Genomic DNA, 144,179 nt, shown 5'->3' with positions numbered 1-144,179 from the left:
ACATTTTTGAAAACTAGACACCCAGGGGAATCCAGGATGGGGTGACTTGACTGCCACCCACCATGGTCTGTTACCCAGAATCCCTTGCAAACGTAAAAAAATGACAAAAAAAACACATTTTCCCCACATTTCTGGGATGGAAAGTTCTGGAATCTGCGTGGATCCACAAATTTCCACACACCCCGCGTTCCCCAAAGTCCTACGAGAAAAATGGTACCTCACTTGTGCGGGTCGGCCTAGTGCCCGCGGCAGGAAACGGCGCAAAACGCAACGTGGTCACACCTCAATTTTGCAGTGAAAAATGACCCCTTTTTGGCAAAGTGACTAGCTGTAGTTTTTGAACCCTAGCCCTGCCGGCACCTAGGGAAACCTAGCAAACCTATACATTTTTGCAAACTAGACACCCAGGGGAATCCAGGATGGGGTGACTTGACTGCCTCTCACCATGGTCTGTTACCCAGAATCCCTTGCAAACGTAAACAAATGACAAAAAAAACCACATTGTCCCCACATTTCTGGGATGGAAAGTTCTGGAATCTGCGTGGATCCACAAATTTCCACCCACCCCGCGTTCCCCAAAGTCCTACGAGAAAAATGGTACCTCACTTGTGCGGGTCGGCCTAGTGCCCGCGACAGGAAACGGCGCAAAACGCAACGTGGTCACATCTCAATTTTGCAGTGAAAAAGGACCCTTTTTTGGCAAAGTGACTAGCTGTAGTTTTTGAACCCTAGCCCTGCCGGCACCTAGGGAAACCTAGCAAACCTATACATTTTTGAAAACTAGACACCCAGGGGAATCCAGGATGGGGTGACTTGACTGCCTCCCACCATGGTCTGTTACCCAGAATCCCTTGCAAACATAAAACAATGACAAAAAAAACCACATTTTCCCCACATTTCTGGGATGGAAAGTTTTGGAATCTGCATGGATCCACAAATTTCCACCCACCCCGCGTTCCCCAAAGTCCTACGAGAAAAATGGTACCTCACTTGTGTGGGTCGGCCTAGTGCCCGCGACAGGAAACGGCGCAAAACGCAACGTGGTCACACCTCAATTTTGCAGTGAAAAATGACCCCTTTTTGGCAAAGTGACTAGCTGTAGTTTTTTAACCCTAGTCCTGCCGGCACCTAGGGAAACCTAGCAAACCTATACATTTTTGAAAACTAGACACCCAGGGGAATCCAGGATGGGGTGACTTGACTGCCTCCCACCATGGTCTGTTACCCAGAATCCCTTACAAACGTAAACAAATGACAAAAAAAAACACATTGTCCCCACATTTCTGGGATGGAAAGTTCTGGAATCTGCGTGGATCCACAAATTTCCACCCACCCCGCGTTCCCCAAAGTCCTACGAGAAAAATAGTACCTCACTTGTGCGGGTCGGCCTAGTGCCCGCGACAGGAAATGGCGCAAAACACAACGTGGTTACACCTCAATTTTGCAGTGAAAAATGACCCCTTTTTGGCAAAGTGACTAGCTGTAGTTTTTGAACCCTAGCCCTGCCGGCACCTAGGGAAACCTAGCAAACCTATACATTTTTGAAAACTAGACACCCAGGGGAATCCAGGATGGGGTGACTTGACTGCCTCCCACCATGGTCTGTTACCCAGAATCCCTTGCAAACGTAAAACAATCACAAAAAAAACACATTTTCCCCACATTTCTGGGATGGAAAGTTCTGGAATCTGCGTGGATCCACAAATTTCCACCCACCCCGCGTTCCCCAAAGTCCTACGAGAAAAAAGGTACCTCACTTGTGCGGGTCGGCCTAGTGCCCGCAACAGGAAACGGCGCAAAACGCAACGTGGTCACACCTCAATTTTGCAGTGAAAAATGACCCCTTTTTGGCAAAGTGACTAGCTGTAGTTTTTGAACCCTAGCCCTGCCGGCACCTAGGGAAACCTAGCAAACCTATACATTTTTGAAAACTAGACACCCAGGGGAATCCAGGATGGGGTGACTTGACTGCCACCCACCATGGTCTGTTACCCAGAATCCCTTGCAAACGTAAAAAAATGACAAAAAAAACACATTTTCCCCACATTTCTGGGATGGAAAGTTCTGGAATCTGCGTGGATCCACAAATTTCCACACACCCCGCGTTCCCCAAAGTCCTACGAGAAAAATGGTACCTCACTTGTGCGGGTCGGCCTAGTGCCCGCGGCAGGAAACGGCGCAAAACGCAACGTGGTCACACCTCAATTTTGCAGTGAAAAATGACCCCTTTTTGGCAAAGTGACTAGCTGTAGTTTTTGAACCCTAGCCCTGCCGGCACCTAGGGAAACCTAGCAAACCTATATATTTTGAAAACTAGACACCCAGGGGAATCCAGGATGGGGTGACTTGACTGCCTCCCACCATGGTCTGTTACCCAGAATCCCTTGCAAACGTAAAAAAATGACAAAAAAAACACATTTTCCCCACATTTCTGGGATGGAAAGTTTTGGAATCTGCATGGATCCACAAATTTCCACACACCCCGCGTTCCCCAAAGTTCTACGAGAAAAATGGTACCTCACTTGTGTGGGTCGGCCTAGTGCCCGCGACAGGAAACGGCGCAAAACGCAACGTGGTCACACCTCAATTTTGCAGTGAAAAATGACCCCTTTTTGGCAAAGTGACTAGCTGTAGTTTTTTAACCCTAGCCCTGCCGGCACCTAGGGAAACCTAGCAAACCTATACATTTTTGCAAACTAGACACCCAGGGGAATCCAGGATGGGGTGACTTGACTGCCTCTCACCATGGTCTGTTACCCAGAATCCCTTGCAAACGTAAACAAATGACAAAAAAAACCACATTGTCCCCACATTTCTGGGATGGAAAGTTCTGGAATCTGCGTGGATCCACAAATTTCCACCCACCCCGCGTTCCCCAAAGTCCTACGAGAAAAATGGTACCTCACTTGTGCGGGTCGGCCTAGTGCCCGCGACAGGAAACGGCGCAAAACGCAACGTGGTCACATCTCAATTTTGCAGTGAAAAAGGACCCTTTTTTGGCAAAGTGACTAGCTGTAGTTTTTGAACCCTAGCCCTGCCGGCACCTAGGGAAACCTAGCAAACCTATACATTTTTGAAAACTAGACACCCAGGGGAATCCAGGATGGGGTGACTTGACTGCCTCCCACCATGGTCTGTTACCCAGAATCCCTTGCAAACATAAAACAATGACAAAAAAAACCACATTTTCCCCACATTTCTGGGATGGAAAGTTCTGGAATCTGCGTGGATCCACAAATTTCCACCCACCCCGCGTTCCCCAAAGTCCTACGAGAAAAATGGTACCTCACTTGTGCGGGTCGGCCTAGTGCCCGCGACAGGAAACGGCGCAAAACGCAACGTGGTCACACCTCAATTTTGCAGTGAAAAATGACCCTTTTTTGGCAAAGTGACTAGCTGTAGTTTTTGAACCCTAGCCCTGCCAGCACCTAGGGAAACCTAGCAAACCTATACATTTTTGAAAACTAGACACCCAGGGGAATCCAGGATGGGGTGACTTGACTGCCTCCCACCATGGTCGGTTACCCAGAATCCCTTGCAAACGTAAAACAATCACAAAAAAAACACATTTTCCCCACATTTCTGGGATGGAAAGTTCTGGAATCTGCGTGGATCCACAAATTTCCACCCACCCCGCGTTCCCCAAAGTCCTACGAGAAAAAAGGTACCTCACTTGTGCGGGTCAGCCTAGTGCCCGCGACAGGAAACGGCGCAAAACGCAACGTGGTCACACCTCAATTTTGCAGTGAAAAATGACCCTTTTTTGGCAAAGTGACTAGCTGTAGTTTTTGAACCCTAGCCCTGCCGGCACCTAGGGAAACCTAGCAAACCTATACATTTTTGAAAACTAGACACCCAGGGGAATCCAGGATGGGGTGACTTGACTGCCTCCCACCATGGTCTGTTACCCAGAATCCTTTCCAAACGTAAAAAAATGACAAAAAAAACACATTTTCCCCACATTTCTGGGATGGAAAGTTCTGGAATCTGCGTGGATCCACAAATTTCCACCCACCCCGCGTTCCCCAAAGTCCTACGAGAAAAATGGTACCTCACTTGTGCGGGTCGGCCTAGTGCCCGCGACAGGAAACGGCGCAAAACGCAACGTGGTCACACCTCAAATTTGCAGTGAAAAATGACCCTTTTTTGGCAAAGTGACTAGCTGTAGTTTTTGAACCCTAGCCCTGCCGGCACCTAGGGAAACCTAGCAAACCTATACATTTTTGAAAACTAGACACCCAGGGGAATCCAGGATGGGGTGACTTGACTGCCTCCCACCATGGTCTGTTACCCAGAATCCCTTGCAAACGTAAAAAAATGACAAAAAAAACACATTTTCCCCACATTTCTGGGATGGAAAGTTCTGGAATCTGCGTGGATCCACAAATTTCCACACACCCCGCGTTCCCCAAAGTCCTACGAGAAAAATGGTACCTCACTTGTGCGGGTCGGCCTAGTGCCCGCGACAGGAAACGGCGCAAAACGCAACGTGGTCACACCTCAATTTTGCAGTGAAAAATGACCCCTTTTTGGCAAAGTGACTAGCTGTAGTTTTTGAACCCTAGCCCTGCCGGCACCTAGGGAAACCTACCAAACCCACGCATTTCTGAAAACTAGACACCCGGCGGCTTCCAGGGAGGTATGGCTTGCGTGGATCCCCCAACGTTTCCTTACCCAGAATCCCCTGCAAACCTCAATTTTTGCCGAAAAAATCACTTTTTTCACACATTTTGGGGTGGGAAAGTAGTGGCATCACCGGGCTCACACAAATTTACCACCACCCAGCGTTCCCCCACGTCTCCCGGTAAAAATGGTGCCTCACTTGTGTGGGAGGCCCAAGTACCCGCGGCAGGCAAGGGCCCAAAACGTAGTGAGGCGACATCAAAACGGCCTATCGCAAAACCACCTGGTTTTGCAAGGGGGGTCACTTAGGTTTTTGGCCCGGTGCTCGGCGGCCATCTAGGGAAACCTACCAAACCCACGCATTTCTGAAAACTAGACACCCGGCGGCTTCCAGGGAGGTATGGCTTGCATGGATCCCCCAACGTTTCCTTACCCAGAATCCCCTGCAAACCTCAATTTTTGCTGAAAAAATCACTTTTTTCACACATTTTGGGGTGGGAAAGTAGTGGCATCAACGGGCTCACACAAATTTACCACCACCCAGCGTTCCCCCAGGTCTCCCGGTAAAAATGGTGCCTCACTTGTGTGGGAGGCCCAAGTACCCGCGGCAGGCAAGGGCCCAAAACGTAGTGAGGCGACATCAAAATGGCCTATCGCAAAACCACCTGGTTTTGCAAGGGGGGTCACTTAGGTTTTTGGCCCGGTGCTCGGCGGCCATCTAGGGAAACCTACCAAACCCACGCATTTCTGAAAACTAGACACCCGGCGGCTTCCAGGGAGGTATGGCTTGCGTGGATCCCCCAACGTTTCCTTACCCAGAATCCCCTGCAAACCTCAATTATTGCTGAAAAAATCACTTTTTTCACACATTTTGGGGTGGGAAAGTAGTGGCATCACCGGGCTCAAACAAATTTACCACCACCCAGCATTCCCCCAGGTCTCCCGGTAAAAATGGTGCCTCACTTGTGTGGGAGGCCCAAGTACCAGCGGCAGGCAAGGGCCCAAAACGTAGTGAGGCGACATCAAAATGGCCTATCGCAAAACCACCTGGTTTTGCAAGGGGGGTCACTTAGGTTTTTGGCCTGGTGCTCGGCGGCCATCTAGGGAAACCTACCAAACCCACGCATTTCTGAAAACTAGACACCCGGCGGCTTCCAGGGAGGTATGGCTTGCGTGGATCCCCCAATGTTTCCTTACCCAGAATCCCCGGCAAACCTCAATTTTTGCTGAAAAAATCACTTTTTTCACACATTTTGGGGTGGGAAAGTAGTGGCATCACCGGGCTCACACAAATTTACCACCACCCAGCATTCCCCCAGGTCTCCCGGTAAAAATGGTGCCTCACTTGTGTGGGAGGCCCAAGTACCCGCGGCAGGCAAGGGCCCAAAACGTAGTGAGGCGACATCAAAATGGCCTATCGCAAAACCACCTGGTTTTGCAAGGGGGGTCACTTAGGTTTTTGGCCCGGTGCTCGGCGGCCATCTAGGGAAACCTACCAAACCCACGCATTTCTGAAAACTAGACACCCGGCAGCTTCCAGGGAGGTATGGCTTGCGTGGATCCCCCAACGTTTCCTTACCCAGAATCCCCTGCAAACCTCAATTTTTGCTGAAAAAATCACTTTTTTCACACATTTTGGGGTGGGAAAGTAGTGGCGTCACCGGGCTCACCCAAATTTACCACCACCCAGCGTTCCCCCAGGTCTCCCGATAAAAATGGTGCCTCACTTGTGTGGGAGTCCCAGGTACCCGCGGCAGGCAAGGGCCCAAAACGTAGTGAGGCGACATCAAAATGGCCTATCGCAAAACCACCTGGTTTTGCAAGGGGGGTCACTTAGGTTTTTGGCCCGGTGCTCGGCGGCCATCCAGGGAAAACTGCCAAACCCATGCATTTCTGAAAACTAGACACCCGGCGGCTTCCAGGGAGGTATGGCTTGCGTGGATCCCCCAATGTTTCCTTACCCAGAATCCCCTGCAAACCTCAATTTTTGCTGAAAAAAACACTTTTTTCACACATTTTGGGGTGGGAAAGTAGTGGCATCACCGGGCTCACACAAATTTACCACCACCCAGCATTCCCCCAGGTCTCCCGGTAAAAATGGTGCCTCACTTGTGTGGGAGGCCCAAGTACCCGCGGCAGGCAAGGGCCCAAAACGTGTGAAAAAAGTGATTTTTTCAGCAAAAATTGAGGTTTGCAGGGGATTCTGGGTAAGGAAACGTTGGGGGATCCACGCAAGCCATACCTCCCTGGAAGCCGCCGGGTGTCTAGTGTTCAGAAATGCGTGGGTTTGGTAGGTTTCCCTAGATGGCCGCCGAGCACCGGGCCAAAAACCTAAGTGACCCCCCTTGCAAAACCAGGTGGTTTTGCGATAGGCCATTTTGATGTCGCCTCACTACGTTTTGGGCCCTTGCCTGCCGCGGGTACTTGGGCTTCCCACACAAGTGAGGCACCATTTTTACCGGGAGACCTGGGGGAACGCTGGGTGGTGGTAAATTTGTGTGAGCCCGGTGATGCCACTACTTTCCCACCCCAAAATGTGTGAAAAAAGTGATTTTTTCAGCAAAAATTGAGGTTTGCAGGGGATTCTGGGTAAGGAAACGTTGGGGGATCCACGCAAGCCATACCTCCCTGGAAGCCGCCGGGTGTCTAGTTTTCAGAAATGCATGGGTTTGGTAGGTTTCCCTGGATGGCCGCCGAGCACCGGGCCAAAAACCTAAGTGACCCCCCTTGCAAAACCAGGTGGTTTTGCGATAGGCCATTTTGATGTCGCCTCACTACGTTTTGGGCCCTAGCCTGCCGCGGGTACTTGGGCCTCCCACACAAGTGAGGCACCATTTTTACCGGGAGACCTGGGGGAACGCTGGGTGGTGGTAAATTTGTGTGAGCCCGGTGATGCCACTACTTTCCCACCCCAAAATGTGTGAAAAAAGTGATTTGTTAAGCAAAAATTGAGGTTTGCAGGGGATTCTGGGTAAGGAAACGTTGGGAGATCCACGCAAGCCATACCTCCCTGGAAGCCGCCGGGTGTCTAGTTTTCAGAAATGCGTGGGTTTGGTAGGTTTCCCTAGATGGCCGCCGAGCACCGGGCCAAAAACCTAAGTGACCCCCCTTGCAAAACCAGGTGGTTTTGCGATAGGCCATTTTGATGTCGCCTCACTACGTTTTGGGCCCTTGCCTGCCGCGGGTACTTGGGCCTCCCACACAAGTGAGGCACCATTTTTACCGGGAGACCTGGGGGAACGCTGGGTGGTGGTAAATTTGTGTGAGCCCGGTGATGCCACTACTTTCCCACCCCAAAATGTGTGAAAAAAGTGATTTTTTCAGCAAAAATTGAGGTTTGCAGGGGATTCTGGGTAAGGAAACGTTGGGGGATCCACGCAAGCCATACCTCCCTGGAAGCCGCCGGGTGTCTAGTTTTCAGAAATGCGTGGGTTTGGTAGGTTTCCCTAGATGGCCGCCGAGCACGGGCCAAAAAGACAGTTGACCCCCTTGCAAAACCAGAACGTTTTGACATTGTTTCTACAACGTGAGAATTTCGGCACAATATTGCATGGACAATGTGACAGATATTTTGAGGTTTGCAGGACATTGAGGATAAAAAACCTTTTTGGAATTCACAAGAGAGACATCACCATGAACTCCCATGGGTTTACGACAATATCTACAGTTGGTGGGTTATTTTTACATGGAACATACACCTTGGCAGAGAAACTAAAAAGACAAAGAATCCTGCACAGCCACCTATTCCTCAAACGCACACACATACTGGTTGGATTTGGCACAAGGGCGAGTGATGGTTCAGTATATTAAATTTTATTAACAAGAGATTTCACAAAAATGAAATGCACTGTCAATAATTCAATGGAGAAAAAACTGAACCAATGACTCGCAGCTCGTGAGCTGTAAAGCCACGGCAAGGCACCAACCGCTTTACAGGCCATTCACACACCTTTCATACGTGATACACACAAGACCATTCACACCACCAGGCACAAAAACAACACATTACAAAATTCACAAAAGGGACAAGGTACAACCTGCTCCAGAAAGGCAAATATTACTTCACAGCCATCTAATCCTCAAGCACAGACACATACTGGTTGGATTTGGCACGAGAGTGAGTGATGGTTCAGAATATACAATTGTATTAGCAAGTGATTTCACAAAAATTAAATGCACTGTTAATAATTGAAAGGGCGAGAAACTGAACCATTGACTCACAGCTCGTGAGCTGTAAAGCCACGACAAGGCACCAACCTCTTTACAGGCCATTCATACACCTTTCATACGCGTGAGACATACAAAACCATTCATACCGCCAGCCGCGGGCCCATCACATAACAAAACTCACACCAGCACACAGCGCCATTCAAGGGCCCATCACTTTCAAACGCCCACATTCCTGACACAGCAACTACACAAGCAGATGGATTGCGTGGAGTGGCACTCAGCTAGCAGCAGTGTGTGTAGTGACCAGCAGCAAGTCACTACTCACACACAGCCAGCCGAGCGCCAGTCCACGCACACCGCTAGCCGAGCACCAGTCCACGCACACCGCTAGCTAAACACCAGTCCACGCACACCGCTAGCCAAGCACCAGTGCAGGCACACCACCAGCCAATCGCCAGTCCACGCACACCGCCAGCCAAGCACCAGTCAACACACACCGCCAGCCAAGCACCAGTCCACGCACACCGCCAGCCAAGCACCAGTCCACGCACACCACCAGCCAAGCACCAGTCCACGCACACCACCAGCCAAGCACCAGTCCACGCACACCACCAGCCAAGCACCAGTCCATGCACACCGCCAGCCAAGCACCAGTCCACGCACACCGCCAGCCAAGCACCAGCACACCACCAGCCAAGCACCAGTCCATGCACACCGCCAGCCAAGCACCATTCCTCGTACACCGCCAAAGAAGTGCCAGTCCACACACACTGCCAACACATTTAGGATTTTTTTAGACAAACATAAAAACACAAACAAATCACAAATAGATACAAATCTACAAACACAAAATCAGAAACTAAACACATTGCACTAACGCCAACCTTGAAACAGAATCAAATTTTTCAAAGAATACAAACCAATCAGTTAACTTTACCACTCATGAATGCTCCCAAAAATTCTTTTGCGTATGGTACGCTCTAAAACAAGCAGGGACACACAGCCCAGGTTTAGATGGACAGTCGGGGCAGTACATACGAATCTCCTTCCGCGTACCTCTTCGCCAACAGACTCTGCATCTCCTAGTGGGAAAATCTTTTGCCGGTGTGGGAGGGATGAAATCAGGAAAGTGGCGATCTTTCAATCGAACCACATCCTCCACCACTCCAAATCTAGGAACACTTGCCTGTTCCACAACAACAAGGCTAGCTATCACAGAGTGCTGAAACCGAAGAAATGTCAACTTTGACGCAGGAGAACACTCCTTGAACACAATAAAAGCATTGAACATTGCTAATTCGAAGAAATGGATGGACAACTTCTTATACCAAACATAAGCCTTCCGAATAGCAGAGTAAGGTTCCAACCTCTGATCTACTCTGTCAACACCACCCATGTGCTTATTGTAGTCTAGAATGCACACAGGTTTGCGCACTTCAGCAACCTGACCCCAAACAGCCACAGGTGAAGTACTCTCATCATGGATGGTAGTCAGCATGTACACATCCCTCCTGTCCACAAATTTTACAGCTAGTAGTTCATCACTACGCAAGGAACTGCACTGCCCCCTCTGAAGTTTTTTGCAAACAAGCTCTTTCGGATAAGCTTTACGGTTAGAGCGGATTGTGCCACATGCAAAAGTGTCCACTTTATACAATTCCTTAAATAATTGCACAGCAGTATAGAAGTTATCAAGGTACAAATGGTGGCCTCTGTTAAACAGTCTCCTAGCAAGATCCCACACAATTTTCTGTGCAACTCCAAAAGTGGACGGACAACCTGGGGGGTCAATAGTAGAATCTTTACCAGTGTACACACGAAAATTAAAAACATATCCTGTCCTACTCTCAGACAACATATACAGCTTAATTCCATAGCGTGCCCTCTTGCTAGGGATGTACTGCCTAAAAACCAAACGGCCCTTGAACAAGACCAAAGACTCATCAATAGATATTTCTTTCCCTGGAGTATAGATCTCAGAAAATCGATCCACAAAGTGATCAAGAACGGGCCGAATCTTAAAAAGACGGTCACAGTCAGGGTGATCTCGTGGCAACGCCATAGAATTATCAACAAAATGCAGCATACGTAGCAAAAGTAAATACCGATTACGAGTCATAACTGCAGGAAATATGGCAGTTGCCAACAAGGGGCTAGTAGACCAATATGAAGCCAAGGTTGGCTTCCTTACCACACCCATCAATAAAGTCAAACCCAAAAACTTCTTAATCTCTTCCAGATATGTGGGAGTCCACCGGGTAGCTCTAGACTGGGGCCTAAGTTTGTCGCTGTTGTTCCTCAAAATCTGTTCAGCATACAAATTTGTCTGCTCAACAATCTCACCCAAAAATACATCATCCATAAACAACTGAAAAAACTGTATAGGCAAAAAGTTTTCACAATTCACTGTACACCCTGCATCACCGCTAAAGGCAGGCAACACCGGCTGCACCATGTTTGGATCAACCCAAAGTCCAGCACTTCCAGTAGGAAGCCTAGCAGCCTCAGACTGCAATCCAGATGCCTCTTGCACCATCGGCACAGCAGTTTCCTCCTCTAAGACAGGCACTTCATCCGCACTGAGAGTTGCTTCATCCACACCAAGAGTACCTTCATCTGCACTGAGAGTACCTTCATCATCCGATGATTCCATGTTGAGTGAAAACTCACTGCCAGAATCTTCCCCTCCCTCCTCTCCCTCAGACGCACTGTCAGTCTCATAATCATGCTCAGAGGAAGATTCAAGAAGCATACCGACCACCTGTTGAGCAGTCATTCTACGGCTAGCCATATTGCTTACTAATAAAGGTAACTTGTCAAACAAGTCAACAACAACAAACTCTTTGTGAAATAAGTAATAAACAAAAAGCACCTTTATCAAAAACTCAAATATACCCCAAAACAATACCACTCACTTGCCAGAGGCAGCTAAACTACTCACCACCACCAACTCTGTACAGACACAGTATGGATCAACAATATCCCATTAAAAAAGAAAGAGAAAAGCAATTACACATAAGACTATGCGAAACACATCGCAAAGAATTTCATGCTCAAACCACTAACTAAATATGCTGCCATTATGACATCACTTACAAAAAAATTCATTCAGACATTATATTATTACTTATTTGGTGTAAATACAACAACAAAAAATTTCTTACCAACACAATGCAACTACACAAAACTGCAGAACAGCCACCGTCGAAAAGCTTTAGACTAGAATAAAAAGAAGAAAAAAAACGTTATTGTAACATATGCATATAATGCTCTATACCATCACGTACTGCGCAAAATATATTGCTTGAACCTCCCACTTTCAAAAAAAAAAGATCGATGGCCCAATCCTTTACAAGCAAAGCGGCGAGAATCTGGAACTGAGCCTCAGCTCCGGACCACTCCCTCCCTCTTCCCAGTCCTTCAAAACTAACCTCAAAGTTCTCCTCCTGCAAAGACACTTCCAAACTTAATTCACACCCTCTATTGTGTGAAGGAAGTCTTTACATTATAGGAAATTCTGTTCTCCATGCCCGTAGAAGTGCCTACCCAGTGTGTTCCTGTGTTTTGCGTGTCTGCCATTTATTGCACTTTTATACCTCTACTTGTACTTTGTACTCTTTTGTAAGTTGACACCACTACAGTACACCTGCTTGTGCTAAGACATCAAGCCTTCTAAGGTCTAGTGGGGCCTTCTACGGTCTAGCATGGGAAAGTACAGTGGTGTGGTGGACTGGTCATGAATGCTGAACCCGGTTCCCCATTTCCAAATTCAACAGCTCCGGCCATAGTGCCACATCCCCACTGAACGCCATACTTGCCCACTGAGACAAACTCGCACTGCCTTCAGCTATAACCTAATTGTGCCCGCTATAACCACTTGGATGTGGCTCAATTCAAATTATGCACTTGATAAGAGTAATACGCTGCCTAAAAAAAAAAAAAAACACTCCTAGGGAATGCAAAGCATGTGAAATGTAAGCAGAAACAACATGGTTACCAAAACGATCTCTCACTAACTATTCAGAAATCAGCGAGTGGTTTCACCTGAAAAGTTATGGACATGACTAGAGGGCCCTGAAGGGAACCGTTTCACTGTCCATTGCTTACATCCTTACAAAACATAAGCAGTATGGTAGACCACATCCATAAACACAGAACCATGGTGCACATTGTGTTTTCCAATTCACCCATCAACCAGGTATTGCAGTACCTCCAGAAATGGTACACTCTCCCACCCTGGAAACAACAATGCTGTTCAAAGGAAGACGAGAAAACTAAAGTAGCACTACACTGGCAAACTCTGATGCTGGTGTACTTGGATGCAAATAAAATCAATCTGGCCACTTTGCAACCCCTCTGTCTTACTTTATTTAGCCCCCCCCTTGGTACAACAATGCTGTTCAAAGTTAGACGAGAAAACGAAAGTCGCACTGCACTGGCAAACTCTGATGCTGGTGTACTTGGAAGCAAATAAAATCAATCTGGCCACTTTGCAACCCCTCTGTCTTACTTTCTTTTGCCCCCCCCTTGGTACAACAATGCTGTTCAAAGGAAGACGAGAAAACAAAAGTCGCACTGCACTGGCAAACTCTGATGCTGGTGTACTTGGATGCAAATAAAATCAATCTGGCCACTTTGCAACCCCTCTGTCTTACTTTATTTCGCCCCCCCCTGGGAACAACAATGCTGTTCAAAGTTAGACGAGAAAACGAAAGTACCACTTCACTGGCAAACTCTGATGCTGGTGTACTTGGATGCTACTAAAATCAATCTGGCCACTTTGCAACCCCTCTGTCTTACTTTATATCGCCCCCCCTGGGAACAACAATGCTGCTCAAAGTTAGACGAGAAAACGAAAGTCGCACTGCACTGGCAAACTCTGATGCTGGTGTACTTGGATGCAAATAAAATCAATCTGGCCACTTTGCAACCCCTCTGTCTTACTTTATTTTGCCCCCGCTGGGAACAACAATACTGTTCAAAGGAAGACAAAAAAACGAAAGAAGCACATCACTGGCAAACTCTGATGCTGGTGTACTTGGATGCAAATAAAATCAATCTGGCCACTTTGCAACCTCTCTGTCTCACTTTCTTTCGCCCCCCCTTGGTACAACAATGCTGTTCAAAGTTAGACGAGAAAACGAAAGTCGCACTGCACTGGCAAACTCTGATGCTGGTGTACTTGGATGCAAATAAAATCAATCTGGCCACTTTGCAACCCCTCTGTCTTACTTTATTTCGCCCCCCCCTGGGAACAACAATGCTGTTCAAAGTTAGACGAGAAAACGAAAGTACCACTTCACTGGCAAACTCTGATGCTGGTGTACTTGGATGCTAATAAAATCAATCTGGCCACTTTGCAACCCCTCTGTCTTACTTTATTTCGCCCCCCCAGGGAACAACAATGCTGCTCAAAGTTAGACGAGAAAACGAAAGTCGCACTGCACTGGCAAACTCTGATGCTGGTGTACTTGGATGCAAATAAAATCAATCTGGCCACTTTGCAACCCCTCTGTTTTACTTTATTTCGCCCCCCCTGGGTACAACAATACTGTTCAAAGGAAGACAAAAAAACGAAAGAAGCACATCACTGGCAAACTCTGATGCTGGTGTACTTGGAAGCAAATAAAATCAATCTGGCCACTTTGCAACCCCTCTGTCTTACTTTCTTTCGCCCCCCCCTTGGTACAACAATGCTGTTCAAAGTTAGACGAGAAAACGAAAGTCGCACTGCACTGGCAAACTCTGATGCTGGTGTACTTGGATGCAAATAAAATCAATCTGGTCACTTTGCAACCCCTCTGTCTTACTTTATTTCGCCCCCCCCCTGGGAACAACAATACTGTTCAAAGGAAGACAAAAAAACGAAAGAAGCACATCACTGGCAAACTCTGATGCTGGTGTACTTGGAAGCAAATAAAATCAATCTGGCCACTTTGCAACCCCTCTGTCTTACTTTCTTTGGTAGACCACATCCATAAACACAGAACCATGGTGCACATTGTGTTTTCCAATTCACCCATCAACCAGGTATTGCAGTACCTCCAGAAATGGTACACTCTCCCACCCTGGAAACAACAATGCTGTTCAAAGGAAGACGAGAAAACTAAAGTAGCACTACACTGGCAAACTCTGATGCTGGTGTACTTGGATGCAAATAAAATCAATCTGGCCACTTTGCAACCCCTCTGTCTTACTTTCTTTCGCCCCCCCTTGGTACAACAATGCTGTTCAAAGTTAGACGAGACAACGAAAGTCGCACTGCACTGGCAAACTCTGATGCTGGTGTACTTGGAAGCAAATAAAATCAATCTGGCCACTTTGCAACCCCTCTGTCTCACTTTATTTGCCCCCCCCTGGGAACAACAATGCTCTTCAACGTTACACGAGTAAATTTGACTGGCAAACTCTGTGTATTTTTATAGTAAAACAAAAAAAATCAGGGCACTTTGCAACCCCTCGCACTTATTTAGATTCCCCCACCCCCCTACGCGACCAGCACCCACCGATCACAAAATAGCCCTCCTCCCCAGCCCCGAAACTGACCTTTACTCTCCGACGCGCAGGAAGCAAATGGCTTCCTGCGCCTCGGAGAGCAAAGGTGAAGCCTCCGATGACGTCAGCGCGCCTCGCGCGCTGACGTCATTGATGACGCGGGCGGGGGGAGGCAGGGGAAGGTCTTCCCCTGCCTCCCCAGCAAAAAAAAAAAAGATCGAGGAATCACGGGGGGAGCGCCAGCGCTTTCCCCAAGGGTGGGTCCCATGACGAGATGGTCTCGTCATGGGCACAGCGCGACTGTGCTCCATGACGAGACCATCTCGTCATGGGCACAGAAGGGGTTAACATATTCCACAACAAAATTAAAATCCATTACCGATAACAACCACCTAGATATTCCTGGTGTCACACCAACTTCGAGTTCTTTACCACACTTGAATATGTACAATATGGGCTGTAAAGAGTAAGCCTCACAAATAATATTTGAAATGATTTATCCCCCAACAGCGCGCCAAAGCTTCCTTTTCAATAATAGAGTAGGACCGTTCTGCTCATTGCAGCCTCCTGGAAGCAAATCCTATTATTCTTTCTTGACCATCCACCCTCTGGGACAACACAGCCCCAATCCATCATTGCTAACATCAGTGGTTACTATAGTTTTGTTATTTACATTGAAATAATGCAGTGCTGGTGACATACTGATAGATGTATGTAATTAAAAGCAAGTTCACACTCTTCTCCCCATTCTTACGTAGCCGCATTTTTCAATAATATCCTCAAAGGTTCGACTTTTTCAGTAAAATTGCTTATAACCTTAAAGCAATACTCTACAAGCCCCAAGGAAGACGTTAACTGCTCCTTATTTTGAGGCCTGGGTACTTCAGATATAGCCTTTAGAATACTTTTCTTAGGCATAATACCTGTAGCAGAAATGTCATGCCCTAAATAATCAACCAGATTTTTTTTTGCTGACATTTTTCTTTTTTTATGGTCAGACCATGCTTCCCTATTCTTGATAATACTTCATCCAACACATCATGTTTTACCTCAGACCCTCCAACCACTGATATATCATCATGAAAGCACAGAACTTTCTGCATACCACTAAAAATACTTTGCATGATCCTTTGTAAAACAGTTGAAGCAAGTCCAAATGGAATTCTCCGATAACGAAAAGCCCCCAGCGGAGTGATGAATGGAGTCAGTGGTCTTAATTGTTCATGTACCTTGATGGTACGCTGATGACATGTCGAGAACACTGAACCATTTTCCACCCCCCATCATAGTCAGCATCTTAGATATTTTGGGTAATGGTTGTCTGTCCAACCATATATTGCGATTCAGCTCCCTCAAGTCTATGCACAAACTGATTTTTCCACCATCCTTGGGAGCCACAACCACTTAAGATAGCCACTTCGAAGACTCAATTGGCTCTATAATTCCTTCTGCAAGTAGCTTATCCAATTATTTTTGTAATGGCTCTCTCATCAAGTGCGGTATGGACCTTACCTTGTGCACGACCAGTATTGCTTTTTCTTTCAAAATTATTTTGTGGGTACATCCTTTCAACAACCCCAATTTATCTGAAAAGACACGAGGAAATATTAGTATTATATTCTCTCCATCTTCAATCTCTTGCACGCTAGTTTCAATCACCATGACGGGTTCTTCAGCATTTGGATTCAGAATAATATTTAAATTCTTCTGATGTCGCCAACCAAGAAGATCTGAACCTTCCTTTGTAATATACACTCTTCCACTCACTATGTTGTTCCTGAACTCAATATTCATCCATCTCATGACTACAATCTCTATCCTCTTGCCGCCATATCCTACAGCTTTGATTTCAGACACCTGTAAATCTTCCATTCTTCCCTTGAAACATTCTAAGTAAGTACTTTTGCCCACAAGAGTAAATAAACTTCCTGAATCAACCAAAATCCGAACATTCACCCCATCAAGACTTACTTCACAATGAGGTTTCTCTAACTTACAGGTACTTTCCATTTTCACTTCAATGTCACTCCTCACGTGTACACAGGTATTCACCTCATTCACCGGTACAACAACCTGATCGATAGACAACTTCCCCTCCTTAATGTTCTCACACACATCCTCTATCATTTTGACTCCTGGCATCTGCGGTCTACTTTTTGTTCTACAAACTTTAGCCAGGTGACCCCTTCTACCACAACTTCTGCAAATCGCATTCCTAGCTGCACACCTAGTACTTGAACTAATGTGTCCAGGACTCCCACATCTATAACAAATTATACTCCTCATGTCTTTCGAATCGTTCACCAACATTTTACTTCCAACCACTCCTGTCCTACCACTGGTACCTGCCCCATTGTCAACCCCGCATTTGGTTCACCTACTTTAATTTCTCTTTTTCTTTCTACTCTCTTCACTTCAACAATGTTTTGTTCATTAACTTCCCTCACTTTTTCACTTCCTGATTCCATGCCTTTGAGACACAAAAGCTGCATTCTCCATGCTCCTAGCAATTTGAATAGTCTCCTCCAAATTAGAATCCTTCGCCAACAATTTTTTCTTGACCCGCTTGTTGTTCGTACAACGCACAATTTGATCTCTAATTAAACTTTCTGTCACATCATGAAATTGACATGTAACAGCTAGTCCCCTTAAAGCAGCCACATAAGTTAATATGTCTTCATCGTCTCTTTGCACACGCGTAAAGAATTTATGTATTTCGTATACAATGTTTATCTTTGGTACAAAACGTTTATCAAGCATCATTAAAGACATATGAAAAAGATTTGCAGCTGGACCATCCCCCACACCCAATGATGCTTCAGGCAAATCGTCAAATATTCTCCTGTCCTCAGTTCCTAGATGGTGTAAGAGAATTGCTTGTCTCCTACGTGCTCCATATTTGTCTCCTCCTGTCGCAACCATATAGGTGAAAAACATATTTTTCCACCTTTTCCACTGAATCATTGGCTCACCAGGCATAGGTAAAAATGTAGGAGGTGCCATCATATTTTGGTCAGCCATCCTGAAAACAAGATTTAATAAAATAAATTAAAATAATTGACTAATATAATTAATTAAAACAATAAACTAATATAACCAACTAAAATAATATTCTAAAATAATAATGCTCCCGATATCAGGTGCAAGCTTCTTCACAAGCACTGTGAAATAGTCCTCTTTTCATTTCTTCTAATTTTGTATCTTCCAGCTTGTCCTTCTTTGGTTTTGCAGACTTGAATTCCCTCTTAGCAACAGGCAAGACACGAGGCAGACATGTGAAGGTAGGTTCTTTATTTATTTATTTGTCTTTATTTGTTTAGTTGTTTATTTATATTGAAATCAAGGAAGGGGGGAGGTAGAAGGAGCTGTGATCCATTCAGCTTCCTAGTAATCAGTAAATATCAATGGGGAATGGATCCCTTGTACCTGTAACCAGGGTTCAGGAGTTCTAGCCGTCATTACTTAAAAAATCCTCATTCACTTGAAAAGGTCGTTAGGCGGTATATCTTGATTCTCCGCCTTTTTCAAATACGTGTCAGCATCATCATTGGGTTTCTTTTTATGCTTCCTGCACCTGGAGGGAAACCACTGGTTATTTCAGTAGTGATGAGTAATAAAAAAAGGAAGAAGTGAGGGTGGTCAAGTGAGGTGAACTTATAAAATCCTGTTACCTAAGCCTCAACTTTATTCAGTTCGGAGCATGGGGAGGATAAAAACAGTGTTGTGCGTAGTTGGACAGGCTATGAGTCCACTACACTTAATAGTCCAGATAGATGGTCGACATGATTCGGCCCCTATGGGTGCCCAGGAGGGTCGGGGGGCCTTCTTCAGGACCTAGAATAAGTGATGGTGGAACTGGATATCTTCCCAGTCCCAACTGTGTGAATCAGAATTCGTATATCTGAATTGTAGGTCAAAAGTACCTAGAGTTGTATAGAATAAAAAAACAAAGAGAGAAAAAATTTGATAATTCTAAATAAAAAAAACTTAAAATGGTTAAAAAGCTCTCATGATGATGTTGTATATTGTTCAACTTGAACATGTCATCAGAATGAGCAATTGAGAAAATGGCAATACTTTAAAAGCCAGTGCAGGGGATAGGTGAGGTTGAAGATCCTGTATGGTTACAAGTATAGGAGATTGTGATAGATTTAAACTTAAAGCGCAGTAGAGCCTCGGTGGTCTTGGGGCTTGTATATTAGAATCATTATGAGGGGTATAGTGCACGCCTTTGTGAGATGGCTAAAAAAGAAATGTGTGGTCTGGATATTGTGTTTAAGGTTAACTGCTTGAGGCTACAGCGCGTGGTGTGTGCTTATCAGGGTGGTTACATGCCTCAATGTGAAAAAGGCGTGTTCTGAAGATTATCTAAACACAGCGTGTATCGTGTTATGCTTATGTCAATGATTCGCCTCGCGTATTTTGGAATGTACACATAAGGCTCTGCTGGGGCGCTGATTCGTGCGCATTGGTCGGAATCAAAGAGGAACAAGGAGAAGGCAAACAGAGAAAGGACACAGGCGGGTGACTCAGAATGTCTGCGTCACCTTGCCATTACCACTGTATAGCATTACGAGATACCAAAGTTAAGCGCGTACCTTTAGAGTCCCAAATTTTGGCTTCCTCTGGACACGGGTGGCGCAGAACACTGCTGAAAAGGTCAAGGAACACATAGTGATACGTTACGTGATTCCAGGCGATAATCGAGTCTTCCAGTTCTTCGTACCTGACGCAGCAGGCTTGCACGACTTGTGCTGACTCTGCCTCCAGGATCCGGGGAGACGCGAGGGCTGCTTTTGCCATTAAATGTTTGTTGTGATAGTAGCTTGGGAAGGCAGACTACAAAAAAGTGCCTAATGATATCAGGTCCGATAATTATTGAAAAATATGATAAAAAATATCAAAATGGAAACAATGGAAAAAATGAAGAAAATGAAAAAAAGAAATGAAAAGAAATGAAACAAGCATGTGCAATGCAAAAGGTCTCGCATTTACGCAAGTTTAAGCTATTGGCATTGTAAATGAAAATGCCTTTTTTTTTAAACATAAATAAAAGGCATTGTCATCTACAATGCCAATAGCTTAAACTCGCGTAAATGCGAGACCTATTGCATTGCAAATGCTTGTTTTAAAAGGCCTCAATATTTGAAAATTACATCCTCCCACTTGCAAACAGGAACTTAGTTTCCATATATTTAGCCCCCCCTTCAAAGAACTTGTTTGCTCGCACAAGGGAAAATGCCAAATCGGTGGTGGAATGTAACAAACACGTAAAACATGTGTAACATAAATGCATCTTCTGTTCATGTGAGTTACGGCCTACATCATCTTCATTGGCTTTTGGCTAGATGTGCGCTATAGAAATACTACATACATACAAACATGCATACACACATACATACATACAGACAGACATACCTACATACATAGACAGACATACCTACATACATACATGACGAGGGATTAGACAATAGGTAACTTGCTCTTGGAGGTGTGAGGATAACATTGAAGTTGGTTAATAGGTTGTTGAAAATGCTCAAGGAGCAAGTGATGTCATAAAAACAGTAGCATAGAGGAGAAGTCGATGTAGGAGGTGTAGAGGTCCTTAAAGGTTTGGAAGGGCCTAATGTCTGTGTAGGATGAAACTGCGCAGTATTTTCAAGGGATTCAGAATCTTAATGTATGAGATATATAACGCTAGGTTAAAAAGCCATGAACCCCAGGGCATTGGGCCAGTTGGCAGCTTTGGCTCAGAGTCCCCCCGCTTTAAGGATGCACCTGTGTTCGGTGCACACCTCCCCTGCATAAATGGTGTGCATGCCTCGAGTGCATGAAGATGGAAACTCTACCATCTCATGATGTCTTTAAATCAATGCCTCAGTGTGTCTTGCAAACCAGGAGGGAGCCGCTACCTTTAGATGCAAAGGCCTATGACGAAGAATCCTCATCTGCGCTTTCAATGCTACTGTGGTGCGTTCTGCTGAACTCGCATTTCTTTACCGCTGAGCCTCGTCCAGTATGCTGCTATGTGGCTCTTGGGTCTCAATTCCGCCATCCGTCCTCAGTAATGAGGCCGCAGAGGACTCCTCGGTCAGTGCAGGTCTGATCTGCCTCGAGAAGGGCATCTCTGCGTCAGCCACTGACATTTCCTGAACATCAGATCTACTGAAGCCGCTGCTGATGCACGGCCCTTCGAAGGGGGCTATGACCTTCAGCTTGTGGGAGGGCTAAATGCTACCGCTACTGGCGGATGTCTGTGGAGGTCTTGGATAGCCTGACAGGAGTCAGCCCTACTGGCCTCTGCTGACCATTTAGAGCAGTGAGAGTCCGACGTATCGCTCGAGATGGGAGTGTACAGGGAGGGGTACAGAGCGAGAGAGCTACACAGCCCCCAGAGAGCTGGTCTGAGAAAGAGCGAGGATTAAAACTCGAACCAGTGCGAGAGGGAATACAGGGAGGAACGGGGAGTTGGAAATAAAGGAAGGACTAAAAAGAGCAACGGTTAAGATAGAAATGAAAGATGTGCGAAGGAAAACAAGAGAGGCCAACATAATAGTGTTAGTAGTCACAGTATGGATAGAACGTAATAGGAACACAAAAACAAGGTGATAGCGTTCCCAAACAATGGGAAACCAAAAACAAATATTAAACAAGCGTTGGCCGCGCGCGAGCGGCCGGAGACGCAAAATGTGGTGGGGGAGGGGGAGAAGCGGGAGTTGTGTGTGCACGTGCGTCATCGCGATCGCTCTGAAAGCGAAAGTGATCGTGATGACGCACACGAGTTTTCAAAGTGCTGCTGGCGGCCGGCTGCGCGCGAGCACGATCGCGTGAACACAAGCGTTAGGCCAGCCAGCAGCACTTTGAAAATCCCACATACAAAATGTCTCTTCGAGCCAGCGCAAACGCTGGGGCTCAGCGAGACATAAAAAGGGGGCGCATATGGTGATGCAATTAGAGAGTATTATGTCAATATGTTTGCTTTACTCCTTAAGAACAGTCAAAACTTCAGATTATAATGGGTCCCTGCCAGATGTTTCAGGTTGCTCATAAGGGGGATGTATCAAGATGGGCATGTGTTCTCTGATTAACATTTGGAAGTCGATTGTATACTCTTCTTAAAATGTAGGTCATCCAGTTTTGACGACACGCTAACTCCTGAGAGGTCATGTGATCAGAAAGGGAAGTCATGTAATACGGAGCCAGGGAATATTGTCATTCAGTCCTATGGAATTAGTCTTAAAACGATGTACCCATTTTTGTTCTTTTTCAAAGAGTATTCTCTTGGCATTTTGAGTTTTTCCAGTTAGTGTCTCAAGGATAACCCAGTGTAGGTCGTCAATGGTGTGTTGTAGTTCAATGTAATGGCTGCTCATTTTCGTCGTTCCTCTTTTGAACTTCACATTGCTTCTGTGCTCGCAGATCCTTTGTTTTATCTTGCGACAGGTCATTCCAATGTACCTAAGTATACAGGGACATGTGATCATGTAGCTCACCTGTCGAATTACAGTTAGTGTGTTGCCTCATGGTCCACTTAAGTTCAGGTGTTAATTGAATGGATTTCGTGGTGGTGGTCAATTTGCACACCGAGCAAGTCCCGCAGGGGTAGTGACCAGTTACGGGTTGCATGGTCCATAATGTACTAGTAGTTTCCCTCACTCTTGGCTCTTGTGGTCCTGTATGGACCAGGATATCTTTGAAATTTCTTGTTCTCCTGTTGGCAAACCTCGGTTTTGGCCAGTCTAGTGAGCCTGATGTTAATATTCGCCAGTTCTTGTTTACAATTTTTTTGATTGCGTTGCTAGCTATGCTGTATGTGGTAGCGCAAGTCAAAGTGTTCTGTGTGGGTGTTTTTGGTGTTATTTCGAGGAGACTCTCCCTGGGTTGGTTTCTGGCCCTCTTTTGGCATTTTGCCATTGTTTTTACTGGGTAGTCACGTCTGAATACTTTGGAGCAGAGATCCTTGGCTTGTGTCTTGTACTCTTCGCTCGAGCACACGCGTAGAAACAATTTAAATTATTTGAGCACACACGTTGAAACCTCATAAACTATCTCAATTAAAGTTAATTACTGAGCCAATTAGTGTCAATTTCTCCGCGCTGCCTGAAACGAACAACAAAGTAACTCTTCACAATCCATCATGCTCCAAGCATTCCAAATCGGTTCTTTAAAGTTTACAAAAGCCACTTGTCGTTTGTTTACTTATCCACTCAATACTGGTACACGCTGGAACACCTTCACAAGGCACCAATGCCACAATTCGCCAAATCCATACGCTAGTTCCCTGTTTGTGGCACACTTTATAAACCAGCAGAGTCCATGTAAAAATAGTTGCACTTACAGTTGCCAGACGTTTTCATGGACCTTCATGTCAGCTCTCCAGGGGGGGAGGTTACCGGTGCCTGCCCCCTGCGCAGTCACTCATCACCAAAATATGTAGTAATTTACACCACACAAGTGTAAATTCAGCTTTCTTTATTCACTCTCAGAGAACAGCAACCTCCAGCAGCTCACAGCTTCACTCACTGCCTTCTTAGAGCTCCCACATAAACATTCTAAATTACATCGACAATAAGAATGTTTCCTACACTCTGTCTAGCCATTCAGTGTATTGCATAGCTGCTTTGCCTGGATCAGTTTTAAGAAGATGAAAGGAGCTATCTAGCTGTGCAGTAAAATCGTCCGCCTGAATTTTATGCCATGGTCAAGAGATTGTTGAGGTTGTAGTGGCCGGTGGGCAATGCATTTTATGGAACTACTGAATCTCAAATAAGATTGCCATACGGTATGACCAAGCTAGTGGACTATGTTTAGATTTTTTATGGCTGTACTTTTGGGAAATATTCCATCCAGGGCGTGGCCTGCCGTATGAGTTGGGCCATTTACCTTCTGAAATGGATCAAATACAGATATCGTAGATAACAGGGCAATGGTATCTGATCGGTTGATGCCTCGAGATGAAAATTAAAGTCCCCGAGAATTAATAATTCATTATGCTTCGCTTCGGTTTGCAGAAGACTTTCTACCTCCTGGGTAAACTTAGCCAGAGGCCCAGGAGGCCGATAAATAAGAATCCCTTTTGGGTTTGTGTTTTGGTAATTTCAATGAAAAAGGCATTGCTTCACAAATAGGAGTTGTTATTGGCGAGCAGCAAACTATAATGTCTGAGCGGTAAATTATCGCTATGCCACCGCCCCTTTTCAGGGTGCGGTCTGCTCTTACGGACGAGTAGCCTTGAAGAGTTGCTATGAGGCATTCTGGGCTAGAAACCATGTTTGCCTAGGCAAAGATAAGATGGAGTTTGAAAGATTCAACAAATAGATTGAATTCAAGACAGTGTTTTATTAAAGATCGTGCGTTAATAAGTGCACACGGAAAGTCAGAGGTAGATCGTGGTATTTCGGGTGGTGGAAGATTGTGGCAGGGCGATAATCTTAGCAATGGCACCAAAGTTGTGTGATTGAAAACCACATGCATCGCATAGTATACAGTCCCTATCATAACATAAAAGGTCAGCCCATTCACACCTGGTGGTCTTACCTTTCTGCCCTATTTTCAGCAACGCTGATAGAGAATATTGACAGCTGGGCCCCTATTCTGGATTGAAACCTGCAGCATGGCTGGCGCTGTGAGCGGACCGGCATAGACAGGCTTGACTTTGGCGCAGATGCGCTATGTGATTCTGTATACAGGCCACCATTTCTCGTAGGGCGGGGCCGGGGCATGGCTTATTCGCACTGATCATGAACGATCCTGAAGTAAAACATGGTGGGCGAAAATAAAATCCAGCAACCCCTGAATTCCTGCCCAGGCTCCCCTGGGCGCAGGAAGACTACTGGTAAAGCAAAGCAAATTAACAAAATAGTGATAAACCTAAACCCATAAAATGATTACAAACGAGGATTTCTACCTCTTCCAATATGGCCCCCAAGCAGGGCCAGGAGCCATGCAGCTCCCAAAATGGGCATGGAGCACCTACAAGGAACCAAGTCAAAGAGTGGAGATTCAAAGCAGCTTTCAGACAGAAATCTGTGCATACACATATCAGTATTTGCTGGCCACAAAACTATACAATCTGCGACAAACAATGTTAAATTGTATTTTCCATTACGAACCATATAATTCAAATCATTACCAGTAATGTTTTCTTTCTATTTCTAATCTGAAAAGTATGTAAAATTCTTGCAAGTTATGTTTTTAAATCTTCAAGGGAAACAAAGCATACGCACACTGTTTGCTATACAGTCTTATTTCAAAAGATCACATCGAAATGTAGTTCCCCAAATACTTTCTTCATTAATCTTTTCATTCCAGTAAGTGTAACAGTGTTCTAAAAATGAATCAATGAACTGTATTGAATAGATAACTCTGTGTAGAGTCATTAAAATCTTTTTAGGCTTTTCAGGTTCTTTACAGTAATAAATGCAGAAGGCTCAGAGCTGTCATCACTGTGTAAAAAATCATATTTTTTTTGCGGGCTCATAGATTGATGACTGTAGTGATGGCCATAATGATGGAAACGGAACAGCTCCTGATGGTTTTCTGCACCAAGACACGGATCTTCATTCTCCAATGAAGCATGCAAATGAAGTCAGTCATCAGTTCTTTAACAGCATTTATATCCCAATGGACTAGCAAAGAGACCTGGGGATATATGTACGAGAACTGCCTCTAACCAGCGTTAGCGTTAGTTAGCGGTAGTTTTCTTAACGCGACCTATCGTCGAAAACTATTGCCCTGTTAGCGATGTATTTACAATACGTCGCTACATAGTGATAGTATCAGATAGCCGCAGTGAAAACTGCTGACACCACTAGCGTCAAGGAGATGAAAGTTTTGAAGTTAGCAAGAGAAAAGTGATGAAAGGCCAATTAACAGCAAAAAAAACTGACGTTAGTCTGCCGGACGTCACTTGCTTTTGCCTTTAGAGGCAACAATACCCTATAAGTCCACCTCCAAAGAAAAAAAGTAAAATAAAAACAATGGAAAGCTGAATGGAGTAGCAAGACCCAAGTGCAGCACAAATGTACAAACCCCCAAACTCCCCAACAGCCAGGATGAACAGCAAGAGTCCCAGGGGAAGAGGAAATGCAGATTCAGGGCCTCATTTATGAAAAGAGGCGCATCGCTGGGAAAAACCTGTGATGCATCACTTTTTATAGCGTCCTCCTTGCAATACCATGGCAGCCAAAACCTTGAAAGCGCGGACAGTCCCCGGGGCCGGAGGCCTCTCTGGCCCTGCGTCTGTGACCCAGAGTGGGAGGCAGAGGTGTGGTGGAGCTGCTGGGCAGTGGCGGTAGACATCGAGGTGTTGGCGATTGCCCTTACCTGGTGGTGAAGTCTGGCAGGTCACATGGAGACACTTTGCTGACCTGTGTGAGAAGACCGCCTGGCGTCCCTTGGAGCCGAGAACGGTAGAGGCGCTACTGCGCACCAACGTAGGGAGGTCTGCATCGCATACCACACGCCACCACTACACCGGGGTGCATGGAGGAGATTACCAATGGTGTGCCATGCCTCTCTGCATCACAGGCCGGGGGATGTTGCGCTGGCCGGATGCTACAGAACTTGTGTGGTGTGAGCGTTGCAATTTCACGCGTAAAAGGGCCCTGTTGCATCACCTGTATCTGGAGGTTCCCGAGTGGACTTGACGGCGACTGCTGTACCCAGGCTTGTGAAATCCCACCTGGCTGAGACTACTGCTGTCTGAGTCACAGATTAGAAGAGAGTGCAGTGCATTGAGCCACGGTGTCAATGTCCAGGTGAGGAGAAGGTGGGACACGTAGCGGAGGAAGCCTGGGGGTCGAGTCGGGCCCAGGCCGAGCACCTGTGGATGATGCACACCATGCCCTGAGCAATCCCTGTGCTGCGGCTGACCTACATCACTGAGGGCACCGCACAAGACTGGTGGGGGACTCCACTAACTGGCTCAAGTCACTGAGATCGGCCATTGGTGGCAGTGGGTACCAGGGGCACGGGGGCCGGTTCGGGCCTAGGCCCTTGGGTATGTAGCTTGATCTGCGGTTACTCACTGGGGAACTGGGGAACACTGAATCTGATTGCCACTGTTAGATCGGAAGAGGCAACGGGTGGTGCTGCCTTTCATTGCCCCCTGTTAGTTGGCTTTTGGGAGTACGGGAGACTATCCCTCAGTGGACTTCCTCTTCCCACAGAGCTGCGTCGTCTGGTTTCTGCTGCTGCTGTTCCCATCTGCTGCTGCTGGTTCCTCTGACCTGGAGGTCAGGTGTTTGAGTCCCTCCTCCACCCACAGGCTCCTGCCAGTGGTAGAGCGTCACTGCTCTGCAGCTTGACTGCCATCCTATCCCTCTTTTCTGCTGTTCCTGTCGATCTTTCTGCTCTACTCCGTTGTTTTTCTACCTTTGTTTTTTTAAAATCTTGTCTTTGTTTGGCTTTGTTTGTTTTTCCTGTGCTTTTTTCAGTTCCTTTTTCCCTATCCTCTCACTTATTGCTGCTGCAATCCCCTGCGTCCCTGCACCCTCCTGTGTACTTTCCTGCATTTCCCGCCTCCCAGCTGTCAAGCCCCCCGCAGCACTACTTAATGGCATCTCTCAAGAAAAGACCAGGCATACAACACTCACAAAGAAGGCCAACTGGTTCACTCCCGCTCTCCACTAGTGCAGACTCACCTGCAGACGTCTTGGGAAGAGATGGAGTCAAAACGAAACCCCTGAAACTAACACAACCTTCAAAACCAGAGTCAACACACACCACACAGAGGAAGAGGAAATTCCCTGGATTTATAGGTTTTGTGTAGGTAGGTGTCCCTTTCTGAACAACATCAATCAACTGTGCAACACCATGGTGCAAGGATGCCTGCGTTGGCGCATGGTAGCCATTATGCATTAATGTAGGGGAAAAATAAAGGGTGGCTGATTCATGAGCCCCTTCCGACAGTTTAAAGCCGCCGTTGCGTAATTTTTTTGACATATTTGCAGCATTAATTTTGCACCATGTTGCGCTGTATTTACAAAGTGACGCATCTAGGCATATACATGACCTTGTAAAGCCCTGCGCCACATTTTACCTGCGTCAGATATGATGTATGCAGGGTGGACGATCCCACGCAATAAAGCTTCGCAGGAGTGGCGCAGTGAAATCTATCAGATTTCATTGCGACAATTCTAGGATGCAACTGCGTCAAAACCTTAAGCCTGCCTCATGGCGGGCGTAAGGGTGACGCAGTGCCATAGGGATAGGCCTGCCTCATGCAATTCTGGATTTGCGTCATGCTTGCATCACAACTGCAGCAATGAGTGATATGTCAGGATTCCTGACGTATCTGTCATTGGTTGCGACATGGAGTGCCGTAAAGTAAATACGGTGCATCCATGGTGTCACAAAGAGAGCGCAGTGAAAAGTGTTGCAATTCTGTTTTGTCGCAGCGATGCAACACTTTTCATGAATTAGTCCCGGTAATGCACCCTATCTTATTGATAGGGCACATTTCTGACCTTTTGTTGTGGTGCAGGGCAGCACAGCAACATTCCTTGCAATGCTGAGCAGCACCCAAACATCTTAAATGTGGGCCCAAGTGTTTGCTACAATTTTAAGACCAGCTATTTTTTGGTCTTTTAAAACGGCCTCTAAGAGGACTTAGAGGCAGTTTTTTTGTTTTTGCACCATACAAGGAATTCCTTGTAAATATCGTGAAGTGTGGTTAGCGGCAGTTTTTTCACGAGAACGCCTACCTTGCATCTCATTTTCGTTAAGTACTGCTAACAGAAGTGCCGATCTTGAAAATTCACGTTTATGCTGGAAAAGTGCCGCTAACTGCAGTTAGCAGCAACTTGTAAATAAGGCGGTAAAAAAAGCTGCCGTAACGTAAAAAAATTGATGCTACGGCGGCGTTAAGTCCTTGTAAATATAAACCCTGGAGTGATGATGCCAAACATTGAGAGTCTTAAAACATAAGAAATCAGGGCCCAAGATTTGATAAGGAGTCCGGCAAAGGGTATGCAGTGATGCTTACAAGATGGTAATCCCTTTTAGCTCTGTGAAAAAAAATGTTGCTGCAATTTCTAAAACACAAGAGATGTTGTTGAACCTTCATCAAGATAGTTCCTATGCATCGTTAGAAGAATTATAATTAACATTGCAAGCCACAGAAGAAATTGTATTTCAGAAATGATCTAAATGTAGGACCATGATGGGTAAATGTGCCTGTCACGGTCCCCAGTAATAGCTAAGAATCCATCTGTAGCACCAGCTAATAACAGAAATGGTTGTTTCTTGTGGTTCTTGGAAAGACACAAGGATAATGTCTCCAGTTTCAGGATCTGGATCAGGTTCGTTTCCACACAATTTGTTTTATTGCAACAGTATAATTTCAATTGATGTAAATTCTTTCAGTGATGCAGATAAGATACTAGCTGCATTTGCAGAAGTGGCAATCATTGCTGTAGCTGCAGCAGGTTCACCTTTTTGAAGATGATGTTTGCACCATGTTTGCACCATATCCGGATCAATATCTGAAGGTGGGTGTAAAGCTGGAGAGACAGTAGGCACGTCAGTCCCTGAAATATGGCTACTGATTTCAACTCAACTGTACTCTTCTTGATTTAACAACTCCAGAATAGGGAGACGCCGTACTTGTCTAATCTGGAGGCACTTTGGTGTTGGAAAGGATCTGCAGAACAGAATCGCCACATAATGCTTGATGATGTGATTGATCAAAACCTTTCTGTTTTTCCTTGCACCAGGAAGTGGTAACAGGGTTATAATGCGTGTGCCTTCAACACCAAGAACAGCAATAGGTGGTAAGATGGTCCAAAGACTTGCTTGTCAGGAATCCGTACCCAAATTAGCTCCTCCACTTTAGGGAACTACCTATCAGCAGCTTTATCTTCAGTAGTAGTTAGGGGATTCGGTTTTGACACTGTCACCCTTCCAAGGAGCCTGAGATACATTTAGACCGCAAAAAGCACTGGGCATGAGGTTCAGCCCCCTAATGCTACTCTAGGCAAATTTTTAAGTGCTCTCTGAGTCCTCTACATGTTGTGAAACCATAGCAACCCTGAGTAAACAACATAACAGTCAAGGATTGCGTATGAGTACCATTGGCTCACTCAACCATGTCATTTGATATCAAATGGAAAGAATGCAAGTATAGCAGTTGTATTTCAAGAGCAACAACGATACTTGAAGAGGGTTACCTTATTTTGTTGGATCCTATTACTATCCAAAAAACAGAATGTTGCGTTGCCACTATCTCACTCGGTTGTAGGATTGTTCACCCAGGTAAATCAGTGACAATCACTGCGCCCTTATGGGATATATTTTAGGGTCCTCATCTACAGGTACCACCTATGGCTTACTTCATCATCGGACCCTCGTCCCGCTCGCCTAGTGTGGGGGGACGGGCTCAACACGTTTGTAAGTGGAGTTCTTTCGCTATGTGGTTTTAGGGATTGTGAGAAGAAATTAAAACTACTAAATACTACTTTTTTAATGGTTGGTCCATTGGCAAGGTTAAAAACAATGCAATGTCATAGTGGAGTGGTAACCCTAAACATCTGAGGTCCACATCTTTCAGCTGTTAGAATTGCCCATGTGGGTCAGTCAGCTTTCTTCAGGACCTTATTTTTGTGCTAATTCTTGTAAGTGTAACTGGCCTTTATCACCGTGTATATCAGTCTTTTTTTGTGGCTATTTAGTCAATAAGGCTTCATAGAGTTAATCTGGGGGGTACTCCTTATAGCTGTTGGAACAAATTGAGAAAATAGACTCAAGCATAGCATGAAATTAGGCGCACTGAAAAAGGATTTTTAAACAGAAGGTGCATCAGGGTCTCTCCTGCCTTTGTAGTACTCAGTTAGTCAAAGGACAGAGCCCGCGTCTTTACCTATTCAACTCCTCGCATGCTGTAACAAGCGGTGGAAGCCGGCTGTCTCTGGTTTTATCCTCTTTCTTGTCATGTGACCATCACATGATCGGGAGGTCTAGGAAAAGACTACAAATTTCTTGGAAATTGTACTTCTAGGTTTTTTTCTTTTTCCTCCTTGGGATGTGAATCAGTGTATTATTGATCTTTGTCATGTGGTTTAATAGCCAATATTTTAGGCTCAGATTCATAATAGTGATTACATCGTAAATTTCAAGTTTTTGTTTCTTGAACAGAAAATTACTTCCTTTTCCATGTCATGTGAGAGTCATGGGATCTGCTTATGAACTACAGTACTACTAAATTTGTGGGATTGGTAGTTCTTTCTCGGTTGTGGTGTGAAAGTGAATCCATCTTATTGAGTTCTGTGCCCGTGTTGGTACCTGGCTAATGTAGTTCTATGCTTAAAAACCACTTGTGGGGAGGAGGAGCCTAGCGCGCAACCAAGATGGCCGCGTAGGCACAGGGCTCCCGAGGGCCTCCGCAACCTCCCACGTCTATCCTCAATATATCCTGATTCTATCGACGGGCTTCTACAGGTGAACCTACGCGGAGGTGATACCCGTTGTCCAAACTCAAATCGGACTTCAGGAACCGGGATAGCATCGACTTTAAGTTGGCGGCCTACTCCTGACCTTGCCCCGGATTCGAGTTGGCATGGTGCCCGGGCAGAAAGTGAACAACAACGGCATGCAGGACCCGGGCCAGTGCGCACCCCATACTTTCACTTTCGGTTTCGGGTCTCCTCGTTGAAACTGGCTGAGGGGCCCTGGATTGTCAGCACACATTTATAGTGGGAAGATCGGGTATCCTGCCTGGATCTTGGACACTAGTCTGGACTACCTTTCGTGATCGCCGAGGCTCCCTAGATTGGCTGTCCGGGGATTGCTAATCGTGTTGGTGGACGACAACCTTGACGACCATCAGACAATGGCGGCTAGATTGGACGGAGATAAACAAAAATCCAAGACGACTAGGCGGGGAGTTTATACCCAAGCTAATAACATGGACCGCTATGCCCAGTCAAAAGGATCCCCTAGTGGACTGCATAAGTCACCGGAGAGATCCAAGGAAGGCCCGGGATCGTCTACGGAGTTAACATTGCAGGACGTCATGGGTGCCATCGATGAGATGAAAGCGGCGGTCGGACAGCAATTCGACACCTTGGCACATAAATTGGACACGGTTTTGATCGACGTTAAACTAGTCAGAGCGGACCTTTCACAAACGAATGAAAAGGTCAAATCCTTGGGTCTGACAATGTCAAGTCTGGTAATGGACGTGTCTGACCTGCAAACCGAGGTCCGTAATCTGCGGACATCTAATGATTTGTCTGTCCGTCAGCTGGAGGATTTTAAAAGTAGGGCTTGGCGGAATAATGTGCGCATAATAGGGGTGCCGGAGAAATCGGAGGTCCCTGCTGCTGACCTCTTCGTGGAAGACCTCGTGATCAACCATCTTGCACCCAAAGGATTGAGTAAATTCTTTGCGGTCGAGCGGGCCCATGGAGTTCCGGGTAGTAAGCCGAAAACGGGCGCTCCCCCACGGCCCATCATTGCCAGAATTTTTCATTTTAGGGACAGGGACGCTATCCTGCAGGCCTCGAGGGTGAGTGGGCCGACGAAGTTTGAGAACACTAATATAAGTTTCTACCCGGACTTCACACAATTGGTCCAAAAGCAGCGACAAGGGTTCATGGGTGTTAAACGGAGACTGAGAGACATGGAACTGAAATATGCGATGCTCTTTCCGGCCAGGTTGCGTGTTGAGTTTGAGGATCGGACACATTTCTTCAATCGGCCGGAGGAGGTTGGAGATTGGCTTGATACCCTGCCCCAGCGACGAAGTCGAGAGGGACAGACTGAGGAGAACGGAGTGGGCTTGGCTGGACAGGAATAGACTCTTGGTTCCCGGTGACTGAACATTGCGATGACACTTCCATACTTTGGTTCGATGTTTCTATTCAGTGCCTTATCCTTAAATGCCCGGGGGTTGTGGGGTGCTTAGTGAGGCTCTTTCCTCCTCTGGGGTTTCTTTTTGTAGATTAGTTAATGCTAGGGCAACAGGCACACTGCAAGTTGGGGGGGCTACATGGGCTCACGCAGGGGTGCAGGGAGGGGGGAGTTGTAACGGAAACGTTGGTGGGGAGGGGGGGAGTTGGGGAATATTTGAATGTTTTACAAGGCAACGTAACGCTATACGACTGGTGGCCGGGGTCGTGTTCTCTGGGGGGAGGGAGTTGTGCGCGGGGTTGGGATGGGGGGTAGGGGATTGAGAGTACTCTCATGGAATGTGAATGGATTGGGGGACAGGATTAAACGTGGGGTAGTGCTGCAGTTTTTGAAACGGCTGTCGCCAGATATTGTCTTTCTGCAGGAAACGCATCTAATTGGGAATTCTTGCCATGCTATGAATAGGCGGGGATATCGTCTCGCTGTTCATTCTGGTTTCACTTCTGGCTCGAGGGGGGTGGGCATCTTGATTAGAGCCTCTCTCCCGTTGGAGGTAGACGATATGATTCATGATGACAGAGGGCGGTATGCTGCACTTGTAGGCCGATGGGAGGGCAGAACCGTCTCGCTAGTTTCTGTTTATGTCCCACCAGGATTGCAGACCGTAACTTTTGCTGATTTGGGGCGAATGGTCTTGGGACTCCCGGGGGGGGGGGGTTCTGGTGATGGGCGGCGATTTTAATTCTGTCGTATCCGGTAGAGCGGATCGTCACCCTCCCAGGGATCTCCCTGGGGCACAGGCCTGGCTGAGTGGGTTTATAGATACCCTCGGACTGATAGACTGCTGGAGATTAATGCACCCGGGGCAGGCGCAATACACTTTCCACTCAGGGGCTCATGGAAGTTTATCGAGACTTGATTATGTCCTTATGCCGGCGGCCCAAGCTGTGATGGTTAGGGAAGTAAGACATCTGGCTCGGGGTATTTCTGATCACTCCCCACTACTGTTGCACATTGAGGTCACCCCCGGGGCTGAGGGGAGGGTAGCACCGATTAACCCTTGGTACCTGCGTAATCCTAAAATCCGGGCGGACCTGGTCAAGTCTCTTGAACACTATTTCAATGAAAATGTGGGGTCAGTATCATCTGCTGTCTCGTTATGGGAAGCCTTCAAAACAGTGATCCGTGGGCAAGCTCTTTCTCTAATTTCCCACTCCAAGAAAAGCAAGATTGAGGAGGTGGTTCGCCTTGAAAACGAAATAGCCAAGTTGGAGGGGGACCTGGAGCTGGGTGTTACGAATGATAAGTTGCACGTTCTCAGTCTCAAGCAGCTTGACTATAGAGCGTTGGTCACTGATGCCGCCAAAGTGATGAGTAGAGAGCAACAAGGGCGCTTATACGATGTGGGGGATAAGGCTGGAAAATTGATTGCATGGTTGGACAAGAAAGAGAGAGCGAGTCGATGGGTGCCGGTTATTGAGAGAACGGATGGCGTGCGTGTGACTGACCCTGTGGATATTGTTGAATGTTTCGCGACTTATTTCCGCGAAGTAGATTCTCCAGTCTCGGATTGCCTTGAGGATGACTCTCATCTGTTGCTGAGAGATATTGCGTTGCCGTCTTTGTCAGAGGCGGATAGGGTACTGATGGATGCGACGTTGTCGCCTGATGAGATTGCTTTGGCCATTCGCTCGGTTGCTTCTGGCAAGGCCATGGGTCCCAATGGCCTTCCCATCGAACTGTATAAATTGCGTCCGGACAAGATGGCGCCTCATCTCTGCGAAATGTTTCTTGAAGCACGTGACGTGGGCTCCCTCCCTTATGATCAGCGTCTCGCTACAATAGTCGTGATTCACAAGGAGGGGAAGCCGCGGGATAGGTGTATTCCTTACAGGCCCATCTCACTGTTAAATGCTGAGCCCAAAATTCTGGCTAAGGTTTTAGCTAATCGTCTGGTTAGGGTCGTTGGCGACTTGATCCATCCGGACCAGTCCGGTTTCATACCTCACCGTAATACGGCTCTGAACCTGAGGCGTCTTCATGGAGTGCTCGCCAGAGCGGCGTACATATGTGAGCCGGCCGTTTTGGCGTCCTTGTATGCCACAATGGCGTTTGATACTCTAGAATGGCCGTATCTTTGGGCGGCGCTCGCGAAATTTGGTTTTGGCCCCGGGTTTATCGGTTGGGTAAAGTTGTTGTATGAGGAACCGTTGGCTCAGGTGGTGGTGAATGGCAGAGTGTCGACACCCTTCGCGTTGGGAAGAGGCATGCGGCAGGGTTGTCCGTTGTCGCCCCTCCTCTTCGCACTTGCCTTGGAACCTCTGGCTGCCTGGTTACGATGGGAGCCCTCATTGCGAGGCATTAGGTGGACGCCTGAATTTGAGGACCGCATCTCTCTTTATGCGGATGACATTCTCCTGTACCTCACATCTCCCCGGCAGTCTTTAATTGTACTAGTTGATGTTCTGAACTCATTTGGTCGTAACTCCGGCTTGGTCATTAACTGGGCCAAGTCATGCGTCTATGTTCTCTCAGGTGATGCTCCTCTCCTTCCGCATGGCTGCCCTATCCAGATTTCGCAGTCAGGGTTTAAATACTTGGGCGTATTCATAACATTAGACCCTGTGGCCCGTTATGAGCGGAACTTACTCCCCCCACTCCAACGACTGAAGGCCGACATCTCGGGTTGGCGACGGCTTCCGCTTTCGCCGCTCGGACGTGCGGCGTTGTTTAAAATGATGTCGCTACCACGATTTCTGTATGCACTACAAAATACACTCGACGTCATACCGGCCCGCTATTTTCGTGAGGTCGAGAGTTTGCAGCGGCAGTTGTTTTGGGACGGGCGATCGCGAATCGCTCTCACAAAATTGACACTCCCTTGGTATGATGGGGGTATTGCACTCCCCGATATCAAGCGATACTATTGGGCGTCCCAATTGGCGGCAGTGAACCACGGGATGTACGGACTGGCCCTGAACCCGGCATTCGAGATGGATAAAATGCTGTTGCCTGGGGGGGGATTATAATAGAGCACTCTATTCGAAGTCTCCTGGTGTGCAGTTGACAGGCCCAACAAAGATAGCGGTACGTGTGTGGCATGCTGCGAATGCTGCGATGGGTTGGAAGGACCGCCTGACTCGAGCGACTCCACTGTATGCTTCAGAAAGGCTGGGCTGTTTGTGGAAAACTAAAGGATTTCAGAAATGGGATATGATTGGCATATGTAAGGTGAGTGATCTTTGGGTGAAAGGGAAGTTTAAAACGTTTGAAATGCTGAAAGCGGAATATAAGCTGAACGATAGGGAGTACTTCCGGTATGCTCAGGTCCGTCATGCGTTGTGCTCGGTTTTCCCTGATGCTACTGCTATCCCGTAAAATTCCCCACTGGAGGACAGGGTGCTCGATGGCTACGTGCCTGACAGCACAATCTCCTTGATCTATTAAAAGCTTATCAACGAACGGGCGGACCTGTTGACCCACTTGAGGGAGGTCTGGGTGGCTGACGGTTTGGAATTAGATGATGAGGACTGGGTCTCGGCAATAGCCTCCCCGAGGGAGGTGGCAATTCCGGCCCGCCTTCGGTTCGTACAACTAAAGATACTCCATAGAGTGTATGTCACTGGTCCCCGCCTGATGCGCATGGGTTTCTCCGTGGATGGGATGTGTAAGCGTGGCTGTGGTTTGCTGGGTACTTTCCTTCACGTCCTATGGGAATGCCCTGAGGTGGCTCGCTTTTGGAGTCGGGTGCATGCTGTAATGGAAGAGGTCACTCATGTTGCTCTGTTTCCAGAAGCTAGGAGATGTCTGCTGAACGTGTGGGAGCCAAATGATTATAATGTGGCACAGACGCAGTGGGCGACTTTGGGGAATATGGTGGCTAAACGCAACATCGCACAGTTGTGGGGTTCCCAGAGGTCGCCCACTGTCTCGGTGTGGAAGGAGAATATGGATTGGTGCATGTTTAGAGAAAAGACGGTGTATGTAGCGAGAGGCAAGCCTAGGAAATGGACTAGGGTATGGGGTCCGTGGAATTCTTATCGCGGAGACATCTGTGCCCCTCCTCTGGCAATAGTATTGGATGTTCCTTTGTCCCCCTAGCTGCTCATTCCTCATCTGTTAGGTTATGAGTAGGTTACAGTTTGACTTTTCCTCTGCTCCCAGGCCCCCCTCCCTCCTCTGCCACAGGTCATTGATTTCCTACCCCGGGGAATGCGTCCTGATATTCACAATGCCTATTGCCTTGTTTGTGTGTAATGTCTATAAGTTTTAAATTGAAAGATGAAACCGTATTTAAAATTGTTACTCGACTACTGCCGCTGCCTTCACTCGGAGTGCTGATGGACTGACGGGATCTTTTGATTGACAAATCTGTACAACGGTGAAATGACACGTCTCATACTAATTAGCGGCCGGCCCAAGGGGTTGTAGGCCCATGTCTGTAACTCTTTGAAGTCAAATAAAGGACTAGCCCAATTGTAGCCCAAGGGGTATTTAGGCTGTTTTCACGCTTTCCCAGCCACCATTTTAGGTTTGGTGACCTGGTGGCTGGGAGCGCTGGGCTAGTTAGGTTTTTTGTTAGGCCTAGTGAGGAGCAGTTTGTGGTTTTAGGGTTGTTATATTGTGAGGTGTTGTCATGGCTGGTGGCGATTACAGAGTCCTAGAGGCGATGCGGCTTCTCCGCGAGGTGGAGCGGATGGATCTTTTGATCCCCGAGGTTGCTGCGCCACTGTGCCCGGTGAGGTGCTCGTTGGCCGGGGGGGCGGCCGCCGTCGCGGCCTGCTCGCCCCCCCGGAAGGGCATCAAAACGAAGGTGAGCTGTGGGGGCCGCGCGGATGTTAGGAGAGCCGCCCCGGATGTTGGGGTGGTGTCGGGAGGGGTTGCGGGAGGCGCGGGGTGAGGCACGATCTGGCGGCGGGGCTGGGGCCAATGTGGATCGGCGGGGAGCGCGTCTCGCGTCTCCCCGCCAGGCCTGCATGTTGCTGGGGGCCGCTCATATGCCAGAGGAGCGGCCCCAGAGGGGGGTAAATGTGTGGCGCAGTCTTTCGAGGGCCGCTCGTACAGTGGAGCAGCCCCGATGAAACGTACGGCGGTGAGGCAGCGGGGCAGCGTGCAGAATGAGCGCGCTGCCCGGGGTGCGTTGGGGAGGCAGGGCGGGGGGGATAATGGCATGGCAATAGAAAATGTGGCCCAGATTCATGATCGGAGGGGGAGCGCGTCGCGTGGCTCCCCTCCGAGATCGCAAACTGAGAGGGACCGCTCATATGTTAGAAGAGCGGCCCCGGCCAGGGCAACAGGCCAGAGATTTGTCACGGAGGCCAGGGAGGGTGCAGGGAGCCAGGTGGTGGCAGAGACACAGTTGGCGGCAGGTGGGGGGACAGCAGGCTTCTTTAGCGGCTGGGAGAGAGGGTAGGGTGTCTGGGCTGGGGGCGCAGGCCCAAGTTGTAGGAGTTGTGGGGCCAGGGGGGTTCTGGGCAGGTTTGGACATTTTTTCATCTTGGGCGAGGGTGTTTCTGGGGCACCGGGGACGCTGGAGCAGGACAGGTTTCGCTTGGGGGTAGGGCCAGAGGTTTCGGGAGGGGGGGGTTGAAGACTTTTCGGCGCGGTTGGCAGGAGGCGACCTACAGGAGGAGGGGGCTGGCCGAGTTTGTGGGGGGGGTCTGGGGCAGGGGGTTTGGAGTGGAGTGATGGGGAGGGGGACGTGGTGGACGCAGAGGAGGTAGTAGACTTAAGCGCGGTAGGGCGGGCATGGGTAGCGAGCACTTTGGGGGCCGCAAGTAAGAGGGGTTGGGATGGGAGAGAGAAGAGAGATAGGCCCAGCACACCCGACCATCCTTTTTTGTTGCAGGCGTTGGAGCGACGACCAGAGCATCGCAAGGTGCCAGACTTGGTAGGGCTGGGAGCAGCCCATTGGCATCAAGGAGATGGGAGGGTGGAACCTCGGGTGGCGTACCCAGTACCGGCGGGGGACCCCGGCGTGGCTGGCATAAGTAGGCCCGGGATGGGCTCGCCGGCCCCAACACCCACGGGTTCGCAATGTCCAGGGGGGGCAACGCGGACGATGGAGCGACGTAGAGGACGAGTTTTGTTTTTCTCGTAGGATGCATTCTGCGCCACCAGCGGGGAGAGCTGGGGGCGTAGGCAGGAGGAGCTGGATTATGAGGAGGATAATATGGAAGAGGGAGAGGTGCGAGATGTTGACGTGGAGGGAGAGGGGGGGCCGAGTAATGTTTTGTCTAGTATTTTACAGGTGTCACGACTTCAGGCAGGACGGGAGGAAAGCTCGGCCTCTCTGCCAGGACGCAGGGTGGACCGGCGGACGGAGTCCTTGGCGCCAGGTAAACGGTCAACGCGTGGGCGTCATGTGATGGTGTCGGTGGGCGTGGGTGGGGCTGACAGGGAGGAGAGGGTGGGGAGTAGGTTGAACAAGGGCGGCGCTTATGTGGTGGATGTGGGGGTAGGAATGGAGGAATCAGGTAAGGGTTCTGCCGAAGGGTCAGGTAAGACGGCCTTAGACATTAGGGGCATGACGGACAAGAAGGTGACGGTGGAGATTCAGACGGAGGAGACCAAATTGGAGAGTAAGGAGGTGAAAATAAAACGGTTGCCATACATGGGTGTTACTAAGCCTTTGGGTGCTCATCTAATGTTGTCCACCAAGGAACGGATCTGGAATGGGGAATATGTTGAGATGCTTAAACTCCTCCATAGGGAGGTGAGGGCGAAAGAGGGTTCGAAAGAGGAGGAATTCGAGCTGGCTAAAAGGCCAAAGGTGCCGTTGACGAATGAGAATTGGACGGCAGCATTTCTCATCTACGCTAGCGTGTATTGCGAAAAATTCCCTGAAAGGTCGGTGGCCATGTTTAAATAAATGGATGTGATCAGGAAGGCTCAGATTATGGGGGGGAGGCTACGCTTGGGCGCAGTACGATGAGGTGTTCCGGGCACGCATGGCGTGGGACCCGGAGGCGAAATGGGGAGAGCTTGATACGGATTTGTGGCAACATACGATGGGGCTAGCTGGGTCTGGGAAAACCATTTTTACGGCCAGAGGGCTCCCGCTTGTGTATCGGCCCTTTCAAGAATGTCCCACCTGTGGGGGGTGGGAGGAGCAGGCAGGGGACAGCCGGGGGCGAATGGGGCTTGCTAGGATTATAACAAAGGGTTGTGCACCCACGAGTACTGCCGTTTCCGGCACGATTGCTCCGGGTGCGGAGGAAGGCACGCGCTGGTCAATTGTTGGGGCGGCCAAGGTCAGGTGCAGGGGTCACAGCAGTGGCAGACAGGAGGGTTTAAGGCAGGGGGTCAGCAGCAGCAGCAGCAGCTGGGAGGGGGGCGAGGGGCTAAGGGGCCTGGGCCCAAGGGCTCGTACTCCGGTTAACATTGACAATTTGTTGGCAGCCTTGCAGGGGTATCCGGAGCTGGAGGCTGCCGAGCAGTTGCGACTGGGGTTTCTGGAGGGTTTAAGACTGGGGTACGAGGGACCAAGGGTGAGTAGATGGGCGGACAATCTAAAATCGGCAAAAGAGCACTCTCAGGTAGTGCAAGACAAGCTCGATAAGGAAGTGCGTGAGGGCCGCATGGCGGGTCCCTTTCAAGACTGGCCTTTGCCAAATTTGATTGTGTCACCCATTGGAGTGGTGCCTAAGAAAGAGCAGGGTCAGTTTCGCCTCATTCAACATTTGTCGTGGCCTGAAGGAGGTTCGGTGAACGATTTCATCAACGAACGGGAGGCCACAGTATCCTATTCATCTGTTGACGTAGCCATGTCACTGGTAGTGACCGCGGGAGCAACAGCAATGATGGCAAAGTGCGGCATAAAGTCGGCTTTCTGGCTGCTTCCAGTTCACCCTGATGACTGGGATATTTTGGGCATCCAATTTGGCGGTCACTGGTATGTGGACAAAGTGTTGTCGATGGGCTGCTCTATGTCATGCGCTCTTTTTGAGTGTTTCAGCACGTTCCTACAATGGTTGTTGATGGAACGAACAGGTCACCAAGGAGTTACGCACTACCTGGATGACTTCTTTTTTGTAGGCACCTCAGGCTCCACGGACTGCCAGAGGGCTCTGGACCGTTTCAATGAGATCATGAGGGAACTGGGCGTGCTGTTGGCACCAGAGAAGACTATGGGACCCAGCACGGCCCTGTCCTTTTTAGGGATTGAACTGGACTCACGGTTGATGGAGGCACGCCTTCCGGCAGACAAAAAGCAGCAAATGTTGGGGCTGCTGGCAATCATGTTGGCAAAACAGAAGGTCACGGTTAAAGACATTCAAGTACTGCTGGGTCACCTCAATTTCGCCTTTCGGGTGGTCAGAGTAGGGAGGACTTTTTGTAGGCGCCTGTGCAGGGCACTTGCGGGGCAGAGGCCTCCACATCATCATGTACGTCTGTCAGCGGGGGTGCGGGAGGACTTGAGCATGTGGCAGTTTTTCTTGCAACATTTCAACGACATACCTTTGATGAGGGAGGTGGACATGTTGTGCGATGTCCAGATTTTTTCATACGCGGCGGGGAGTAGAGGTTTTGGTCTGTACTGGCAAGGGAGGTGGTGTGCTGAGCACTGGCCCGAGGAGTGGTTGGAAGGGGGCAGGAGCATAGCTTTCTTGGAGTTTTTCCCTCTGGTGGTGGCAATCACACTTTGGGGGGAACTCTTGGCGCACAAGAAAATCACCTTCAGAATTGATAATATGGCGGTGGTGCACACTGTAAATCGCCAGTCTGCCCGAGATGAACAGGTCCTGAAGTTGTTGAGGGTTTTTGTGTTGGGGTGCTTGAAGCATGATATTGCTTTCCGCGCAGTGCATGTGCCTGGTGTGGACAATGACATTGCGGATGCTTTGTCTCGTTCGAAGTGGGGGAGATTCCGTGGGCTCAACAAGGACGCGGACAGGACCCCGACCAGAATGCCGCACCATCTGTGGTACGTAGGCAACACAGGATGTTGCAACTGGTTCTAGGTTCCCTGGCTCACTCTATGAAAGCAGCGTATCGGGCAGCATGGGAGGAATTCTTGCGGTCTGGTGCACAGCGGCAGGCTTCTTTGGCGGCTAGACAGGAGGATGTTATTCAGTTTATCTTGTACTTGGTTGAGAAGGGTCTTACGAGGGTCACGATAGCAGGCAAACTGGCGGGGATTGCTTTAGTCAGGAAATTATTGTGGGGCTGTGCCCCCTCCGCAGGAGGAGCTTGGGTCGCGCATTTTGGAAAGTTGGGCGCGTGAATGTGGACGCTCAACCCGGGTGCGGAATCCTTTGTCATGGGATCTGTTGGAGGGGATGATTGGGATGTTGCCTAGGTTGTGTTTTGACGTTGGGGAAGTTGTACTTTTCTCCACACTGATGTCCCGGATGTTTTTCGGGGCCTTTCGGGTCTCGGAGCTGTTGGGATCCAAAGCGGAGCAGGGGCTGTTTTGGAGGGAGGTTTCTTTTAGTGCCGATAGGATTCACATATGGCTGAGGAAGGCAAAGACGGATCAGGGGGGAAGGGGATGGGTTTCATTGCAAAAGGGGCTGACTTCGCAGGTTTGTCCTTACCAGTGGGGTCTGAGGTGGAGGTCTTTTGCTGGGGCCTTGGGGGGTTTGGGTCTTTGGGCATGGGAACAGTCGGAGTGTCAAGGCTTCACAGCTTTTAGCGGTACTGTGAAAAGCACTGGGTAGGCTGGGGATCGAAGGAAAAGATTTTGGGACGCATTCGTTTCGGATTGGTGCAGCTTCAGAAGCTCACTCTAGAGGCTGGGAGAGAGGGGACATTATGAGGTTGGGCAGGTGGTCTTCGGATTGCTATCAGTGTTATGTGCACAGCGTACCTGGGGGGTTATTGCGTGGTAGTTCCTTTTCCCTGTTGTTCATTCATGTTTCTCGTTTCAGGTTCGATGATGGGTCCCCTCGCCAGAGAGATGTCCATTTGGATTGTCGGCCATTCTTTTGTGAAACGGGCACAATTCCAGGCCCGCTCCAGCTATTTTGAGGAAAGTTTGGGGCTTAATAAAGAACTATTTTCTGTGGCCGGCGTGGCAGGGGTGGTATGCGGTGGAATGAGCTGTTACAGGTTCTCAACTGGATTTTGGTGGCTGGTAGGTGCCCGGATGTGCTGGTACTTTATTTAGGGGAGAACGACATGGTAAGGGAGACAGGCCTGGCACTTATGCGTTGTATGAATCGGGACTTGGCTTTGATTAAAGCTCAGTGGGCTGGTTGTTCCATTTTCTGGACAGAGTTTGTTCCTCGCAGGGTTTGGAGAGGGGCGGTTAACCCGGGTGTGGCGGACAAAGCCAGGCGTGAGCTGAATACGGAAATGGTGAGTTTTGGCGGTAGTCAGGGATTTGCAGGATTGCGCATAAAGATATTAGGTATGACACGCTGGATTTTTTCAGGGGGGACGGGGTCCATCTATTCCCGGTTGGGTATGGACTTGTATTTGTTGGAATTGAGGGAAGTGTTGGCCAGATTACTGGGCGTTCATAGGCGTTGAAAGGGGGCGGGGGTTTGCTTGGCTGGTGGGGGGGCAGAAAAAGGGGGGAGGCGGCGTCTTCCCCTAAACTCCCACCTTTTTCTGGGTGGCGGGGTGGTTGACAGTTGACCGGGATTGGCTGTATTTTTTTGTTATATGTTGGTACTTTGTGAGCAGGAGCAGGGAAAGGGTAACCAGGTAGGATAAGTTTAGATTAGAGGTTGGTTAGTTACAGTAGCACAAAGACAGGTAGGGATTAGGGTCAGGGGAGGTGAGGATTTGGAAATGCTAGATTGTGTAGGATTGGGTAATATCATTGTTATGGAATGTTATGTTGTATTTTGTGGGGTGGGGGATCTGATGTGGGGATCGTAGGGGTGGGGGGAGGAACAAGGGGTCAGGAAATTCATGTATAGTGAGGTTTTAGTTTTGGAAGGCAGTTGCCAAGGGGATGAATTTGTGATATGCACCTGTTTCAATAAAGCGGCCTTTTTCACACACAGAAAATTGGTCTTGTGTCGGCTTGCTCCCCCCCCCCCCCCAATGTGCGGTGGCAGCCCCGGGTTTCCATCACCTGTCCAGTGAATTTAGCACATTTTCTGAGAGGGCTGAACACACAGGGGACACAGCGAATGTTTTCATATGTTCCAGTGCAAAATTAGTTAGCACACCTCTAGCAGAAAGCAGTATGATTAACACACATGGCACTGGGTGCAAACGTTGCATTTAATTCCCTAGCGTCAACTTTCTTGTGCTCTTTATGTGCTGTCAGGTAAGTCATTATGTACACCTAAGTGGATGCCAAATGCTTCTATTTCAGTGTTTTTGTTTTCAAACTCTTGACACCCGCATTTAACAGCAGATAATGCTATATAGTGAGGGTGCACTAATGAGGCAAAAGAGCAACAACGTCTGTTAACAAGGATGTTGGTAATAGGCTAATAGGACCTGACACTCAAGTATCACTCAACACACCAGGCGCACGTCCCTGTGCCGTGACTTCATTTCGCTGCTTCACACTGTCACCGAGTATAGAATGCAAGCAAAAACCAATAGGCAGTCCCAGCATTCTAAGCAGCCTGATTGGCTGAGTTAAATTCAGCTTTCCATGCAATATTCTAACTAACACCCATCCCTATACTGTACACAACATGGGCAACTTAACATGACCACTGTCTCTATCTGCTCCATCTATCACTGAACCTCGAATGCAGGCATACTGTATTAACCTGGCCTGAGCCACCTGCACATCTGTTTGTTTCCGATACATATTTCAACTGACAATACAACTGTGAGTGTCAGACCTGCCGCTTTGTAAAAACGTTCCACCATGTGAGAGGAGTTGGCAGAGCGTTGAGGGATCAGAGCCTTCTGACGAGCCCAGCCTCAATCAATCAATCAAGGGTTTATAAAGCGAACTACTCACCCATGAGGGTCTCAAGGCACTGGGGGGGGGGGGGTGAGGGGGGGGGGTGAGGGGGGGGGGGAGGGCGACGTCGGTTCAGTCGAAGAGCCAGGTCTTGAGGTCCTTCCTGAACGCCTGAAGCATTTCTACCCAGTCACCCCCAACCAGGGAAAAAAAGCTTCTGAGGCTGCAGCAGATGTCTTGGGGTGAAGCAGACCGGCCACTAAAAATACATTTCACTATGTGAGGAGGGGGCAGGGCCTTGTGCCAAGAAGTACCTAAGAGGCACTTTTGCTCTCTCGCCCATCAAACCCTCTCCTCCAAAAAAAGCATTTGCAATGCAGTAGGTTTCGCAATTGCGAGATTTTTAGCTATTGGTATTGTAAATGAAAATGCCTTTTATTAATGTGTTTAAAAAACCTGCAATAATATAAAACATTGTCATTTACAATACCAATAGATCAACGTTTCTAAAATACGAGACTTATTGCATTGCAAATGCTTGTCTATTCATTTCATCAGTATTCTCAGCCTTGGTGGGGAGGGTACAGTTGGGGGAGGGAAGGGATAGTAGTTTTGGGATTGGGAAATTTAGGGGACGGGGATATTAGGGGGTGCTGAAGCGCTAGAGCTTGCAAAGGTCGGTAACGAAAGAAAGGAAATAATGTAAACCTTATGATTGCACAATATGACACCTATGTGCGGGGGACGGGGAGAGCAAATTGTATCTGTGTATGACAGGCAACTAATGTGATGAAGAAGATGTAGAGATGTGAATGGCGATTAATAAAAAAAATGTATTTAAAAAAAAAATCAGTATTCTCACCCATCTTGAATTCTGCCATTTTTGTTCACTATAGACCCTGGAAACACATTTGTATTAATACGTTAAACTTGATGTTTCCTCTTTTACTCTGCTGTAAATTACTTCAAAATAGTTTGGACAATCCAGTCACTTATTTGTGTGCTTCAAAAAAGCATATGGTTGAGTCTCTTTCTGTGCATCTTGGGAAAATAACATAACACTCTTCATCCTCCATGTTGCAATGCAAACACCAAATGCTTACATGCCAACAGGCCCCATTCAGGCAGGAGACACATGAGTTTTTAAGCCAAAAATGTATTTATTTTAGTTGTATCCCACCTAAAATTATTAAAATTACCTTTGTTTTAATGTATGTCAATGGGGAAAATTAAGTCCCTCGATTTTTTTTTCTCCCTCTAGCTAGTTTTAAAATGTTGGCATGTGGGTGAATGGGTACTGTTACTGACTAAATTCAACTCCGCACAGTTTCTTATTGCAATACAGATAACATTGCCACCTTTCTCAACGATAAATAATACCCATGTGTGCTTGTTGTGGAGTTTGTACCTATATATTCATTATTAACACAGCAATTCTGCCTATGCTTTTCAAAATATATAGGAACGGGTTAGACAGCTTTAACATTTTTGCTTTGCTTCCATTTCGAATAAAATGTTGGATTTTATATAATTTCGCTTATTTTTGGATTCACTTGTGTTGTGCAAGGAAAATACTAACCAGGCCAGTAAAACACTGCCCAGAGAACATCTCTAAGTGGACGATGTGGATTATGTGAAAAATTCAATAGTGAGGCAATTTTTTTTAGTTTGTCTCTAGTGCCTTGTGTCCCTAGGGAGCTAACGGGATTTCTGAAAATACTTAAAATAATCTTGTGTTTTTCACAGTTAGCTCCCAGGGACAGAGTCAGCCATTGGCATGGGTGAGCTGCACCCAGGAACAGGGCACCATTCTTTGGAATAGCGCACTGACCTGTGTGCATGTGCATAGTGCCTATATAGGCAACACTCCCCACCCTTTTCAAAGTTAGCATGCACAATGGAAAATTAATACACAACAAAATTCTTTGTTGGGAACAGATTGCTGCAGGTTTATTCCATACAAATGTACTTTGTAAGGCAAGCCCCCTGTTGCTAAGGCTTCCAACCGCCCGAAGGACTAGCGGGGCGCCCTGTAACTCCGCCTGCAACACAAACAAAAACATTAAATAGTCCTACCTAACCGTGCTCCCCAGCCAACACGCCGGGTAGGAGGTAGGGCGGGAGACGGTGTGGGCGGCAGCAAAGAAGGTGCCCGAAAGGCGGGGCCAGGTATAAATACCTTCCCCCAACACTCAGTGCGTCGGAAATGACGCGGCCCGCACGTCGGGCTGTGGGACTCCTCTCAAGGTCCCAAGACTAGAGGGGGTATAGTGTGCCTAAGTGGCACTAAGGTGGCCACCCTTTCAGATGGCACACTGCGTGAGCTGCGGGCGGCCGCATGAAGTATGTGCATGCAGCAATCTCCCTCTGACCTGCTTCCAGTGATTCTGTCTAACCTTCTTTTCATTTAAATTCCCCCATCTCTCTCTCACTCCCTCCCATTCCACATTTTCACACCATATTATCCCAACAACAACTTGTCACCAGTGTGAAGGAGTGTGAGAGGGCCGACAGGAACTTCAGTGTACAGTCCCTCCCTTCTTGTTTTCCGAACACTGTACAAACAGCCTCTAGTTCGACAAAGCCGGGAGAGCAAGAATAAAAAATTAGCTAGCATTCGCGCCAAGAATTTTCAATTCAATTAAGGACACGGAGGCGAGGATTATGCTTCTCTTTCTTATTTATTGCTACTCACAGCAGCCAATGAAAACTTTTCTTATGCAAAACAAACTACATTTCCCATGATGCATGCACCACATCACTTCCTGCAGAGCCCCATAAGAGCCAGTAATACCGTAACCAGTCCTCTTTCTTTGCTCCGAACAATAAGTCCAATAATTATAACAAAGTTCAACGTGGAAGAAACCAGACCAGCTGGGAAGAACGTCAACTTCAAGCAGGATTAGGACTAATCCATCTTCTTTTCGGATCCTGAAAAAACAGAGATAGAACAACCCGTAACTTCTGTATAATCAGAGTATATATGCAAAACGGGTGGGCAATAATTACAATACTGTAATTTAACCGGGTGGGATAATCCTCGCCTCCGTGTCCTTAATAGAATTGAAAATTATTGGCGCGAATGCTAGCTAATGTTTTATTCTATTACAGGACCGGAGGCTTCGTATTATGCTAGTTTAACGCTGATTAAAAACAACAGAGGATATGACACCCACCGGTTTATAATAAAACTGTTTAAATGTTGACTCAGATGACCAATCTGCAGAATGCATGATATCCTGTACAGTAGAACCCAACATGAAGGTCTTAGAGGCCATAGCGCCTCGAACAGAATGTGCACCAAAGACCTGAGTATCTACACCCGCCTCCTGCATTTTTTAGCCATCTGGCTATAGTAGCCGCAGTCACAGGTTTGTACGGTTTCTGCAGAGCAATCAACAATTGTACCACACCATCAGGGATGGTAGACCTGGTACATTCTTCATAAGCCTTAAGGCATTGGACCACACAAAGTTTAGCATTGTCGGGAAAAGCATGATAATCTACACTGCGTGACATGGTTTTAGTTCTAGACGTAATATTAAACGAAACTCCCTCCGGAGTAAATACTCTACCTGTAATATCAAGAGCCTTAACATCCGAGGAACGTCTACAAATCGCTAGGCATAGCAACATGGCCAATAATTGTTTCCTGGACAACATATTGTTGTCGGGCCATCTGTTAAACAGTGACAGAACCAGCGAGACATCCCACAAGGAAGAATACTTTGGTTTGGGTGGATTAGCTACTCTGATACCCTTTAGCAGTTTGCATATTAAAGGATGCATTCCGACAGGTTTGCCCTCGATCTGAGAGTAGCCCGCCGATATGGCGAAACGGAAATTATTAACAGAGCGATACGCTAAACCTTCCGACGCTTTTCCGGACAGGAAGTTTACAATAAAGGGTAATTCTGCCCCCACGGGATCCACATGCTGTCCCATGCACCAACGAACCCAGCATCCCCAGGCTGAAGAATATCGCTTCCTGGTAGAGGGGACCCACGCTTGGTTGATAAAGCCCGAAGCTTGTTCCGAAAATCCTGGCATTTGCCAACGCTGCCTGAAAGTCTCCAGGCCATCAGAGACAGATGCCCCGATAGAACCATCGGGTGCTTCTCTCCATGAGGGCCCTGGAGCATCGTCGAGGACCATGGGATCCTCCTGGGGAAGTCGCAACTCACCTCCAGCAACAACGGGAACCAAGGCTGCGACTTCCACAAGGGAGTCACTATTATCACTTCCGCTTTCTGGCGCATCACCTGAGTGAACACGCGAGGAATGAGAATGAAGGGTGGAAACGCATAATTCAACTTCTGAGTCCACTCCTGTGCAAAGGCATCCGTCGCCAGAGCCAATGGGTCCGGCCTCCAGCTGAAAAACTTCGTCATTTGACGGTTCAGCCTGGAGGCAAACAGGTCGATCTTGCAAAACCCCCATATCTCCTGCAACCACCGGACCACCCGTGGGAGGAGTTGCCAGTCGCTGTAGTCCCTGAGGTGGCGTGAGTTCCAATCCGCCACCACATTGGACTGACCCGGAATGTATTCTGCTATGACTGAAATCTGATGACTCAGGCAATAGTGCCAAAAGGCCTTCGCTATCTCCACCAGCATTGAGGACCTCGTGCCCCCCAGTTTGTTGATGTACCGTACCGCCGATATGTTGTCCATACGAAGAAGGATGCAACATGAGACCTGCCTGGGAGATAGTGTCCGGATCGCAAATGATCCTGCGAGGAGTTCTAGACAATTTATGTGAAGATTTAACTCTTCTAGGGACCAACGTCCCCCTGTGGAAATATTTCCGCAGCGCGCTCCCCAACCTCAACGGCTGGCGTCGGATTCTATGACCACTTCCGGTAGAGAGCCGAAAATCGCTCTGCCGTTCCACGCCTCTACGTGGGCCAACCACCACTGCATCTCCTCCCTCACTTCCTGGGAAAGAGGGACTACGTCCGTGTATGAAAGACCCTTTTGCAAGTGTTGAATTTTGAGTCGTTGAAGGGCCCTGTAGTGTAGGGGTCCCGGAAATATTGCTTGAATGGACGACGCAAGAAGTCCCACTATTCGGGCAATCCCCCTGAGAGAAACCATTTGTTTGGTCAGGAAGGAGCGAAGCTCCTTCTTGATATCCCAAAGTTTGGAATTTGGAAGACTGAGCTGAGCCGTCTGAGAGTTTATGACGAACCCCAGAAAATCTATCGTCTGCGTGGGACACAGGACCGATTTTGGTTCGTTGATCACGAACCCCAGGTTCTGCAAGATACGAATGGTCATGCGCAAGTGCTGAACCGCCAACGCCTGAGACTGCGCCATGATGAGCATGTCGTCTAAGTAGACAATCATGCAAACACCTTGTTCCCTGAGGTAGGCTACGACAGGTTTCAGAACCTTGGTGAAGCACCATGGTGCTGAGGAAAGTCCGAAAGGAAGGACCAAATATTCGTACCACCGGTTCCGCCATTGAAATTGAAGGAATCTGCGATGAGGACGATATATGGGAATGGACAAATAGGCGTCCTTCAGGTCCAGACGGACCAACCAGTCCCCCTGCTTCAATAGGTCTGCCAGCAGATGGATGCCCTCCATCTTAAAGTGCTTGTAAATCATATAGTGGTTGAAATCCTTCAAATTGAGTACCAACCTGTAACCACCGCCTTTCTTCTGCACCAGAAAAATATTGCTGCAGAAACCGCGAGGGCCCTCGTCGCAAGGTGCTATCGCGTGTTTCTGCAGCAATCCTTCTATTTCTGAATCTATGAAATCGCACTCTAGTTGGGAAAAAGAAAGCTGTCTGGGCCGATGAACCTGACAAGGAGTCTGAAAGAACTCTAGATGGAACCCCTGAACTGTCTGCAAAACCCACGCGTCCTGTGATAGTTGAACCCAATTGTGATAAAACTGCTGAATACGTCCCCACAATGGAAGAAGAAATAAGTCTGGAGCGCTCACCTGAAGACTCAGTGTTCTGGAATCCTCCTCGATACGATCCCTTGTTAAAGCGTCGCTTGTTGAAACGTTGCCTGGTGGGGTAGAAGGTGCCACCACGGGTAGAGTCCCACTCTCCCCTGCCGCATCCGAAGTCTCCTCGCTGAGGACCTGGAGAAAATTGACGGCCAAACGAGCGTCCCCGGCCTTGTCCGGCCCTGTTGAAAACCCCAGCCTGGAATACACGTTTGATTCCTGCCTGAGCTTTGTCCAGGGTCGTGAAGGTGCCCACGTATTTCGCCACATCTTTGACGAAGCGGTCGCCGAAGAGGTTTCCGTCCGCCAATGGGCCAGGCTCCGCCGCCGCCAACTCCGTAAGGTTAGAGTCCATGCGCAGCAGGATGGACTTCCTGCGCTCCGTCGAGATTGCGCAGTTGGCATTACCTAATAGGTAGATTGCCCGCTGGGTCCAGCCCGCCAATACATGGGAATCAATAGCGGTTCCCGATTCCTGCGCCTCTAGAGGCATCTCCAATATCTTGGCCAGGGGACCGACCACATCAAGAAGCTTGTCTTGGCACCCTCGCCAGGCACGATCTATACCCTTCTTGAGGTCCTTGGCAAACTTTTTAAGGAAAGTTAGCAAACAGGAGTCAATTTCTGGCGTTTCCGCCACCTTGTCCGAAAGATCCGGTCGGAGACATTCAGACCGCAGTCTGTTGTGCACTTCCTTGTCAAAACTTTTGCGCAAATTCTCATGTAGGTACGCTGCCACCTCCGGGGCAGGCAACCAATCAGAGGACCTAGGGTGAACAATATCCGAGGGGTTGAAGGTGAAAGGCGTAGGGGGCGTCTGTGGAGTCTCCACATTCTTAGCCTTCCGAGATTTCTTCTTGGGAGGGGAATCATCTGGGGTGTCCGATGAGGTGGAACCAGGTTCCGAGTCGGTATCCTGAACCCTCTCTCTCTCCGTCTCAGGACACGGAAGTGACGAGTAAGAGGCAGAATGAGGCCAGGACTTAGGCCGTGGCTCTTCTGCCGGAGCTTCAGCTGGGGTAGTGAAGCCATGATGTTTCGCAAACCTCTCCAATTGCCTAGTAATAGGCTTCAATGCAGTCACCAATGCCTGCTGCACAGTTCCCGGAACTGCCTTCTCCAGGGCCTTGTTGACTGACTCCTGCACTGAAGCCTCCAGGGCCTCAACAATATTTTCCTCGATGGAAGGTGTACCTACTTCCTCCTCGTATAAGGTGTCATCCTCCTCATAGTGCACCCAATTTTCCATGGTGGAGCCAAATTTATAGACATACTTGCTCATAAGGCAACAGTAAGGAGGAGTAACATGGGGGGAGCCAACCCACAGTACCACAGCACAGGTACCTAGCTCCTCAGCCAAAGCTGTATCTCAATTATTACAGCCCACAGGGCGTAGTGGAGCCAAAAAGAGCAAGAAAAAGTCCAAGGAGATGTGCTCCCTCCAGGCCCAGGTCGTTTTTGCAGCCAGCCAGGCATAATGGGTGCTCTCTGTATGGAACTCAGCCTGGAATGGCCAAAAACGAAAGAAAAACGACAGAAAACGGGCAGTTACGACGTGCGTAGCCCAAATCCTACCAAAATAGCCCAATTGGGCTACGCACGTGGAAACCTAAACAAAAGCAAAAGTGACTGGCTCCCAGCGCACAGGCTTATTAGGGGAGCCTTCGCGCTATGCTCAGGAATGAATTGCACCCACCGAAGGCGGGGCGGTACCGTGCTGTTTATTATTGAAGCGCTAAACGCTCTGACATTGAATTTGCAAAGCGCGCTTGCAAGACTGCCAGAACTCGGCGCGATGCACCCACGCATCGATCGCCGTACACAGGGAACTCCGCTAAGCCCTGAAATTATCCCTGCTCCCAGCGGGAGCTCCGTAGCGCCCAGGGCGTAAAATCCGGACCGCCCCGCAAAGTCGGGCAGTTCAGCTGAGATGCAAAGCGGCGTTAGTGAAGCCTTAAACAATATAACACAAAGCGCCTCTGCCAGCAAATAACGCATCAATCGTTAAAATCAAACATTAATCATGTCAATAATCGAGAGCTCAACTTAACTGTCTGCGTGAGCAGCAAAGAAAGTGGACTGGTTCCGGTATTACTGGCTCTTATGGGGCTCTGCAGGAAGTGATGTGGTGCATGCATCATGGGAAATGTAGTTTGTTTTGCATAAGAAAAGTTTTCATCGGCTGCTGTGAGTAGCAATAAATAAGAAAGAGAAGCATAATACGAAGCCTCCGGTCCTGTAATAGAATTAACTCTGCCTGCTACCACAGGGACGCGTTGCCCAGCTGGGAGACACAGACCAATGTGGTCGAGGAGAGGCGGGGCCTCGAGCCCAAAAGGAAGTTCCTGGGAATCCGGAAGGTGCGCTGAGCCCGGAGGAGAAGGAGAACGGAGACACTGCGCTACAAGAACCTGGTTTGGAGCGAAGCACCTCGACTGGCGAGAAGGAAACCACAGGAAGACTCGACCCTCGAGATCCAGATGAAGACGGAGGTCCAGAGGTCCAGAGACCTGGTCGGAGGAGTGGTGGACACCCCCGGAGGATGCTGGTGAGTCGCCGCTTCTCAGGAGAGTTGCGGCTGATGCGGTATGTGACTCGGGAGGGGGGAGGGAGTGAAAGGAGTGAACCGGGGAAAAGGGTTGCTCCACTTGTATAGCACTGTATATATTCCGCATCCTCACCCCTTTTCCTGCACAGCTGCCGACCCCTCACTCCGTAATTCAAACGAAGTAAAAGCACCTCCAGTAGTTAAATAACCAGCATCTGTCCACGCTGCTACCAGTGGTTTTGGGGCTTTGGACATCCGGTAGAATGGTCCAAGGACCTTGTGTTTTTTTTTCTTCTCTTTGAAAGTCCGCACAGATATCACCCCGTTAAGAAATGGTGAAGGGTTCTATCCTAGCAGTTGCATAAAGACCATAATAACTTACCGCCTCTTTGTGTTTCACTCTCTCCTTTGTGAGCCTCCTGGGATATCCACTGAAGAAAATCAAACCAGTGCGGTGGAGGGCATCAGCTACAGCCACGGGGAGGCGAAGAGGACATGTTTTCCACATGTGCTGACTTTGTTTTTGTTGTCCCTAATAAAACCCTGTCATAATTGAGCGCAAACTTCGGCCTCCTTGTTTCTTCTTCCGCCCGTCCCTCTCACAAGGAGGTAACGTGGGTAATTGAGGTGGTTTAGGGAAGGAGCAGAAATGTTTATGTTCAGAGGCAGTCACTGCGGTGAGGTAGCAACTGTCTGTGAATAGAAATAGGACACCCTGTAGCTTTTCACTTTAGTTTCTACCAGACAACCTAGGCGCCAAATTATAGGCCGGCTCTGTTGAGGGGGCATGAACACCCTATAAGGGGCAAAGCAAATAGGTCTGCCTGGCTTATTTATGACTGAAAATGCAGCGCAGCTGCAGACCCAGGGCTTTAAGTGGGCCGGGTCTCACCGTGTTTGAGCACCGGCAGTTTTTTAAAGGGGGCCCTGAAACGGGTCTCTATTGGGCTCTGTTTTGTGCCCTATTATAACAAAAACAAGGGGGCCCCAGTATTTAGACCAGGGGCAGTATATAGTATAGCGAAAAACAATGGTACTGAGAGAGGCCACAAGGTCCTTGGTATTGATCAAAGAAGGAACAAACAATTCAAGGAATGCACAAGAGGGAATTACTGCGCAATTAATGCAGGGACACAAGGTAGAAACTATCTCACATTTATTAACTGCATAAATGGAGAATCACTTATTTACAAGGTGTAGTTCAGGTGCTCACACAAAATAGTGAAGGTCCGTGAAGTGAAGGGTTGGTGACATTTAAAAATACATCACATTGGCAACAAAACATCAAAACTCCGATTAATTCAATGCAATGAGAGAGTGTTCGTTGCAGAAGGGAGTCGACGGCGTTTCAATCTCAATTGTTAGAGATCATCATCAGGACAATAAGTGTGTGAGCAGAAGAATCTACATGGGGAAAAAAACGGGGGGTCAACCAAGAGTCCCATCTACTAATGCAAGGTACAATGAATGTGGGTGCGGGAAGTCAAGGGAAGGAACTCCTTGAGGATAGCGATATCGAGAACATCAGTGGCAACAAACTGGTATTTACACATGAGTAAGCTTAATAAACCGCAATTGAATGGAGAGATGATAAACATGGGAGAGTCCTATGAGAAGGAAGAGAACCTCCTAGTGCAGATATATGGGAATAGTGACAGCAGAGTCAAAACAATTATTCAAGGCAGTGTGAAGCAAAATTAAATCAAGGGACTGACGGAGAACTCCGTAGCACGGGACAGACTTAAACCACGAAGGGCACGCAGGAGGGGTGAGAGCGCGGGTCAGGGAGGAAACCATGCCGGGGACCTGTAAATGGAAACCGGGGAGGAGGAGTACTTACCAGGGTCCGCATGCGGGGTCCCCGGCATGGTTTCCTCCAGACTTCCCCGGCTATCCTTCAGACTTCCCAGCATCCAAGAGGTTTAGTGAGCACAGTGTTTCTGGTTCAGAAACGAGGGGGCGGATCCCGTCTGGTTCTCAATCTAAAGGAGTTCAACGGAGGGGTGGTTTATCGCCATTTCAAGATAGAAGGGATCCATCTGTTACGAGATCTTCTCCGGGAAGGGGATTGGATGGTTCGCCTAGATCTCAAAGATGCATATTTGTCGATTCCAATCTTCAGCCCCCATCGTCGGTTTCTTCAGTTCCAATGGCAGGGGAACTGGTTCGAATACAAGGTTCTTCCGTTCGGCCTCGCGTCAGCTCCTTGGTGCTTCACGGAGCTTATGAAGCCTGTTGCAGAGTGCTTACGTGCTCGGGGGGTCCGCATGATTGTATACTTGGACGACATTCTGATCTTGGCAGATTGTCCTCGCAAGTTGATTTCGCATCTGGAATGGTCGATCGACCTGTTACAATCTCTGGGTTTTCTGGTGAATCCTCAGAAGTCTGTTCTCATCCCATCTCAGGTGCTAGACTTTCTAGGTTTCCAGCTCAATTCTCTGACCTGTCAGCTTCTCTTACCCAACCAGAAGATTCGCTACATCAAGAGAGAGTTGGCTTCGATTATTTCCAAACAGACTGTATCGTTGAGATCCATAGCACGTGTCTTCGGTCTATTGGCGTCTTCGATTCAGGCGATTTTTTCGGGCCCTCTGCATTACAGGGCGCTTCAACGATTGAAGATCCGTCATCTCCAGAAAGGTCTTCGCTATTCCGATCAAATTCCTCTCTCAGAGGAGGCGAAGGGGGAGATGCAATGGTGGTTAGACCACATAGAAGCCTGGAATGGGCGAGCTCTGTTCGGCTCTTCTCCGGAGATGGTGATAGAGTCCGATGCCAGTCTGTGGGGCTGGGGAGCCCGGTGCGGTCCAATATCGATGGGGGGTCGGTGGTCTCCTCACGAATTGACTCTCCACATAAATTGCCTGGAACACCTGGCGGGGTCCTTTGCGATCCGTTGTTTCACTCCTCTTCGCTCCAACTGTTGTATTCTTCTCCGCATGGACAATGTGTCCGCAGTTCGTTACGTCAACAAGTTGGGAGGCACAAAATCCAGGATTTTGGCGGAGATCGCCAAGGATTTTTGGCATTTTTGTCTTCAGAAGAAGATCACTGTTATTGCCGAATACCTTTCCGGTCGCAACAATCAGATTATGGACTGCCATTCGCGTCATCTTCGGGACTTCAGTGCTTGGAGGCTTCATCCCCGCATATTCCGTTCTCTTCGTCGGGTTTGGGGCCTATGTCACATCGACCTGTTTGCCTCTCGCCTCAATACTCAGCTTCCTCGGTTCTTCAGCTGGCGGCCGGATCCGGAGGCCCTGGCCACGGACGCGTTTCTACAGACCTGGCCTCCCCTTCTGTGCTACGCCTTTCCCCCGTTCATGATGATTCCCAGAGTCCTGGTTTGCACAAAGCGTTATCAGTCGGAACTGATTCTGATTGCGCCTCTGTGGAGGGCTCAAGCTTGGTTCCCAGTTCTCCTGGAAATGTGTTGTGCAGTGCCGCTCCTTCTTCCCCAGAAGTGGAATCTCTTGCTTGACCCTCTCGGCAATCCGCATCCCCTGATCCAGTCAGGCTCTCTTCGTCTTCTGGCATGGCGACTGGTCGGTCCCAGGCCTTTCACGAGACGCTTGCAAGTTTATCAGTGAATCTTGGGCACCCAACACTCACAAACGCTACTCAGGCTCTTGGAGACGATGGTGTGATTGGTGTGTTCAATGGGAAACTGATCCCGCTGCAGCGGATGTATCTCTAATCATTAACTTTTTAGCGTCTCTGGCTTCCTCTGGTTTGGCTTATCGGACGGTTAATAATTTCCGTTCCGCCATTTCAGCAGGCCATGTTCCTATTGATGGTAAACCCGCGGGTGAGCACCCTTTGATTACTAAATTGCTTAAGGGTATTCGTCTGGCGACTCCTCCATGCCCTAAATACGTGTCTTTATTGGATGTCTCCATTGTTCTGAGGTTCTTGGAAGCCTGGCCTTCCAATTCTTTGCTCTCACGCAAACAATTATCGGCCAAACTGACCATGTTGTTATGCCTGGTTTCTTGCAGACGAGTATCTGATGTTCGTGCTTTGGACTTGGCAGGTTGCAGTTTTACACCTGAAGGTGTCACTTTTCGTCTTTCCCGACGTACTAAAACAAAGACTTCCTCGATTACCTATCCCTCTTTTCCTACTCATCCCAACCTTTGCGTTGTCCAATGCGTCAAGGATTATGAGGTATGTACTGCTCCTTTACGTTCAGATATGCAGGGTCAACTGTTGATTGCTTTGCAGAAGCCTTTTCGCCCTGTTACCCCAGCTACATTGGCTCGTTGGGTTAGATGGCTCATGTCTGGAGCCGGCATTGATGTTTCCATTTTTGGTGCTCATTCGGCACGTGGGGCTATGGCTTCTAAGGCTTTCTCGATGGGTGTTACTTTGCTTGACATCATGAAGGCCGCAGATTGGTCTTCTGATTCTATGTTTAAAACCTTCTATTACAAGCCAATTGATCATATTGCTTCAGTGGTGGTGGATCAGCTTTGAACAAGCATAATCGGAGCCTCCTGTCCTGACATAGAATTCAAAATTTGCGAACATACGTGACAAGAATTTTCAATTCTATTAAGGACAAGGAGGTGAGGATTATCCCACCCGTTGTTATTGTTCTATACATATTATGCATTTATAGTGTTACCTTTTGAATATGCACCATGTTTCGTATAATTCATTGTTTCTCTAATCCCCCCGATTGTGTTTTATACTATATAGTGGATGTGTATTACGGCAGTCTGTCTCTTTTCAGGTTCTGACTCGAAGTAACGGTGTTCCTGTTTCCATCTGGTTTATCCTGTCTTCGATGCTATTCTGTTTCCAAGATCCTGCGGCCATCTTGTGTTCTTCAGTTTGGACTTCTGCTGTTGCTGATGGTCTTTTATCCCTGATGTTCAACTTTGTTCTTGGACTTCCTGTTTTACTTGAACTGTTTTCCTCGACAAAGTAAGAGGATGTGGTACTTTCTATATGACCTTTTATACTATGTTCTCTATGGTTGGTCACGTGATACCCTGGGATTTATGGGTATTGAAGTTTTCTTTTATCTACTGTGTTTTTTTATTGGCTGCTGAGCATTTCTAGTAAAGAAATTAGAAAAGCATAATCCTCGCCTCCTTGTCCTTAATAGAATTGAAAATTCTTGTCAAGTATGTTCGCAAATTTTGAATTATTCGTTCCATCTTTGATCAATACCTTTCCGAGTAGTGTTAGCCAGGCTACCCAAGGACCTTGAGGCCTCTCTCAGTACCATAATTTTTCGCTATACTGTTTTGTGCCCTGACACAGGCGGTCCATTTTTTTCTGGATTACAGTGACAGCAGGCACATTGATGTGACATTCTCACTAGTGAAGAAGTTACGGCCTCACGTCATGCCAGGCAGGCGCGGTGCGTCCATTGGGGCGTGGGGGCGTAGCCCCCCCGCCCGCGCCTCGCGCCCGCAGCTCTCCCTCTCCTCTGAAGCCCGCGCCTCGCGCCCGCAGCTCTCCCTCCTCTGTGAATGTCAGTCAGCATGACGTCGGACCGTGGGCGGTCCGCGTCATGTTGACTGACATCATTGTCAGACACATATGGGAAAGGCAGCACAAGTGCGCATGAGTGGGCATGGAGCTTATTATTTTACTCCGTGCCCAGTCATGCGTACTTGTGTTTTTGCTGCCTTGCGCATGCCCATTAGGAGCCCCTCGGTCTCCTAATGGGCAGGTGGCGGGCGAGGAGTAGGCGGTGCCGTCAGCCAATCCTGGCGCTGCTGCAACGCCAGGATTGGCTGAGGGCCGGGTTGCCAGTCACTTGCGCGTCACGGTGTTCCGGACCGTTTGAAGGAGCAGAGAGGCGCCAACGCGGGCCAGGAGAAGGCGAGGCGGTCACCGGTCAGGTAAGTGTTTTTTAATTTATTTTAGGGTGGTTAAGGTTTCCTGACTGTGACCCGGGCCGCCGCTGGTGTATGTCACGTGGTTCCTTCTGTGCACGTTTGATTTGAACTATTAGCAGTGTGTAAGTGTTTGTAGCCTCATCAGGGATAGTACGTGCTATATAAATGCAATTATAATAAATGCAGTTTAGAACGAGAAACAAACTCCTAAAACGTACCAACCATGAGCTGGGTGATGAGTGTTTAATTCGAGCCGGTAGTTGCATTTGGGGCAGACGGACATTCCTTTTTTTTTTGGTTGGGAGGGTCAATTGCTTATTAGACACCCTTGTGATACGGTAACCGTTACATTCCACAACTGCTCTGCTGCACTTCTGTGAAAAACTTTGGGCACCTGACCGTTCACATTCCTGTCTAAATTAAGCACCGGTAAAAAATTCACCTATTCGGGGGTAATGCAGTGAGCATTAATATTCCTGGCCTCAGTGGCCTGGCTCAAATCATGCAGAACGGAGTGACTCAAAACCGACCATGACAGATTAATTGAAGATTTTAACAAAAGGGCCCTGTGCTATTGAGCACCTCCGTTCTGCGCTGTCCTGTCCCGTAAAATACCTGATTGAAACACGGATAAGGAGACCGTCTGGAGGCGCGGAATACCTCGTCTCAGAATTTAAAAGTTGTAAATGTGTCAGAATTAAAGGCGCGATCCTTTTATTTCAAAGCAAGCAGTCTCGGTTTCGACCAAACCATGGGATTTCTGCAACTATACAAAGACGAACTCTGCCTAGGAGTGAACGTTTTTGCTGCTCTCAAGACAGTTTTGTTTTTATTCTTGCAGAACTCCGAACGAGCTGTCTGCAGTGGTCATTCTGCCTTTGTGCATGTGGTGTTAACTTTGTTAAGGACCTTGTTTCTAGTTTTAGTTACCCTTGAGGACATCTTTCATGTTCATGTAGTAAAAAGAGTGGAAGTGAAGTTGAGGAATTCTAAATGAAAGGTGGGATTCCTGCTTTGAGGGTAGTAGATGTTTGAAAATAAATGTCGTAAGTGTGTGTAGTCATAGTGAAAATGGATATTCCCATACGAGTGCCACTGGAGTATCTATTGTGAAAGTGGTTAACATCCACAAAGTTATTCGGTAGCATTGGCAGTGAAGTTAGTGGTGTTTTTCAAAAAGGGAAAGTGTATGGAAAAGGTGTACGTGAATGGATTTATCCACAGTGCTTTAAATGGGCCGGTACTATCCGGTACGGAGTACCAGCACTTTTTTGTTTTGGAAGAGAGAGTACCGGCACTTCTCAAGAGAATGGTATACTTTTAATTGGAGAGTACCAGCACTTCTCAGAAACAAGCAGGTACTCTGGTACAGAGTACCTGCACTTCTCTTGTTCCATTTCAAGCACTGTTTATCCATATGGAAAAATGTTTTTCATGTCGAAATAAAAAAGTGCGAAAACGTCCAAAAATGCATTTTCTTTCACCCTACATCTATGTGTGTATTGTGTTCGACCTGTCTGTATGTTACAACTGGGAGGCTTACACTTGAAAGGTTCTATTTGAGCAGGTCTACTGGATTTTATATGCAGGGGTGGGAGTAAGAAATGCAAGAAACTTATAAATAATAATTTTGTTTCTTCAAATAACTACATTTTGATTTTTTAACTGTATTTTATAAAGCGCGCATTTACCCGAAGGTGTCTCGGCGCTAGCGGTTAATCGACAGAATCTGCCGAAAGAATATGTCTGTTTTGCCAATTTAAATGCAAGTACCCTAGTACAATTCATGCTACTAAAACACAATACTTACCCACTGCCCACCCGACGTTTTAACACGTTTCCCCTCTCTGTCATTTATTGTTCTGATGGATGCACCGTCCGCAACTAAATGTCACCTGAAAGAAATGCATCAAAACTATGCAAAGCGTTCTGTATAGTGCCAATGGGTGACCAGGACGGAGTACAGTATTATACTCAACCCTCCCTATAACATTGGAGCTCGCTCGCTACGCTCGCTCGCCACCGCGCACTCACCACAAACTTTGCGCCCCACCACTTTCAAATGTCACCAGCCGCCCCTGATGCCAGGTGAGCGTTGTAGGGGAAGGAAAATCCTTGAAAGAGAGTCATTTTCTCTCTGGAGTCCCTTCTTTTTTTTAAACTCAGGAGCAGCAACACTGTCATGAAGTCACCAGGGCTTTAAGTGGAAGCTTTTTCAATATTATATACACACCATAGTTGCTGCTTATTTATCTTATGCAACTAACAGCTATTGACAAAGCCAATAGTTCTTGTTGCAGTTATGATGTTACTTGCTGTATCATATATCCGGATGCAATGACATAAACAGCAAAAGTCGGACGGCACGCTGTGCTAAACACAAACTTTTAGCTAATGTGTTTTAAGCCACGCCCTTAATTACATGCGCCACGCCCCTTTGAGAGACCCCACAGTTTTTTCATCCCACTTAAAGACCTATTCACCTTTCAGTCTACCCAAGAAATATTAAAAACGCTGATATGTGTGGCATTGCAAATGTTTTTACCTCATTTCAAAAGTCAGCACGACATGACTGTCCTTTTGGTACTTCGCTTTGGAACACTCTGAAAGGGAGGGAAGCAAACGGTCACTAATAATGAGGCTTAGGACACATGGTGAAATCCACAAGTCCTTCTTCTCTTTCAGTTCCCACCTCAGGGTCTCGACGTAAGCGTGCTGCTTCTACCGGTCTGGACTAGGAGACGCAGCTCGAAGTCAACAGAGAAAGGTTATAAACGAACATGTGTCATAGGTGTGTTTCCTGCTCCGACCCCCTGAAGTTCACACGTACGAAAAATGTCACAGTCATACTTCACGACTAAAAAGGGGAAACATTGCGTCACAGGAACGTCCGGTCAACTTTGTAAGTAAGCGCCGTGTTTTGTTGTAAAAGCAAAAACAGCGCGTCTCAGGCAGAATTTAAATGGCGGACGGTAAGAATTTTAAAGTATGGGCCGTTGAAGGTAGCGAGTACACAAGCCGCAAGCAGGATAATAAAAAGGAATTCCCCATGCTCGATTACCCACATGTGCAGTACCACCTTACTCTTTTCTCCCATGACCATTCTTATCAGTTGTGTTGTTAGGATGGGCACGGGTCCATGAAGGTAAGTCTCAGTACGTAGTTTATTTAAAATACAATATAGACATAAGGAGCGGCGCAGGCACCTTCTGGCATTTTCCGGACTTCTCTCTCAACCTCCACCAACTCGAACCCCCTTGCCCATGCCATTCCAAGCCCCCGACATTTCACAAAACAGAATATGTCCCACACATCTTTCCCCCAGCAACACAACTCTAATACTATGCACTGAACTACAAAAAATGGACATTACAAATACACAATGCATATTAAAATAATAACTAAATACATACTACACATAGGCAACTAATAACATTATCCCATCACAAAGTTATTGACGTGACACAGTAATTTCTTCACTTTACTACTCCAACGAATCTGTCATGTACTCCTCGTCAGACACAGAAACTGCTGCCTTCTCCGCACACGCATTCTCATCTCCTTCCCCCTACCCACAATCTCTGAGTCACTACTACCCCAACCATCTCCCATCATATATCCATCACATCCTTCAACATTTAAACAACTGACATTCTCATTATTAGATTTTCTCACATTATGAAGGCTCACATGACGTAAGTTTCACATTCTTCCATTCTCCAACTTGACTGCACTACCCAGAACCTTGATAAAGCTTAAAGGTTCTTACCAACGTGATGCCCCCTTTTCCACAAAACCTAGCTTTCTCACTGGAACATACTATCCCTCTCTCACTATAGGTAAACTCTTATGAATATTCTGTCTACATTTGGTTTGTTCTTGAAGCATTTCTACCTTCCTTCTCATTTCCTGATGAACAATTTTATCAAACGCCAGCTCCTTTTTCCTTTTTAACCGCCATGGAAACAGCTTGGAAGATGATTTCCACACTCTCAACAACTCAAAAGGAATCCTACCTGTTACAGAATAGGAAGTAATTCTGTAGAACAATAACTTGTCCTGAACGCATCACTTCATGATAACACAGATTTCAAAGCTAGCTGAATAGTTCCTTTTATAACACGATTAAAGTGTTCTACTTGACCATTACTCACAGGGTGGTACAAGGAAACTTTTAAATGTTTAATTCCAGACCTCTTCAAAACCACTTGACTCTTATAAATTGCACACCATTACCAGATACCAAGCTTTCAGGAAGACCCTACCTTAAAAAGACATCCCCAAGGAATTCAATTACCACATCAGTTGTAATTTTGCTCACCATATGTACTTCGGGCCATTTCAAATAATAATCCATAAGTATTATGGTTTATGCCTCTCTGGCGAAAACGGCCCCATAAAGTCTATGGCCAACTCACGCCGTGGTCTATCCGGTAACTCCACCGGTAACTCCACCATTGTCAAAAGAACATTTAGTGGTTTAACAGCCTTATCATTTGCACTACAAGGTTTGCAATTCCTCACCCAACGATCATCTACTTCTGGCCACCGAAAATGTTCTTTTATTTTCCTCCATGTGCTCGACATTCTACCTTGCCCCTCACAACCTACTTTGATGATATTCTCATGCACACAACTCGGGGGTACAATCATGTCTCCTTTCAGCACAATGTTTTTGTACATGGATAGCTCATCTGTAATTTCTTCCAAAATGCAATGCATTCTTCATGCAATTGAGATTCCCTTGGCTAACCTCCTGATATATATTATTGTACCACCTTCTAAACCATGTCCCTTTCCATTTCCTGCATTCACTCTGCTTCAGACTAGGGGTGGGTGGAGCTTGTGGAGTTGCACTACGCAGAATTCTGCGGAGTTGCATAAAAACTCTGTGGCATTCCGCTACACCGTAATGACGAGCTTCTTTAGGCCCCCTGGAAGGCTTACACTGGGGCTTGAGGTGCCAGACGTGAAGAGAACAGGGTGCAATGGTGGTAACCCAGATTGTCTTGAACAGAGGACCTCGCTTCTTGAGCAGCAAGCAAGGCCTTGGCTCCTCCTGGCAGATGGTGAGGCCACCCTGCAGAGTGGATCCATCTAGCTGGGTCCAGATTCTATCGCCCCTGGACGGGAAGAACCGGCTGCCTTTTGTGAGCCCGAAGCCAGCGTCGCGCAAAGCGGTAGCTAGGAATATGCTGCTACAGGTTGTGCGTCATGGAGAAGGCTGGGGACAGGGCTGTCATGTAATTTTGTGTTGTATTGCTGCGGCATGGAAGATGAGAGGTGCGTGTGTTGCTTTTATGCTATTTCTATTGTCCTTTTACACATACCTCTGTAAGCCTCCTTGCACCTGTGAGCAGCCTCATGTGTGAGTGATGGCGGAGCGGGGGTTGCCTATCTCCTGGTGTAGACAGTACTCATGCAAAAGTATGTGTGACCAGACCTGACCCTTTGACGTATTCCTCTAAGTCTGTGTTTCGTCAAATTAAACGTATAAATGGGCTGTACAACAGGGGACTAGTTTGACCTCTTAATTCCAGTTGATACTTTGACATTTTAAAATTAAGTACCTTGTGTAAAGTGAACAATGTAACCTTTTGTAGCGTACCTACATCGACATTTCTGTTTTAACAAGCCTTTTTAGTGCTAGTGTTACAGCGCAGAACATCAAATTCCCCCCTTCGGCACAGACCAACATACCTCCGCCTCAAATTCATTCATATACATTCATTGGTGGGGCCCATAACACCAATATACTTACACTCGGATGATCTGTTTTCTGAGGGAAAGATGCTTCCAAACGCTGACATGAGAGGAATACCTTTATCTTACTCTAAACCACGGACCTAAGATATCCCTCTCATAAGGAGATGGATCATTTAGTTGTTTGAAGGTTTGGATTCACAGTCATTTATCTAGTCTTTAAATCTCATTAAACTCTCTTCTTAAATAATCGACACAACACATTTGTCAATTAATCAAATATTCTTTATCTAAGAAATATTGCAAGAAACGTTAGAAATCATCTTCAGCATTTCAGAGCATCATATTTACCTATTCTAGCTAAAGTCGTCCTCTAAGTCAATCAGTCAAAGAAGAATTTTATTCAGCAAAGTTAGGCCGCAATTCAGTCTTTCAAAGATTCAGGATAACAGCTGTCCAGCAGTGTCACCGTCCTCTCCGTCAGCATAACGTCAGGAAATCGAGTTCGTCAAAGAAGAGCGCTCCCGGTCCTAATTTCCTACCTACTTTTATAATGAAAATAATGTCAAAATGTATCAAGATCGGGGTTTAGAGAGTCCGGATTGGTCAATTTGGAGTTGCGAGGTGAAGTTCTCACATAGTCTGCAAAATTAGGTCATCGCACTTGCTGGTTCCGGTTTTTAAATGAAGCATTGTCCTTTGTCTTGGATGGGTTCCTGGAGCGTCCTTGGAAGGTACATGTTCTCCCGGGGTCAGGTCCAGGCCACTGCTGCTGGCGGTGATGCCTGCGCACTTCACCCAGAACCTCGTGTTGTCAGGGCAGTCACGTTTAACGTCTCGTTCAGCCATCTTGTATAGGCCGAAATGGTCAACTTACGTAAAAGAAACACAAAAACTTAATTAAAACATAGAAATGACTAATAAAATGTTACCCCTTTGCTAATACCCATATGTGTGTGTATTTATCTAGCAGAAGCAACACTCGGAGCGGTTTATACTTACGAAATAAAGCACAAATCACAAATACATCACCAAAGCAACATATAACATGCAATATTCTAGTTTTCTACTCTTAATATGCGTACTCAAGTTAGTTTACAATTAATATAGCCATGCAAAGTGCAGTTCCCACGTGTAATTTAATAATATTACAATTAATTGATTATTCATTTTAATATAAACATGCAGAATGGGTGGGTATACAAAATTTTGTACTACCTGCTCCAGCACTGGCGCCACATACATATTTTTTGTATCTCCAGTCTTCTCCATGAAGTAGACTTGCATTGTGGCTGGCCAAATGGGGTTGAATCAGTAACCACTTCAACATGGCCACCACTAAACACAGAGTTGTCTTGTATCTTTTAAGAAGTGCAGACGGGTGTAGAACAAGTGTGTCTTTATTAAGTTGATACGAACAACCCCTGGACAAGTACCTTCATAAGCAACCGTTTCTAACTGAGCCCAGCTTCCAGAACCTCTGGAAGCTGGTTACCAAGATTGGAATGTACACACAGTCGCTAGGATACAACACATCTCCCCTCCAATAACAACAAAAAAGGACAGAAGTACAAAAACAATAATAAAAAAAAATACAAATGTGTTTTTGTCGGAGGGATGGTCGGAAGCAGAAGCGGGGAGGCCGTATGTGGTCAATAGTGAGGTGTTTATTACAGAAAGTAGTACACACTTGGGTTGAGAGAAAAAAAATAATTCCGGTTAAACACAGCAGGCGATTAGAGTTCAATTGATGGTTTCTGGGCTCCAAAGATAACTCCAGGGAAGGAAGTAGGGAGCGCCCTCAGGGTTTGGTTGGCTTCGCCTATAGTTCGTATTGTGGTGGGAAACCTATTACAGGTTTCAGACGCTCTGTTGGGCTCCCGGAGCAGGCTCAAAAGGAAATAAAAAGAAAGTGGCGGTCAGACTTGAGTTCTACAACAATGCATGACACCGTCACCAACCATGTGAGGGGAAGTTCACTACAGAAAAAAAAGGAGAGGTGTGAGGGCAGTGTCGAGGTACTGTGCAAGGGGGTGAGGCTATTAGGGAAGGGCCACGGGTTACCCGGTCTTGAGGTCGAGAGGATAAAAAACGGAGTGCACCAGAAGAAGGCGGCCACAGGAATAATGCTTCTCTCTCCCCTTATTTATCAGCCCCGCTACCCTTACTCCTTCCCTCCCCCTCCCTAAGTCTCTCTGTCCGCTACGTACCGCTGAGAGCCACAACTCTCCGGAGTTGTGGCGGCTCGTGCGTCCTCCGGGATCCACCAGTCTTCGCTCCAAGTCTCTGGTCCCTCGTCTTCGTTCTCTCCCTCTCCGGTGTTGGCGTTGCTCCTCGGCTGGGATCGGCGATCTTCTTCCGGGTCTTCGTTTGCTGACGCGCCTTCTGCTGTGCCTCCTTTCCTTCTCTGACACCCGTGACCTTCCACTATGGTTCTTGATTGGTCGACGTGAGATTCAGTCCCGCCATCCACATCCGGGTGACGTTCGGGGCTCTGCGGAGGGAGGCAAAAGGCATCCATTAGTTGTACGGGTCCAGAGCCGTCTTTGTGTCTGTGCCGGTAAGGAGTCCATGTCGTCTCCGGCGGAACGCCGTCCTCGATGGTGAGAACGCGCTCCGAGGCTCCCTCACATTCCCCTTCCCTAACTTCCTTGTTGACAAGGAATCGGTCAGAGGGGTATCGGGACAAAAAGCCTGCGTTGGTATGCTCTTTTCCTTTTCGGTGATGTACAGTGAACCTAAAAGGTTGAAGGGCAAGGAACCATCGTAGGATTCTCTGATTCTGTCCTTTGTTCCGGGACAGCCACTCAAGGGGTGCATGGTCAGTATACAGTAGGAATTCCCTCCCATCTAAATAATATCGTAGGGTCTCTACTGCCCATTTGATAGCCAAGGCTTCTTTCTCGATAACTGCGTAACGGGTCTCCCTTGGGAATAATTTTCTGCTAATGAAGAGAATGCGGTGTTCTTGTCCTGTCTCATCTTCTTGGGACAACACAGCACCGATGCCATGATCGGAGGCGTCTGTTTGTAGTAAAAAAGGGTTTTGCATAATCGGGATTGATAAGAAATGGTTTAGAAGTGATGACTTGTTTTAATTGTTGGAACAATGCTACCTCTGCAGGAGTGGGGTGTTTTAAACATCTTTCTGTTTGTCTAGTCTTCTTTAGGAGGTTCGTTAAGGGAGTGGCTATCTCAGGAAAACAAGGAATGAAACGCCGGTAATAACCTAAGAGGCCCAGGAAGGCTCTGAGGTCTTTCTTAGTCTTGGGAAAGGGGAACTGGGCAATGGCAGCGACTTTTTCTTCCTGAGGTCTCATAAACCCACCCCCTAGAAGGAAGCTTAGATATTTAACTGATTGGGCAGCCAAGTGGCTTTTAGCAGGGTTGATGGTCAACCCTGCATTCCTCAGAGATTGGACGACCTGGGTGAGGTGGTGAAGATGTTCTTCCCAGGAATTACTATAGATGAGGATATCATCTAGCTAAGCGTCCGCGTACTTCTGGTGGGGTTGAAGAATTTTATTCATAAGCCTTTGGAAGGTTGCGGGTGCGCCATGTAATCCAAAGGGTAACATTTTAATGTGGTACAGTCCTTTGGGAGTGCAGAAAGCGTTTTTTTCTTTATCTTGACACCTCAAAGGTACTTGCCAATAAACTTTACATAGGTCCAGGGTGCTAACATATTGGGCTTTTCCTAGTTTTTCTATCATTTCATCGACTTTAGGGAGGGGATAAGCATCAAATTGCAATATCATTCACCTCCCTAAAGTCGATACAAAAACGGATGGACCCATCGGGTTTGGTTACGAATACTACCGGCGAACACCACTCGCTTTTAGAGGGTTTTATGATGCCCATCTCTAACATCTGTTGAATTTCATGGTCCATGGCTTCTCTTCTGGCTTCAGGGATACGATAGGGTTTTAACCGTACTGTTTTTCCGGGTGGTGTGGGGATTTCGTGCTCCACTAAGCTGGTTTTGCCAGGTGTCAGAGAGAATACTTCTTGTAGGGGATCTAAGGTTTCCCTTAAGTCTTGCTTCAGTTGCTCAGACAGCTCAGGGTTTATGCATTGTTCGGTTAGGTTTGTCTGTGGATAGGCCATCAACCCAGGGGCAGGTCCTTCCCATTTTTTTAACAGATTGACATGAAAAATCTGAGTGGTATTGTTTGAGGGATCCATTTCTAACTTATATGTAACCGGAGTAAGTTTTTCTAATACCGTAAATGGACCTTGCCACTGACTGAGTAATTTATGTTCTGAAGTAGGACATAACAACAGGACCCGTTCTCCGACCTCTAAAGTCCTTTCCTTAGAGGCCTTGTCATATTGTCTTTTCTGTGCTCTTTGGGCTTCCTCTAAGTTGGTGCGTACGATCTCTCGTACCTGATTTAACTGGGACTTTAGACCAACCACGTATTCCAACAAGGGTTTGGAGGTATCGGTTTCCTCTTCCATTCTTCCCGGGCCATATCTAGAAGGGTACGTGGAGGTCTTCCGTATAATAATTCAAAAGGGGAAAAACCTAAGCTTTTTTGTTGGCTACATCGGATAGCAAATAGAGCCAGTGGAAGCATGTCTTCCCACTTGCGGGCTTCAAGGTTCAATAATTTCCTTAAAGTGGTTTTTAGGGTGGAGTTATACCGTTCCACTAACCCATCGGTTTGAGGGTGGTAGGCTGCGGTACGAATCTGTTTAATGTGTAATTATTGACATACCTGTTTCATGAGTCTTGAGTTAAAGGGAGTGCCCTGATTGGTTAGTATTTTTTTAGGAAAACCTACCCGGGCAAATATATTGATCATTGCTTTGGCGACCTGAGTGGTATTAGGTTGTCGCAAGGCTACGGCCTCGGGGAATCTTTAGCATAATCTACTAGTACAAGTACATACCGACACCCGCTACGGGAAGGTAGAAGGGGGCCTATTATATCCATTCCCACTTGTGAAAAGGGGACATCAATGACCGGTAGCGGTCTTAAAGGTACACGGGGCGTGAGAGAGTGGCTGGTCTTTTGGCATATTACACACTCTCTGCAGTATTTTCTGACTTGTTGATAGATTCCTGGCCAGTAAAACCTTTCTAATACGGCTTTCTCCGTTTTTTCCCCGCCAAAATGACCCCCTAATAGGTGGCTGTGCGCTAAATACAAAACCTTCTCTCTGAAAGGCACGGGGACCAGGAGTTGGGAAGGAAACGTTTTTCCGCCTTTTTTCGATATAACAATCCCTTGGTAGTGAAGAACTGGGGACCTACTTGAAGGGGATCTTCCTGCTCACTGGCTTGTCTCCATGCTTCCTGTAAGGTAGGATCCTCCCTCTGAGCAGAGCGAAAGTTCCTGTCATGTTCCCATAGAGAGGTGTTGGGGTTTGTTAGAAAAACAGGCTTCCCCCTCTTTTTCTCTCTGCGTCTTTGTTGTTTGCTTTTCCTGTCTTTCCCCAGTTCCCATTCGGGATAGAGTTCTGAAAAGAAGGGTGCTTCCTCTCTCCAGTCTTTCTTTTCTGTTTATGGGTTACCTAAGAGGTGGTTGATGTGGGGATAATCAGTGCTAAGTATCATGGGCTCAGGTAAATGGGGAAGAAGACCGACTCTCATTTTTATGGGGTTCTGGGTTAGCTGGTGTTGTACAGTCACTTCTGTCACGGGATATTGCTTATTGTCTCCATGAATGCACTTTATATTCACCACTCCGGTAGGGATAGGTGTTCCCCCGGGGACAATTTGAGGTTTTATGAGGGTTTGTTTGCTTCCGGTGTCCACCAGGGCTTCTCTGGGTTCCCCGTTTACAGCTACTTGTCGGTGGAATGGTCGGGGTTCGTTGTCCAGACCACAATATAGAACCCGTGTATAGCCGACCTCCATAGGTTCTTCTTTTTGTGGGCAGACTCATGCAATATGCCCAAAAGCCCCACAGTGGAAGCACTGGGGTCCTAGGGATGTGGTTGGCCTGGGAGTAACTGGTAGGGGGTTAGGTATCATTGCTACTGATTCTGTTTTTTTCGGATACCCAGAGGGTCGGACTGGCCGAACAGGCGGATGGTTAGGGTGTTTCCAAGAGCCCTCCTCTTTTCCCTACTGTAATTCTTGTGCCCTGAAATAGGCCGCTGCGACTTCTACTGCCTTATCTAGAGTCAAATCAGTGTGTTGGCGGACCCATTTTTGGATTGGGGGATGTAGCGAAGTAAGGAATTGTTCGAGGTATATCTTCTCGAGGATAGCTTCTTTAGAGGAGACCAGTGGTTTCAACCATCTATCCGCAGCGTCTTTTATGCGGTAACAAAGGGCCCGTGGGTTTCCTTGAGGCCCTTCCCTAATGTGTCGGAGACGCATTCTGTAGGTCTCCTCATCTATACCCATCCTTTCTAGGACACAGCGCTTAATACCAGGGTAGGGGGTGGTCTCGAGGGGGTTTGCGGCTTGGTATGCGGCTTGCAGGTCCCCGCTCAGAAGAGGCCCGAGATATTGCCCCCATCTGTCTTCTGGCCATTGGGCCGCTCGGGCCATTCTTTCAAAATTAGCGATGAAAAAATCGGGACCTTCTCCCGGAACGTATTTTTGTACCACTACTGAGGGAGGGGCCGTATACCCCCGAGGTTGTCCGAGAGTCTCTGCAAGTCTTCCCAGGGTGGCTTCTTGGGTTTGCCCTTGACCTGTAATGGTCTTGTGCAGGGCTTCCCGTTCAGATTCCGCGTTTTCCAAGAAACGGGCCATAATTTTCTCTAGGCGGTCCTGTCCTTCCGCCATCTTTTTGACCACGGCCTCCATTTCCTCCGATCCCACTTCTGACACCAGATGTCGGAGGGATGGTCGTAAGCAGAAGCGGGGAGGCCGTATGTGGTCAAAAGTGAGGTGTTTATTACAGAAAGTAGTACACACTTGGGTTGAGAGAAAAAAAATCCGTTTAAACACAGCAGGTGATTAGAGTTAATTTGATGGTTTCTGGGCTCCAAGGATAACTCCAGGGAAGGAAGTAGGGAGCGCCCTCAGGGTTTGGTTGGCTTCGCCTATAGTTTGTATCGTGGCGGGAAACCTATTACAGGTTTCAGACGCTCTGTTGGGCTCCCGGAGCAGGCTCAAAAGGAAAAAAAAAAGAAAGTGGCGGTCAGACTTGAGTTCTACAACAATGCGTGACACCGTCCCCAACCATGTGAGGGGAAGTTCACTACAGAAAAAGAAGAAGGAGGGGTGTGAGGGCAGTGTCGGGGTACTGTGCAAGGGGGTGAGGCTATTAGGGAAGGGCCACAGGTTACCGGGTCTTGAGGTCGAGAGAATAAAAAACGGAGTGCACCAGAAGAAGGCTGCCACGGGAGTAATGCTTCTCTCTCCCCTTGTTTATCAGCCCCGCTACCCTTACTCCTTCCCTCCCCCTCCCTAAGTCTTTCTGTCCGCTATGTACCGCTGAGAGCCACAACTCTCCGGAGTTGTGGCGGCTCGTGCGTCCTCCGGGATCCACCAGTCATCGCTCCAAGTCTCTGGTCCCTCGTCTTCGTTCTCTCCCTCTCCGGTGTCGGCGTTGCTCCTCGGCTGGGCTCGGCGATCTTCTTCCGGGTCTTCGTTTGCTGACGTGCCTTCTGCTGTGCCTCCTTCCCTTTTCTGCCACCCGTGACCTTCCACTATGGTTCCTGATTGGTCGACGTGAGTTTCAGTCCCGCCTTCCACATCCGGGTGACGTTCGGGGCTCTGCAGAGGGAGGCAAGAGGCATCCATTAGTTGTACGGGTCCAGAGCCGTCTTCGTGTTTGTGCCGGTAAGGAGTCCATGTCGTCTCCCGCGGAACGCCGTCCTCGATGGTGAGAACGCGCTCCGAGGCTCCCTCACAGTATTACAACTATCAATGAAACAACTTGTAAGTGAACAAAAGTTACCCTTCATATGACAACACGCAAAGCTTATACATATTACAAGGAATGCAAAAATAGCAATATGTTAATGACACACGTAATCCTTGCGCCATTTTGGACTTTGCCTGACACGTTTGGTGCTACTAGATGCAACAGACATGTTATGATTAGGCACATCGTGTAAGACCTTTTCTTGGTCATTTCCCACTTTTTTCAACCACATGTCTCGCTCTAAAACATTACACATGGTGACACTGCGAGGATTCAATTTTTTACCATCACTTAACCACACAATGTTTCTAGCAACCTTGGTAATGCATTTGGGCACTGACTATTTTGATATTCCCCTTTTTTGAACACCATGGTTAATAGTTCTTAACCAATTACCAACTGCAAAGACTTTTCTTCTCTTTATCAGTGTGTTATGTCTGCTCACATATTTGTCCTGGTACTTTTTGACCTTGCAATCTAGACACCTCTTACACACTTTACGTGAACTCTTGAACATCCATGCAGGAGAAACTCTCATACCTGGTTACCTGCCTTTAAGGAGAATAAACTGAGTTTTCTTTTTGACAGAATGGGGAGTGGTGCGGTAAGTCCATAACATTTCTTTTACCGCTAGCTTACAATCCCCACCACTATTTTCAGGTAATTGAATGCACTTCTTCAAAACACAGTTAAATCTCTAGACTAAACCATTTTCCCTGGAGTTATAAACTGCAGTGGTATGGTGGGAAATTCCCATCCTAGACAGATAAGCTTTGACTTCCTCTGCTACAAATTGGGGTCCGTTATCTGCAACTAAGTTATTGGGGCATCCGTCTCTGCGGAAGATTTGGTCACAGAATTCAATTATGTTCGTCGCTTTGATAGCACCAGAAAAAGCCACTTCTGGCCATTTAGAATGGTAATCTATTAGTACCAAAGCAAATTTATTGTTTATACCCTTGCCAGAAAACGGTCCACATATGTCCATGGCTACCCTTTCCCAAGGTTTCCTTGGAAAATTGGTGGGAACAATGGGAGATTCCTCTACACAATGAGATTTGTCACTACACATAGACTCTACACATCCTGTACATGTTCTTCTACATTAAAATTCATCCCAGGCCACCAAAATGTCTCCCTAGCCTTCCTTTTCATGCCCAACATGTCGCTGTGTCCTTCGTGCAACAGTTTTAGTAGTCTGGAACGCAAACTTTCAGGCACTACTAGGCTACCATTTCTGCGCAACACTCTGTCCTCAACCGAGAGTTCTGTCCAAACCGTCCAGAACTCACCAAACTTCTTCTTAAGAACCAAACTGGAACTAAAGGAATTGGATAATTCAGTCATTATATCCTTGAATGTGGGATATGCCGCCACTGCAGATTTCTACTCGTCAACAGAAATGGCATTCTCGCATAATTCAGATATGCTCGCCACCACACAATCCTCATTAGAATCTATTTCATCATCATCACAATCTAGAGGTAACCGGGATAAACTGTCAGCATTGACATTGCGAATGCCCGTAACATACTTCAGAGAGAAATCATACCCCTGGAGCCTGTACAGCCATTTGGCAATCCTGGGGGTCGCTTTTCCGGATCCCTTGGTGGTGAATAAGTCTAAGTGGTTTGTGATCTGATCTGGCTTCAAAATGTGTACCCCAGATGTAAGTTTTAAAATGGTTTACACCCCACCAGCACGCAAGAGCTTCTTTTTTCATGACAGAATAAGTAGCCTCCGCACCCTTAAGGGTGCGGGATGCGAAAGCCACTACCAGTTCTTGCCCTAAATGTTTTTGCATAAGTACCTCTCCCAAACCGTGTACACTGGCATCCACCGCAATCATACTATGATCTAATGGGTTGAAGGGTTTTAAAGCCACAGCCTTCACAATTTGTTTTTTAATGGCCAGGAATGCTTCTTGACATTCATCTGAACATTCAAACTTGACACCTTTTTTCATTAGTGCTCTCAGGACATGTACTCTGTCAGCAAAATGCAGAACAAATTTGGAATGAAATTCCGCCAGGCCAAGGAACAAACGCAATTGCTCTTTGTCACGTGGTGATGGTGCATCTGCAATGACATCCAACAATTTCTTTTTTGGTTTTACTCCATCTCTTGATAGAGTGTGCCCAAGGTAATCAATTTGTTTCACACCAAACTTGCATTTGTTAACCCCCACAGATGAACCAGCATCTTGTAATCTGTTTAAAGTCTGCTCCAAAATTAAATCTTTTTCACTTCGATTTGCCCCCCACACCAGCACATCATCTTTCATGAAATACCAACACCATGGACAGACCATCTAAAATCTTGCACATTAATCTTTGGAAAACTGTTGACCCTAAGCCGAATGGCATCCAAATGAATTGGAAAGCCCCCTCTGGTGTAATGAAAGAAGTAAGGTGTCTTGATGTAGGATGTAACCTGATCTGATGGCATGCATTGGACAGATCTATTAGTGAAAAATAAGCTGTATTAGTGACAGAGGACACCATCTAGTAAGGGGTAATGGTCAACCAAAATGTTGCGATTAACCCCTTCGCTGCCAGGCCTTTCCCCCTCCTGTGCCACGCCCTTTTTTGGCTATTTGGGGTAGTGCGCGCTGAGGCCCCTGTAACTTTTTGACCACATAAGGTATCCACGCCAAATTTGCGTCCTTTTCTTCCAACATCATGGGGATTCTGAAGGTACTCAGGGTTTGTGTATTTGTATTTGTATTTTGTATTTGTATGTTTATTTATATAGCGCATATATACCAACAGGTCTCTTAGCGCTTGACAGAAAAGAGGTTGCATTCAAGGAGGTGCGGACAGTCCTGGTGGTGAGTTAGGTTAAAAAGTGTCTTTAAATAACAGAGTTTTTAGCAACTTCCGGAAAGGGAGCAAACCCGGTTCCTTTCGTAAGGTATCCGGCAGTTGGTTCCAGAGTCATGGCAGAATAACTGAGATAGCTCGTCCACCCTTGGTAACCAAATTGCTCCGAGGGCAGACTAACTGGGAGGCATCTGTAGAGCGAAGTACTCGCCCTGGCACATATTTAACTAGACGTTCCCTTATGTAGCTGGGGGCGTGTCCATAGAGGGTTTTGTGAGCAATGCACAGGCCTTTGAATTTTGTGCGCTGTCTGACAGGCAACCAGTGTAGCTTGTTCAGCAAGGGTGAAGCATGGGTCCTCCTAGGAAGGCTAAAAATCAGCCTAGCGGCGTCATTCTGTACAACCTGGAGTCGATTCGTAAGTTTCAGACGGAGTCCTAGATAGAGCGCATTCCCATAGTCGAGGCGCGATAGAATAGTCGCCGAGACTATGGATTTCATAGAAGAAACTGATAGGAGGGGGACCAGTTTCCTCAGTTGTCTCAGGACGCCAGTGCAGATGTCCACCACTGAGTAGACCTGGTGACTCAAGGAGAGTTCTGAATCGATCTTGATTCCCAGACTTTTCACGACTGGTGACGGACATGGAGGGGCCCCGAGTTCTTTGGGCCAGAACAAGCCACTCCAGGAGTTGTTAATTGCTGGAATGACGAGGACCTCCGTTTTGTCAGGGTTAATTTTCAAGGAATTAACCGTCATCCAGTTAGTGGTAAATCTTAGGATGTTTTGAACTGTCTCTTGAGCATAGGCCGAGTTGTCAATACTCAGGATAAGTTGAGTGTCGTCTGCATAGTTAAAAACTTGGCAATCCAGATTATACAGTGCAGTCACTAGGGGCTGCAAGTATATATTGAAAAGTAGAGGGGATAATGCAGAGCCCTGAGGCACGCCACAGGGGATATCACCCCTGTTTGAAGTATAATCGCCGAGTTGAACCCTTTGCGAGCGTCCCGATAAAAAGGACTTTAGCCAGTTGTAGACACGACCCCTAAATCCCAAATCCGCGAGTCGAGTCAGTAGAATAGAGTGACTGACCGTGTCGAATGCTGCGGGAGGTCTCAGAGTACTAGGGCGCTCGGCTCTCTGTTATCAGCCTTTAATCTGAGGTCATCAAGAACAGACAACATGACTAGTTCCATACTGTGGTGGGCTCTGAAGCCGGCCTGGCGTGGGTGTAGTAGCTCAGAATTTTCAAGAAAACCGGATAATACTTTCAAGACATGCTGCTCCATGACCTTAGCTAAGAAAGGGAGTTGCGAGATAGGCCTATAGTTTTTCAGCTCAGTCCTGTCAGCTCCTGGCTTTTTCAATAAGGGGATAACTCTAGCCTCCTTCAAATTGGATGGTACCTGGCCGGTGGCCAGGGAGTTATTAAGAAGTGTGAGGATCTGGCAATCCAAGACTGGGAGGGCCATCTGGAAGATCCTAGGTGGACATGGATCGGCCGGTGAACCAGATTTGGTTTTGTTGATTAATGATGCCAGAGAGAATCCAAAGGGGGCAAGTCTGTGAGGAATTGAACTGATGAAGAGGAAGGCAGCGCCAGTTCCTGGGAACTCAGAGCAATAGGAGATCTATCGATCTCATGAAGAATATCTGTCACTTTCTGAAGAAAGAAAGTCTGCAGGGTATTGACGTCGAAAGGTATTGAGGTTGATTTGGCGTCGACCTTATTGCTGAGTTCCTTTAAGATCTTGAAAGTTTCCTTCTGTTTATTAGGGGCATCTGTAATCCGAGCCTCATAGTATTCAGCTTTAATAGAAGTGATAGATTTCCTATATAGGGCCAGAGCAGCTTTGTAAAGGATCAGGTCAGTGGAGTTATAGGCTTTCCTCCACTGTCTCTCCGTTTTACGCAAGCTCTGTCTGTTTACCCGCAAATTTTCATTGAACCAGGGAGCCCCCTTACGTTTGGGCTTTATTCTTTCCCTGCGTTCTGGAGGTAGGTGGTCAATAGCTGATTGGAGGGTGTTACTAAGGGATTGGCTGGCTATGTCAATGTTGGTATAACCCTCCTCCGGCCTAAATAAGGGTAGTCTCTGAAGGATGTCTGTGAGATTTCCCGTCTGGATCTTATGCCAGATTCGCACTCTCCTCCATTCCGAACGAGATTGGGTGGGGGAGCTATCCAGAGGGACCCAGCAGGAGATTAAGGAATGGTCCCCTGGAGGGGTCACAGAAATGAGCCAAAATACAGCAAAATTTAGTTTTTGGGGGGGAAAATGGGAAAAACGGGCTGCAAATGAAAGCATCTGGGTTTTCCCCTGCAAATTCACCTCAATTTTGTAGCGAAAAATGACCCTTTTTTTGGCAAAGTGCCTAGCTGTAGTTTTTTAACCATAGCTCTGACGGCACCTAGGGAAACCTAGCAAACCTATACATTTTTGAAAACTAGACACCCAGGGGAATCCAGGATGGGGTGACTTGACTGCTTCCCACCAGGTTCTGTTACCCAGAATCCCTTGTAAACCTAAACAATTGCCAAAACAAACACATTTTCTCCACATTTCTCTGGTGGAAAGTTCTGGAATCTGCGTGGATCCACAAATTTCCACCCACCCCGCGTTCCCCAAAGTCTTCCGAGAAAAATGGTACCTCACTTGTGTGGGTCGGCTTAGTGCCCGCGACAGGAAACGGCGCAAAACGCAACGTGGACACACCTCAATTTCGCTGTGAGAAATGACCCTTTTTTGGCAAAGTGCCTAGCTGTAGCTTTTTAACCATAGCTCTGCCGGCACCTAGGGAAACCTAGCAAACCTATACATTTTTGAAAACTAGACACCCAGGGGAATCCAGGATGGGGTGACTTGACTGCCTCCCACCAGGTTCTGCTACCCAGAATCCCTTGCAAACCTAAAACATTGCCCAAAAAAACACATTTCCCCCACATTTCTGTGGTGGAAAGTCCTGGAATCTGCGTGGATCCACAAATTTACACCCACCCCGTGTTCCCCAAAGTCTTCTGAAAAAAATGGTACTTCACTTGTGTGGGTCGGCCTAGTGCCCGCAACAGAAAACGGCGCAAAACGCATCGTGGACACACCTCAATTTCGCAGTGAAAAATGAACCTTTTTTGGCAAAGTGCTTAGCTGTAGTTTTTTAACCCTAGCTCTGCCGGCACCTAGGGAAACCTACCAAACCCACACATTTCTGAAAACTAGACACCCGGGGGATTCCAGGGAGGTATGGCTTGCATGGATCCCCCAACGTTTCCTTACCCAGAATGCCCTGCAAACCTCAAATTTAGCTGAAAAAATCACCTTTTTCACACATTTTTGCGTGGGAAAGTTGTGGCATCACCGAGCTGATACAAATTTCCTACCACCCAGCGTTCCCCGATAAAAACTGTGCCTCACTCGTGTGGGAGGCCCAAGTACCCGCGACAGGCAAGGACCCAAAACGTATTGAGGCGACATGAAAATTGCCTACCTCAAAACGACCTGGTTTTGCAAGGGGGGGGGGGGTCACTTGGGTTTTTGGCCCGGTGCTCAGCGGCCACCTATGGAAACCTACCAAACCCACATATTTCTGAAAACTAGACACCCGGGGGATTCCAGGCTTGCGTGGATCCCCCAATGTTTCCTTACCCAGAATGCCCTGCAAACCTCAAATTTAGCTGAAAAAATCACCTTTTTCACACATTTTTGTGTGGGAAAGTTGTGGCATCACCGGGCTGACACAAATTTCCTACCACCCATCGTTCCCCCGGGTCTCCCGATAAAAACGGTGCCTCACTCGTGTGGGAGGCCCAAGTACCCGCGACAGGCAAGGGCCCACAACGTAGTGAGGCGACATGAAAATTGCCTACCTCAAAACGACCTGGTTTTGCAAGGGGGGTCACCTGGGTTTTTGGCCCGGTGCTCGGCGGCCACCTAGGGGAACCTACCAAACCCACACATTTCTGAACTAGACACCCGGGGGATTCCAGGGAGGTATGGCTTGCGTGGATCCCCCAACGTTTCCTTACCCAGAATGCCCTGAAAACCTCAAATTTAGCTGAAAAAATCACCTTATTTCACACATTTTTGTGTGGGAAATTTGTGGCATCACCGGGCTGACACAAATTTCCTACCACCTAGCGTTCCCCCGGGTCTCCTGATAAAAACGGTGCCTCATTCGTGTGGGAGGCCTAAATTCCCTGGTGTCTAGTAGTCTTTTTGCCCCCCCCCCCGGGGGGGTAGATTGGGGGCCAATGCAAAGGCTGTAATGGTGGCGGGTGCGTGGGGGCATTGGCGTGCCCGTTTCGGGCAGCCCCCACCCTAAAAAAAAACTGAAAACAAATCCCTGGTGTATAGTGGGCTTTCTGCCCCCCCCCCGAAGGGGCAGATTAGGGGCCAATGCCCCTATTTCTTTTCAAATTCCCTGGTGTCTAGTGGGCTTTTTGCCTCCCCCTTCCCCCGGGGGGGGCAGATTGGGAGCCACTGCCGCCATCTGCCTCCCAGGGGGGGCAAAAAGACTCCATGGTGCCAAAATAATTAGGGGGGAGCAAAGGCCCTTGCCCAAGCGGCCGCTCCCCACTCCCTGGTGTCTAGTGGGTGGATCCCTGCTTGGGGATCGCCCTCCTGTGGAGATTCTCCCCTTTCCAACGATACCTCTCCCGTCTTTCTACGTGCTCAGGGGGCTGAGATAGCCCCCTGAGCACGTAGAAAGTGAAACTGAAATGAGGCTCTTGGCTCATTTCAGTTTCAGTTTCAGTGTAATGACGTCGGCCCGACATGCGCGCCGATCGTCAATACACTGAAAGCAGGGGGGCCTCGGGAGCTGGGGAAGCTCTTCCCCAGCTCCCAAGGCTATTTTTAGTGAAAGGGAATCCCTCTGGTGCGGGCACCAGAGGGATTCCCCAGGGAATGCCTCATGACGAGCTGGGCTCGTCATGGGCACAGCGCGACTGTGCTCCATGACGAGTCCAGCTCGTCATGGGCACAGAAGGGGTTAAGATCTCTCAAATCAACACACATGCGTAAATTTCCGTCGGGTTTGCTTGCCAAAACGATGGAACTGAGCCATTCAGATGACTCGAATGGTTCAATGACCTGTGCTTAACATAACCTTTGCAGTTCTTTCTTCAGCTTTTCCCTAAGGGTAAATGGTATGTTTCTCTCCCTATGTACCCATGGAACATTGTTGGATTTAAGTACAATAGGATGCTCACATTTTTCTAAACATCATAGCTTATCCCAAAGTAATTTGGGAAATTTGGTACCACATTTGGCTTTTTCTGCATCTTCCATGACTAGGACTTGCTGCGGATGATTGGGATCCAGTGTTATACCAAGCGTTTTTGTTTGCACCACCCCAACAACGCTCTTCCTTTTTCCACCACATATACTCTGCTGGTAGTATCCTTACCTTTGTGAGATAAAATGCAATTAATGAAACCCAACAATGGAAGCTTAAAACCACAGTAACCTACTGGCTCTATATCCGGAGAATTCATATTGAAACCTCCTACGTTCTTCCATGTGTTTTTTTTCAATAATAGTGTATGGGGAGCAAGAGTCTGCCCAAACTATTATTTTTGTTCCATTGATACCTACATCACACTTAGGTGGATTATAACCTTCACATATATCATTGACAATGTTATCGTATATGACCATGACTTCAACTTCCCCTTCATTGGCAGAACTGTCATCCTCATAACCTTCTCTAATAGTGTGCACAGAACGCTTCCGCTTCTCAACTGGGGCAAATCCAGCTTTACACATACCCGCTAAATGACCTATTTTATTTTTACATTTGTAACACTTTTCCTAAGTAGCAAAACATTTATCAGACTCCGCAGTGTGACTTGTGCTGCCACATCTGTAAAAAACCCAGATATTTTTAGGCACTTTGTTTTTGATGCTGTTTTCCCTTTTTTTTAACCAGAATTTTTTTTCTAGAACACAAACCTTAGTCACCTCAGATTTCTCCTTCACATGATCCCTGCTCAATTCTTTAACATATCTGGAGGTATTTTCAATACGTCTAGCTACTTCTATAGTTTTCTACAAAGATGGATCTTTCATATCCAACAATCTTTCCTGTATTTTAACGTTATTCGTTCTATTTATGAATTGATCCCTTATAATCTCCACATGTAGATCCCTGAATCTGCATGTAGATGCAAAAGTTCTTAATACAGAAATGTACTGTTCCACAGATTTCCCAGATAGTTGTGCCCTTGAAAACAAATTGTGCCTCTCTACCACTTTGCTAACTTTCTTACCATAGTTTTTCTCTAATGCTTTTTTTTTTGTTGAAACATTTTTTATTGTTTTCCAACACAACAATACAACAACCAACTCTCAATCCCCGCCCGTCCAGGAAATACCCCACATGTAACAGCATCCCCGACTCTCCCAAGGACGGCTCAACCTTGCCACCCGGTCCCTTACCCCCCCTCCCCCCTCCCTCTGTCCGTGTGCCCCCATCTTCTACCCCGGTCCCACTTTCGATGTGTCCCCTCCCCCTGGTCACTACAATACAGGGGCCCAACTTCTCCCTAAACCAACAGGACCTTCCAGCTAGCCCAGCCCAAAGTGTTGGCGGTCAGGGCCCGCCGTCTCGCCTCTGCTACTCCCCGCTCCCCACTACCACTTCCCCGTCAGACCCACTCCCCTCCGCCCCCGTCTCGGACATCAACCCCTGAAGTTCTACCACCAACGCTTCCCATGCCCGGGCCGTCGCTAGCACTTTTTCGTCATCTCGCCGGAGGGCCAGTTGCACCCGGAGCATGCCCTCAGCCCCTGCCCAACGCGCCAATGCTGATCTCCAGCGCAGGAAGTTAGGTCTCCCCCGGGATTTCCAGTGCAGAGTCAATTCCCTCTTGGCCATTATCAGCCCTAGATCATAAAATTTGCTAGTGACCTTCGTGCGGCGAGTGTGGGGGAACCAAAGCAGCAAGCAGGTCCCCATCTCCGGAGCAATGGAGCGATCCGTGACCTGGTTCAAGCAATCCACCACCGCTTCCCAGTAGTCACCCAACTGCATACAGGACCAAAACATGTGTCGAAAGTCCGCACCGTCCACCCCGCACCGCGGGCACTGAGAGTGCGCTCCCCCGAAATATTTCAGTATCTTGGCCGGTGTCAGGTATGCTCTGTGTAACGTAAAAAACTGGACTAACTGGAACCTGGCATTCCTCGTTCCCTTCCAGGCCCTCCGCACCAGCGTGGACCACGTAGACTCAGGGATCTCTTTCCCTAGGTCCGCCTCCCACTTTTCCCTCAGGGCGCCCAGGGGGAGAAGGCTCTCCGTCGACAGCCGGCAATAAAGGCATGTGATGGCCTTAGCCGTCCCCGCCGCCATCACTACATATTGGCAACCCGCGGCAGTCGGCGGTTCCGACAGCCCCACGTTCCAATGCCTCTGGAGGCTCGCCACCAATGCCGCATGAAGCAGGAAGTCTCCCCGCGGAAGCCCATAAGAGTCCTGCAAGTCTTGGAAAGGCAGCAGTACTCCCTCTCTAAATAAGTCCCCCACCATCTGTACCCCCAGTTCCTCCCAGACCGCTAATCCCGACCAATCTCCTCCATGCGGGAACGCCGTACACATCCCCAGGGGGATCTCCGGGGCATAGGGGTGAACTATGGCGGCCCTTCTCTGGCATCTGTTCCAGCATAACCGGAAGGTACGTTCCTCCAAGGTGAGCTGGGCGAGGTCCAACCTCTGGTGGAGGACTATAAAGGCCAGCACATGGCGCGGGATTAGTCTGCCCTGAGGGCCTTCCGGGCCCCTGTACTCCCTGGCCACTGCCTGCGTGAGCCACTGGAGCTGGGCCGCCAGATAGTACCACTCGAAATCCGGAGCCGCCAAGCCCCCCTCTGCCCGTGGCCGCCACAAGGTGGTCAGCGCCACTCGACGCCTTCCCGAACCCCAAATGAAGCTCGTGGTTAATACCCGCAGCGTCGCAAAGAACGACGCCGGGATCCATATTGGAAGGGTGCGAAAATAGTAAAGGAGCCGCGGCAACGCCACCATTTTCAGCAGCGCCACCCTCCCAGCACACGAGAGCGGGAGCGTTTTCCAAAACCCCATGCTACCCCGTAGGCCTCGAAGCGCTCTACCCACATTCCCCTCCAGCAAATCAGTCTGGGTATGGTAAATGTTAACCCCCAGATAACGGAGACAGCTGCCTTCCCAGCGGATATGACCCAACGCCTGCGGGGGCTGTCCCCCTCGTGACAACGGGAACAAACACGTTTTACGCCAGTTGACCTTAAGCCCAGACAGCCGACCAAACTCCTCCAAGAGGGCAACCGCTCCCTCCAGTGCTCCCGCCGCATCCGCCAAGAACATCAACAGATCGTCTGCATAGAGGGAGATATAATGCGTATCCTCCCGCAGAGAAACTCCTACATACGCACCCCCTCGTCGGGCATGAGCTGCCAACGGTTCAATGGCCAGCGCAAACAGCAGGGGGGAGAGGGAACACCCCTGCCTTGTCCCCCTCCGGACATGGTAGGAGGCCGATATGGTGACCCCCGTCTTCACTCGGGCCGTAGCCTCGCTATAAAGCAACGTGGTCCAGCGCACAAAGTCCTCCCCCAGGCCGAACTCCCGCAACACTCGGTATAAATAAGGCCATTCCACACTATCGAAGGCCTTTTCTATGTCGACCGACAGCGTGCAGGCCTCCGGGAAGACCTCCCGGTCCAGTTCCATCACTCGCATCAACCTTCGCACTGAAGTGGCAGTGCTGCGTCGAGGAATAAAGCCCGCCTGATCCGGGTGGATTAAGGCGGTCATATGACCCAAAAGGCGCAACGCCAGTATCTTACTCAATATTTTATAGTCCACCGTCAACATGGAGAGCGGCCGATACGCCGTGCGCGCGTCGGCCTCCCCTCCGGGCTTTAATAAGGGTATCACAATCGCCTCCCGAGCAGAGGCGGTTAAGCACCCACGCCGCCAGGCTTCGCTGTAGAGGGCCTGCAGCTGCGGGGCTAACAGATCCGGAAACGCCGCAAAGAACTCGACAGGCAACCCATCTGCCCCCGGGGTTTTCCGACGTGCCATGTGTCTAATCGCCGCACGAATCTCGCCCAGCGATATGGCACCGCCAAGATCGTTCCCAATCTCCGGGTCCAGTCGAGGAAGGCGGGCCTCCAGCAAGAAGTCCGCCAGGCCCTCAGGCTCCCCCTCCATGGTGCTATCGTATAGCCCAGCGTAGTATCCGGCAAACTGCTGATTTATCCCCTTCTGGGAATAAACCGGGGCACCCCCCGCTTCGGCCAGGGAAAGTATCGGTTCCCCCCGGGCCGCCGGGTTCGCTAGCCACGCCAGAAGGGATCCCACCTTATCGCGTTCCGCGTGCGCTCGCATTAGGTAGCTTTTATGATCAAAGCAGCGGAGCTTCTCCACCTGCACCGCCACACCCTCACGCGCCTCAGCAACCGCAGCCAACTCACCGCTCCCCGTCTGATGCGCCCGTTCCGCCGCCCGCAGCAGAGCCTCCGCCCCATCTACCTCCTTCAATAACGTCTTCCGTACTCCGGCTGTGGACGATATACAAACCCCCCGAACAACCGCCTTAAACGCGTCCCATTCCGTCGCCCGGCTTGCCGTCGTACCCGAGTTTCGCTCGAAATATTGTGTTATGCAGTCACTAACCTCAGCCCGGAAGACCGGGTCCTCCAGAAGCAGGGGGTTAAGACGCCATGTGGGAATAACTTGCCGCTACCTGGACCACTGCAGCACCCCCATACAGGGGTTATGGTCCGAGAGAGTTTTAGCTAAATATTCACTATGTCGCATCAGCGATTGGACGTCCGGAGAACACAGTATACCATCCAATCGGACATACAGCTCATGGGGGGCAGAATAGAAGGAGTAATCCCTGTCCAGCGGGTGATGAGTACGCCAAGTGTCTACCAGACCCCAAGTGACCTGCCAGCTACGTCGACTATTGGCCACCCGACGCACCGCCGACTGCGCCAGGGGAGGGTGGGACCTATCCAACTCCACATCTGTCACCGAATTAAAGTCCCCCCCCAGCACCACCGGCCCCGTCAAATACGCCGCCAACTGCCCCGACAGCCTGGAGAAAAACGCAGCCTGGTCCATATTAGGGGCATACACACTACACATGCTCAAATCCCTCCCATCCAGCCGCCCCTGCACTGCTACGAACCTGCCCTCTGGGTCTACCAATGTCATCAGGGGTTGGAAAGGGACACCTGCTCTCACCCAGATCAGAGCCCCCCGGGCAAACCTCGAAAAGGTGGTGTAGTACAATTGACCCCGCCAGCGCCTCTGCAATGCCTTCCCCTCCTCTCTGTCCAAGTGGGTCTCTTGAAGGAAGGCTACCTGAACCCCTCTCCGCACTAAGTAGGCATGGATTTTATGTCTCTTCACCATAGAGGTGAGCCCCCTCACATTCCAAGTCACAATTCTCAATTCAGGGGGGGTCCCCATCCCATCATCGAACCAATCATCCCTTCCCACCCCTCCAAGGCACACTGACAACCCCCTGAAACCCTAAAACACCCCAACTCCCCGATTCCCCACCCCTCCCCAGAACAGGCTCTAAACCACAGTCACCCATCCAAATACTCCCCCAAACAGAAACCAAATACTCTGGTAGCCACCAGAGTCTCACTATATCTGTGAGGTTGAGGTGGTGGCTCTACACCTGACGGGTTTGTCGGCAGTCCTCCCCAGAGCATCCACGCCCAGACTCCGTCAATCCCCCCCAGCGGTCCACTCCCTGCAGGCTCCCCCGCCCCTACCCCCAGGGCCCCCAATAATCGTCATAACCTCCAGCCATGGACCCCACCTGGTACCGGTCCCTCCCTGAGCCCCATCCAGCCCGGACCAGCCTCCCTCTCCACATGTACCCAGTCCTCCCTGCCCAAGTCCCTCAGTTCATGGCCCGAGCACTCCCCAAACCTTCAAGCGTCCAACAGTCCATCCGCCGTCCCCGGGGTAACATCTGGCAGCACCTCCGCTTCGTCGATAGCACCGTCCGAGTGGGAGTCCTCTGTGCCCTTCCTAGAGCCCGAATCCTCGCTGGGCTGGGAGGCTGTGGCCCCGGAAATCACAGAGACCGCCCGCAGCGCCGCTCGCCTCTCCAGAGCCGTCTGGGACGCACCCGGTGATCGGGCCCCCGCTGTCCTCACCCTGTTGCGTCTGTTGCGACGGGCCTTCGTCGGGGTACCCTGCGGCCCCTCCCCATCAGTATGCGCCGCCGCTCGGGTCCGGGCCGACTCCAGCCAACTCCAGGCTGCCGCGGGGTCAGTGAAGAAGGAAGCCGCCCCATCCATCACCACTCGGAGGCGGGCCGGGAACAACAAAGAGTATTGCAGCCCCTCTTCCCGCAGTGCCCTCTTCACCGCCAGGAATGAGGTACGTCTGCGCTGAACCTCCATGGGGTAATCCGGGTAAATAGAAACCCGAGCGTTCTCCACCTGGTAGGGTCCCGAAGTTCTGGCCCTCTGAAGGATAATATCCCGGTCCTTGTAATGCAGCGGTCGGGCCGGGTCCGGGGGACGGGCCGGAACCCTATGCGCCCTCTCCAAAGTAAAGAACCGCGTAAGTCCCTCGGGCGCCACCACCTCTTGCAGCCAGGTCTCCAGGTAGGTTAGCATATCTCCCCCTTCGATCTTTTCCGGCAGCCCGACTACGCGAATGTTATTGCGGCGGTTGCGCCCTTCAGCGTCCTCGGCCCTCTTTTCCAGAGTCACCACCCGCCGTAGGAGATCCGCTGTCTGACCCTCCAATACCTTCTGCGCTGGCTCCACCAGGTCCATCCTGTCCTCCGTGGTCTTGACCCTGTCCACCAACTTCCTGTGGTCCGCCCGGAGCAGCCCCAGGTCCGAGGATACCTGGGCGATATCCTTTTGCAGTGCCGTTTTTGTGTCCGCTATGGCCTGTAAGATTTGGTCGAGCTGTCGCTGCTGTAGGCCCGCCGCAGAGTCGGCGCCGGTGCCGCCCTTGCAGCTACCGGCAGAGTCTCCCGCCGACTCCACTGGATTCCCTCCCGGCTTGAGTCGCGGCTTGCCGATTCTTCCGGCCAGGCGGTTCGTCAGGGAGGCCCTCCCCAAGCGGCCTCCAGGCCCGCTCACCAGATCTGCGGGAAGTGCGCCTCCTCACCGGCCTCAGGGACCTGCTCCACCTTGCCTTCGGCCCACAAGGAACCAGCGCCCTCCTGCCTCTCACAGGGCGCCCCGACGGGAGCGGCCCCTAGCCTTCTCCAAAGCTGCTGGGGCCGGGGGCCTCGTCCGACCCTCTCCGCTGTCCTCCGAGGGACGCCGGGACTGTCGCACCAAGGCGGGCACCACCCAGAAGCCAGGCCCTCAAGTCCGCCACCTGTGGCCAGCCAAGCCGCCACCTCCGAGGGGTTCGCTGCGCCGGTCACCCACCTCGCTGGTCCACTAAACACGTGGTGTCCCACTGCGGGCGCTCCAGTTCCAGGCCCTCCACTACCGGCACAAACCCAGTGCCGTCCGCCGTGTCGCCGCTTCACCGCAGCTCAGCCACCGCTGCTAGGTCACGCTGTTGCGGGCATCCCAGCCCCGGGCTCCGCATTGAGGGCGATCTCTGCAGCCACCCTCCGATCGGCAGGGCCAGGCCAGCACTTCCGGCGCCCGCAGCCGATGCAGCCTCACTTCCGGCCAGCTCCTCCAGCACTGTGGACCGCTGCTTCCCGTCCCCTCATAGGCCGCCCAACATGGCCGACGGCCGCCCGCCTCCGCCGCTTCTCCGGCTCCGCGTCAGCCCTCTGCGCTGCGCTCCACCCCGCCCGACTGCTCCAGGGGTCCCGAGTTGGCAGGGGGAGCCCTCCGGGAGCTTCAAACCGCCGGGGGGACACTCGTTGCAGGATTAATTGCTGGGCTGGATGCGGAGCTCGTCGCTCACGCGTCCATGCCCGTCGGCTGCCAAGCCACGCCCCCGTTTTTCTCTAATGCTTTGACAACATATTCATCAATTGGTACCTCTTCGTCGTGTTGTACTTCATCACCTTCGCCACTTCGCTCACCCTCTCTATCACTCTCTTTGTCTTCAAGACTAATATAATTCTTTTTTGTGGAAATGGGTAATGTTTTCGGTACTTTTCTACCTTCTATACCCAGATTGTGCTTAAAAACTGCTACTTTCCTAGAAGCTACGAAATCCTCACCACCAATTGCCTCTAAGCAGGTTTCAAAGGATTCTAACCAATCCTCCCATGGCATTATAGGCTCACCAAGGTTTTGTAGAAATTTGGGAGGAGCTAAAATAGTTGACATGTCCATGCTTAAAGATGTAGTACTAATATTAACTTGGTAATTTGGGCGCTAAATACTTAATTTATGCAACCCTGAACATAAAAATAGTAACAGTTATATAAATAAATTAGTGCTATAGACCAATCAATAAAAAAAAACACAAGTTAAAATAAATAAAATAGTCACCGTTGCTCAGATCGGTGGGTATTTGTTGAATGGCTGACAGTTTAAAATAGTTCTTTTGGGTCTTCCTACTCTGTGATGCACGCTTGTGAGCGTTCTTGTCTTTTCCCTTTATATTCTTTCATATTTACTCGCAAAGATGCATAAGAGATAACGCTCGAGATTAATGTAACTTCCCGTTTGCTGACTAGTAATTAGTGCAGACAAACACCGGTGTTTGCCAGGCAACTTCACTACGTCAATTGCTATGTCCACAAAGCCTGGTAACGCGATGACGAGACTCGCGCACACGCTCACGTCGTACTTGCCATGCACGTCACACCAGGGTAGAATGACAAGACAGGGAACACGCCAGAGTCCGCCAGCCACTACAAGCCAAAGTGTCCAGTAAGCCTTTGTTTTTGTTTTTTTTAAACATTAACAACCTGCCAGCTGTTGATCTCACCCAAAGTTCCTTCGAGTTGAATACACAGCGTACTCCGTTTTCGCCGATCGCACTCAACTCCGATGCACTTCAGACACATAGCCGCCTTTGATTAAAACACGCACAGCTGTCCCCTCAATAAAATGCGATTCACCACTTGTTAAAAGCGCACGACTGCCTCCATAGTAAAACGTGATTCACACGCTTACACAGTCTCAGTCGACACATGACTGGTTAGGACACCCACCAGACGGTTGCTTCGCACTAGTGCACACCAAGGCTTCCAGGCTCAGTCGAGAACACTCACCAGACGGTCGCTTCGCACTAGTGCACACCAAGGCTTCCAAGCTCAGTCGTGCAGAATTCAGTTCTTGCGCATCCGTGTTGCCAGTTCAGCTGGACTTGACCACCGACATTGTTCTCCACCCAATGCAGTCGGTAGTGTCTTAACCCCTTCCATGCCCATGACGGAACGGTTCCGTCATGAGCATCGGTTGCGCTGTGCTCATGACGGAACCGTTCCGTCATGGGCCCGCCCGCGCTCGAACCCTTCAGCACCGCGGGGGAATTCCCGCAGCGCTGAAGGGGTTAAGTAAACGACGATTGGAACATAACGTAGTCCAGGGGTTGTAAGGATAAAAAAAAATCTGCATCAGGATCTTCCTATTCAGTCTGCCCTCTAGAGAATATCATCCCATCCTCATCGCCACTTTTAAGAGGCGCAGACAGGGGTGTCGAAAAAGTGTGTCTTTATTAAGTTGATAGGAACAACCCCTGGACAAGTACCTTCATCAGCAACCGTCTCCAACTGAGAACCTCTGGAAGCTGGTTACTAAGATTGGAATGTACACACAGTCGCTAGGATACAACAGTATCCATATCCAAGGCCGTGGCTGGATGAACTGAAGTGACGTCTGGATTAGGGATGGATGAATGAATGAATAAAGTCTTTATTGCTTGATTAACAAAAATCATTGCAATTAAAACATCTTAATAATCGGGCAATATATAAAAAAAACATTATCATATTTAGTTACAGACCAGTAATAAAACTATTTGTGAGCTTCTTTTCCTTTTTTATAACAATGACAAAAAATATTCTTGACAATTTATAAATACATTCATATTTATGCAATAAAACGATTAACTTTTATCAATTATTATACAAATAAACTATAACATCTATCGGTCATGGACTGGATCATTACGAATTAAAATGCAAGCGTGCGGTAAACAATAATGCCATTGTGCAAACAGGCTATCAAAGTACATCTATAGTTTCTGTTACAAGCAAGATAACTTTGTTATAGACATTTCTAATTATTACCCTAGCAGCCTAGACACTGAATTCTACAAGAGGACGTACGGTGCAAAAATCAGAGGAAATGCATTCAAGATTTCTCTTGAAGCCATGGAATTTAATTATGATACATATTGAACAATCAATACCAAACATTTTTCTGCCGCAACTAAAAACGTTATCAATTGGCATAGCAACACAATCGACTCACCCGACAAACGGAGAATAAGGGGCTGGCAGGCAGATCTTACCCCAAACTTCAAAAATAGCGGTTTTAAAATCATGAGCTGTATTTTAAGCAGTTTGGGGCCCACACATACTATATGCAATAAATATTCACGTGGCCAGTCACAGAGTCTACTATTGGTATCGGGCCACTGTTGAATCCAATATCGCATACCCTCCTTAGTTGGATTTATTCCCAATCTTATTTTAAAAAAAGTTTTTTTTTATTATTGCTGTGAAATAGGCATTAAGGTATGACTGGATGCGTAAAGACTGATGTGAATTGATCACACACCATGCATGCTTTTTGGCGGCTAAATCAGTTTTATCCTTATGAAGGGATTTAAATTTGATAAATTTTTTTAGGATTAATTTATAATTGGGCAGTTTCAATTCACGACGCCCATTTTGCAAACCAATATCATGCAGGCATGTTAAAATATGGGATATCCAGGTAGCAGCATAAGCAGGCTTTGTTATTTCAAGCCAGCAGTTGTTCACTAGGGTAACAGGCGGAAGAAAACATAGAGTACATACATTAAAAAAAAGCCCCTTGTGACACCAAACACTGTCTTTGGAGACCAAACTGCAATCTTATTTCAGCTTGGCCCACTGACCTGGGAATCCCAAAAATTGCTTTATAAGCCTTGACTACTAATAAATCTTTGCATCTTTTCCCCTGGTGATGGGTTAGCCATATGAAATGGTCGGCTGTAACTTTGCTCTCATGACTTTGAGAATATGTTCGTAGGATTGGCAACTCAATGATTTTTGCAAGCATTTAAAAGCATGGATTAAAGTCACAGTTTTTGCCCTTAAATCTTTAAAGTGGTCCTAAAAGAGACTATTATCAAACACAACCCCTAAATATCTATATGTTTTAACAAATTCAATTGGCCCACCTCTGGCCCTCCATTACTTAAACTTCTGTTTTGCTGGACCGATTTTCATAATTTTTCAGTGTTTTTACCATTCAATTCAAGGCCATTCATTAGTATATAGTCATCAACGGCATCAGTCTTTGTAGGCCAGTAGGGGTTTTGCTCAGAAATATAGTATCAGCTGCATATTGAAGATAATTAATTTGCACCTCACCCAATCTTGGAGTCCAAATGCTGTACGAGATCCGATTAAAAATAAGTTAAAATGGCAAGGAGAAAGAACAAAACCCTGCTTTAAACCATTATATGTTCTAATTTTCTTCGATAAAGAGCCACCATCACCCAGCCTGACCTGAACCCGTGTGTCCGCATACAGAAGAATTATGGCCTCTATCGATTTCCAAGGTATGTGTCGCCCAGGCAGGGAATAGGGTCGAGGCGCGCCAGTAAACTCCGCTACGCAGAGTTTTTCCCCTAACTCGTCCATCCCTACTACAGACACAACTTGCCCATACTTTTCTCCCTCACTCAATACAGCATCCTCATAAGTGAAAGCCACCTCAGTACTATTTTCTACAAATACATTCCCTTCCTTTAACGGCATCCCTGACAATTCATCAGGAGTACTGTTATCCTTCCCAGGTCCATACACAATCTCATAAAAGAACATTTGCAATTTTGATGCTTACCTTGCTAACCTAGGAGTAAGATTCCTACCACCACCCGGTTTCAAATTGTTTATCAATGGTTTATGATCGGTGCAAATTTTGAATTTTCTACACCACACATATAACCCAAAGCGTTCTATTACCCACGTAGCAGCCAGAAACTCTTTCTCAATGACGGAATCATTATGCTCCGTTGGAGACAAAATGCGAGAGGCTTATGCTACTATCCATTCCATCTTTCCTTTCCTTTGTGACAATACTGCACCAATCCTGTAATCACTGACATTTACTGATATAATACAGTCTGCTCCCATAACAAACGATTTTAAAAGCATGAAAAATGTCATCCTTAATTGCCTTGAAACATGTTGTTTGATCTGCGACCAACAAAATGTAATGTTCTTCTTTAGTAACATTTGTAACTGCTCTACGTTTGTACTATAGTTCTCCACCAAGCGTGAATACAATTCTGTTAACCCTACAAAAGACATTAGTTGCTCCTTATCTTTGGGCTCTGGTACATTAACTTTTGCTTCCACATGGCTTACTTTAGGATGGATTCCTTCGATGGTTATCACATGTCCCAAATGTTCAACTTGCTGTTTCCAAAAAAACACACTTCCCTCTTTTTACACATCCCATTCTCCATAAGTGCTGACAATAACAGTTCCAGATTCCAATCATGATTGTATTGATCCTTACCGAAAATCAGGCTATTGTCTTGAAACACTTTTGAACCTGTTGCACCATTCAAAATCTGGGACATTCCTTGCTGGAAGACAGCAGAAGCGCTTTCAATGCCAAACGGCATCCTCTTGCATTAAAACGTTCTTTCAGGTGTTGTAAACGCAGTACAATGCTTAGAGTCTTCCTCCAATTCAATTTGGTGATAAGAACTGGTAAGATCAATTGTAGAAAAAAAATAGCAGCATCACCAGTCAACAACATCAATTCCAGTTAACTGGGAAGAGGAAATGTATCTACCCAAATAACCTAGTTTAAACACCTCAAATCTACACAGAGTCTAAGCTCTCCGTTGGTCTTCAACGATATCACAACCAGTGCAGGACCCATTTTCGAATTAGCCAGATGGCTACTTGATCAACACCTATTACAAACCAACCCTTTGTCTCCAGTAGGCACGGTTTCTTTACCCTCTGCTTCATACATTTACCCTGTACTTTTAACATCTTTTGCTCCCACAACTGCTGAAACGAATGCAGCCCCCTCACCTTCCTTCCTCATAGCTTGTTGACATTTCTCTGACACCTCTATACTCCTTGCGACCTCCACGGCTGCCGTCGAAATCATTTAAGCACTTGACCACAATTTCTCTTGAATTTTCTTGGATTTAGTCTTCATTAGTATGGTCCCTAAATACTTGATCATAAGTCATGCACTCAAAGTCACATGTTACAGCTAACCCTCTTAAGGCTGCAACAAATTGGTCAATAGTTTCATCCTTTTTCTTTGCTCTCGAATAGAACTTGAAACGTTCCAGCAGAGCATTAATTTTCCTACCGAACCTTTCGTGCATCTGTTTCACACCATACTCATACACATCCACAATATTGGCATTTTCTAAGGGAGGTGAATTCTTAAACTCCCTTAATCCTATTGCACCCAATCTGTGTTTCAGTAAAGATACATTTCTTTCTGCCGTACATTCTCCTTCTTCCAATATTTCAACATATGCTTCAAACATATGAATTCACAAATCCCAACGTACAGGTGCTTCCTCCAATTCAGCCAGGAAAAATGGAGGAGGTTGTATGCTAGCCATAACTTAAAATACAACTAAATTTGACAAACAATAGCCAAAATAATACTTTAAAATTCTACAGAGCTAATTAGACGTGCCCGTCTTCGCAAAGATGACTGTCAAACAATATGCAGTCGGGTGAAGAAAAAAAGGTGTGCCAATCACCAAATAATGACCGTCACAACGATTTCCAAGCAGACTCAGTATCCGGTGTGCCAATCACCGAACGAAGACTGCCACAAAGATCCCAAAACACACTAACATTAGGCGTTCCAATCACAGAATGATGATTGCCAAAATGTAGCCAGCTTTACAGCACTGCCTTCCTTTTGTGTCATTTGTTGTGAAGAGCACACAAGAAAGGCCAAAGGCACGCGTTGTAAAGCAGGGGCCACAAGAAAAAGGCTGCTTACACGTCTTACCAAGCAACGGCTCACAAAGAAGCCACGTTGCAAGAGACACTCAGCAGTTGCAGGAAATTTGACCTCCAGAAAATGGCTGCCGAAATGCTTTACTAGGTAATGCCCAGCCCACAGCAGGAAGCCATACAGCATATCTGTTTAGCTCTACCTCCTTAGACTGCATAAAATGGCTGCTGACGTGCGTTGCTAAGCAATGCCCAGCCCATAGCAGGAAACCACACAAGATATACATTTCTCTCTGTACCGCTGTAGTAGACCGGAAGATTCTCCGCTAACACAGACGGGATCACCATTATTATGCATCGTACAACAGAACACCGGGTAAATTCAGGTGCGGTACTTAGCAGCACACAAAGCTGTAGACTCCAATCTAAGCTAACGTCATCGCCAATGTACACAGCTCCATGAAGGTAAGTCTCAGTACGTGGTTTATTTAAAATATAATTCAGACGTAAGGAGCACCGCAGGCCCCTTCTGACATTCACCGGACTCCACTCTCCAACGCCACCACCTTTAACCCCGGTGGTCATGCTATTCCATGCCCCCAACATTCCACATTGCAGAATATGTTACACTTGTGTAACACCCCCAGGAGGGATGTATAGTTTAAATATTGCTAATGCGTTCTATTCTTTTTTTTTGCCATGTGTTTATGTGTGACTTTTCCATGTCATATGTGTGCAGGGTTGGGTTGAGATCAAAAATTGGCTCGGGCACCCTAAAAAAAAAGTGGCCCACATTTTTGGATTGCCCCTTTTCACAAAACACTGCTTCAGTGTTTTAAGTATTATGAAAAGGAGGGGAGGGAGTTTCTCTAAAAGAGGCATGTTTTCCTAACTTCATTGAGATAAAAACATAAATGTTGCCAGGACTTTTTGTGCACAGATTAGTTCACAATGGTGAACCACGCCTGAATATAAGTGAGAACTGCAAAAAGAACAGTTGATTGACAGAATGCAGAACAATGTCAAACATTCATCCCAGTACAGAGATCTGGGCCTAAATCCATCGTTTTTTTGCTCACCATGCCATTCCAGTTTGGACCAGCCATATGCAAATCAGTCTTGACCCTGTGCCCAATGGGAACAGTCCAGCCCGAACTGCCAGGCCAGGTCCTCCTTGGACTGGAAACAAGCATCCTAGGACCGGTTTTGGGCATCCAGCCTTCATCAGCCAGGATAGCTTGACTCCAGTGGCATGGAGAGCATGCGACCCACGTCTGGGCATACCCATTCCACTCGGGGTGACAAATGCAAAAAGAACAATTGATGGACAGAATGCAGAACAATGTCATACATTCATCCCAGTACAGAGATCTGTGCCTAAATCCATTGTTTATAAGTGAGGCCAATTCTGCTCAGGCCCCCTGCCCAAACTGCATACATTAATGGGCTGACCCAGTGAGGGACTGCGAATGACACCTCCACCCTGTTGGTAAAAGAGGTAATAGAGGCCCATCTACCTCTAAAAAGGCCGCTCAGTCCCCCAGTAAGCCACTGGCGACATCTTAAGAGCACAGATACAGCCCAAATCGGAAACCACGAAGCCCAAAAAAGCAGCACACAGCTGCAATTCAGATACCGACCCATTGTCTACCTTACCAATCCGACCCTGTATGTATGCAACACACTTGAGTCTGTATGGTATAATTAATGGTGAAATGACACTCCTAATATTTAAGTTTACTGTTATGTCACCATGAATCTTATGTTGTTGCTCTTATTTTACTTTTTTAACTCTTTTTCAGTTCTCTGAAATCCTTTGTCTCACCTTCCTTTTCCAGTGCGGTTGTTTTTTTTTTTTTTTTAAATCTGCAAGTTTGGGTGACAAATTATTTTTGAATACTAATGAATTGATGAATTATTATTGTTGCACTTGAAATTATATTGAGTAGGTGTTTAGAAGTATGCTTATTAATGTAGTTTAGTTGTGCCACATTGTGTCACATTTTTGCAGAGGCTCTGTTTTATTAATATGGATGCTGTTTTTGTGTTCTCTTCATTTTGCTTCTCATTAACCCTCCAAATCAATACCCCCCTGCATGTCTTTTCCCCCCACAGTTTTAACATAGTATGGGACATTGTAACCTAACTGGTTATTTTCCTTAGAGAGTATGTATTGTGAATGAAACTGTATTTGTGTGCTGCCTGTGTCATTCCCAAGGACACCTCTGATGGAAGTTCCAATGTATACCTGCTGTCATACACTACTGTATGAGTCTTTGTTTGAAAAACATTTCATATGGTGTTGTGCATCTCCGGATTATGCTGTTGCTGTAGTTTTCCTTTTCATTAGAAGTGGCTTAGTGTTCTATGATCATTTGTGGCAATCTTAATTCTGATTTGCTCAATATGTGTTATCACTAGTAATACCATGCTGAATTTGATGTTTTTGCTTATTTGGGGGTGAGATAAGATTTTTACATTTTCCTCTTTGGATGTTGTCTGTTCCATTTATGAATGTTGCTGTTTATTGTGACCCCTAGAACGATTCAGATTTTTTGACTATGTACTTTGTATTTGAGCCTTCATGGCATGTTTTGTATTTCTTTGTAATTGTTGAAATTGAGACTTTTGTAATAAACCATTTAACATTTTCCTAATCTAGAACCCTGTTAGTTATTACTCTGCTAATTTTGTTGGTCCTGAGGAGGGTAATGACTCTTATCGCAAGATCAAGGATGCTGAAGCGGAACCTCTAATGTAAAAATTGGGGTGATCTAAAACATTTGAGTGAATTAGAATATTGGGGTTCAGCAAAATGATTGCAGAAAAGCACCTCCTCCTTTTAGGAACCATTAGAGTAGTCCTGAAGAATTCTGAGATTTCCCGGTTATTCATTCCTAGTTTGGGGTAAAAGTGAGTTTTTGGAACTTTGCCAAGAGTTACAATGCTGGAGACTTCTGAGAAGTGACTTACTGAGTATTCCTGAACAATTTCAAGTGTAAGTAAGTGTTAGACCTGGCATATTTTGGTGTGTTTCCCAAGTCTTTTAGCATTCAGGCCTCCTGTTTTTATGGTTGTTGGACTTCGTTTTGCTGGTTTAGGGCCTCTGCTCACTTTCTCACTGCTGTTCAGTGTTGAAGTGCAGGTGCTCCTACTGTGAATTTTGTTTATGGATTGGTGTTTCCATGTTTGGCTTATTTAATTTACTTTTAAGTCTCTAGTATGGTGCACTGTGTGTGCCTAGGACCTGTAAATCAAATGCTGGTAGTGGGCCTGCAGCACTGATTATGTCTCCATACAAGCAGCCTTTCAAAGGTCTCTCAGACCTGCCACTACAGTGTCTGCGCACAGTTTTTACTGCCATTTCGACCTGGCAAGTGCCCCTGCTTGCCAGGCTCTAACCTTCCCTTTTCGTACATTTAAGGCACCCCTCAAGTAGGCCCAAGGCACCCCCGTGGGCAGGGTGCAGTGTATGTGAAAGTTAGAACATGCCCTGGTCTGTGGGACATGTCCTGATAGTGAAATACTGCCAATTTCGTTTTTCACAATTGACAGGCTATCTGTCCTATAGGCTAACATGGGAGTTGCTTTGTAACGTCTTACAAGCCTAACTTTCCTTTGGGACAAGATGAGGAAATAGAGTTTAGTATGCTTGAACTCAGGATTTAAAAATAAAATACGTCTTTTAGTTAAGTTTGAAAATACCACTTTTAGAAAGTGAGTATTTTCTTGTCTAACCATTCTGTGTGCCTCTGCTGGTTTGTGTATTGACTGCCTCGTTTTGGAGTGACAGGGGCTGGGGATGTGCATTCACTGTAGACCGCCACAAGGGCGGTTGAGGTGTGTCCTGCCTTTCCCCGGTGACTCATAGTTGGGCTGAATATGCCTGGTCCATATTTTGAGTTGTGGGAGGAGTTTTCACTAGCACCCGAATAGGCAGTGTCGCCTCTGCACAATGCTCTCTGCACCTCCTGTAGTGAAGCTGGGCCAGAGAGGGTAGAACTGGTTTTGACTGGGTCCAGAGACCCTTGCCACAAAGAGAAAATGTGGTATAAATGTTGGGACACTGACCATAGGACTTTAGAACTCTTTTGGATCAAGGAACCTGCCAATAAGAAAAGATGGAGAAGCTGTGAGGAGGAACTACCACTTTATTGTGTACTTTGCTATGTTGGCCTTCAGTGGCTGCTCCTGTCTTAGACAGAGAAAGGACTGGACTGAACTTTCTGCAACTTCTTTGAGTTTCTCCAAGGGCTTGAAGTGGAGCTTGCCCCCTGTTCGAGAAGTCTCAGGAACAGCAAAGACTTTATGTTCATCTGCTGCCAGCACTGGGAATTGTGTGTTTAGTGCTGCAACAGAAGAAAAAGCAACCCGACGCCGTCAACGACACCACTGCTGGCTCTGTGTCCTGAAGGCACTGCAGAGGGCACCGCCGCACTTCGCTCCGCAACCCAGGTCCCACACCTGCCGCCACCGAGCCGCTGCTTGCACCGCGACCTTTGGGCACTGCACTTCACACCGCCTTGCTTCACGCTGCCGCCCTTGTATCCCCAGCTAAGCCATCATCGATGCCACAGCTTGCACCGTGGCTTGAGGGCACTGCTCATAAGTTACACAACGCACTACCCCGTAACACACCGCAGCCTTGACTTGCCTGCACCAGCCACTCCAGTTCGTCAGCTGATGACAGCACTTCAGCAACAACAACGACTTTTCCTGCACCGTTACCTGCTAGCACCACAGCGAGGGGCGCCCAACTTCGCACTGCGGCCCTGGTCTCACCGACGCTGTTGGACAACCGTCACCGAGGGGTTGCCTAAGGGCACCGCACGCCGCACCGCACCGCTGCACTTCACAGGGCAGCCCCAGCACCACCGACTCCAGCGCTCCTGACTTCAACCGCACGGAGTTCGATCTGCAACGCGTATGACTTCAAGGGTCCGACGACTTCTGCACCGACCTCCGGAACCGACATCTGCCGGCGCCAGCTCTTTAAAGCTCACAGTGAGGTCCCCGACGCCATGCATTTCTAAAAGTACTGTTTTGAAAGCCTTCACGACACTGTACATGGCGGTCAGCTAGAACTCTTTGGATTTGTTTTTCACAACGCTGTGCTGGGCCTGGAAAGAGCTATCGACTTCAAGGAACTGTATTTTTAATCTATTTTTGCTTATTGATTAGTATAAGAATTGTAGGATGAATTTCTTTTTATTGTTTTTGGTCTTGTTTTGCACAGATAGAAATATTGTTTATTTTTCCAAAACTGGTGGGGTGTCCTTTTATAGTGTTTTAATGTATTACTGTTGGTTTAGGGCAGATGGTTTACACACTGCCTCTGAGATAAGCCTGACTGCTAATGCCAAACTACCAAGGGGGTGAGCATGGGTTATTTCGGTAGTGTATCCCCCTTACCCTGACCAGGAAGAAGTGTCCCTACTTGGACAGGGTAACAACCTGCCAACTAGAGACCCCCATTCTAGCAGTAAGGATAGGCTGAACTGATTTGTGTATTCATTTGTGATGGAGGGTGGAGTATGTTTGAGCAATGGATTTCTGTTTCTATTGTGAGGTCTTTGGCCATGCAATGATGATTTTGGGTACAATTGGTAGACGGATTACTTTTGTACTGACTTATTCTTCATATTTGTAATCACATTTGAAATTGTATTTGTTTGGTTATCGAATTCCTCGAGATATATTTGTTTACTTCTCTGTAATAGTGGTGTGCAGAGCGAGGCACGGCATGCACATTGATAGAGATTCTTAACTAATAAGTGTTCCTTTTTAGGCTGAGGCCTTAAATTAGGTCGGTGAGTCTTGCTCTTGAGTGCACGGGAGCAAACACACTGACTAGGGTGGTTTGCCACTGGATGGGAGTATGCCATGTATAAGTTGTATATACAGAACAGAGTTCTGATAGTAATCTTAGAAATACTTCAAACTGCTTTCGCAGGGACTAATTTACTCAATGGCCCTGCTTACATAATTGATGTATTGCGCAATCATAAACATAGTAGTTTAACCTCTTCAGTGCCCATGACGAGATAGTCTCGTCATGGAGCACGGTTGCGCTGTGCCCATGACGAGACTATCTCGTCATGAACCCCACCCACTAGTGCAACGCCCGGCACAGGAGGGGGAAAGGGCGTGGCACTGAAGGGGTTAATCAATAGTTGATTTGTGCGTGTATAAACTATACGTATATATGATTGCGATCGTTCCAGTAAGTGTATAGGTTCTATAAGTGACGGTGCAGTGCTGGTGAGAAATAAGCACATAGACAAAATACAGAAAAACACAATACAGTGCGCAGTGCATTTAGCTATCTTAACCATTCAGGCGTTATTCTAAATGTAGAATCCAATAAAAAACCAAATTTAGGATTTTTCGGTTCCCAGCATCATATGCAAACATTGGTAATACAGATAAGTTGACGTTTAGACCCCTGGCTATTAATTAGGTGTGGTCTTCCTTCAGAAACAAAAGTAGCAACCAGACCAATAGCATACATCAATAAGAAGTCGTAAAGGCACTGGCAGCCTAAATGACCGGTGTAGGAGCAATGGGTTTAGGAGAAAGGCATACAATCGGAAAAGAAACGTTTCACAAGCTGTGACTTGTCGTGTTAAGCATTTCCTTTCTGATTCAATGCCTTTTTTGATCCTGAAGCCATTGCTGTTAGACCGATCATTTGTGTTGAAATGGGTGGGGGCATCCTGCCTAGGCATTGGGCCTAACCCCACCCCTCAAATAACCCACAACTGTCTTTCTGCCCAGCAGAAAAGAAGACTTTAACTCCAATTTTCCCCAGTGGGAAGGGCAAAAAGCCCACTAGACACCAGGGAGTTTTTCTATATTGCTACAAGGTGTGGTGGTGGCCTGCCTGCCCACCCACACAATGGGCCTAGCGTCTACCTCCAATATGACCCCATCAGTCTCCCCCCAGCAGCCCCGGGGCTAAAGCATACCCATCATTTTGGCAAGAAGGAGCATTTTGATTTTAGATGCTTTTTGATTTTTTTATACATATGGGTAGCAGAGTTGGGCTAAGTCCCAATATCGTCCTACTTCTATGATGAATAGCTGCGTGTTTCAGGCTAGGGACAAGTGCCACCTGGGGAAACCAACCAAATCCAGGCATTTATGACAACTAAACAGATGGGGCTGTCCAAGATGGAATGTCTTGTGTGGACCCCATGATATTATTTTTACACACTATGCCCTGCAGCGCTCAAACTTTGACTAAAATTGCACATTTTCCTTGCATTTCTGTGACGTAAACTTCTGGAATCCTCAGGGCTCCACAAAATTCCTACCACCCTGCCTTCTCACACTTGCCCCAATAAAAATGTTTCCCCACATCTTTGGCTTGTCTTAGCGTCCATGATACAAAAAGCCCCAAAATGCAATGTGGGGAAATCACCAACAAAGGTAGATCCAGTGTTTTGGACCTGGGCTCGGTGGCCACATGAGGAATGCTACCAAACACAGACATTTCCGATAACTGGACAGGCATGAAAGTCAAGGGTGATGTGCCTCGGGTGGATCCTCCAATATTTTGTACCTACAATGACCTGCAAACCTCACATTTTGTCTAAAATCACTCTTTTTCCTTGCATTTCTGTGACGTAAACATTGGGAATCCACAAACTCCCTACCACCCAGTGTTCCCCCACTTGTCCTGATAAAAATGCTAGCCACTTGTGTGACTTGGCCTAGGAGGGTGATCCCCAAGCAGGGATCCACCCACTAGCCACCAGAAAGGGGGGGAGCGGCCCCATAGGCAAGGGCCTTTGCTCCTCCCCATATAAGTTGGCCAGACAGCCTTTCTGCCCCCCCCCCGGGTTGCAGAAAGCACCGAAGCTGTCAGGGATTTATTTTTTATATGCCAGGGGTGGGGGCTGCCCAGAATGGGCATGCCAAGCCCCCACCCTACCCCCCCAAATAAGGCGTAAGACTTTCTGCCCCCCCCCCCCTTCAGGAGGCAGATGAGGGCAATAGCCCCTGATCTGCGATGGGGGGGTCAGAAAGGCCACTAGGCCCCAGGAATTGTTTTAATTTTAAATATATGTAGGGGTGGGCACTCAAAAAAAGCCACAGTCTTTCAGCCCTGCACCCTCCCCCAGGAGGCAGATGGGGGCAGTAGCCCCTGACCTGTCCCCTGGGGTGCAGAAAGCCCACAAGGCACCAGGAAGTTTTTTAAATCTATATATACGTAGGGGTGGGGTTTGCCCAGAATGGGGGTGGGCAGAAAGCCCAATAGGCATCAGGGAATATATATATTTTTTTAATTCAGGGGTATAGGCTGCCCAGAATGGGCATGCCAATGCCTCCACCACCCCCCAAAAATGGCAGTCCTTCTGCCCCCCCCCCAGGAGATAGATGGGGCAGTAGCCCATGATCTCCTCCCCCCCCCACCCAGGGGTTGTCAAAGCCCACTAGGCGCCAGCAATTATGCTGTTTTTTAAATGCGTGGGGGCTGCCCAGAATGGGCAAACCAATGCCCCCACCCCCCAAACAAATATCCACAGTCTTTCTGCCCCCCCCTCCCTCCTTTCCTCCCGGGAGGCAGAAAGCCTACTAGTCACGGACTTGTTTTTAGCAATGTGCCTATCTGTGGAATTTGGGCCCTAGCGCAGCCGACACATAGGGAAACCTAGCAAACCTGTAAATTTTTCAAAACTAGACACCATGGAGAATCTAGGATAGGGTGACTTGTGTGCCTCTCACCAGGTTCTGTTACCCAGAATCCCTTGCAAACCTCAAACTTAGTTAAAAAAAACATATTTTCCTAACATTTCTGTGGTGGAAAGTTCTGGAATCTGGGTGTCTAGTTTAAAAAAAATTTATAGGCTTGACAGATTTCCCTAAGTGCTGGCAGAGCTAGGGTTCAAAATCTACAGCTAGTCACTTTGCAAAAAAAAGTCAGTTTTCACTGTGAAAATGTTGTGTGTCCACGTTGCGTTTTGGCCGTTTCCTGTCGCAGGCACTAAGCTACCCACACAAGTGAGGTACCATTTTTGTCATAAGACTTTGAGGGATGCGGGGTGGGTGGAATTTTGTGGATCCACGCAGGTTCCAGAGCTTTCCACCACAGAAATGTGAGGGAAATGTGGTTTTTATGACAAAGTTTGAGGTTTGCAAGAGATCTGGTAGATTCAAAATCTACAGCTAGGCACTTTGCAATAAAAGGGTCAGTTTTCACAGTGAAAATGTGGTGTCCCCACTGCGTTTTGGGCCGGTTCCTGTAGCAGGCACTAGGCCTACCCACACAAGTGAGGTACTATTTTTATCAGGAGCCTTAGGGTAACACAGAATTGTAGAACAACTGTTATTACCTATTGACTTTTGATTAATGTCTTCCTTCCAAATGAAAGACAATGTGTAAAAAAGAAGTCACTTTGAAAAATGTCCTATAATTCGCACGCTAGTATGGGTACTCACAATTTGGGAAATGTGCAAACAGCTAATGTGTCTAAACTTTATATTTTGTTCCAATTTCATTAATACATAGGTGTCTTTCATCCAGATTTTTCACTGTATATATTTTCCCAAATTAATTGCTATATACCCGGTACATAATAAAAAAAACATTGCAAGACGCTGCTCAGTTATTGGCTCTGGGTTCATTGGGTTCTTGGTGAACCTACAAGTCCTATATATACCCGCAACCAGAAAGGTCCAGCGGATGTAACGGTATATTGCTTTCAAACATCTGTCATAATTAAAAAAAGTTACAGGTGTAAACGTTGGCACAAATGGCTATTTTTTTCAACTCATTTTCAATTTTTCCTATTTTCAACTGTTAGTTTCTATAAGAAAACCTTGACGGATCTACACAAATGACCCCTTGCTGAATTCCGAATTTTGGCTACTTTTCTAAAATGTATAGCTTTTCAGGATCCATTATTGCTTTCATACCCATCTCTACCATTAACTGGAAGAAGGTTGAAAGCAAAACATTTTGCAAACATAGGCTATGTCCCATTAAATGCAAAAACTGTGTAAAACATGTTGGTTTTCTGACAAAAGTCTGTCAGTCTCGGCAAGCTGGGAAAATTGTGATTTTAGCCCCACAACCCCTTTGTTGATGATATTTGAAGGGGAAAAAACGGACGCTTTCATTTGCAGCACTTTTTTGCCATTTAAGAAAAAAAAGAATGGATCTTTGTTTTGGCTAAGTTCTGGGTCCCTTTCAGGGGAATCCACAAACTCTGGGTACCTTTAGAATCCCCATGATGTTGGAAGAAAAGGACGCTAATTTGGCGTGGATACCTCATGTGGTCAAAAAGTTACAGGGGCCTAAGTGCAAACTACCCCAAATAGCCCAAAAAAAGGCTTAGCACGCGGGAGGGGGGGGGGGGGGGGGGAGACCTTGCAGCAAAGGGATTAAAAACTGCCACTTGTAATAATACACAATTAAAGCACAAAGTAGAAGTACACTGTCATTTGCAATCAGCAGATTTTGCATTGAAATGCCTAAAGAATTTCCCACTGACATGTGGGTTTAAAACTATATGGTGTACAATGTCTGGAAATCGAGTTTCTGCATATATTGATAATTTGTACATCACCAATTGCTGTGATCTGTTTCGCGCCGATGTAAATGTTTGTTTGCATCACACTTCTGAATTCATAAAAAAAAGTTCTTTCATAATTCCTGATATATTTTGAAATAACTGTACTATTAATTTTCAACCCATTTAAATATTGGGTTAGAAAAAAAAACCTGACATTTTACAGCCTTTTGTTTGACAATTATTGTCAGAATAATTCACTTCTGACCTTCTGTCCTTGAACAGACAGCAAATGTGTCAAGACAAAAACAAGATTTAACCGCCTCTTTATTGCTCATTTACTTTCTGAATGAACAGAACACCTGCTCCTTACGGTTTCAGTTAATGGACCAGCAAGGTCGAGTAAATGCTGAAAATAGCTCGACCTGATAAAATCCCACTCTAAATCGAGGCCTTAGAGAGCTACTCGACAAGGGGAGGTTCCCCAGTAAAATGAGAGCAACAAAGTATCTAGCTCCCGGAAAATCGTTGTGAGAGTTCCCATGGGAGTGCTGCAAAAAGGTAAAGTAAACACGCAAGCATGATCATCTTAGAGAGGGCCACACGGCCGGGGACCCATAAAGGCAATGAGGTCCAGAAGGCAACAGCCCAACACAACCCATTCAACACACGCCCATAGTTCACCTCATACAGCAATTCAGGAGTTTGGTACAATGCCACCCCAAGGTACTGCTCCCATCGCAGCGCTGACATTCCCTTTTATTGGTAATGAGAATGATGACATAGTTAAAACAAAAGAGAGAAGCTGACATATGATTCTGAAAATGCTAAATTTATAAATGAGCTTTTGAATTCTGGACCTCCTCTGTACACCAACAGAATAGGCTAATAAAGTGGGACCTGATCCAGCTGCTGTGAGAGATGGTGCAGTGGTGCAGGCTCCTACTGGAGTGATACCAAGTGCACCGACAGACGGTAGTGACAGCAGTGCTTTATAGGAGCAGAGATGTACAACCAGGAACACAGATTCAAAGTGCTCACAGCTGCAAGAACAGTGGCAAGTGAAGAGGTTTCTTAAGAAGTTAGCATGGAAATTTTACAAAATTGAATTTGGTGAAAAGTTGCAGGGAATTGACGCGATGTTATGAATATGAATGTTTAAATGATGAAAAAGAGAACAACTTGTCACTTCTGTGAGAAGACCAGGTGCTGGAAAAAAATGTGTCATCCGGTTCCTAACAGGATCCAGGGAAATGTACAACAACTATCACAGTTACAGAGAAATAATGTGATAGTCCTGAATATGCAAAATTCTGAACAGAGTGTGCATAGTCAGAAATCAGTTTGTATGTCAATGTCTTTAGCCCCAGTGATGCAGCAAAACATGAGGAACAAGATGGCCTATGGGGCAGGGTGCCACCAAAATCCATTGATTCTGAATGATTTGGGAGTGAGCAGTTCACAATGATGGCGCCTGAGGGGGAAGAGAATTGCTTACTTGGAGCAGTGTTAGAGGTGCACCGATGTGGCCCATACATTGACTGAGAAGTCAGTGGCCACCTGTTTTGTTTTTGATTGGTATAGAAACTATGTGTTCTGCAGTTTATTCTGTGGAAGCCCCAAACCTACTCTACAAGTTGTAGGGATTAGTAATAAACAAAGTAATAATCAGGTTGCAGCAGATGTCCCAGTTAAAATTGGTCAGCTGGAGAATAAGCATGAATTTATATTTTGTGATTTAAGCCCTGAAAATGTATTGGAAAGGGAATTGCTTTTCAAAATTACTTGTCAGCTATGGTCACAAAGACATTTTATGACCTCTTCAGGAACCCATATAAAAATAGTGTTTGTAGAGTGGCGTACAAAAGCTAGGAGGAATTGCTGTTGGTTATTTTGTGGTCACCCAATTCCTCCATAAAGAGTTTGGCCTTGATGGGATTAAAGTCGGGTATGTCTTCTTGATGAGCTATGTAGGGGGAGAATGCATGGCGGAATTGGAGGTACCTGTAAAACTGCGAGCTGGGCATGTCCTATTCTGTTTGGAGTTCTTGGAAGGACTTTAAGGTCCAACCATGTAAGACCTCCTCGACCATAAAGATACTGATGGCCTCCCAGCCCCCGAATCCGGACAACAGTGGTAGTAGGCCGTTATGCCAAAGAGGGGCTTCCATTGTCAATCTACCCCACCACCCCATCCTGTGCAGCGCTTGCCTCCAAGTCACAAATACTGTCCTGGTTGCAGGCGGTAGCGTTTTAAGTGTCGGTTCCTAATACATGATCATATGTAGTGACGTTGTGTCCATTAACCAACGCTCGACCACGTATGATGGATCTCGTCTGTCCCCATACCACCAGTCATTAAGGATGTGAAGATGCGAAGTGGCATGTTATGCCTCAACATCTGGAGTCGCGATACCTCCGCAATATTTAGATTGGAAACAGGTTCTTGGAGTTACTTGTGCTGAGCCCCATCCCCCACCCCCCCAGAGGAAGTGACCAAGAATTGCATTCATTTGTCTGAACCAGGTGGGTAGTATTGGGCAAGGGTGGTTTTGAAGCTGAGAAAGGAGGCGAGGCAGAGAAGCCATCTTGAATATTGCAGATCTGACAAAACAAAGAAAGTGGTAAGTGCGACCAAGAGTGCACCTGTTCCCTGACTTGTGTCCATAGTGGGGCTAGATTTCTATCCCATGAAGTGGATTGGGAGGCCAATAGGAACACCCCTAGATATTATACCCGTCTGGGACCACCTCACCTCTCGTGTCCATTCACCCAATTGGTCTCCCCCACGTAATGGCCACAGGAAGAATTTACGGGCATTCATATAGAGACCAGAGGTCTCGCCAAAAATGTGCGTTAACCTAAGTAGCCGCGGGCCAGATCTATTGGGATGTGCAAAGAAGAACAGCACATCATCCGCATAAAGCTCTATGCTGTCCGAAACCTCTTGTGACAACTCAAAGCCACGGACCTGAGCATCAATCCTTACCCAAGCTGCGAGCGGCTCCATGGCTAGTGCGATAAAGTAGGGGATAGGGGGCATCCCAGTCTGGTTTCCCACCGCATAAAGAAGGTTTGCGAGGTCGAGTCTGCCACACGGCAGAAGCGATGATGTTGGTGTAGAGGAGGTGAATATATGTGAAGAGGTGGGGCCAATATTCAGGCAACCCAGGATTGCAAAGAGATAAGTCCAGGCCTTGTCGATGTCTGCAAGGAGAAACGCTGCTGGTCCATCTAACCTTTCCACAGTCACAATGGCATTATGTGTGTAGCGAATATTATGTTGTGTGGCATGGCCTGACATAAAGCCAGCCTGGTCAGGGTGGATTAACTCTGTGATATGTAGGACAATACGATTGGCGAGGACTTTAGCCAGGAGTTTAGCCTCGATATTAAAGAGACAGATCGGGCGGTATGAGGAATGGCGTTCAGGAGGTCGGCCTGGTTTTAGGAAGAGACATTTTTCTGTGTCGCCAGTCCGGTGGGAGGCGCCCCCCATCTACAGTGGCGTTAAGTGCTGCTAGATATGGAGCAGTAAACTGAGATTGATACTTTTTGTGAAACTTGCATGGGAAGCCGTTCGGGCCGGGCGCTTTCTCGAGTGCATGTCGGACAAGGCACTTTGGGTCTCCTCAATTGTCAGTGGGACATCTAGGTCCTCTCTGACCGAGTCAGACAGGGTCCACGGAGGCAGGTCTGCCAGGAACTGATGGACAAAGCCTGCTGGGAGGGTCTTCCTGGGAGCGTATAGGTCTATGAAATATTCAGCAAAACGTGCCGCAGTATCTCCCCAGCAGGGCAGTGTATACCTGGGATCGTTAGGGGGCATAGTGTCTGTTGGCAGAACAGGGCACTAGATTTATCACCCCACTGATATATCCGACTGTGGGTAGCGAGCCAAAATGTTTGGCTTCATCTAACAATTCACTGGCATATGTTTGTTGTGTAGTAAGCAATTGTCGGTGTGCTGCGCTCCTGTCCTCCCCTCTGCTCCTGCACTCCAAATCAATTAGTTGGGCCTCTGTCTGTATCCGCTTCTCATGACGTTGTTTACACCGTGCAGTGCAGAATGCAATATCCACCCCTCTGAGTGTAGGTTTCATAGCCTCCCACAGAGTTTCGGGGGATTCGACCGTGCCTTTATTGTGGGCGAAATAATCTGCGATGGCTGTGTGCATGTGTAGTCTGTACTGCTCATCCTGCACATGCCATGGAGAGAGCCGCCAGCAAAACGGAGAACGTCTGGGATCTAGACGCAGCTTCAGCGACACGGGACAATGGTCGGAGAGGCCTCTAGGCAGGATTTTTTGCTGTCGCAAGTCTGTGGGTGTGGGGTGCAGATATGAAGATGTAATCGAGGTGAGAGAAGGACTCGTGAACACCAGAGAAGTATGTGAATTTGTGAACCCCTGAGTCAGTGACAGTAGCCTCGACTCCTGCGTGTCGACCTGTCGCCCTGTACTGCGCCATCTATCTCTCAGTGTGCACGGTACATCATTCCAGTCTCCCTGTTTCATCAAGCGCTCTACAAGGTTCCAGGCTAGTGGTGGGTGTCATATACGGTGCAGAAGATGAGGGATATGCCTTATAGTGTACCTGACACTACAATGTATCTGCCCTGGGGATCCGACCATGTCTTATCATGAACATATGGAACGCTACGGTGAATGAGGATCTTCACACCGCGGGAGCCCCTAGTAAACTCAGAATGAAAGGTCTGAGCATATCCAAACAGTGCCAAAGACGGTGTCTTATTATCTAACAGGTGGGTTTCTTGTAAGAGCAGGGCATCCGCTTTGTAGCGTTTAGCTTGGTGAAGTATGGCCCCCACTTGATCTTATCTAGAAGGCCGCAGGCATTCCAGCTAATAACAAGAAGCCCCCGCCCCCTGGATTCTGTCATGGCTGATAGCGTGTTTGATGGTGTGACACGTGGGCGTTAGCTGATGTACGGGTGGCATGGTCCAACAGAGAACTATGCCTGTAGTGAATGGTTTTGACACTGGAAACAAACAATAACTTCCCATTAACCCCTTCGTTGCTAGGCCTTTTCCCCCCCTGTGCTAAGCCCTTTTTTTTTTTTTAAACAATTTGTATTAGAAACAAAGACAGCAGCAGTGACAATTAGCTTGACAATGTAGAGATGCCAGTCCATACCATTACAACCCAACCTCAGCGCACCCCCACTTCTCTGGAGTCCAGGGTAACTAAATTCCAACGCTGCCAGTCGCTCCCTACAATATGCACTTGCTTGTCCCCGGGTTAGGAGTCGTCGTGTCACTCTGGCCATTTAGGACCCCTCACCCTAAGTGCAGCTGTTCCTGCGCTCCCCCCACATTTACCAGCTGCCTCTCCCTCCTGAGTTCTATCGTCGGAGAGATACATATGTCTCCTCTATACTTATTCCATTTTCCCCACTTGTGATCCCATTTGCGCGGGCACCCTCTCCCTTTGAATACTGTTTTCTTGGCGAGCATGGCATGATCCATGTCCTTAGCCCAATCTGTCATTAGCGGTATGGTGTCAACTCCCACCGCCGGGCAATGTTCCGCTTTGCTACACACCACCCCACTGTGGCCCACTCTTGCTCAATCTGCGTGAGGTCCGTCGCTTCCCAGATATTGAGAAGACACATCGTGGGTGTCGGGTGTATTGTCTTACCACATGTCCTAGCCAATTGTCTGGTAACATTAGCCCAGTAGCTCTGTATGAGGGGGCAGCCCCATAAAATATATAGGAATGTTCCCGTCTGAGTGCAACGCCGAAGGCATAGTGAGTCTGGTCGCCTATTAAGTTTGTGCAGCAGAATAGCATCAAAGTACACCCGATGCAGGATTTTAAGCTGCACCAAGCGTAGACGCATTGGGATAGCCACCTCTCTGGGTGAGGACAATGCCTCCCGCCAGTCCTCCTCGGCCAAATCCCCTAGTTCTCCTTCCCAGGCCGCCCTATGCTTCGACATCGGATCCACCTGGTTGTTGATCAGCTTCCTGTATGTGAATGATATGGCCTTACGGTTCATAGGGTCCAACAAGAGCCTATCCTCCAGGGAAGAGGAGTCCGGAAGGGGGGGTGCGTTTTTAGGTCGGGCCGATTCTATGCCATGGCCAATCTGCAGGTAATGAAATCCCTCCGATGGAGCTAACTGATATTTGGCCTGAAGTTCCGGGAATGATGCCTTTTTGCCCACCTTGGAGATTCTGATCAGTTCCCACTTATCGAACCCCGCATATGTGCTTAGTCTCCCCAGTATATCCGGCTCCCATAGAGGGGTAGCCTTCGTTAGGCGTCCCCGCCATCCCATCCGATTCTGCGCTCCATGCCACACCTCCACTGTGCGCGCCGTATGAGTGGTGTAAAGGGCTCTGTTATAGCTCCCTTTCTCCAGTAACCAATGGTCCGTACGGAAGCTCGGATCATCATGCCTCCCGAACACCCAATTGTTAATGGCCGTCAGTTGCGAGGCCTGGTAATAAAGGCGCAGGTCCGGCAAACCTATGCCCCCATCATACCATCCCATTGTTATCTTAGCCATAGCTATGCGGGGCGGCTTGTTGTCCCACAGTAAATCTCGTAATACAGCCTCAATCTGCGAAAAATAGGAGTTGGGGACTGGATTGGGCGTATTCTGTAATGCATAAAGGAAACGCGGCAGCGCTAGCATCTTGTATAAGGACGCACGGGCCAGCAATGTCAGTGGAAGAGTTTTCCAATAAACAACATCTGTACGAAACCGCCGCAACACCCCCTGAAGAGTCCTTTCGAAAAACAACGTAGTATTGGTGGTGATAAATATCCCCAAGTAGCGGAAACCCTGGCTAGCCACCTGGATAGTGTAGCCTCGAGGACTTCGAGGAGGTTCTCCCCAAAGGGAATACATCTGGGATTTAGACCAGTTTATTTGATACCCAGAGTGTGCCCCAAAGATATGAAATATGTGGAGTACCCGGCGTAATGAACGAGCTGGGGAGGCAAGGTACAGTAAAATATCATCGGCATATAATGATATTCGGTCCTCGTGTTCTTCTGTCCATCTCATGCCTCTAATCCCGGGGTCCCCCCTTATCCAAACCGCCAATGGCTCGAGAACCGGAGCGAAAAGCAGAGACGACAGTGGGCAGCCCTGCCTAGTGCCTCGGCTAAGGGGGAAGGAGGTGGAGCGATGGTTATTCACTAAGACATGGGCCCTGGGTTGTGAGTATAATAACTGGACCCATCTCTAGAATTTGGGGCCGAAGCCCATTCGGTCTAGGACTGCGAACAGGTACTCCCATGCCACGGTATCAAACGCCATTTGTGCGTCGAGTGCCAGCAGTATTGCCTCCTCCTCTAGGGTATGCACCCGCCCTATAACCCCGTTGACCCTTCGCAGGTTACTTGCCATATTACGTCCTGGCATGAATCCAGATTGGTCCGGATGAATCAAATCTGGTAAGTAGGGGAACAGCCGATTCGCCAGTAGCTTGGCCAATATCTTTGCCTCTATTGCGATCAGAGAGATAGGTCTATATGACTGACACTCGTCCACTGGCTTGCCGGGTTTATGGATTACCACTATTGCGGCCTCTCGGATGTCATTCGAGAGAAGGGCGTGCTCCCAGCTTTCGTTATAAAGGTTGAGAAGGTAAGGTGCTAGCATGGAGGCCATAGGCTTAATTAACTCAATCGGGAAACCGTTGGGGCCCACCGCTTTTCCGGAGCGGACATCTTGTATGGCCTTATGTACTTCTTCAGTGGACAGCTCAGCCTCTAGTACCATACTGTCCTGCTCAGATAGACCCCTCACCTCAATAGTGGCAAGAAGGTCTGCCGTCCATGCCGCCTGGGAGGCTTCTGGGGCCTCATATACTGTTTTATAGTGCTGAGCGAACGTTTCAGCGATCTCCCGTGGGTCTGTGATCTGGGTATCCTCAGCCCCCTTGAGTGCACGCACCCATCGTGCTGCCTGCTCCTTCTGCTCCAGCCAGGCTAATAACTTTCCGGTACGTTCCCCTTGTTCATAAATATGATGTTGGCTGGCCAACATTCTCCGATTTACGTCCTCTAGTAGTAGCTGTTTATAGTCTTGCCTTTTTGTGTTTAATAAATGTTGAGTGTCTGCCACCGGATCTCGGGAGTTCACGCCTTCAAGACAAAGAATGTCTGCTTCCAACTCCAGAACTCTTCTACGGCGCTCGGCCCTATGGCCAGCAATCACCGATAACGCCCTACCCTTGATTACCGCACCGTATGCCCCCCATAGTGTGACCGCTGATGTGACCGAATCAGTGTTTTCTGCAAAATAGTACTCCGTATCTGTCCTCAAAGTGTCTCTGATGTGAGGGACCTTTAGTGCCCAGGCTGGAATGCGTATTGGGCCTGGCTGCAGCAGGTGCTGCATACCCAGGACCGTAAACACAGGGGAATGGTCTGAGATTCCCCGCGCCAGACACTGTGAGTCCGAAAAATCATGGATATGCTGCACGTGTGTAAACAGGTAATCTAGTCTTGATTGACTTCCGTGGACCCCCGACTGAAATGTGAAGTGTGTGTCCCTGATATGCACCCACCTCCAGACATCTACCATCCCCAGGACCTCTACGAAGTCACGTACATGGGAACCATGTACTGGGTCACGTCTAGAAGGGGATCTATCCACTAATCCGTCCATCGTCAAGTTAAAGTCGCCCCCCATCACTAGTGTGCCCATTGGTAGGTTTAGTAGCAGAGTTGCTACGTCAGACAGCGTCGTACGTTGTAGGCCGGGAGGTGCATATACTGAAACAATATTAAGAACTCTACCTTCCCACATACCTGTGCAAGCTACGTACCGCCCCAGCTGATCTGTCCAGGTCTTGTGAAGCACGTAGGGACAGTTTTTCCGCAGGAGTATTCCTACCCCCCTAGATCCAGTAGTGAAACCTGAGTGTGCCAACATACGGTACCCCTTCTTATCTAGGGCCTTACACGAGTTCCTATGTAGATGGGTTTCCTGTAGAAGCACCATGTCAAGCCCTTGGCGATGGACATATTGCAACACCACCACTTAATCTTGTCTCCTAAACCCATTGACGTTCCAGGTGACAAGTCTAAGCCCCTGCCTTATCGTCATACATTCTTGGTCGTGACTGGTCGACTTGTATCAAGGGCCCGCAATGACCGGGTCCCCTCAGTATAGAGAATTGCGTACCGACTAGACGTACCATGGTAGCACCTGAGCATCGAGTCTTTTATGCTATCGCCTGAAAAGAACAACCAATCAATCCGTACCGATGCACACAGTCGCAAAATCTCGCCAACAAGCAACTCCCCGCACTTCCCCCCCCAACCAATGAAACTCCCCTGGAACCCTTGCCTTAAAAACAAACCCCCCCTCCCTGCTTCCCTGCATAGCGGGACCAGAACTGCCCGCCACCCCCAACCTGCAGAGTGCCTGTCGCCCACCCATGTACAATTCTAGGGAACGCAAGTAACCCCACTCCCCATGCGGTCATGAGTCTACTGCTAGCGTCTCCCCCCCACCCGATCCACGCCCCGACATCATGTACGGCCGATTTGGGTCCGGCACAATCCCCTTCTTGAAATCACGTAATGCCATCACAGGTATGCATGTCTGAACCTATTTCACCCGTTACCAGCCAAGTCCAATCAGGAGCTGTTCAGTCCCCTTAGGTGGGTATTACTCTCTATGGCATATTTAACCTAGTGGCAGCGGTGGAACGGGTTCCGATGAGTCAATACCGTTGATATCCCCCTAGTATCAGCTCTAGACCAGCCCCTGCCCGACCCCATGTATACAGGTCCCAGATTATAGGGCTTTCTTACACCAGTGTCACACTCCCCAGAATCAATCAGACATCCTGGGTTAGATAGTCGAACCAAAGCGTCACACCCGGCGCCCGGTTAGCGCCCTCCTGCCGTCTCCTGCGAATCCGAGCCAGAATGCACTCGGGGGCGCCTATGTTGGCGCCAGTCCACATCATCATCTGCTACCGAGGATGTCTTCTGACTTTTTTTCTCCACTTTGCGCCAGCCCTCCAGCCATTCCCAGGCCTCCTCCGGCCGGGTGAAAAACCAAGATTTTCCGTTTGCTTCCACACGCAGCTTTGCAGGGAACATCATAGCATACTTGATTTCCCGCTCCCGGAGTGCCCGCTTTACCTCCAGAAAACCGAGGCGTTGCTTCTGTACTCTCAGTGTAAAGTCCGGAAAGAACATGATCCGACTGTTCTCCATGGTGAGTGGCGGGGCCGCCCTAGCCATCTGCAGTACAACATCACGGTCACGGAAATTAAACACCCTCGCCAGCAGTGGCCGCGGGGGTGCCCCAGGCTTCGGATGCCCCCGGGGCACTCAGTGTGCTCTCTCAATTGTGAAGCATTTGGAGAGTCCCCTGGGTGGTAGTTGTTTGAGGACCAGATCCTCTAATAATGCGGATGTTATTCCTGCGCATTCGTCCTTCATAGTCGTCCAGCTGCAGGGCCTTCGCCTCGTAGGAGGAGCTGTGCACCTTAACCTGTTCCTTAAGCAGGGCGGTGTCAGTGACTAGTTCCTTGGCAGTACTCTCTACCGTTCCCATTCTCTCCGTCAATTTCTTCATATTCTCGCGGATCAGCGTCACACCCGTGGCCACTGTGTCAATTCTCACCTCTAGGGAGGTCCTTACCGCCATAATTGCCTCCAGAAGCTCCCTGTTCGAGGGTTCTGTGGTGTCGCCAGGTGTCACGGCCTCTGGTTTGTCCTCCACCTGTTGCTTCTGCCATGCAAATGTATCTAGTTTCGACTGGGTCGCAGTCCGGTTCGCCCTGTCGGTCGCCATCCTTTTCTGCCTCCGATACACCCTCCGATGACCTGGGTGCCCCCGCTAGTCACCGCCGCCAGCAGCGAGAGCCCCCACTCGGCCTGTCGGTTTTCGCAGGAAGCACCTTACTCGAGGGGAGATCTGAATGCGTGTAGGCGACCCAACCACAGGCGTTTGTTTAAGGGATCAGGTCTAGCTCTCTCAGCAGGTGCATCATTCTCACTCCGCCACCAAGGGTCGTCCCATCGACCGGGGGGACCAGGCACGGCCTCAGGTCCGCAACCCAAGGGGTCCCGGCCTATCTCACCACTCCGTCCGAGCGACCAGAGCCCCGTCGTCTCTTTCCGCAGTATCCGGTGCCTTCAATATGTGGATCCCTCCGCAGCAGCAGAGTGCAGCCCCCGGACTCCCCAGCTGGGCCTCCACCTGTCTTCAGGGGCTGCTAAGACTTTTTTTTTGGTTTTTTGGGGTAGTTCGCGCTTTGCCCTGTAACTTTTTGATCACATAAGCTATCCATGCCAAATTTGCGTTGTTTTTTCCCCAACATCATGGGGCTTCTAAAGGTTCCCACGGTTTGTGTATTCCCCTGGAAGGGACCTGGAAATTAGCCAAAATACAGCTACATTGTGTTTTATTTTGAAAAAATGGTAAAAAAGGGCTACAGATAAAAGAGTCTGTTTTTTCCCCTGCAAATGGTATAAAAAAATTGGCTGTGGTGCTGAAATCAGCATCTTCCCAGCTTTCAAGGACAAGCAGACTTTTGTCAGAAAACTGAATTTTTTTACACAGTTTTGGAATTTTTCTGGGACAAAGCAAAAATAGGCTATTTTTTGTGCTTTCAACCTCCTTCCAGTTAATGGTAGAAATGGGTATGAAAGCAATAATGGATCCTGGAAAGCTATACATTTTAGAAAAGTAGACAGAATTCTGGATTTAGCCAAGGGGTCATTTGTGTAGATCCTTCAAGGTTTCTTTATAGAAACTAACAGTTAAATATAGGAAAAATTGAAAATTAGTTGAAAAAACCAGCATTTTGTGTCAACGTTTTCACCTGTAAATTTTCTACTTATGACAACTGTTTGAAAACAATATACCGTTACATCCGTTGGACCTTTCTGGTTGTCGGGCTATATAGGACTTGTAGGTTTACCTAGAACCCGACAAACCCATAGCCAATAACTGAGCAGCGACTTGCAATGATTTTTTAATATATACCGGGTATATAGCAATTATTCTGGGAAAATGTATACATGGAAACGGTATGAAAGACACCTATGTATTTCTGAAATGGGAACAAAATATAGTGTTTGGAAACAGTAGATATTTGCGCATTTCCGAAATTGGGAATACCCATACTAGCATGAGAATTATAGGACATTTTTCAAAATGACTTTTTTACACATTGTCTTTCATTTGGAAGGCAGAAATGGATCAAAATTCAATAGGTAATAGCAGTTGCTCTACAATGCTGTGTTACCTTCAATCTCCCGATAAATATGGTACCTCACTTGTGTGGGTAGGCCTAGTGCCCATGACAGGAAACGGCTCAAAACGCAACGTGGACACACCACATTTTCACAATGAAAAATTATCCCTTTTTTGCAAAGTGCCTAGCTGTAGTTTTTTTAACTGTAGCTCTGCCGGCAGCTAGGGAAACCTACCAAACTCACACATTTCTGAAAACTAGACACCCAGGGGATTCGAGGGAGGTATGGCTTGCGTGGATCCCCCAACGTTTTCTTAGCCAGAATCCCCTGCAAACCTCAAATTTAGCTGAAAAAATCACTTTTTCCACACATTTTTGTGTGGGAAAGTTGTGGCATCAAATTGCCTACCACCCAGTGTTCCCCCAGGTCGCCCGATAAAAATGGTGCCTCACTCGTGTGGGAGGCCCAAGTACCTGCGACAGGCAAGGGCCCAAAACATTTTGTGATAGGCAATCTTGATGTCGCCTCAATACGTTTTGGGCCCTTGCCTGTGAGCGATGGTTCAGTATATAAAATTTTATTAACAAGAGATTTCCCAAAAATGAAATGCACTGTCAATAATTGAAAGGACAGAAAACGTAACCAGTGACTCCCAGCTCGTGAGCTGTAAAGCCAAGTCAAGGCCCCAACCGCTTTACAGGCCATTCACACATCTTTCATACGTGATGCACACTAGACCATTCACACCACCAGGCACGAAACCAACACATTACAACATTCCCAAAAAGGGACAAGGTATACCCTGCTTGAGAAAGACAGAAAAGACAAATATATCTGCACAACCACCTTCAAGCACACAGACATACTGGTTGGATTTGGCACGAGGGTGCGTGATGGTTCAGTATATACAGTTGTATTAACCAGAGATTTCACAAAAATGAAATGCACTGTTAATAATTTAAAGGACAAGAACCTGAACCATTGACTCAGCTCGTGAGCTGTAAAGCCACGACAAGGCACCAACCAATTTACAGGCCATTCTTACACCTTTCATAGATGTGACACATACAAAACCATTCAGACCACCAGCCGCGGGCCCAGCACATTACAACACTCACACCAGCAGACAGAGCCATTCAAGGGCCCATCACTTTCACATGCCTACATTCCTGACACAGCAACCACACCAGCTCACGGATTGCGTGCCGTGGCGTTTAGCTAGCAGTGTGTGTAGTGATCAGCAGCAAGTCACTACTCACCGCCAGCCAAGAGCCCGTCCATGCACACCGCCAGCCACCGCCAGTCCACGCACACCGCCAGCCAAGCACCAATCCACGCACACCGCCAGCCAAGCACCAATCCACGCACACCGCCAGCCAAGCGCCAGTCCTCGCACACTGCCAGCCAAGCGCCAGTCCTCGCACACTGCCAGCCAAGCGCCCATCCATGCACACTGCCAGCCAAGCGCCAGTCCACGCACACTGCCAGCCAAGCGCCAGTCCACGCACACTGCCAGCCAAGCGGCAATCCACGCACACCGCTAGCCAAGGGCCAATCCACGCACACCGCCAGCCAAGCGCCAGTCCACTCACCGCCAGCCAAGCGCCAGTCCACGCACACAGTCATAATTTTTTTTTTTTTAAACAAGAAAGAAAACACAAACCAATTGCAACTAGATACAAAACTATAACTACACAAACAACAGCAGTAACTAAAGACATCATTCTATTGCCAAACGTGAAACTGAACAACTATATAAAACCATACGACCAGGCAGTACACTATTAGACTCACGGTTGCGCCCAAAAACTTTTTAGTGTGATCAGAAACATGTGGGCACCAACAGCCCAGGATTAGGAGGCACAGTGTATACAACTCTCCATCCGCACACCTCTTTGCAAGCATACTCTACATCTCTTACAGGGATTGTTTTTTTTGGACGTGAGAGGAATTAAATCAGGAAAGTGGCGTTCTTTCAATCTAGCCACATCCTCCACCACTCCAACTCTAGGAACACTTGCCTGTTCCACAACAACAAGGCTGCCTATCACAGACTCCTGAAACTGAATAAAAGTCATCTTTGCCGCAGGAGAACACTCCTTGTACACAGCAAAAGCATTGAAAGTTGCTAAATTGAAGAGATGGATGGGCAACTTCTTATACCAAATGTAAGCCTTACGAATAGCAGTGTAAGGTTCCAACCTCTGATCTACTCTATCGACACCAGCCATGTGCTTATTGTAGTCTACAATGCACACAGGTTTGCGCACTTCAGCAGCCTGACCCCAAAAAGTCATAGGTGAAGTACTCTCATCATGAATGGTAGTCAGCATGTACACATCCCTCCTGTCCACAAAGTTCACAGCTAGCAGTTCCTCACTACACAAGGTACTGCACTATCCCCTTTTTGCAAACAAGCTCTTTTGGGTAACCTTTACGGTTAGAGCAGATTGTACCACAAGCAAAAGTGTCCACTTTGAACAATCCCTTAAACAATTGCACAGCAGTGTAGACGTTATCAAGATACAAATGGTGGCCTCTGTTAAACATTCCTCTAGCAAGATCCCACACAATTTTCTCAAAGTCCAAAAGTGGACGGACAACCAGGGGGGTCCTACTCTCAGACAACATATACATCTTGTTAGGAATGTACTGCCTAAAAACCAAACAGCCCTTGAACAGGACCAAAGACTCATCAAGAGATATTTCTTTTTCTGGAGTATAGATCTCTGAAAATCGATCTACAAAGTGATCAAGAACTGTTGTGTGTCGATTTCGATACCGTATATAGGTTTCCCGATTTATGTCCTTATATAGGCACAATTCGCATTGCCCATATTTAGGCATAGAAATCCTACCCTTATTTAGGCATTATCCATGCTAACCAAATACAGGCATGGCCACCTACATCCGTTCATCTACGTCACAAGGAGTTCTTGGAAAACCAGACTCTTAAGCCTTTAGGACTTCCCCTTGCTTGGATATTGATTTCTCCAAGAACTCATTTATTATGCATGAACATCTATTCCTTAAGGGTTCATTCATGAAGTTCTTCTGCCCATCTTTTACGTCAATACTGGCATTCCTAAACACCTTCAAGGTATAAATATACCTTCACTTACCATGGCAAACCATGGTTCGGCTGCCTACTTGCACGACGTGGCTCGCCATGGCAAGTTCAGAAAGAAGTCAAGTCCCCGCCTGACACACCGACCATCCACCTCGCAGAGAATCCAGCTCCAGTGTTTCTGACTCCCCTTGCGGGGAGAGATCGAGACTCTGAAAGAGATTCCAACCTCACTCATTCTAAGGTATGGTGCGGACTAGAACCAAGAGGGACTTTTGGCAAATCTTGGCATCTATAGCTAAACTAGACTATAGACAGCACCTACTTCTTATCACATACTACACTTAGGTTAGGTACACTGGGGTAGAACTAGCTAGAAGCATCAGATGAGTATTAACATTTTAGCCTGTGTTATTTATGTATGTATTTTTATGAATATCTGTTATAGCTATAAACCATGCTATTGCAGTATTATTTTATCTTACTGCTAACGCTGTACGTATTATACTTCGCATTCTGTCTTACGATTGTAGCAGTTCATATCTCTTGCACGAGAAATAAGACTGTTCAATAAACCCTTTTTATTGAAACGCCCGTCTATCTATTTCTGTGTAACTCTGTAGAAACGAAGTATGCACGATTGACTGAGTGAAACTATTATCTATTGTTTCCACGATTCTGAGATTGTTCCGATTCTAAGGGAAACAAAGTTGTCCTATTTATGCGGTTGTCAGAAACTAATTCCTTCTTGTTTATTCAAGAAGTTTCTAGTGACCTCTGAGTTAGCTGGCACACACAAGTAATTAAGTTTAATGTACTCAATAGAGACATACTGACCTCAGTTCTATGTCAAATCTATAGTGTATATTATTCCAATGTGCAGAGCCTATCAGGAATATAGGAACTACACTACATGGCGCCCAACGGTTTGGTAAGACACTAATTTAACACCGGATACTGAAGTAACTCAGTCATGCTTTTCTCAGAGACCCCTACTCATAATTCTCCATAAGACGTCTGGAATGGGTAGGGATAATATCCGCCATAGCTGAGTAGGACACAAATCCTATGTATTAGCTGTTTGGTTTGTTCAATGTTGAAGGATACAGTGTTCCAAAATATTGGGCACCTTATCTTTGTTTCCTTGAAACTTGCTCTGTAATTTTCATTAAAACAATGTCCCTAAACGAGGATAATAACACCGGAACCGGCGGAGCTGTACCCGACGATGTCGCAGCAGCTTTTGATTATACAGGTTTTAATGAAACCAATGAAAATGCGAAAATCATCGCTCCAAATTTAAGGAGAGCCATCACTCTAAATCTTATAAAACATGGCCTAACACCAAGAGGTGGTAGAGCAATTTTTGTGATAGAGGCACATGAATCTCACCAGACAGAGGTATTCTATTCATGGATAGTATTCCCAGAATCAAATCCAATAACTAAAACGTTTCACTTCTACAAAGAAGATGAACCACCTGAGGAATATATTCCTTTCGAGGATATTGAAATTCCACTCACATACCAGGAGCATGATCTCTGGTTTAAAGGCGCCCTAAAACATTACAATCACATTACCAGGCTCGGTCCACTAGGTAGACCAGGAGCAACATGGCCGATTTTAGCCGGCTACACACCTCATCCTGACATTGAAGCAATGTCAGACGTAGAATTACTTAATCAGATACAAAATTTAATAGAATTACACAGTTAAACCACAACTGTCTGAAAGTTCTGAAAAGAACTTTACTAAAAAACAATCCTACCTCTTCTAAAAAGAAGTGTGAAAATAACAAACAACATTCAAAATAGAAAGATTCTCAACCGCGAGGTAGGTCTACTCAAAAGGAGCCCTCTGAAAGGAGGTATAACCTCAGGAATAGGGATAATTTGAGAAAACCTGACAGGTAGCAAGATACTGATGCACGTTCCTCTCGTACCTTTCAGATATCGTCACAGACATCCGAAAGAAGAGGACGGTCAGATCAAAAAGAAGAACACGTGAAGTCCAAAAACGATCAACACGTTCAGAAAAACAAACCAAAACCTCAATTCTCCAAGAAGAAAGTAGCAGGTCTGAAGATCAAACATGCCAAGGATTCTGAGAACACATCTCAAGAACGGAGAATGGGCTCAGACAATGTTGGACAGCGCAGCAGACGTATCAATAGCTCGCCAGAACCTGAAGGGACTTCTGGAGACAGTGGACCTGAATGAAGACAAATCAAGTTGAGACTGCAGACACCAGGGTTAGTTCTCCACAAAGGTTATATGAAATAACACTCCGGATGGAGGGAGACATACCAAGAAAAGTGAAAGCACTCTTTTGGGAGCGACTTTTAAAGGGTTATGATATACTTCTAGCAGAACGGGACTGGCCACCAGAATTTGTCAGAGAGGGCCCACATGGCGAAGACATCATTATGCCAGCCTTCTCTAACCATGTTCCAGTACATTTAAAATATACTTATGACAGGAAATGGGCAGTGGCCCAAGCCCCAGCATTAAACAAAAATCATGTAGGATGGGATGAGGACTCACCTCACCATAAGATCCAGTTAAAAAATCAACCAACTGCACAAAGGCAGTATCCAATTAAGCAAGAAGTTAAAAAAACAGGTCAGGGAGATCTTATATCAACTTGAAAACCAAGGGGTGATTGAAACATGCACCTCATCAATGAACAATCCTTTGTTTCCTGTTTCCAAACCAGACAATACATATCGTCTATTTTTAGACTACAGATACTTAAACTCTTGTTGTAAAACATTTGCAGTGCAAAATGCACATAGTACAGCATTAATGAATAACATTGTGCGTAAAAAATATAAAACCACATTAGATATTTCTAACGGTTTCTTTTCTCAAAACATAGCACCTAAAAGTAGGTATTTGACAGCTTTCTCAATAATGGGGACCCAGCGTCAATTCTGTCTTCTCCCTCAGGGATTCAAGAATAGTCCAGGGTTATTGTCAGTAAGTTACTACAAATTTATTATGACGAGGCATTGTCATATGTCGATGATATCTATCTGACAGACGATTACCTGAACAGGCACTTGAACAGGGTGAATACCATTATACTGGGCTTCACCTCTGAAGGTTATATAAATTAAATTTAAAAAAATCAAGAATTGCCCATCTCAACATCCTTTTCCTAGGATATGAACTATCAAGTGAAGGCAAAAGCCTGGTAGACAACTTTTTAGAAAAGTGTGCGCTGCTCCAACCTCTAAAGACAATGAAAAACTTACAGTCGATTCTAGGTTTCCTAAATTTTGGAAAAACATACATTCTAAACTACGCAGAAAGGGTTAAACCTCTCTACGAATTAATCAAACCTGATTTTAAAATCACACATTGGACACAGTAACACACAGATATCCTGCATTCACTTCAAGCTGACATTTTAGCAACAAAACACTTACAAACACACGTAAACGTACGCAACTAAGTGATCCGAATCATTCCGGGTCAATGCGGATTCACCTACTTAACTTTTAATGAAGGTGAAAAAGTACCAATTGCATACAAATCACATTTGTATACACAAGCAGAAATGAAATTTACATCAACAGAAAAAATTCTGACAGCAGTTCAAACCGCTGTAGCAAAAGAAAGAGCCCTAGCACAGGGGAATCGCATTATAGTCATAACCCCTGTACCAGCCTTAGAGGCAGTTACATAAGCGAGTATTCCGAATGCAAAAGCTTTACATCCAAGATGAATAAAATGTTTTAATTCTCTTGCTGCAACTGATGTTGAATATGTTTTTGATCCTTATTTAAAAACACAAGCATTCCTGCAATATGAACAAGGATTTCCTCTGCCTACTGAAATTTTCCCTCTTGACCAGTACGAATTTATAATTTATACTGACGGATCTGCACAACCTGCTATGGGGGGGTAAGCAAGCTTATAGTGCAGCATGCGCGATCGTTAAAGGTTGTATGCTCGATGGCAAATTTAGACCAATGGTCACAAAAATGCAATCTCTAGGAGATTGTACAGCTCAGCGAGCTGAACTACAAGCATTTAAAATGGCACTTGAAAATACGGATCGCGAATTCCCCACACTCATAGTGTGCGATTCTTTTTATTGTGTTCAATCATACAATGAATATTTACAGAATTGGCTTCAAAATGGTTTCAAAGATGCAAAAGGTGGCACAATCAAGCATAAAACGCTTTGGAAACAAGTAGTTCAGTTGCGAAACGGACTACAAAACACTCACGTGATACACACGATAAGTCATCAACGTGATGGCGTTCACGTTGAAGGGAATTCATTGGCTGATAAAGCCGCGAAAGGGGCTGTGCAAACGGCTTCCGTAGCTGCAATCACTTGTTCAAAAACGAGAATAGACAGTGATATTATACTGGCTGTCAATGCTTCAAGCAAGGGCAGCGATGCAGCGTTACCTAAAAGGTTTGCACTCAAATACTCATATATAATTGATGCAAACAGCGTTCTGTTTGCTCGAATCCCTGGAGTGGGGGATAGGGTAATACCGAACATGGAACGAAGAGCAGCTTTGATTTACGAAGCACATCTGGGAGAGGGTCTGACACAGGGGATCTCTAAAACAATTTTAAAACTAAAAGAGATGTACTGGTGACCAGGAATGAATACACGGATTCACACTTTTATCAATAAATGCATAGACTGCAATAGAGATCGCAGTACAGAACGCCACCAGGTACCTGTCTACAACGTAGCCAGCCCAGTACAGACACCATTGTTAGACAGCATTAGACTATCTACATGCAGCTATCCCTGTGGACGAATGCAGTCCCACAAACACTAAATCAAGGTTCCTTTGGATGTGGCCTTAGCGCTCGGCTGACGCTCGAACTGTTATGAAAGATTTGTGAGTCTTTATCGGACATACGCAATTGGCACACTACATTCTGAACAGGGTCCTGCGTTTAGCTCTCGAGCTTACAAAGAAGCCATGGCCAGTTTTGGCGTAGAATTGCGGTATTCTTCTCTATTCCATCCTGAGGGAAATTCTGTTGTGGAAAGAAAAAACCGGGACATAAAGCAGTCTATAACAGCTAGGGTATTAGGTTTGGGTGATGGGTGGGTCAAACATCTTTATGGGGTCCAAAGCCATATGAAGTCCTATTTGGAACTAGAATGTTGATTCCGGACCTTGACATGAAAGGCACAGTGGTGGAAAATAAAAGGTTTGATATCAAAGATCGTTTGGCTGTTTTACAGGACTTAAATGAACTAAGATCGAAACAAAGCAATGTGTTCCTGAAGCCAACCACCACTGGGGAAAAACCAACCATCCCAGCAAGGCCTGTCTGGATCCCAAAGCTTGGTGATCTAGTCAGAGAAAAGATTGCGGACAAGAAGGAATTTGGGCCTTCTTACAGACAACCAGTACATGTCCTAGCAATCCACGGATCGAGAACCGTACTACTGCCGCACTATGCTGGTAAAAAGGATTAAATATTTGTGTCCTTCGACCTAATCAAACCACACTATGTGGCCGATACTAAGCAGTAGGCCAAGTGGACTCCGACAATGTAGCAAACGCACTCCGCTAGCTGCAATCCAAGAGGTTCAAACTGATAGACTCATCACCTTTGAAGATTCTACAGTGAGAAATGAAGGACTAAGCAACAAAGCTATGGAACTCGTCCCTCTTGAGACCCAAATAACAGTTCGTCCTGATACACCTGTCTACAATGAAGTAACAAGTGATCAATTGGTTCCAGCAATTTCAACGAATCCTGATGTAATTCAAACCATTGACAGAACTGCCTCTGGCTATTTCATTAACTTTGATACGTTTTCTGAGGATCCCAGCGAGCCTGAAACGACGCCAGCACAAAGAACTTTCAAAGAACAAGCAACAGATTTTTTCATCTCCTGAAAAAGAGTTATCTGGATTCACCATGGATTGAACTATGGATTGTTTTGGGAATATTCTTCTTTCTACTTTGGTTAGCTCTGGTAATAACTCTGGGTATGCTGATAAATGGAAGATATATTCAAATGGACACAGCAAGTTAACAAGTGAACTTACTTCTCCAGCCACACAAATCATCCCATCGTGAAGCAAGAGACTTGTCAGCAGTGAACATCACAGCCGTTCCTATACCAGATGGTATAGTTTGGGACAGAACTGAATATGACATTTTTGGCCCGTCGGAACATTTGAAGATTCCGCACTTATTTAAAATTTAATTAAGTGATATTATTGCCTCTAGTACCTTTTCTGATGATTGGGACTTCGAGACTGTTAATAACGTGATGTCTGATCTAGGAATGTCTGCAGTGTTCACAAATCATGAATATTTAGAGGGTTCATCAGACTATGTATGTAACTATTGTTATAACCACTATGGTCATCATTTCTTGCATAAAATTGCATCACCTAGAAATGTATTTATGTATAATCAACGGGAACATTGTCCTACACCTCCAAAGGGTAGCTCAAAAACTTTTGCAATTAAATTTAACTTATAAAATCCAGAATCGTTTTATTTTAAGAATATGAATAAGACAGGAACGAAAAATATGTTAACCAATACGAAACAGGTTTATTCTGCAGCCTTTATTGCCCAACTGTCTAGACAGGGTTTCGACTTTTGGAAAGACAACATTGAGACAAAATCTGTCTGGGGTACAAAAGATTGGCAAGTGCAGGGGGTAGAAGCTTTGTTTAGAGCCTGTATCATCCCAGAGCAAATTATGTTTTTGAATGACACTGTCCAACAAACGTCATGCCTTCGGTTAGCTAAGATCAAAGACATGAACACACTGACCATACCGATACCTGCAAGTAATAGCACTACACGGGGGAAGGTCGACGTACATAATGTTTTGCATCACAACAGATCAGATCCAGAATGGAAAAAATGGTTGCTCTGACCCACAGACACAAACAACTGTCAAGATCGATTCCAGAACAAAACACAGGGTTTCACTATCAATAGGCCAGACCCACGCTATGTTCAAAGACAGCATCCAGGGGTAGTAACAACATACAGTTTAGGGAAACTCTGCCTTGATTGGCTACAGAAAGCTACACTGCAGGATGTAAAACGAGAGTTATCTTTACTCAGAAGGCGCAGACCTTAAGGAATTCTTGCTAGGACCAAGAAAACCGCGTCAAAAACGTTTCATATGGGGGCGTGGCTTGGACGCCGAACAAGATGGCCGCCTGAGCTCGGAGCTCTCCTGCACCGCGGCGGACTTTTCCTCTCCTCGCCGTTACCTGTGACCGTTTTATTGGACCTCTTGCGGCTCCTTCGAGCGGATGTCATCGCGCTAAGGATGTGACCGCTAGACTTCTTCTTCAAGCAGTTTCTGCCCCGTTATCACTCCTGTATGTAAGTGCCTCAGCGCGACCGCCATTTTGTGATCGGCGCGACGCGCGCCCGAGGGTGAGGTGGATGCAGGCATGTTTCTTCTGTTTACTTCCTCAGAGACTGGACTTGGATGTGACTGTTTAATGGCTTCTTCTTTCTGCCTCTTCAGCATCTCTCCATTTTTTCAGCCAACACGCCTCTGTTTTTGAGATATCCTTGGAAAGATCACATGCCCCATGCTGTACTCACGAGTGGAACGCTTTCTTTTTTCTCAGCAATGCTGCCTCACTGAACACTCCTGTCTTTATATTCTCCTCACAAATTGTTGCGTCTGATGTGCTCTACTTGACGAATTTCCTCAGTTCTTGCTTCTCTTTTCATCTTTCATGATTCCGGATTTAGAGCAAAGTTTCACCACATTCATACTAATCCTAAATGCTGGGTTTTTACTGCAAATATTTCACTAAGTCTCTGCGCATAAGGCATCCGCGCTGGCTGGTGATTTCCCCGTTACTATTGGAAGTAGACTTTCATTACTTGTTGGAGCTAATTTTGGGTTTTTTCATGGTTTTAGCTGTTGTCCCTTACGGCTCCTACTGACCTCTGTGCTTTCCAACTAAGCCTATTGAAATTTTTTGCTTTTTACGCACGAAGCACTGCGCTGGATTGCTTATTACTCCTCTCGTCATTGGCACGTTCAAGCCTCTATGGGCAAACTACGTAACCCAAAGTTTGTCTTTGTGCCTTCGAAGACCTCCCCTTCAGCCGCCTCTTCTTCAACGGCAGGTCACTCTTCTCCCACGGATCAAATGGCGGCAGCGTCTTCCAGTCGTTCCTCTCCATCACAGCCTGCCTTAAACAAGTCTTCTCCTTCTACTTCCTTGCCTAAGCGCTTGAAGCAAGACTCTCCTCCTCCTCCACCTGAGATGCCTCCATCCCCTATATCGATGGAACTGCTACTAGAGGAGATTCGCGCTTTGCGTCCGTTTGTGGAGGAGACCAATACGAAGAGGCAGCTTTTTGAGGCTAAATGGTCAAATATGGAAACTCGTGTGCCCTCCGTAGAACAGCAGGTTACAGAGATTCAGACCAACTCTCAGCGTATTTCCTCTCTGGAGAAGTCTCTCCTCACCCTCCAACAGCACACCGAGGATTTGGAAAATAGAAATAGGAGGAACAACCTGCGCATTTATGGCCTGCCGGAGTCCTTGGAAGGAGATGATCCTGTTGCGTTCTTTTCCTCTTTTCTTCTGAAACTTCTGGACATTCCTGCTACTACTTCTCTAAGCATCCAAAGAGCCCATAGGCTTGGCCCTCGTTCCTCCCCCTCAACTAAGCCGCGAGGGGTCATCATCCTTTTCCTAAAATTTACTGATCTTCTTCTGGTCCTCTCTGCAGCTCGAACAAAGCGTCAAGTATCCTGGATGGGTCAGAGAGTTTTTCTCTCTCAAGATGTCTCTAATGCCACTGCTGCCAGAAGGAAGGAGTTCTTGTCTCTTCGAGCTCCTCTACGCTCTCTTGGGGCTAGATATGGTCTATTTCACCCCTGTACCTTCAAAGTGACTCACCAAAACAACACCTGGACTTTTCAAGATCCAGCTGAACTCAAGAATTTTATTCATATTCAGACTAGTGCTGGCATGGATACATCCAACCCCGCTAATGGTTGATTATTTAACTCTTCCGTTTTTCTTCTTGCAGGTTTTGCTGATATATTCTTATCTGGGCATGAGTTTTTCTTTCTTTGATGTGGTTCCTCAATGGTTGTTGGATTGGATTCCCTGTTTTCATATGTCGTCTGCCTTTGTGTTGTTTTGCTTAACATAATTTTTGTGTCACCTGTTACTCTTTTCCTCACCTAGATTGCCCGATGTGTCCCTCTCCATTCCATACGGTTCGTCTTATTCATTTTCCGTCCTGGTGCAGTATGTTGTTCTCCTGGCTTAGGAGGTCACTCTTGTCGAATCCCTCCATACCCCATTGTCATCTCTTTTTCCCCCCTCAGGTATGTTTTCCTCAGTCATCCTATTTGGATTTGTACTGTCTCTTCTTGTACTTCCTCTTTCTTACCTTTTCCCCTCTCTCCCTTCTCTTTTTCTTATTGTATTTCTCGAATTTCCTTTTGTCTCGCTCTTTTTTCTCATATATCGGTTGGCACTTTTTACGACCTTTTTGTATTTATGGCTTTTCTTTGTTCCTTACAATTTTACTGTTTTTAATTCAAAGTTATTTCATGGAATGTGAAAGGTTTTGTTAATCCTATTAAACGACAGAGAATACTTTCCCATCTAGCTTCTTATAATCCTGATTTAGACCTTCTACAAGAAACTCATCTCTCTGAAGCTGAGTCTCTTAAGTTGAAGAGAGGCTGGGTGGGAACGGTCTTATTCTCTCCTACATCTAATAAAAAGAATGGTGTGGCTATTTTGTGCCACAAGAAGCTCAAATGTAAAGTTCTTTCTCAAGAGAATGATGCTGAAGGCCGTTGGGTTTTAGTTAAGTTGTTAATCAATTCTGTATCTTTGACTGTATTTAATGTTTATGGTCCTACCCACCCCGATTGCAATTTTTGGCCTTTAATCACTTCGAAATGTTTTCAATAAATTGATTCCATGTTTATCTTGGGGGGGGGGATTGTAATCAAATTGTTGATCCGTTTCTTGACATTCTCCTATTTATTTCTGACCCTGAAAAATCCATTCCTGCCTTATTATCTGAGTTTAACTCCTTTTCCCAAGTTTCTGGTTACAAGATCAACTCAGATAAAACTGAGATTCTCCCTCTCACCAAATTTTGTCTCCCTCATCAGTTCTCTTCAACTGGCTTTGCATGGAACTCTTCTAAAATCAAATACCTCGGAGTATGGTTTTCTAACTCCATCTCTTCATCCATTCGGTTGAACATGTCTATTGTACTATCCCGTATAGATAAATTGTTATCCTCTTGGAATCCTCTCTTTCTCTCATGGTGGGGTCGTCTGGACTCGATTAAAATGATGATATCCCCCATTCTTATATACATTCTCTCCATGCTCCCCGTACATATTCCTGATATTTATTTCAAACGCATCGACTCCTGTCTCTCTAAGTTTCTATGGAACCATAAAAAATCCAGGGTTGCTCTAGTTGCTCTTCGTAAACCAAAATCGAATGGCGGAGTCTATTTTCCAGACTTTCGTCTCTATCATGAGTCCTTTTCTCTCCGTCAGGCTTCTAACTGGCTTGCTCTAACACCTTCCCCTCTTGCTCCTCTTTGGCTCTCTATTGAACGTTCATTGCTCTCTCCGTTCTCTTTATCTGAGGTTGTGCGTTTTTCTGCTAAGAACTTAACCACTCCTCTCCCCTTGTTCAAGCACACTTCCTCTCTTTTATACACTTTGGTCCGTCCTGATTCTATTACTCGTGAATCCTTTTTATTTTCCCCTTCTGGTATAACCCGCTTATTCTTCTAAACAATCGCCCTATTAGCTGGAATGCGTGGAGGTCAAAAGGTCTGGTGTGGGTTAACCAACTCTTTGATGGTTTTCTTCCATGCTCTTTTCCTCGTTTCCGACTTTTGTTTCACTGCCCGCAATCCTTTTTCCGCAGATTCACTGTCCTCATGGCCCTTATACTTGATGTTTATTATTCCCTTCCTTCCTCGTCATCTCCCATATCCAACTCCCTCCTTCTTCAGATTTTGTCTACTCTTCCCAAAGCCTCTCTTATTTATAAATTCTTCTCCTCTCCCAATCCGACCCGTCCAAAATCTAAATTGGAATGTGCTTGGGAGTCGGATCTGAGCTGTGACTGGCCTATAGCTCTTTGGGATAAAGTTTGGTCCAGGTCCTTAAAAATCTCTCGTTCTGCCTCACTGACCCAATCTATGTTTTTTCTATACCACAGATTGTATCTCTCTCCAGTTTCTATTTCTCGTTTCTCTCTTGATACAGATTCTAACTGTTGGACCTGCGCCTCCCCTAATGCTGATCTTTTTCATCTACTCTTTCTTTGCCCTTCTGTTCTCATACTCTGGGGTCAGGTATGGTCTTATGTCTCTCGCCTATTTTCGATCTCTGCTCCATACTCTATCCCTCTTCTCTTTTTAGGTAGTCTTTCTGACACTTTAGATATTCCTCCACACTCCTCTGGTCTATTAGACCTTATGCTTGCTCTAGCTTTTCAACACATATCTTTTAACTGGAAGGATCTTACTAAACTCTCTATACAATGTTGGTGGAACTCTCTCTGTCATTACCATAGGCTTGATGTGCGCTTTGCTGCTGCTTCCACCCCTACCCTCAATAGAGATTGTTTTTGGTTGCCTCTCACATCATATCTTGACCGCATGGCTCTGAAACGTACCTCTCCCTTATCCTCTGAGAATTTTAAGCCTCCATGAACGACTCTTTCTCTGTCCTTCTTCTTCTATTTTTCTTCTATTTTTCCATTTACATCTACGTTTCCTGCCCTTAACTATTCCCTCTCCTACGCTTTTTTGCTTTCTCTATCTTACCTATTCTTATGCCTGATTTTCTTTCTATTCTCTTTATAAGGCCTTTTACCTATTCTTTTTCCTTTCCCTCCTTTCCTCTTTCCTCCTCTCCTTTCTTTTTCTCCCTTTTTTCTTTCTTGTCTATAAAAAAATCTTTTACAAAATGCTTTTTATGTTTCTGATGCTTCTTTTGTTAGCAAATATTGATATACTGTTTTCTTTTCAATTCAACTTGGACAATGTTATCCGAATGATCTGTATCTCGTTGTTCTCTCTAATTTTCTCTAATAAAGCATATTAAAACTTAAAAAAAAAAACGTTTCATATATGCCGGTATCTACGCTGCTTATAAATAAATATGGAAGATTACCCAAGCAGAGACTGCAGAACGAATACGAGAAATTGATAGTATTAATTTAGAGAAATCTCTCTCTGTAGTAGACAATGGGTTAACAACTCTGACGTCCAGGATATATTCATTGGACAGCATTGTGTCTTCTGCCATAGACATCATGGAACAAGACTTGGTCATGCTGCAACATGGTCAGTCTCAATTACGTTCTATAATGCTATTAGGCTGTACGCTCCAAAACCTGAGTTCAGGCTATGTGCCTTGGTGTTTATTCAACACTACGCCACTGTTTTCAGAATTCAATCTCACTGATAAACAGATCAAACTGGCACAAAGGGGAGCAGACTATACGGTGCTGAGAATTGAAAAACTGGAGAAATTACCATTCACAGTGGCAGAAAAAACAGCTACTGAGTGATCATACATGGTAAAATTACTCTGCCAGTTACAACTTTCCATTTTCAGTATTGCCTAAAACATATACCAGCAGGCAAATATGAAAGGTTGGGTAAAGAATACATCAAGACATCTTGGGATTTACCTTACACACATTGATATTGGAGAGGGGGGCGTGAAGTGTTTCTTAGCAATACAAACTGTGAAAACGCACTAAGCGGTTCTCTCCTTTGTCAGGCTATTCATTTACACAGGGCCTGCGATGGTTCCACTACAAACTTATCCTGTCACCTGCAAGGCTCACCAGCTGCAGTGATTAATCCAATTTTTGAACTACTTTCAAATGGATGTTACCTCATGTTGAATGATCACAGCTGCTGTGGCATGTTGCCAGGTATCCCATATATATCTAGTGACGGTTACATCGAGGGTCACTTGCTGTATGCAAGTCTCGTTTCCACAAATACAGACATTCAGGGAGTCGCCTCTATGACCTTCACTGAACATCTCTTCTATATGAATTAATACTCTAAGTAGAATTAAAGCCATTCTTTTACAACAAACTGTGCCACTGACCTCGGCCAAAGAAACCTATGATCTACAAGTCGCAAGGACTTCTGCCGAGATACATGCCCTTTTGAATACAAAATGCCCTATATTTTGCTCATTGCAATTGGCAGTGTAATTTAGGTGGACCGGCTTTCCTGTCCATGGGTGCGAGATGAGTGCTCCTACTAGAACATTGTTGCAATGTGAGCAGTTATAGCATTTCAGCATGCCCTTATGTTGTTTTGTGGTGACGGGGTTGTTTTTGGAAAGAATCTCTTTGAGGTTGTTCTACAGGCTCTATGCAAAAATGGGCGGATTTTGAAACTAATTCTTCAGTTCTGGTTCCGACTGCAAGAGTTCCCAATGGTTAAGAATCACCCTTTTAATGGCCGTTGACTGAGTAGAATATGTAGACACGAAAACCTCTCTTTTTGCAGTGCTTCTCTCTTTCTTGTTCAGTAGATCAGATCTGGGTACCATTAGTGCTTGACTTACTGCATTGTCAATAACCTCCTCAGGAAACCTCGTTCCAAAAAGTTGTTTTTGTACTGGGTTAGTGTTACAGTGAGCACAGTGTCATCTGATATGATCCTCTTGAGTCTGAGAAACTGAGAAAAGGGTAAGTGTCTCTTCAAAGGCTGCAGGATGGAAACTGGTGAAGAGAAGAGTATTGTTGCGATCGGTGGGTTTTTTGAAAACCGAAGTGGTAATTGCTGTATCTGCTAAGGTAATCTGCACATCCAGATAAGGAATACTCGTAGGATCTATAGAATGAGTAAATGGAATCCTTGGATTTCTTCCATTCAGTTCAGTGAGTTTCATTTCCAGATCATGTTGTGTGCCCTGCCATACAATCAGTATATCGTTGATATACCTTCGATACAAGATCAGGTGTTCCTTCCAAGATGTATCATTCAAGATAAAATCTTACTCGAATTTCATCATGAAAATATTAGCATAACATGGGGCCTCTCTCTCTCAGGAGAGAAGGTGATTATGAGGTAGTCACTCACCGAGTGAATTTTACAATCTTTAACACGCGCGGGTTGCAGCTCAAATTGTAATTGCAGTTTTGTAACCCACACATCGTTTCTTGCTTTCAGCAGACTGAGAGCTGATTAACATATGGAACGGGGACATTGAATTCACGGCACCATAACGTATTCATAATTTGGCTTTTGGCATTGGAAGTATTTCATTCCCAAAGTAAGCATGTGTTTGGAACGGATGGTTTGTTTAGAAGGTCACAGATTTTTCCTGATGTAAGAAATACAGATCATAAGGAAAATTGAAGCAATAAAAGAAAGATTCATGAAGCAATAAATTGATACAACTTTGATTTACTGTTGGTTTATTGGAATTTGTTCACAGAATTTTTCACGTCTTTTAAATTATGTTTTGTCAATGTACGAATATATTACACATCACTAAATACACCAGTTAATTATGGTATGACGCTTTTTAGTGCATAGTCTGTCTGAGACCTTGCAGTCTCAGTATTTCTACTGACTTTAATAGGCGGGGGGAAGTACCGCCTCAGAAAGTGCACACTGAAATATCATATCATTTTTTGTCTCTGGTCCACTTGAGAAGTCTAAAAAACAGAGTACAAAAATTGGCTGTTCTCCTTCTTTCGCAGTCCCATTAGTAGCATTTAATTTACCAGTCCTGGATATATGGTGTGCCACTTTACTAGGGACTTATATAAATTAAATATGCCAATCAGGTATTAGCCAATTTTACCATGTTTTAGGGAGTGAGCACAAGCATTTTAACACCAGTTGGCCGTGGTAAAGTCTACAAAGTCCTAAGGCCAACAAAAAACAAATTCAGCAAACACAGGAGGGGAGAAGGTAAAACCTTTGGCGGAAGACCACCACAAGGCTGACATGTCAAAAGTGTCCCCGTAGCTGAAAGTAGGGAGAACTACCCAACATCCTGGGAGTTCTCATCACTAAGGTGAAAGATCCTGGACCAACCATCAGCATTGGAGTGGTCTGTCCCAGGATGGTGGCCCACTGAAAAGTACATGCATGTTGTGATACGGACCACCTCACCAGTTTGGGATTTTCACCCCTCATTTACTTAGGCCATCTGAGGGGTCTGTGGTCAGTCTGATTTCAGAAGTAGGTCCCAAACAGGTGCGGTCTCAGCTTCTACTGTGCCCAGATCACAGCAAAAGCCTATTTCGATAGGACTCCACCTCTGTTGCCTGGAAAGTAACCCCATGCTGAAGGTTGGTGTAGGTCCTCCTCATTCAACTGTGACAGTACAGCACCTACGCCAGTGCGCTGAAGGTCAATCTGCGTTATAAATTCCTGGGAAAAGTCAGGGGCCTTGAGTACAGGTGCTGTAACATGGCCTCTTTGAGAGTGCCAAAGGCTTCTGTCTAGATCACCTTCTTGGGCTGCTTCTTGGAAGTCAACTCAGTCAAGGGAGCAACAATGGTGCCATACCCCTTGACAAACATATAGTATTCAGTGAGGCCCAGGAAGGCCCTCATGTCTGTGTGAGTTTTGGGGGGCTCCAAGGCCAGGAGTCTGTCTTAGTCTGGAGGGGCAGTACCTTGCCCTCGCCAACCAGGTGTCCCAGATACACCAGAGTTCCGTGCCCCATCTGGCACTTGATGCCTGTTGCAAGGTCTGGAGTACCTTCTGAGGCCGGTACAGGTGGTCCACCCGGCTGCTACTATAGACAGCTATGTCTTCCAGGTAGGCAGCATTGAAGGACTCTTTCCTGGGCATGATCCTGTTGATCAGCTTCTGGAAGTTGGCAAGAGCATTCGTTAGTCCACAGAGCATCACGCAGTATTGTACGTGGCTCGCTGGAGCAAAGAATGCTGATCTCTCTTTCCCCCCTCAGTCAGGGCAATCTTCTAGTACACTAGTCTAAGCTCAGAGTTACTTAGGAACTTGGTAGCTCCCAGGCTGTCAATGAACTCATCAGCTTGGGGAATGAGTGTGCATCAGTCTTGGTGACTGAGTTGAGCCTCTGGAGTCCACGCCGAATCTGAGTTCTTGGACGGCGCCCAGTGGGGTGACTTTGGGTACCAGCACCACTGGGCTGTACCAGGGACTACTCTAGTGGGCAACCACTCCCAACTCAAGCATTTTGGAGACTTCTTCCTTAATGCTGGCCCTCAGTTTTGTCCGACAGCCTGTACATTGCACAAGCATACTGTCTCCAGTAACAATGTCATGGGTACCCAAGTGTGTAAACCCAGGAGTGAGGGAGAACACGGAGGCAAACTATCACAACATTTGGCGACAGTCCCACTGCTGCTCTGGGGTCCGGATACGGGAAAGGTTGACAACCTTCACTGACCCAACTATGTCTTTGGAGGATAGGAGATCAAGGAGATGCTAGCTTTCCTCCTCCACTCCATTATCTGTCATGGTGGCCTCAGACCTCTCATAATATAATTCTAGACGATTCACTTGGAGTCCCCTTAAGAAGTTTCTAGATGCCCAGAAGGAGACCTCCCCCTTTCTCTCCTTCACTTAATATGGCCCTCACCAAGGGTCTTGGTGGGCCCTGGGCTCCACTGGCTGCTTCACCCAAACTTTCTGGCCAGGCAAAAAATATACCAGAGTGGTCTACTGTCCGTACCAGAGTTTCATTACTTCCTGGCTAATTTCTAGGTTCTCAGAATCCTTTTTGAAGAACTTTTGCATTTGGTTTCTGACGGCTAGCATATAGCTAACCACATTTTAGGGAAGGGGAGTCTCTTGGGAGCTTGCTCCCATCCCTCCTTCACCAAATTGAGTGGTCCCCTAACTGGGTGACCATAGTTGAGCTTAAATGGGCTAAACTCAACTCCTTTCCATGTTACCTCTCTGTAGACAAAGAGCGGGCAAGGCATGACCATGTACCACTTCCGCCTCATGGGCTCAGGCAGACCTATATAATCCTAACTTGAGGGTCTTGTTGAATCTTTCAACAAGCCCATTTGTCTGAGTGTGATAGGGTGTAGAAAACTTGTTGGTTACCCCACACTCATCCCACATGAGGTTAATGTAGGCAGACATGAAGTTGATGCCCCTATCAGACACCACTTCCTTGGGGAACCCACCCGGTAAAAAATCCCATCAGGGCTCTTGCCACTGCAAGTGCAGTCACAGATCTCAGAGGTATGGCATCTGGGTATCTGGTGGCATTGTCCACCAAAACCAGGATAGATTTGTTGCATAAGGCAGTTTGGGTGTTTAAGGGCCCAACAATGTTAATGTCCACCCTTTCAAAGGGAACCAGGAGAGCCTTGAGCTTTCACCTTGTTTTCCCAGTGGCCTAGCAGGTGAGACCAGCCCTATAGAAAGCATCTGGGGATGTTTTCATCTGGGTATAATGTGTGTGTGTGACAAGCCTTACAAAGGTCTTGTCCTGCCAGTGTTGTGTTATGAGCCAGCCTCAGTCGGAAGGCTCCTGTAGCACCTTGGGACCGCCAGCGCATGGATTGCCTCGGGCAGCTTAGGCTTACTATATAGGAGGTAATTCTCCCAAAAGATCAGGTGATCTCCAGTGGTATCACCAGCATCCTGGGCCTCAGCTTGCCACCCCAAGCCCTGCAGACCCACTTGGACAACCCTAACATCTCCAGATGTGACCTGAGCTCTGCTTCTTTCCAGACAGTGTACCCTAGATTTGTGCCTAACAGGCAATCTACAGGCATGGCAGGGCTCAGAGCTACCTTAAGAGAACCTGAGACCCCTCCCGCCCCACATCGCTCTCTCTCGACTCAAACGGAACCTGAGCCCCACTGGGTAGTGATTCTCCCAGTTGTTTGCTACCACAACCTTGTAGAATGTATTGAACACCTGCTCTGAGGGCACCAGATGACACTTTACAGTAGTTATACTGACTCCTGTCTCCCTCAGAGCCTCCACCCATTGATGGTGACACCCTCCCTGCCCTTGGAATTATGAGAAGGCATGTGGACTTTGGACACCATCTCCTTGTCAACTAGGGACACTAGGGTAACCTCTGCAATCTCCCCCACACTAACTGGGCCAATCTCGTCCAATAGTGCTACACAAGCAACCTTGGGGTTTTTCCCACCAGTGGGTGCTGTGTTCTCCTGGGACATCTGGCATCCCCTTTCATGTGCTCAAACCTGTAGCACACCTAGCAATTGGGGAAAAACGTACAATCTTCTTATCAAAGAGGCTGGGGCTCTTTGGTCAAATTGGGTTTGGGTACTTTTCCCCTATGAACTGTTTGGGGGCCTTGTGAGAACTCCTTATTTTACCCCAGCCACTTCTAATGGGAACCCTGACGACCATTTTAAGAATCAATCCAGACGTCTTTTTGGATACTCAGGTGCTGAGCCAGAGGTCCACCTAGTTAGCAAGGTCCCTGGGATCAGAGAACTTACTATTAACCAGAGATTGGCACAGCTCTGAAAAACAGATATTTCAAGATCAGAATGTAAAGCCCAGTAAAGTCATCAGCTTTGCTGCCCCTGACCCAACCACTCAGTATCTTTCTGGAATAATCCAAGAAATCTACCCATGAATGGTTCAGGAGTTTGTGAGTGTCCCTATATTTCAAGTGGTACCTGCCTGGGATGAGCCCAAATATGGAGACAAGAATGGCCTTCTTAGGGGCTTGATAATTCATTTGGTCCTCCATCTCTAATGTTAGAAAGGTGTACCTCCCTACTGATGGCAATTGGTTCCATAAGCTAACCCCCCCAATACTCCTCTGAGACCCTGTGGCTCCTCTGGGCTACCTCAGGCAGAGAAACATTTGTCTATTTCAATCCCCCACTACATAGCTAGAAACCATGCCCTGTGGTGTGTGGACCTTCACCTCTCCAGTGGACACTGAATGTATGCTGCTACAGTTGCTGCTGGATTCTGCTGTTTGCTTAGCTTTGAGATCCAGCTCCCTCGGACGCACCTCATGGGTCTACAAGATCTTTATTCTTCCAAGGCGCTTTCAGCCCTTTTTTTTCTCTGCCAGCTTCTCCTCCAGGGCATTTTTCCTTTCCTCAGGGGCCCACTTGGCAGCATCATCTTCCTTTGCTGCCTCCAATTTAAAAAGAACAATTGATGGATAGAATGCTGAACAATGTCAAACAATCACCCCAGTACAGAGATCTGGCCCTAAATCCATCGTCTTTTTTGCTCACCATCCCTTTCCAGTTTGGACCCAGCCACATGCGAATCAGTCTTGACCTTGCTCCACATGAGAACAGTCCAGCCCGAACTGCCAGGCCAGGTTCTCCCTGGACCGAAACAAGCATCCTGGGACAGGTATTGGGGTATTGCCCCTCATTAGTCAGGTTATCTTGACTCTAATGGCACGGTGAGCACGTGACCCACGTCTGGGCATGCCTGTCCCACTCGGGAGACAAATGCAAAAAGAGCAATTGATCGATGGAATGCTGAGTATGGTCAAACATTCACACCCCAGTACAGCGATCTGGGCCTAAATCCATTGTCCATCATTTGTTTGCACAGTATTTTTTGCCCTAAGTGGGATGGGTATGCCCAGATGTGGGTCACTTGCTCGCTGTGCTATTGGATTCAAGCTAGCCTGGCTGATTGGGGATGATACCACGAAACCTGTCCCAGGTTGTTTGTTCCCGGTCCAGTGAGGACCTGGCTTGGCAGTTCGGGCTGGGCTGTTCCCATGAGGATCAGGGTCAAGACTGATTTGCATGTGGCTGGGTCCAAACTGGGGTGACATGGTGAGCAAGAGAACAATTAATTTAACCCAGATCGCTTGACTGTGGGTTAATGTCTGATTTGTTCAGTGTTCCATCCATCATTTATTTGTTTGCCCAGCATTTTTTGCCCTCAGTGGGATGGTTATGCCCAGACATGGGTCCCTTGCTCGCTGTCCTTCCAGATTCAAGATAACATGGCTGATATGGGGTGATACCCCGAAACAGGTCTCCGGATGCCTGTTTCAGGTCCAGGGAGGACCTATCTTGGCAGTTTGGGCTGGACTGTTCCAGTAAGAAGCAGGGTCAAGACTTATTTGCATATGGCTGGGTCCAAGCTGGGGTGACATGGTGAGCAAAAGAACGATGGACCAGGGTCAAGACTAATTTGCATATATGGCTGGGATGACATGGTGAGCAAAAGAATAATGAATCTCTTGACGTGGGGTAGAATGTCTGATTTGTTCAGCATTCTGTTCATTTGTTTGCGCAGCATTCCAAGTTAAATTTAGCCAGCTGCAGCTTGAATTACCTTTCATCTCTTCTTACATTTGGAAGGCTCAAATGCAGAGAAATTCATTTGGTACTAACCAGTGTTCTATTATTTTGTGTTCCCACAGTTCTACTGATAACAATGGTACCGGTTTTGTGTGTCGAGGCCTATCATCTGCGCTACAATAGACCTCAAAACGCGACCTAAAGGCATCATATTTTACCCAGCAGAGCCCATTTTTTTATGTTTATAGCTGCAGATTTTGTCTTTAGTTCAGCCTCCACCCAGGAAAACCTACATTCCCAGATATTTCTGAAAGCTAGACACCCAAAGGTGTCCAGGCTCAAATACCAACCCTTTTCTGTAATGTTGGTGGCTTTGGAATTTGGGCTCTGGCTCAGCTGTTACCTAGGGAAACCTACTAACCCCTGTGAGGACTGCCATTGACCTTGGTTCGATTCGTTCCTGCCACAGGCACTGGGCCTGGCCATAGAAGTGAGGTAAAATTTTATAGAGCACTATTGGGGGAACACTGGCTGGTAGGAATATGTGGATCCCGCAGGTTCCGGAACTTTAAGTCCCAGAAATGCAAGAAAAATGTGCGATGTTAGGCAATTTTTTAGGTTTGCAGGGCATTGTGCGTATGAAACCATTATGGGATCCATGCGAGGCACAGCACCCTGAACACCCGGGCGTCTAGTTTTCGGAAATGTCTGAGTTTGGTAGGGTTCCCTGGGTGGCCGTCCAACCCGGGCCCAAATACCGCTGCTACCCCTACTGTAGATTCCTCCATGTTGCATATTGGGACCTTTTTTGTAATGGTTATTGGGGTCACCCACACACGTGTGGTACCATTTTTATCGGCACAAGTGGGGAAACACGGAGTGGTAGGAAATTTGTGAGTCCTCACAGATTCTGGAACTTTTCTTAACAGAAATGTGAGGAAAATGCATGATTTTAGGCAAAGTTTGACGTTTGACATTGTGGGTAAGAAACCATTGTGAGATCCATGCATGGTACACCATCCAGGAATCCCCTGGTTGTCTAGTTTTCAAAATGTCTGGTTGGTTGCTTTCCTTGGGTGGTAGCTAAGCATGGCCTCAAATACCACACCTACTCCTATCGCAGATCTGTAAATGAAGCGCTTTAGTGCCTTTTGTGTTACTGTCTCTTGGCCCACTTACACTAGTGAGTTACCATTTTTATCGGGAGATTTGAGGGAACGCTGGTTGGTAGGAAATGTGTGGCTATCCACAGATTCCAGAATGCTCTGTCACAGAAATGTGAATATGTGTCTTTTAGCCAAAGTTTGAGATTTGTATTGGCTTCTGGGTGAAATTACCTGGTGAGTCACGCTTGTCACGCCATTCTGGACTCTCCTGAGTGTCTAGTTTTCAGAAATGTGCAGGTTTGCAAGGTTTCTCTAGGTGCCGGTTTAGCTAGGGCTTAAAATTAACAGCTGCCTAAATTGCAAAAAAAAGTCTCAGTGGAAAAAGGTGACATGTCCATGTTGCGTGTTGGTCCTTTTTCTGTCATGGTGGCTAGGTCCACTCAGTCAAGTATGTACACTTTTTATAGGGTGACTTGTGGGGGGAAGGGGGTGGGGGGCGCTGGATGGTAGGAAATTTGTGGATGCCTGCAGTTTGAAAAGTTTTCCATCAAAAAAATGAGAGGAAATTGGTGTTTGAGCCAAAGTTAGAGGTTTTCAGAGGCTTCATGGTAAAATTACCTGGTGAGAGCCACGCAAGTCACGTCATCCTAGACTTGCTGCAGGTTGGGTAGACTTTCCTGGGGGATCTCTTAGCTAGAGTCCAAAATCCACAGCTACCCAATTTGTAAAGAAAAAAACCAAAAAAGCAGTGGATTCATCTGGTCACGTTTTGGGCTGAATTGCTTCCAAAAATTGCGTAATGTCTCAGTGCAAGGCCCAGTCACACAAGTGGGGTACGATTTGTATCGGGAGAAGTGAGGCACTACAGAATAAGAGAACATTTATTATTACCAATAGGATTTCTTCGCATTTGTGCCTTCCAAATGAAAGCCAGTGTGTAAGAAAGAAGACATTTTACACAAATTCAGAGATGTACAAATAAACACTGCTCCTCAAGTCAGCATCTGGTGTACATTTCAGAAATACATAGTTTTCATGAAGGCTCATTTACCATACAAATTGCTCTATACTCTGTCCACAATGAAAAACCATTGTAAGGTGCAGCTCATGTATTGGCTCTGGGTATCTTAGATTCTTGGAGAACCTACAAACCCTACATATCCCCCAATCCAGAAAAGTCTAGCAGATGAATCGGTGTATTGCTTTTGTAAACAATTTGTTTTATTTCAACAGGTACTTTCTTTGGGAAACCTTTGAGGAATCTACACAAATGACACCTTGCTGAATTCAGAATTGTGTCTCTTTTTCAGACATATATAGCCTTTCACCAATGGGCTCCACCCCTGTTTCCATCACAAACTGGAAGTAGGTTGGAAGTACAGAAAAATGAGCTGCCTCTTGAAAAGAAGTCAAAATGTATTAAAAAATAGTTTTTCCATACAGCTCTGCATGTTCTGGAAAGCTGGGAAGATGGTGATTTTAGCACAGCAGACTTTTTGCCTATGCTGTTTTTAGGACTCAAACCAGACACTTGTTCCCATTTTTTTGCAAACCCCCAAAATGTAGCTATATTTTGGCAATGTTCTCGATTTCCTCCAGTAAATCCACAAACCCTGGATACCTTTATAATACCTATAATGTTGGGAAAAAAGGGCGTAAATTTGTTGTGAATACCTTGCGTGGAAAAACGTTATTGAGGCGTAGGCACAGACTACCCCTTAAAGCCAAAAAAGGGCTTAGCACTGAAGTGAAAAATCCTCAGCAGTAAAGCGGTCAAACAACAGCAATTTACCGTAACTCTCACAATATTTATAACATTTTCCATTGCTATAACTATTTTGTATATTTCTTATCGTGAAGACCCCTTTAGTATATTGTACGTATGTCATTTAGGTTAGCTGTGTTACTTCCTTCATAGAAGGTAATCTGTTTGCATGTGAGAGAAGATCCCAGGCAGCGATTACAGTCCTTTGCATTCAGATCAACAGGTTCTTTCAATAAACAATACATTGAGTTTATTTACAAAGAATAATGCAGATTTGAATTTCCCAGTTTTGTAAACTATCCTATTTCTGTTTTGTTTTTCAGGAGGCAACATTGCATGTATAAAACATGAATCAGTATTGTAATAAAACCGTGTATCATGTAATGCTTGGTTTTTCATAAGGAGTAAAGGGTGACATTGAGAAACTCCTATATGGTGACTAAACTATAAGGTGAGTCACGTTTAATTAATATTGTCTAATATCCTCTCAGTATATA

At 47.0% G+C, this 144,179-nt stretch overlaps 1 protein-coding gene across 1 annotated transcript; it reads left to right on the top strand.

The window, feature by feature from the left end:
- Positions 1 to 39,664: 39,664 nt before the first annotated feature.
- On the top strand, positions 39,665 to 129,865 carry LOC146855838 (uncharacterized). Its single transcript, XM_085651180.1, has 4 exons — positions 39,665 to 39,853; positions 53,198 to 53,476; positions 58,215 to 58,408; positions 129,739 to 129,865. Exons 1-4 carry the CDS (start codon positions 39,665 to 39,667, stop codon positions 129,821 to 129,823), a joined length of 747 nt encoding a protein of 248 aa, XP_085507306.1. The 3' UTR covers positions 129,824 to 129,865.
- The last annotated feature ends 14,314 nt before the right edge of the window (positions 129,866 to 144,179 follow it).

This window comes from Triturus cristatus, chromosome 4_1 (assembly GCF_964204655.1).
Source record: "Triturus cristatus chromosome 4_1, aTriCri1.1, whole genome shotgun sequence".
NCBI lineage: Eukaryota > Metazoa > Chordata > Amphibia > Caudata > Salamandridae > Triturus > Triturus cristatus.
This window is presented reverse-complemented; position numbering and strand designations above follow the sequence as displayed.

Bases quoted from the DNA above. Each gene is read 5' to 3' on its own strand.
- LOC146855838 (XM_085651180.1), top strand. From the start codon at position 39,665: ATGACGGACAAGAAGGTGACGGTGGAGATTCAGACGGAGGAGACCAAA. The intron at 39,854-53,197 runs GTGAGGGCGAAA...CTGCTACCACAG, and splicing joins TTAAACTCCTCCATAGGGAG to GGACGCGTTGCCCAGCTGGG. The intron at 58,409-129,738 runs GTAAGAGGATGT...TTCCTCACCTAG, and splicing joins GAACTGTTTTCCTCGACAAA to ATTGCCCGATGTGTCCCTCT.